This window comes from Physcomitrium patens, chromosome 21 (genome assembly GCF_059467195.1).
Source record: "Physcomitrium patens ecotype Gransden chromosome 21, ASM5946719v1, whole genome shotgun sequence".
Classification (NCBI taxonomy): domain Eukaryota; kingdom Viridiplantae; phylum Streptophyta; class Bryopsida; order Funariales; family Funariaceae; genus Physcomitrium; species Physcomitrium patens.
The window spans coordinates 1,724,729-1,863,407 of NC_143430.1; the positions used below are offsets into that span (position 1 = coordinate 1,724,729).

The 138,679-nt window shown below is 32.5% G+C and overlaps 2 protein-coding genes and 12 non-coding genes across 19 annotated transcripts; 8 read left to right on the plus strand and 6 right to left on the minus strand.

Annotated features, from left to right (window-relative positions):
- The first annotated feature begins 6,514 nt into the window (after positions 1-6,514).
- Positions 6,515-11,663, plus strand: LOC112274190 (monosaccharide-sensing protein 2). 5 transcript variants are annotated; one of them, XM_090245973.1, is made up of 10 exons: positions 6,515-6,921; positions 7,099-7,416; positions 7,888-8,016; positions 8,145-8,711; positions 8,826-9,333; positions 9,451-9,700; positions 9,950-10,129; positions 10,302-10,489; positions 10,790-10,932; positions 11,126-11,663. In XM_090245973.1, the coding sequence occupies exons 3-10, from the start codon at positions 7,926-7,928 to the stop codon at positions 11,434-11,436; spliced, it is 2,238 nt and encodes a 745-aa protein (XP_090102099.1). In that variant the 5' UTR covers positions 6,515-6,921; positions 7,099-7,416; positions 7,888-7,925; the 3' UTR covers positions 11,437-11,663. The 5 variants fall into 5 exon arrangements, with proteins under 5 accessions (XP_090102099.1, XP_024359199.1, XP_024359201.1 ...); XM_024503431.3 differs by having other exon boundaries at positions 6,515-7,416; positions 7,554-8,016; XM_024503433.3 differs by having other exon boundaries at positions 6,515-7,416; positions 7,809-8,016.
- A 1,979-nt stretch (positions 11,664-13,642) lies between these two features.
- Positions 13,643-13,872, plus strand: LOC112274600 (small nucleolar RNA U3). Its single transcript, XR_002967472.1, has one exon. It is a non-coding gene; the product is annotated as a small nucleolar RNA U3 (small nucleolar RNA).
- A 139-nt stretch (positions 13,873-14,011) lies between these two features.
- On the plus strand, positions 14,012-14,093 carry TRNAS-GCU (transfer RNA serine (anticodon GCU)). The gene has a single exon. It is a non-coding gene; the product is annotated as a tRNA-Ser (tRNA).
- A 13,541-nt stretch (positions 14,094-27,634) lies between these two features.
- LOC112274601 (small nucleolar RNA U3) lies at positions 27,635-27,864 on the plus strand. Its single transcript, XR_002967473.1, has one exon. It is a non-coding gene; the product is annotated as a small nucleolar RNA U3 (small nucleolar RNA).
- A 139-nt stretch (positions 27,865-28,003) lies between these two features.
- TRNAS-GCU (transfer RNA serine (anticodon GCU)) lies at positions 28,004-28,085 on the plus strand. Its single transcript has one exon. It is a non-coding gene; the product is annotated as a tRNA-Ser (tRNA).
- Positions 28,086-41,649: 13,564 nt separating this feature from the next.
- LOC149986678 (small nucleolar RNA U3) lies at positions 41,650-41,879 on the plus strand. Its single transcript, XR_016499926.1, has one exon. It is a non-coding gene; the product is annotated as a small nucleolar RNA U3 (small nucleolar RNA).
- Positions 41,880-42,018: 139 nt separating this feature from the next.
- Positions 42,019-42,100, plus strand: TRNAS-GCU (transfer RNA serine (anticodon GCU)). Its single transcript has one exon. It is a non-coding gene; the product is annotated as a tRNA-Ser (tRNA).
- A 13,701-nt stretch (positions 42,101-55,801) lies between these two features.
- TRNAS-GCU (transfer RNA serine (anticodon GCU)) lies at positions 55,802-55,883 on the minus strand. The gene has a single exon. It is a non-coding gene; the product is annotated as a tRNA-Ser (tRNA).
- Positions 55,884-56,022: 139 nt separating this feature from the next.
- Positions 56,023-56,252, minus strand: LOC149986681 (small nucleolar RNA U3). The gene has a single exon (XR_016499927.1). It is a non-coding gene; the product is annotated as a small nucleolar RNA U3 (small nucleolar RNA).
- A 13,590-nt stretch (positions 56,253-69,842) lies between these two features.
- TRNAS-GCU (transfer RNA serine (anticodon GCU)) lies at positions 69,843-69,924 on the minus strand. The gene has a single exon. It is a non-coding gene; the product is annotated as a tRNA-Ser (tRNA).
- Positions 69,925-70,063: 139 nt separating this feature from the next.
- Positions 70,064-70,293, minus strand: LOC149986683 (small nucleolar RNA U3). The gene has a single exon (XR_016499928.1). It is a non-coding gene; the product is annotated as a small nucleolar RNA U3 (small nucleolar RNA).
- A 13,570-nt stretch (positions 70,294-83,863) lies between these two features.
- Positions 83,864-83,945, minus strand: TRNAS-GCU (transfer RNA serine (anticodon GCU)). Its single transcript has one exon. It is a non-coding gene; the product is annotated as a tRNA-Ser (tRNA).
- Positions 83,946-84,084: 139 nt separating this feature from the next.
- Positions 84,085-84,314, minus strand: LOC149986685 (small nucleolar RNA U3). Its single transcript, XR_016499929.1, has one exon. It is a non-coding gene; the product is annotated as a small nucleolar RNA U3 (small nucleolar RNA).
- Positions 84,315-101,178: 16,864 nt separating this feature from the next.
- On the plus strand, positions 101,179-103,574 carry LOC112273962 (uncharacterized). 2 transcript variants are annotated; one of them, XM_024503063.3, is made up of 2 exons: positions 101,179-102,057; positions 102,252-103,574. In XM_024503063.3, the coding sequence occupies exons 1-2, from the start codon at positions 101,721-101,723 to the stop codon at positions 102,347-102,349; spliced, it is 435 nt and encodes a 144-aa protein (XP_024358831.1). In that variant the 5' UTR covers positions 101,179-101,720; the 3' UTR covers positions 102,350-103,574. The 2 variants fall into 2 exon arrangements, with proteins under 2 accessions (XP_024358831.1, XP_024358832.1); XM_024503064.3 differs by having other exon boundaries at positions 101,379-102,057; positions 102,185-102,552.
- The last annotated feature ends 35,105 nt before the right edge of the window (positions 103,575-138,679 follow it).

The following is a 138,679-nucleotide window of genomic DNA, read 5'->3' on the forward strand; positions in this document are numbered from 1 at the left end:
TTTTTTTCCTAAAACAATTAGTGAGTTGATTAATGACTCATAAAGATCTAAAAAGTGGATCGCATTTGCTAATTTCTACATTTGACAAATTTTTTTTTTTTTTTTTTTTTTTTTTTTTGTAAAGCATGTCTAAAATTTATTGGTATAGATTTCTATTGCTTAATATAGGTGAGGATTGTTTTAAATTTTTTAATGATATAAAATAGTCTTCTTTATCTTTTATCATAGCCAAATGATCTTCAAAGAGACTATTAAATACACTAACTTAGGATATTTTCAACTGCCATCAAAACTACTCATCTTCCTAATACTTGTTGATAAGGTTTTGTATTCCACCAAAAAACTTTGAATTCCTATATCTACCAAAATCATGTATTACTTGGTGTCTCTACTAATAATTTGGCAAGTTGTGATTGATGTCTTAGCCAATCAAGATTAACTAATGAAGCATGAGTTTTCAACACATAATAAGGCATACTTCCATTAAAAGTGGACATGAGTTCTCAACAAATTGCAACCTAGTGACGGCACAAGTTGGTTGTGAGATGAAAGTCATCCACAAGGTACATAATATGTACATGTATCAAGCAAATGGACAGGCCGTTGTGCTAGGCATTTTTAATATTAAAATAATATGAGGGAAACACCCCTGCTAGCCCTATAAGTTAGGCTCCTCTATGATCTTATTGGCTAGCACAATATTTGTGTTGAACCCATTTCTTATCCGTACACACATCCCAAACCCTATTGTCACAGTTACATGCAGACTGCTTCTTTTATATGATCAACTTCGGTAAAACTATTTCTAAAAATATCAGTCAATTATATGCAGCACCTCTATCTTGGAATTTGATATTCACAAAACAAAAACCAATCGCAGTGAAATTTTCTCTTGTGTTACTAATTTCCACGACTAAGAATTAATTATACTACTGACTTGTCTACATTAAAAAACAGGTACTATGTTACGAATATACTCTGATATTTTAAAATAGCATTGAATGTTATTTGATGTAATCAATCAGTACTAATTCTGATTGGAATGTGCAGTTTGTTACCTTGCCTTTCACACCATGACATCACTGTAATATAGGCTTCAGAAAACAATCATTCTGTGAACTGCAATGCTCCAACTCTTTATTCATTTTATTCTCTTTTTCTTTTTCGTTTTCTCTCTCTCTCCCTCACTCTCATTTTTTTACCAATAATGCTGACAGTTGAAATTATAACTTCATTTGTTTACTTTTTTAATTCTCTATGTAAATGATGTGCAGAAATGTAACATACGATTTTAAAAAGACATAGACCTTGGCTGTTTCATTGTCGAATACAATTTGGATTCAAGAGAATAAAGACGTGAAAAGTTGGCTTTCTGCATCAGCCAACATGCTTAGAGAGTTGAAAGCAAAATATATTTGTTGACAGTGTGTGCCGTTGGGGAGTAAGAGCAGGCTGGATCTCGGTGAAGAAAGACTCAATCAGTGTGGGTGGTCTAATTCAGTGACTTCTCCATGATAGGCTCATGAATGTGGCGGTGTCTCAAAAGCATCCACTCTGACATTCCTTGACTAGTTGGTTTCTTCACAAAAACGACCCAATTTAAGGCGGGGCGTCCTCCCAAGCCCACTTGCGTTGCCGATGCAATCTTCGGGCGCAAAAGAAGGGCCCTTCCTCTTCGTTTTCTTCTTAAAAAACCGTGATGGATATAAACAAGGGGCGCCATTTGGGTTCGCAGAGGCGAACTGTCAACATTTAGGTTCACATCGGCAATGAGCATGCTTTGTGGGACGACGTGTCCGTTTGTCAAGTCTTGAAGTAGAAAAGTTATGGAATGTCGATTTCTGTTGATGTTTTACGACTCCGTGGTCACCAATCCAATTCACTTATTCATTACTTATTTTTTACCTGCAATTTTTGTTTCCTCCGATACCCTGGTCTACAAATTTTAGAGATGTACAGTAATTAGAGCATTTCATGTCGTGTTGGAATGAAGAGCGGTCTTCGTTTCAGATACGTTATTTTCCTACTTTATTCATGTTACTGACCTTGAATAGGTCCGTCGTGGAATGTGAGGGATCAACAAGTTCAGCAATCCGCGGTGCCTTTAAACCTACCAGCGTTGAATCTTACACGCATCTGAAGACTGATATCGGGGAGGGGGTGGTATCAATGCCGTAGAATATACGAATCCTTTCACGCCCCGCAAATGTATAAAACTATCAAACCGGAATCATGACCCCCTCCCCCACCAGTTTACTTCATCATTTGAAAGTAAACTTTTTTTATTTTTTGCAATCAATCAGAAGAGGCGAGCGTCGAAGTGGCAGGTAACACAAGGTGGCGTCGCCCCACCTGTTCTGCATGCAGAGCCTGCCATGCATCTTATCACTGTGTACATCATCACAAATCTGACTCGATCCTCGTTAAAATATTTACTGTACTCTAGTGTTCTGAGATGCTTTATCTCATACCGAGCGCCTTAAAGATGAGTGCGCATCGGACAGTGCTGAAACACGACGGATCGACACAATATTTCGATGCTGCACTCGAAGTTTGTCTCGGAAACGTAGCATTTCACCCAGTCGCCTGAACTCTTGCAAGATTTTTGGCATCGAGCAACTATCCACGCAGGCCTTACTCAACTGTGTGTGTGACTGTTTTGAATCCCCTTCTGCGGTGACACGGGAGACCAAAAGAGTGCAATCTCTGCTTTCACGATGATTCCCTTGACTGATACAAAACTTGAGGCGATGACTGTGTGCCGAATCCCGCAGTGAGACCCGTTGCGAGAGCCTCGTTGGAGATTGCTGTTAAGCTGCTGGATCATGGCGTCAAATAACTGGAATCAGGGAGGGTTATCGTTCGTGTCTCAGGTTCCTTCTTCATCGGCAAGTGAACGAAATCCAGAAGCTAGGATCGACAGACTCTCTGGATTTTGATGCTGCAAGTTGCTGCCGCGTAGAGGTGGCTTCTTCACCTCGAAATCGTGGGTTGAGCTCTTGCCGAACGCCGCAACAGATCTGTCAACGGCAGTCTGCGAGAACGAGTGAATGCTCCCCGCATTGCATCGTGTCGAACGTCTGCGGGCATAGGTCCCTCGTGAAGCCCTCGGTCATGGGTTCGGCTGCTCGCTTTCGTGACCCACACTCGTCATATGCAGGAAATGTGGTACCAATGTCAACTCCCCAAAATTTTAGAATCGAAATTTCAATAAATGATAAAGGAATCCATATTTGTGCTGATAATCTTCACTTCTAAATTTATAAATTTATCATGGATAAATATGGGCAAGTAAAAGTACATCAAGTATATATATATATATATATATATATACATATATAGTATTGTTTATAATGATTACGTAGGTTAGTTGATTACATAAGTTGATAATGATTTAATTGAGCTTTTGAATGTAAAATATGGTAAATTCAATAAAATAATAAATACAGAGTAGAGATATTTTGATACCCTCATTGTTATTTTGGTATCTCTTAAAGTTTTTCATAGGTTTTCTTAAGATTATGAAATATTTTGTCATCACCAGACACATTTTAATTGAATAATAAAATGTATATCCAATAAAATTTTAATATAAAAAAATACATGATATCAAAATTTTGATACAAAAAAATTGCATTCAATTATTTAAAATATTAAAAACTACCTTTTTAAGCTAAAAAAAAACACATGTATAAAAAGTAGTATGTACTATTAAGTGATTAAGTTAGTATAGCACATCAACTATTAAAACCGATATTGCTATTTCAATTTGGTATAATAATAATGCTATATTATATTTTAAGATATCATTCTGCAACAAGGTCTTACCATAAAAATATTTTAATTTTTATTTGCTTAATATATATATATATATATATATATATATATAATGATTGCTGTTTGTCCACAAAAATTACTGATTGGCTGAGGGTATTAGAACCATTTAAAATATGTGATTGGCACATATTAGTTATGACCACCATATGAAATTAGTGATTCAACATGCACTCAAATTTCATCATTTGTTTGAAACCAATCCAAATAAGTGTGCTTGCAAAATTTCACCATATAAAGACAATCAGCCCTCACAAAGAGATGATTATTGCTCACAGGAACACAAATTTTTACATTAGTGATGTTTATAGTCCGAGCATAGTCTCACTCTGTCCCCACCATCCCCCGATCACAAAGAGCACAAAAGTACAAAACAAAACAAATGAAATCAAACTAAAATCTGGACTCTGATTTACTTCAGCCCATTGCAAACGACGCTGACAATCATTTAACTTGCTAAATGGGTTTTCTTTGTTATACCAAGAAAAAATGTTTTAAACCGTATAAGAAATATAAATATTAAATGCATGTTCTGATTTTAATGTGGTTAGACATTAGGACAATAATCTCTAAAATTCATAACATATATATATCCACTATTTTATATCATACACATTTAAATTATCTACATGAAAACTTATTTGGATTAAATTAGTTACTTTGTAAAAATAAAAAAACTTTTGATTGCATCTAATAAATTTAATGGAAGAAATTTTAAACCAAATCAAGATTATATATATATATATATATATATCAAGAAAAACAAAAATTCATTCTATTTAAACCAAATTGGACTTAATATTTTGAATGTCATGATTTTTTTTTTATATTCATAATAATGTTTAGGATTTAATTACTATATTAATAAACTTAAATTTATCATTAAGCTAAAAAAATAATATAAGAATTAAAATATGATTGTGATTTTGATTTAAATAGTAATAAGAGTTGATTCTAAGACACACAAATGTGCAAAGGTTACCATTATCTCTTTGATAACACTAATATAAAAATATCACATAAGTTGTGGTTAGAAATCAAAATTTCATAACTTTTGGTTAAAATATAGTATATTTTTATAATTTAAAGTAGTACTTTTTCATTATATTACACAAATTTAGTGCTACTAGTATCTTTTTTGTATATATATATATATTCATACATTTATTTATCTTAATATAAAATAATATTTTAATTTTTATTACAAACTAATAATTTATGTATAATTAGATTTTAAAAAATAAAAATATTTATAGAATTTTATTTATTTATTAACTGATTTTTTATATTTTGAAAAGTTTATCAATAAAGTTATATAAAAATTCATCTAGTTTTACAAGTGTCATTGTCCAAGTTTCAATTATCACTCACTCAACAGAATAAGTCATAGAACATCATCAATATCAAAATTTGAGATTTAAACAAATAATTAGTCGAAACTATAGGATGGGTACCAAGATCAATCTTTCAATTGCAACCGCTTATCAACTAGACCTAAATCCAACCTGGCATGAATATTGTCCAAATGATCTCAGTTTTAAGATATAATCCTCACAATTAATCAGTAGAGGGAAACATCCAAACTCCCAAGTCAAATTCCTAATAGAAAACTTGAAGATGAAAGAGGAAACATAACGGAGAACATCAAACTAAAGGGAGAGGAAACAAACAGCCTCGTTCAAAGTAAAGAGATGAGAAGCAACAGCTCAAACGATGAAAAGAATGAGAGGGCCAGTTCGTCGCAAAACGCTCGCTGAAGGCCCATTCAGGGACACTAATAAAGCAACAACATTACTAATATTGCTCATCGGAGTGCCAAATGGGACTGTGAAGAAAAAGTAATTAGCCCCAAGGGAACCCTGGTGCCATATTTAGACACTGGAATGTGCGAAGAGGTCCACCGGTTCGGCGTTCGCCAAAAGCATGCTTTCGTAGGCACAAGTCAAATCCTGCGAGCAGCTCCCACCTTCTAAAATTTCTCTGATCCAGTTCTATCCACTAGCCTCGATCTAGGCTCGCCTGCTTTAGCCCCATCCAGACATAGTCTTGCCGTTGCGGTGATGCGTTGAAGGGGTCGCTCGCCTCGTCGGATCGACGACGACACCTTCAAGATATGTATCAAAATCCTGCTCGTCGCGAGCACCTCGAAACATGTAAGAGAACTGCAGTCGTCGTGCAGAATCACGTCGATATGTACCTCGCCTCGCAGCTATGAGTGCAGTCGCCGGAAAATGAACTCGCCCAAAGGGAGGAACAGTGTAAAGAACTGTGCAAGACGAGTGACGAACTTGTTTTTGAATTGACGGTATTCATCGGCGCAGCAACGTGAAGATACTCATCGGATCTGGGAAGTATTGATCTAGATGGTGATGTGAAGGGGGTCTGGGTGGGACGGGTCACGGTGAAAGCACATGCAGAGAAGCGAGACACATGTCGGGGAAGGACGATCTCCGCAGCGTTAAAATAAGCAAAAGAAATAGAGAGTCTGGGTGGGATTCGAATACGCAGTAGTAGAAAAGTCCCATTCCAGGGGAGGGTGAAGATGAAGGGATGCGGGAACAGGTGGGACTGGCGGTGCTAGCCACGTGTGCCGGGTCTTCTTCGCTGTAAGGAGCAACCACCGCGGCCCACGACATTACAAGACAGACTCCGGTCCAAGAGACGCACTTCTCTCTCCCTCTCGAACGTCCAATTCCGTTTCAGAGCCCTGATCTCGTACCAGCAGCGTGGAGATCGCATTTGGCTGCGATCCAGGAGGTCGATCGGTGAGCGGCTGCCTGGAGTGGTGGAGGTGGTGTGAGCTCGTTCGATGAGTTTGGGCGTCGATCCAGGCTTGCAGGAGTTCGATCCAGAGATGTTGGTGTTGGTGGGTGGGGCTGATTCAGTGTAGGTCCCGGCAGTTGCATCGGGCATCGAGGAATGAGTGTAGAATTGGGATTTCTTGTGGGAGGTGTCAGGGTAGGGTGGACAAGTTGACTGTAGCGGTTTTTTTAGAATCGTGCTGGGGTGGATGCACGGGGCTTCCGAGCAAGGGGGATGCTTTTTTAGAGCAGTCCCGTAGACTTCGCCTGGTTTCGTTGAATACGGGTGGGTTTCAGACCGAGCGAGAGCGAGAGAGAGAGTTTGGAGCGTGTGCTTGCTGCTTGTGGAAGTGATTTGTTGAGATCCCTCACGACGTTCTGCCTTGATTTCGACTCGCCATTTGATTGGGCGTATTAGAATCTATGTGTAGGCTTGAAGGTTGTGTGTATTGCTCTGATTTAGGAGGAGATGTGATACAACCTTAATGTCGACGGGCGCGCAAGAGGTGCAGTTGTACCTGCTCATATCCTCGTTCCGTCTGTTTGTGTGGACTTTCATACACTTGTGCGGATACTGTACATAGTCTTCGTGGGTGACCTTCTCGGTGATCGCTTTCATCACCCGTCCTTTCCCCGTGGCTATGGATAGAATGCTCGCTTCAATACACTATTGAACCCATTTTCTCCATCCTTTCATCGTCTCACTTCTTCTGCTAGATCTAGATTTACAACTCATGCAACTTGAAGAGGTGGAACCAATCGTCTTGCGGTGCTGAATCAGGTGACTGTCTATTTCTGTGTCACGCACACTAGAGCCTCTACAATTTTGTTCTGGTAGATGTTCTGCTACTGTAGCATGTGGGCTTGCCTAAACACATTTCGGTTCTTGTTGTAATGCATGTATTCGAGTAATTTCAGTGGGAGCCATATTTTTGAACCATTCCAGTTTCTTACTCAGTACGAAACTGAACATTGTATGGCATCCGGGGCTGTGATGCCACGGGCTATATTGAGATAGTACAGATATATTCGAGATTGAAGAGACTTGTGGTTCCTGAAATGGCCACAGATTCATACCTAGCTCTATAACATAGATAGATCACTCTCCTAGCGGACTACTCTCATTTATAGTGATCGCATTGAGTTTTACAACGTAGCAAAGTCCTTTTGCAGCAAATCCAGGAAAAACTACATGAAATATCGGCTTATGCCCTATTCCCACCTGTGCTGACGAGATTGTTACAATTTGAAGGTGTGTATATTGTCAATACTATCAACACAGCAAGAAAAATGAGGTTTAATGTAAAAGGAGCAACCGGCGCTGCAGCTGTTGCTGCCATAGGAAATTTTCTTCAAGGCTGGGATGGTGGCGCCATAGCTGGTAAGAACCCTTTCCTTTTAATATATGTAAAACACGGGGCATATGTCATGCGGTTCACAACCTCAATTTTTCATGATTGTCGATGTTTTGGTTTATGTAATCATGTAGAAATTGCTGTGCATATGCAGGAGCGCTTCTTTTCCTTAAGCCCGAGTTTCATTTAGAAGCAACTCCTGTACTGGAGGGTTTGGTGGTTGCCTCTACACTCTTAGGCGCTGTAGTCAGTGTAAGCTTGGCCGGCCCAGCTGCAGACTGGTTAGGTCGGAGATTCATCCTATGTATATCCAGTGTGTTGTATTCTATAGCAGCATCGATTATGCTGTGGTCTCCGAACGTGCACGTGCTGATCCTGAGCCGGGTCATAGTGGGGTTAGCCGTTGGATTGGCATCAACAATTTCACCAATTTTGATATCAGAGTCTGCACCAGCCGAAATGCGTGGCCGACTTGGAACGCTTCCCCAGCTCTTGGGATCCCTAGGGCTTTTCTTGGCCTATGCAATGGACTTCTACTTGTCACTGCAAGTCAATCCCAACTGGAGGATCATGCTGGGCGCTTTGGGTGTACCCTCTTTAATCTACTTTTTGTTCTGTCTCTTTGTTCTGTCGGAGTCTCCTCGGTGGCTCGTAAGCAAGGGACGCATGTACGAAGCAAAAGTGGTGCTGCAAAATCTCCGTAATCAAGAGGACGTGTCAGGTTTGTTAAGCTTTCCCCCAACTTGTGAAGTTTTGCGAATCATTTCACAACTGTAATGGTAAAACGAAACACATGCACATGTTCTGACCAAACGTTGTTCTCGTCTCTGTGCAGCCGAGCTCGCATTGCTGGTCGAGGGTCTAGGGGTTGTCACCGAATCCCGCCTCGAGGAATGGCTTATCAAACCAGCTGGCGGAGACGAATATGAGCATTATATGGAAGACAACTTGATAAAGCTATTCGCTGCTGACGAAGGTGTTAGTTGGGTGGCTACTCCCATTGTCGATGACTGGGGTCATGGCGGACTAGCGCGGACCGGCAGTCATGATTTCCAGAGCGTACTTCCAAAGTTAGATACAACAGTTGCATTGTTGGGGAATTTCCAGATGAATAACTATGATTATATGACCTCACGGGATGTCTATGACGATGAATACAAACACGATCGGCGGTGGGACGAAGAAGCTCCTAGGACGCCGAGGTATGGAGCGCAGGGCTATTACTCTGAAACTGACATGGGTATGGTGGAGAGCCGGGATAATGATGACTCGTTGCAGCTTCCGCTTATCGGCGGTAGTGCCTATGGAACTGGCAGATATGGCAATCTTACTCCACGCAGCCGGTACGTGCAATCAGTTCGTTTTCCAAGAGCATGTACTTCGCTTCTAACAGTGACTAGAGTATCGCTTGATCTTTTCTTCCACCTGGTTTTGATAGTTTTGATTAATTCTCTCTGCAGGCTGGCATACGGTTTCTTCGCTCCTACAATGTCGAGGCAAAGCTCAACAAGAAGCACATACGACGATACAATTGCAGAGGCTCTAGGAACTGTAGGTGTAGGAGGAGGTTGGCAGCTAGCATGGCAGAGGGATGGCGAAGATGGTTCACTGAGGAGGGTGTTTTTGAAAAGTGAAGCTGGTGATTTGTCCAATATAACTACGCATGCGCTGTCTGGGTATGGAATAGGTGGTGATTGTGAATCGTTTCCGGTAAATCCCTTCTGCCAACCTTTTGCACTTATTTTCTCATGTTGATTGAATTGATGAATCTTCAGTTATACTTACTTTATTTGTGAGTCCTTCACTTATCAAGTATGAGTCTTCAAATCAGAACTGATCGAACAAGAACACAGATCGGGGCCTTATTTTCCTCAATTGAACTTCACCATTGGAAGCAACACTGAACTTTATCCCTAGGGATCTAAGTAGCAGCAGTACTGATAGTTGTATACGTTTCAGGCTGCTGTGCTCGTGGCAAAAACGGCCCTTAACCCTGAGCTGCTAAAAGAGCATCCAGTGGGACCTGCCATGCTCAATCCTGCTGAGATTGCCAAGCACGGAAGTTCACGTTCATACTTGAAGCAAGCCGGCGTTCGTCGTGCACTTATTGTTGGAGTAGGCCTTCAAATATTGCAGCAGGTGCGTTTTTCGATCGTTTGAAATCTTTGATCCTGAAGCCTTTCATTGGCTACTTGTGTGTTTCTAACATCAAACGCACAAGGAATTTTGAGCTAATCATTGTGACAGTATCGCCTGGTTTATACAGATTTGCAACAAACTTTATTTGTTTACTTATTTCTTGCAAATGCAGGTTAGCGGTATCAGTGCTGTCCTATATTTCACTCCTCAAATTCTGATGGAATTGGGAACTGGAGCCTTGCTTGCAAAAATTGGAATTGAAGGTGAATCGGCTTCTATTTTGGCAAGTGGCGTCACATGCTTACTCATGCTGCCATGCATTTTGATAGCAATGCGGCATGTGGACTCATCAGGCCGCAGGTGTGTAATGTTGCTTTTGCTTTGCCAATTTGAAGTGTGATCCTGTTCCAAATTTCAGTTCCGAGCTCCAAGTCGAGAAGGAACTGAAAATGTGAATAATCTATCTGTATACTTTCGTCAACAGTTTATTCGTTTTCTTTTATGTTAGATTGTTTCCTCTGTAGAAATCCTGACCTGGTTTGGTATGGACATTATGGTGATTTATTTTGTACCCAACAATTGCCGAGTAAACAGTTCATATTTAATATTTAATATTTAAACAGTTCATATTTCGAATTTGCGTGGCTTGTGCGTGCGCAGGCAATTGCTGTTGGCAACGATTCCAATTCTTATCATCTCTCTTGTAGCTCTTGTACTGGCTAATATGTTCCTCCCCACAGGCCTAATGGCTTCAGCTATTTCGTTTATATTTGTCACCATCTTCATCTGCTCCTTCGTTGCAGGTAACGTAGTCTACTGTTTCCCTTTTCTAAGTTACGTTTCGTAGTCTATCCCCGGCTCAGTATTTTATGTGGCGAGTATCCAACAACTCATCATTCGTCTGCACATTTGCATCATTTTCAATGATTTGAAGCCCGTTTTTCACGAAATTCTGCCTCAGGAAATGCTGATCTGTACAACTTGTCTTGATCTCAGGATTTGGTCCTGTTCCCAACATCCTGTGCTCCGAAGTTTTTCCAACAAGCGTTCGTGGCGTTTGCATCGGCATCTGCGCTGCTGCCATGTGGTGCAGCAATATTCTTGTAACATACTCTTTCCCTCTTGTCAGTAAGCAAATAGGCCTCGCGGGAGTGTTCAGTCTTCTGTCTGTTGCCACTGTAGCTGCTTGGATCTTTGTATTTCTGAAAGTTCCAGAAACCAAGGGTCTTCCTCTAGAAATCATCTCGGAGTTCTTTGCAGTTGCCCCCTACAAAAAGGAAAAAGACAAGAATCTAGAGTACTTCTAGACGTGTTCACTAGGAGGGTTGTAGCCCCAAACTCTTCACATCGATGCTAATTTTCAATTACAGGTACACCAAAGAGCACACTGATACTGAAAACAGAAGAGTGCATACAGAAGTGGGCTGCTTTAAACACGATAATAGGCAGGATATGTAATAATGTAACGTGACTAAATCTCAAGCAAAAATGTATATTTCAAGAGTTCGAAAGGTGTTCAAAGGGCACCATTAAATTTCGTCTCAGCTTATTATCATGCAGAGTTAAAGATTCCACGCTCCGAGTTTCAGACATTCACGGATGATGAGCCGAATGACCAAGGTCATGGATAGAACCGTCCAGGTTTAGAATGGTTAACAGATTGAGTTTTTATTGCTCTACAGTTTTGCAAATCAACTGTAGACTTCATGAATATCAGTTACACAGTGGAAACACAATTGATTAGCTACTTGATTTTAGTGATATAAAAACAAGAGTTACATTTTCTTGGCATTCACAATCACATACAAAACTTTAACCAGCATTGTAGCCTCTAAAGCCCGGATGTATGAAACATGTACCAATAAGTAAATACTGTAAAATTGTCGCTTACTCTTCAACGACGATTCACAAATCTGCTTTGCGAATGTTGACGGAACATCTTCATGGCTCACGCCGCCATACTGTTAACGAAACGTACACATTTCTTAAGTCTCTTCACAATAACTCGGTCAAAACTGAAAACCGATTCTGGTGCATAAACTCTCTGGAACAATTGTGTGAAAACTCCGACATGAAAAATAATCGTACTTACAGATGCATCGTGCAAAGCATTTGACTGCAAATATTCCTAACCATGGCGTAAATATGCCTAAGATACAGTACAGAACTTTATCCTAAATTCAACCTATTAGAAAAGTCATAACCTGCAGTAAAAAACTCAATTCAAGAACAGACATCAGCCATTCGAAAACCTTCTCGAAGCAGCTAAATCATATCCATGTTTATGCTGAAGTGCACATGCTGAAAGTTATGACGGCCTTCACTTGAACCCTTTAATGTCAATGCAAATAAAAATCCACCAAGGCCGGTTCTACCCAGTAATATAAATTCACAAAGCAAAAGCCAAAGCAAAAAGAAGACAAAAAAAAATAACAATTGCGATGATCTCGAGGTTGAAACAACTGAAACATTAGATCCAGGTGGAACATGCAAGATAAAACATACCCTGTCTCCTCAACATCCAATTCACAGGGCTAATCTGGTTTTAAAAGACCAAGAGAATTCCAGGACAAAAGATCATGTTCCGAAATAAAAAAAGAGAAAAGATCGAAAGTATCGAGAGCCAAATCAAACACAATGCATTGCGACTAAAATTGGAACCATCGGGTTCGGGATGATGTAAATACACAGAAAAAAGAAAAAAACAAACCGATGCTACGAAACAGATGGCATTGCAAAAACAAGACGAAACTACAAATTCCGCCGAGAAATCTAAACACACCGTCCAGCCCACAACAAAATATCATCTACCAAAACTACAACCGTAGTAAAACACATTACTCGATCGAAGAGATATGTCTCAACAATCCTACCCGCAAAAAAACTTGTCAACCAAAACTAAACAAAAAACAGAAGAAAAAAAAAAATACAACAAATAAAAATATGAATGACGTAACAAAATCCATGCCGGCAAACACCAACAATTGCGATGGGGGAGTATCCACAAGAGCGGTCCCATGCGTGGAAAAGCCGAGATGTAGTGCAGGGCACCCACAACGCCAGCAGCGGAGCAAGTGCGGATGGGTTGGAGCAGAGGGGGTGGTGCGCAATGTGGAGCCAGGAAGGTTGGAGGTGTATAGATTGCGCGGTTGCAATTGTTCGTTTGCACGTGGGAAGGGTGGGGATGTTGCGAAGAGGAGGAAGCGCGTGAAATGGGGCAGGGGTTGGCGGAGGGTGGGGCGTTGGCCGTGGAGCCTTGGGTGGGGAGGAGCGGAAGCGGGAGGGAGTGTGGGCGAGTGGTGGAGTCGGAGCGGTGGCAACGCAGTGAGCGTGAGAGTGAGAGTGAGAGGGATGGGCGAGGCGAGGGAAGCGTGGGGCAGAAGGGGAGGGGGTGGGAGGGAGGGAGGGAGAGAGCAGTGGTGGTGGTTGGAAAGGGCGGGGGGAGTTGCACCATCGCGGTTGCGGGTGGAGGGGAAGGCGGGTATATGGGGGTGGGGGTGGGGAGGGGCTGGCACGACTATACTTGAACAGGATCTGTTCTATAGTGCGTACATCTGATCTGTGTTCTCCAACACAGACAAGACCTTCAACCCGGACGATGATTCAGGGCTCTCCGGCCTGAGCGCGATTGCCGCGGCTGGTGCCAGTGGCCCCCTTGCGGGGGCCGGAGCCAGCCTGCCAGATGAACGTCCCGCCTCCTCATTCCTGGGGGCGGTGATGGACGGAGAGCGTTCTGACGGGCACCGACTGTGACTCCGCGAGGAGTTTAGTTTTGTTTTCTTGTTGTTGTTGATGTTGTTCTTTCTGGCGCCGGTTTTGTGCGGCTGCCCGGTTGGTTGGAAGATGCGCGCGTGGCGAGCCCCCTGGCTTGGCATGTGCGTAGTCGCTTTGGCCGAGTGGTTAAGGCGTGTGCCTGCTAAGTACATGGGGTTTCCCCGCAAGAGTTCGAATCTCTTAGGCGACGGTTACATCAGAGAATTCATCGCAGCGACTGTGCCTTCCCCTTTTGCGCCGTTGTCCCTGTCCTCGACCCACCCGCTGCCTGAACTTCACCTGTTTTTTCCTCTCCCCCCTTCCCTTCTTATTAGTTTCTGTATGCTGTGCTGTTTCTGTGCCCCCACCCCATTGCCATCCCCGCCACCTTATGCTGCAATCCCCCACCACTCACCCTCTCATTTGTTTTCCCATCCATCAAGTCATGCACTTACTTACTTACTTACTTGGTTGTTTGTGAAGTCTCATCAATTGTTATGGATCAACAACCTCTTTTTTCTTCTTTCTTCTTGCATGCATGCTTGGATTTGATGATGGATCACAAAAATGTAGCATGTGTAAGAAACATACTAAATTGACAACCACATCATAAGATTATTAGCAAATTGCATGAATCCAATTCAATCCATGTTATCTATCTATCCATCTATCTACATACTTGTATGCACTTACATATTCCTCCAAAATTGCACCCACACTCAATCAAACAATGATACATAGCATGCACTAGCATTAATTACATTTTGTTGTAAACTGGTTCAATCATGGCCATTGAATCCTCTAGAAATTATCAATATCAACACCATTGGTGGCTCAAATGGACAATTTGATTCTAAAGCCTTTCAATGCTTTAGATTGCATACAATATAATTATCTAGGATTTCATAAAAACACATCATTGATCAAATGGTACATAATTGCTAAAGCATTTCCAAGTCTATAATCCACAATAGTACATTCGAAATAGCTATATTTCCTCCAAAATACAATCTTTTGTTTTTTTCTTCTATTAAGTACATGTTTGGTTATCATATCTTTTAAATCTAATACAAGTTAATATTAAGGATAAGTGCTTTATTTATTATTTAGATGAAATTTGTATCCTCTTTAAAAATATGGATGAATAAAATTTATGTATATATATATATATATATATACATATAAATATTTTTGTTTTGTTAGGATTAAAAGATCTAAGTTTAAATGCTTGGATGGAAAATCTAATATGTTATATTTATCACAAATATGTTTTAGTCTTTATATTTGTAAATGATGGTTTATAAGTGGATACTAGAAGAACACATTCTATTTATAGATTATAAAACTCTAATTTCCATGTAGGATGCTTTATCCTATTTGAAGTTTGTAAATTATTGGCAAATATACATTGAAAACTTCACTCAACTTGCTATTTTACTTGCATAAGTAACTTCCAACAACAAATAAGAATAGAGTATAAATATAGAGGTAGTTTTTTAAGAATTGAAAGTAGTTTTGTCTTTAGCTTGTACTTTATATTGTTTGATTTTTTTTCAAGTTGTGTTTTTACAAAAACTTTGTATGAGAGGCAATTTTATCACAATTAGATATACTTTTTAGACTTCATCATCTTGCTTTTTATGAGAAAAAAAGAAAAAGAATAAAATCAATAATTAAGATTAAATATAAGATTTTCAATAAAGAATTTTTTGCTATTTTTTCTTTATTTATAAAATAAATTAATATCTAAAATTTTATTTTTATTTTCTTAAATGTTTTACAAATTATATAAATCTTAAGTATTTCATGTCAACACATGTCTTAAATTATTAGAAAGCCTATTAAAACATGTTTTATTTTTTAGTTTTTACAAAAATCAAAATTGCTTATTGAATTTGATGTATAGATGTTCCTATCTTCTAATAAAAAAACAAAGTGCTTGATATAATCAACTACAAATTGTCTTTTTAAATCAAAGCAACATTGTTGAATCTTTAAGTCAATGATTCTAAACAATACTACTATTCTTCATGAAGTTTATATCGTTAAGTTCTTATGATTTTATATTTGTGATAGTAGATCATTTTGCCAAGATGGCACATTTTGTACCATATACAAAATCTATTACATGTAAAGAAATAATTAAGCTTTTTCTTGACAATAGCTATCAATATCATAGATTGCTCAAGGATATTATATTGGATAGAGAAACTCAATTTGTATCAAGATTTTAAAGAATTCTTTTCAAGATTCTAAAAGTGGACATAAAGCTATCTTTGGTTTTTTTATCCTCAAACCAATGGACAAACAAAGTGCATAAACCAAGTTTTAGAGTAATAGTTGAGATGTGCCATCAACTACCAAGAAGATGATTGGACAACACTTTCATCATTGATAGAGTTAACATATAATAGTAAGATTCATTCTTTTATGCAATAAACACCTTGCTTTGATAATTATAGTTATCATCCATAACTGAATGCTTTTGACTTTTCAAAAGTTGATAATTTTATGGCAAAAGATTTGGCAAATTATTAATTTGAGCTACATACAATAATGAAGGCATGATTAAAAGAATCTCCAAGATGACCAAAGAAGAATGCAGATGCCTATTCCAAGTACAACTTCAATTCTATGGTGTCAAGGACATGAATCTCAAAGAACCAAAAACTCAATACATTCTTATATAATTAAAAAAAAATAGATATTAACTCAAAACTAATATAATATTGAAACTGGAATTACTATTGTTAAAGATTAGAAAGTCTTAAAACAAGACTTAGGACTAAAAAAGTGTTGATAAGAGTGAAGAAGACTTCACTCCTGCCTCCACATATACAATCTAACTAGAAGCTACATGACAACATTCTATAGGACCTTTGATACATGTCCAATTTACAAGACACGTGTCTTAACTTGCAAGGCAAGTTTTCTATATGTATGCCATATTGTTTGCTTGTATTGCAAGCTATCAATATATGCAATATGTGGCTAATTTATTGGCCAAGTTTCTAACCTATTGTCATGGACATACACATGTAAGCTAATAATTACATGTATAAATAGGTAGAAGTAAGTAAAAATAGGTAAAAGTAAGTTAATTCTATAATATTTATTGTAGAAGCTTCCTAGAAGCTTTATAGACGTTGCTTTGACTTTATAGGTGTCTTTAATTGACTTTTTGGATTAAAAACCTAGTTAACAAGTTGGCCATGTGACACACATGTTGTTAGCTTGAAGATCAAGCTTATTATGTGGCCTAAACATAGAAAAACTTGCCTTGTAAGTCAAGGCATGTATCCTACATAGACAACACATATTGGAGGTTTTATAGAACATCTCCACGTAGCCCTTAGTTAGATAGTATATAAAGAGACAAGAGTGAAGTCTTCTTCACTGTTGTCAACTCTTTTCTTGCTTATAGTCTAGTTTCAAGGGTCTCTAGTTTTCTTATCTTTTGGCAATAGCCATTCTAGTTTCTTTTTTAATATACATATTGAGTTATTTCTATTTTGACATCTTTCTTTGAGAAAAGTCTCACTTATTTATTTGTTTTTATCAAGTGCTTGTCCTTGATACCTATCAATCACATATAGATACGTATAAAGGTGAAATTCTATCTATGAAGCTTCTAAAAAGCTTTTTTATAATATATTATCAAATTAACTTATTTTGACCTATTTATAATATCTATATATTTATTGGAGTAAATATATATATATATATATATATATATATATATTTGTGACATTACCCTCCTTCTAGAAATGAGTTCTATGAGGAGTAGTGATCACATGTTGAGGAAGTCCAAGATGCAACAAATTATATTTGCCACATATTTTGATCTTTTTTTTCTCCAAAGGTAATTGATAGGTCTTCTCAGCCACTAATAATGTCTTATTTCAAGGCAAAAATACCACTCTATTATTTGAACATTGTTGAAACCTTTGTAACTTTCTTCAAACAAAATATTTGCAACACTATTTGGAGTAGGTTTTACTTCCAATAAAATCACCAAACATTGAGAGTCTCTTCCAAGGTTGTGATACCAAACACATTATATCTTGTCATCTATTCAAAAAAAAAAAAAAAAACATGTCATTCTTAAAGGTCTTCATCTTAATTACATTATCTTGGAGGCTATGATAATTACAATGTCTTGTTTGATAAGTTAACAAATGATGGCTCCTAAGTTGAATTTTTCGGTTGTTGGTTCTCTATCTCTTTAGTGCCACAAATATACAAAAATTACAAATAAAGATACAAGGTCAAATGTAATTTTCTTTGAACTACAGTTCTTTTATACTAAAGATTTGATATCCTTTATCTTGATTTTGATAGATGTTGTTGGTGAAAAGTATCAACCTTCTTTGTTGTATTTGCAAGATTTTGGTTGGCTCCCATGTCCATTCTCTAATACCATATCCATGCCAATGAACAAGATATTTTAACCTATGTTCGCACTACCTTGAATCTAAGACTTCTTCAACCTTGTACTCTTGGTTATTATCTACTTTTATAAGAAGAAATGCCATTTGTTGACTTCTTGGTATATCTATTATATTGTATGGCTCAAGAAAAGATACATGCAATATAAAATAGATATTTATAGACCTTGGTAGGTACAATCAATAAACAACTAGATTAATCAATTCATACATAAGAAATGGTCTAAGTGTACAATAATCCAACTAGTTACAAGGGCAAATGGTCTTGATATTATGACAAAGTAATCATACTTTGTTGCCAACATGGAATTGAAGTTGTTCCTTGCAATAATCATCTGTATTAATCTTTTGTCGTTTTTGAACTTCTTTTAGGTATGCCTTTATTGTTGCATGTAGCTTTGACAAATGATTTGCCAAATTTTTTGCCACATGATTATCAACTTTTAAAAGTCAAAAGTATCAAGTCATGGATGATAACCAAAATTGATAAAGAAAGATGTTTGTTGAATAGAAGAATGTATTGTGTTATTATAAGCAAATTCTACCAATGATAAAAGAGTTGTCCAATCATCTTGTTGATAATTGATGATATACCTCAAATATTATTCTAAACTTTGATTTACTTGGTTTGTTTGTCTATTAGTTTGAAGATGAAAAACCAAAGATAGTTTTATGACTACCTTTAGAAACTTGAGAAGAATTGTTCAAAATCTTGATATAAATTGTATCTTCCTATCTAATGTAATATTTCCTATCAACCTATAATAACAATAGATGTTTTTACAAAAATACTTAACTTACTGTCCACCTTTAATAGGTTTTATATATTATACAAAATGTGCCATCTTGATAAAAAAAATCTTTTATTACAAATATATAATCTTACAAATTTGAAACTAGAAGATTTGTGATAAAGTCCATAGAAATAGAAGACCATAATTGTTGTAGAATAGGAAATGGCTCAAGAAGTCTATAAAATTGATGATGAAGAGCTTTTGATCTTAAACAAATGTCACATGATTGAACAAAGTCTTTAATTATCTTTCACCTTTGAAGCCACAAAAAATCTTTAGATATTAGTTCCAAACTCTTGTTGTATCCAAAATATTAGGCTCTTAGAGAGTTGTGACAAGCTTAAAAAATGCATAATTATACTTTGCCTTTTAGAATGTATAATAATTTTTTAAAATAAAATAGATTGTTCTTGAATTCAAACTTAAAAGTATTCTAAGTCTTAGAAGAATTATTCTTAATATCATAAATAAGAAGATCAAAGGACATATTCAATTGAACTTACTTAAAAAATAATTAAATCAAAAATTAATGTTGATTTCATTGTTTAAAGATGGAAATACTTTGGCTTCAAGAAAATTATTCTTTGTTGGTTAAAAGATGCATCTCTTTCTTTAGGAAAAAAATAAGAATTTTTGGAAAGGGCGTCTGACAAACCTTATTGTTTTTCAAATCAGTAAGTAATCTTAAAATCAAATCTTAATAAAAACATGCTTTAATAGGCTTGAAAAGAATTCAAAACACATATCAACATGAAGTACTTGAGGTTCTTGTGATTTGTATACATGGTGATTGGACATTGTTAGTCAAGTTCTTGTTAATGTATTCATTCAATGCAACAACTTTGTTTTGTGATAGGTTATAGATTGGTCTAAATGGTGGTTGAGTTTATTCTTAAAAATCAATATAACAATATTAAATGATGGTCTAAAATTTTTTTTGCATTCTTTTTTTAAAAAACATCTTAATAATCTTGATATTGATTTAGAATGCCACTTGAAATCTTTTTTCTATCAAAATTAGGTGTGGCATATATAACAAAAAGTTGATCCTTCTTTTATAGCATGCATAAAAATTCTTGCATCTACCAATAAAGATTTAGATATAGTGGAATTATGGATTTTTATTTAGCTAATAAAATCTTGGGCTAAACTATAGAAAAAAATAAAGTTATAAGAAATCCAATCTATTGAAGGATTATAGTTTTTTTAGCCATGATAATCCTAAAATAATTGGATTAAAAAGAGATTTAATCACATTAAATATTACTAAGCTATTATGACTATTAGTTGCTACATCTAATGGAACAATTTTATGGATGACATCTCTAAAAGACAACAAACAATCACCTATTACTTTTATATGCACAATTTTGGTTTTTTTGAATAAATGTATTTCTTGTTTTTTGACAAAATCTTTGTCTATAAAACAAGCTAAGGCTCTTGAATCTAATAAGGCTAAGACTTTGTGATTTTTTGATCTTAAAAATATTTCTATGACAAAACAAGGTGAAGGATCTAAGGAGGGGATATGACCTTTACAAGATTTCAATTGTCCAATTCTTATTATAATTGAAAAAATTGGTTTTTTGATACATAATTCTCTTTGGCAACCATGCTCCTCATTTTGTGGTTGTGTTGCTTTTTTGGACAATGTTGAGCAATGTACTTAGGTTCTCCATAATATAAGCACAACCTTTTTTGATAGCATTGAGTCTTTTTATGCTCAGTAAGAGGTTAGAAACATACAATGTTATTTTGCATAGATTTTGATCTTAATTATTAAACTTTTATGAATTTAGAAGTTGTTACCATGACTTGACTTATACCCCTTCAATAAAATCTTTGTTTTTGGAATCTTTCAAAGAATTGATTGTTGCATGCAATGACTTAAGCAATAAATTGCTCCAATGAGTGTGAATGTGCTTTTGGTATCATCAATATTAAATCTTTGATATTATCTTTTAATCCATACAAAAATTGATTGATAAGAGCCTTGACATTCTATTTGATGTTGCAAGCAAGGTTTTAAAATTCAACATCATATGTAGAAGTTTAATGTAATTATTATCATAAAGATAAAAGTTTGATCTCTACTATCTTTTTTTAATCATTTTTTTTTAAATGTGGCCATAATGGCTTTGAAGAATTAATTTAAAACATACAATTGTCATGAATCCTTTTCCATTAAAGGTGCAAACTAAGAAAGAATACTTTCAAAGAGAATTCCATCTATGAATCCAACTTGAATAAATCCATCAAAATATTGAGATATATGTAACTTTAGATAGAGCTTTACTTGTTGTAAAAATCTTCAAAACTTTGATCTTGTTCCATCAAACTTTTCTACCATACTTATTCTTGTTTCCTTCATACTTGTAGTAGCAAGACTTCTTGGATTTAGTTGTGAAATTGATCAACTTGCTTCTTTCAACTGCACAACTTTCTAGCATGGACTTTAAACTTCATTATTAACTTCTTCTATAGGTGTGGGAATACTACCTCCATAATTTGTATTAGAGATACATGCAATTTCTACCTTAAGATTATTAATAAATTCATGAAGATTTGCAATGGTTGCCAATCTATTCTCACTTTTGTTAAGAATAGTATTCATATTTTATTTCATTTTTATTTTTATTTTTTTTATCCACAATTCTAACAAATGTATCAATCAAATTAGAAGAGAATAATCCACAATCCTCTAGTAGTAAATAAAAATTTCTACAAAGAAGGGTAGTCTATTTTCTTTAAGAAAAATAATCATTGTTAAGGAACTAAAATATTAGATTGAAGGTAAGTGGTTCACAACCTTTAAAATATAATAATAGAAGTATGATAGTTTACTCACTTCTAAAAACAAAACAAAACTAATGAGTTGGCATTCTTATTAAACTATCAAGAATGTGAATCTTGAAGAATCAAAAATTTAATTCAATCATGTATAACTTATAAAGAATAGATTTTTAGTCAAAACTAATATAGTATTGAAATTAGATAAAAAGACAAGAAAGTTTTGAAACAAGACTAAGGACTAAAAAGGTATTTAGAAGAATGAAGGAAGCTTCATTCTTGCCTCCATATATACTATCTAACTAGAAGATACCTGGCGGCATTCTATAAGACTTATAACATGTGTTTAATTTATAAAACATGTGTTTTAACTTGCAAGTCAAGTTTCCTATATTTGTGCCACATTATTAGCTTGTACTATAAGCTATCAATACATGCAACACGTGACTAACTTGTTGGCAAAGTTTCTAACTTATCAATCACCTATACACATGTATAAAAGTGAAATTTTATCTATAAAGCTTTTAAAAAGCTATCCTATAAGATATTATCAAATCAACCTATTTTGACATGTTCATAAAATTCAAATAATTATTAGAGTAAATATGTATGTTGAAGATACATGTTCACAATGAAGTATGGTTACTTTGTCACAATATCAAGATTCATTGCCCTTGTGAAAAGTTGGATTACTATAGTCTTAGACCATGTTTTACTTGTAAACAAATCAATTCTATTACTTATCGATTATATCTACCAAAGTCTATGAAGATGCATCTTGTATTCTATGTGTCACTTCTTGAATCATATAAGACAATGAATATCTTAGAAAGTAGAAAAATGCCACCTCTTCATGCAAAAGTGGACAATAATCAAGAATATGAAGTGGAAGAAGTCTTAGATTCAAGGCAGCATTGAAATAGGTTGAAACATCTTGTTTGTTGGTATAGATATGATATTTGGAATAACATACAAAAGCCTATTACAAATCTTGCAAATACAACAAAGAAGATTGATGCTTTTTATCAACAACATCCTTCAAAATCAAGATAAAAAATAACAAGTCTTTGTTATAAAAGAAACAAAGCTACAAAAAAGATAGCATTCTACTTTCTATCCTTGTTTGTAGTCTTTTTGTATTTGTGACAAAAAAAAGATGAAAAATCAACAATCAATAGATTCAACTCAGGAACTTATATTTATTGACTTATTGGACAAGACATTGTGATTGTCATAGTCTTCAAGACAACGCATCAAAAATAGAAATCTTCCAGAACAACATATTTTTCCTTGATTTAATGGCAAGACACAATGCATTTAATATCATGACCTTGAAAGAGACTCTTCATGTTTGGTGATGTTATTGGAGGTTGCATTGATTATTGACAATGTTTTGAATGTTTTATTTGAAAGAAGTTACAAAGGCCTCGACAATAATCAAATAACAAGGAGGTCTTTTTGCCTTGATATGAAACACTATTGATGGCTAAAAAGACCAATCAACCACCTCTAAAGAAAACAAAGATTAGGGTATGTAGCAAATACAATTTGTTGCATCTTAGACTTTTTCAACATATGATGAGTACTTCTTATGGAACTTGTTCTTAAAAAAAACAATAATGTCATGGACATAAAAATTTACCTAAATAAGAAGTGTTAGATAAAAGATAAATGTAAGTAGTTTTAATATTATTTTGTGGCAAAGCTTCTAAAAAGCTTTACAAATGCATATTTGGCTTTACACATGTTTAAAGTTGATTGATAGGTGAAAAACTTGGCCAACAAATCAACCATGTGCCACATATGTGGATTACTTATGGTATAAGCTAACAATGTGGCACACATATAAAAAAATTTGCCTTGTAAGTTAAGACTTGTATCTTACAAATTAAACACGTGTTGGAGGTCTTATAGAATGTTGTCATGTAGCTTTCAATTAGATAGAATATATGGAGGCAAGAGTGAAGCCTTCTTCACTCTTGTCAATGCCTTTTTCATCTTTAGCCTTATTTCAAGACTTTCTAGTCTTCTTGTCTTTGGCAATAGCCATTTCAATTTAATATTATACCATCTTTGAGTGATTATCTAGTCTTTTTGAATGACATAAGAGTGTATTGAACTTTTAGTTCTTTGAGATTTATATCCTTGATAGAAGTTTGTTAATTAAAGGTGGTTTTGGTCTAGCAAGCAAAACCACAAGTGAATGAGTGGTGCTTGTTGTAACATAGTATAATGTTACGATCAACAATTAAATAGCATTTTTATAATTTAATTTGTAATTTTTGTAGTTTGAGCTTAAAGAATAATTTCTAAATATTAACCTTGGATATTATATTAATTAAAAGAAGATTTTTTCAATAAAATTATCTTAATTAAGAATCTATATAATAATAGAAATATAGGCTTTAATTTTATAGTTTAAGTTTTAATTTTGTTATTTTTCTAAAATAAAACTTATTATTAAAAATTTATTAGTTTGTATATAAATCAATCTACAATCTAACAGTTTAAACCTTAGCTAAATTCTACTTTGAGTTTGTTCAAGAATGAGCAATTATTTTTGAAGGTTATAAAATTATGTTACTTTGTTATGAATGCCAATGTAAAATATTAATTCAATATAGTTTAATTTTTCAAAGTTAATGGATTGTATGTAAAATCTATTTAAAAAAGAATTTTATACTAATTATAATATAAAGTTAAAATATATACAAGAAAACTTCAAATAAAACATAAAAATACAAAGATTCGATAATATATGGTAGATACACAATATTGCATAAGTAATCTATTTTTATTTTTATTTCTTATTTATTTTTAATTTAATAACATTATATTAATATAAAGAAATTTGGATGATTCAATACAATATTATTGTAGACTTATAAAGCTTCTAATTATTTATAACTACTAGCCAATTTCTTTTTAATAATTATTTCTTATTTAATCTTTATTTAAATTAACTTAAATATCTAATTTTTAGCTGGATTGGACATTTCTTACCTACATTAGACACTTTTGCTCTCTTGTCTCGATCTGAAGGTGACTTATTGAGAATGTTTGGTTATTAAGTAAGTTAGATATTTCCAATATGCCTTAGACCTCTTGACCTAAATTTGACTATAACTTAGATTTTCTATATTTTAATCAATTACTAAGATAATTTAATCAATTATTAGTTTTTTATTATATATCAAGTAAAAATCTAACAAACTAAATATATAGTATTTGAATATAATTATTTATTTATTTATTTATTTTTTTATTGTTGTTGTTGTTGGTATTATTGTTATTATTATTATTTTCTGTTCTTGATAACAATATAATAGAACATGTTTGATTGCACATTTTAAAAACCTATCACCTCTTTAAATACATGAAAATTCACCAATTCAATCTTAGGTTTGTATTTAAGATGCAAAAACCTCTTTTATCTCTTATTGCATATTTCTCCACAATCTTATTCAATTGTATAAATGCATAATGTTCTAAAATCAACATATTATTGCAACAAAGTAGAAAATGCACACACAAAGAATACATACAATCAATAGAGAAGACAAACAATGTAAGTCATTCACTTCAAAGTTGAAACTCCATCTATTAGAGAGCACAAACAAGAACTTAATTTTACTAGAGAGTATACAAATTGTTGGCATAGTGATGTCTATATGAAGTATAAACAAGATCCTAAAAAAAATGTATTGCTAATCCTAGTGCCTTAACTAAAGAAGCTTTAAATTTGATTCAGACCACCTAAAATCCCACTCCAAATTATAAACTCTCTATGAGTGTTGATAAAAATTAGTAGGCAATGCCTACTAAATCAACTACTTTTAGAGTTATAAATATAAGACACATATCAATACATATGTGTTTTTATTTATAAAAATTAAAAACTACCTTAGAATCCATAGCAAAAACTATAAGTTAAATAACTACCTAACATTTTCATACTACCTACCAACTACAAAAGAAATTGAAAATTAACTTTTACACCAATTACTTGTTCTTTAGCAAAATAGCCTTATCTTTTATCTTTTAGATGCAAGAAATAAAAATCTAGACTCTCTTCATCTTGTAACATCCAATATGTCTTTGAAACTTATATGGACTTGATAACATTAGAACTTAAGACTTTCTCTAGTTTTACCTGTTATCATCTTCAACTTCATCATTGGTTGTAGTTTTTAGTAGAAGATAACTTATGATGATATTATCAAGAATTATCATTTTAGTAACAACTAATTCATTTGAATAGTCAAAAGATTCTAAATGTCCACTAAAATTTAGCATCAAAACTAGCAAATTTGGTCCTCTATCTATGAACAACATCCTTGGCAATGAGTTGGTCTTCAAATGTTGAAGAGCAAATCTAACAATGACAAGAGCAATTCTTATTGGTGCCATGTTCAATATCAAGAATTCTAGATAAAAAAACCATCTCAAAAACTTTCAAAGTTTCAATCTTTCCCAGATTTGCAATATCATTCAGCATGTGCCAAAGAAGAAGCCAATTAAACTGCTTGCAATAGTGTGCCTTCAAGTTGCAAATGACAATGACATTACAAGATGGCATCTTTGAAGTTGTGTATGGAGGAAGATAGAAAAATGTTTTTAATTTTGCAACAGAATATCATTACAAATGTTGTTCAGCAAATCGTTAGCACTGCAATCGCCCACAACAACAATATTTTGGGGTTTACATAATAAGTATACATATGAACATACATAACTGTTGAAAAGAGCAAAGAACAAAAACCAAACCAGAAAAGAAAAAAAGAAAAAAAGAAAAAAAAAAGGAAAGGATAAAAACCAGCAAATTGAACACAGGACATGGTTCGAAGGAAAGGAGCAGAACAAGGGCAGGGACAATACGTGGGATTTTGAATGGCAGGTGGATTGAAGGCTGAGAATGTTTTGGTGAAGGTCGCGGTGGATTTTCCACGCTCAGCACTCTTTGAAGTGGAGTTGGTTCTTGAAGCGTAGCGCGTCGTTGCTCAAATCCCACGCCGAGGCGTTTGCGCTCACAAGTTTGGTTGAAGTCGGTTGCATGTTTGGATTGCTTGGGTGAAGCATGGCTGCCAGAATCGGAGCTGATGGTGTTGTGGGCTTGTGTGCGAGATGCCGCAGGAGTTGGGCTTTGACGCGGGCAATCGACTGTTGAGGAGTCGGAACGGGGCGGCTACAATTGCGATGGGGGAGTATCCACAAGAGCGGTCCCATGCGTGGAAAAGCCGAGATGTAGTGCAGGGCACCCACAACGCCAGCAGCGGAGCAAGTGCGGATGGGTTGGAGCAGAGGGGGTGGTGCGCAATGTGGAGCCAGGAAGGTTGGAGGTGTATAGATTGCGCGGTTGCAATTGTTCGTTTGCACGTGGGAAGGGTGGGGATGTTGCGAAGAGGAGGAAGCGCGTGAAATGGGGCAGGGGTTGGCGGAGGGTGGGGCGTTGGCCGTGGAGCCTTGGGTGGGGAGGAGCGGAAGCGGGAGGGAGTGTGGGCGAGTGGTGGAGTCGGAGCGGTGGCAACGCAGTGAGCGTGAGAGTGAGAGTGAGAGGGATGGGCGAGGCGAGGGAAGCGTGGGGCAGAAGGGGAGGGGGTGGGAGGGAGGGAGGGAGAGAGCAGTGGTGGTGGTTGGAAAGGGCGGGGGGAGTTGCACCATCGCGGTTGCGGGTGGAGGGGAAGGCGGGTATATGGGGGTGGGGGTGGGGAGGGGCTGGCACGACTATACTTGAACAGGATCTGTTCTATAGTGCGTACATCTGATCTGTGTTCTCCAACACAGACAAGACCTTCAACCCGGACGATGATTCAGGGCTCTCCGGCCTGAGCGCGATTGCCGCGGCTGGTGCCAGTGGCCCCCTTGCGGGGGCCGGAGCCAGCCTGCCAGATGAACGTCCCGCCTCCTCATTCCTGGGGGCGGTGATGGACGGAGAGCGTTCTGACGGGCACCGACTGTGACTCCGCGAGGAGTTTAGTTTTGTTTTCTTGTTGTTGTTGATGTTGTTCTTTCTGGCGCCGGTTTTGTGCGGCTGCCCGGTTGGTTGGAAGATGCGCGCGTGGCGAGCCCCCTGGCTTGGCATGTGCGTAGTCGCTTTGGCCGAGTGGTTAAGGCGTGTGCCTGCTAAGTACATGGGGTTTCCCCGCAAGAGTTCGAATCTCTTAGGCGACGGTTACATCAGAGAATTCATCGCAGCGACTGTGCCTTCCCCTTTTGCGCCGTTGTCCCTGTCCTCGACCCACCCGCTGCCTGAACTTCACCTGTTTTTTCCTCTCCCCCCTTCCCTTCTTATTAGTTTCTGTATGCTGTGCTGTTTCTGTGCCCCCACCCCATTGCCATCCCCGCCACCTTATGCTGCAATCCCCCACCACTCACCCTCTCATTTGTTTTCCCATCCATCAAGTCATGCACTTACTTACTTACTTACTTGGTTGTTTGTGAAGTCTCATCAATTGTTATGGATCAACAACCTCTTTTTTCTTCTTTCTTCTTGCATGCATGCTTGGATTTGATGATGGATCACAAAAATGTAGCATGTGTAAGAAACATACTAAATTGACAACCACATCATAAGATTATTAGCAAATTGCATGAATCCAATTCAATCCATGTTATCTATCTATCCATCTATCTACATACTTGTATGCACTTACATATTCCTCCAAAATTGCACCCACACTCAATCAAACAATGATACATAGCATGCACTAGCATTAATTACATTTTGTTGTAAACTGGTTCAATCATGGCCATTGAATCCTCTAGAAATTATCAATATCAACACCATTGGTGGCTCAAATGGACAATTTGATTCTAAAGCCTTTCAATGCTTTAGATTGCATACAATATAATTATCTAGGATTTCATAAAAACACATCATTGATCAAATGGTACATAATTGCTAAAGCATTTCCAAGTCTATAATCCACAATAGTACATTCGAAATAGCTATATTTCCTCCAAAATACAATCTTTTGTTTTTTTCTTCTATTAAGTACATGTTTGGTTATCATATCTTTTAAATCTAATACAAGTTAATATTAAGGATAAGTGCTTTATTTATTATTTAGATGAAATTTGTATCCTCTTTAAAAATATGGATGAATAAAATTTATGTATATATATATATATATATATATATATATACATATAAATATTTTTGTTTTGTTAGGATTAAAAGATCTAAGTTTAAATGCTTGGATGGAAAATCTAATATGTTATATTTATCACAAATATGTTTTAGTCTTTATATTTGTAAATGATGGTTTATAAGTGGATACTAGAAGAACACATTCTATTTATAGATTATAAAACTCTAATTTCCATGTAGGATGCTTTATCCTATTTGAAGTTTGTAAATTATTGGCAAATATACATTGAAAACTTCACTCAACTTGCTATTTTACTTGCATAAGTAACTTCCAACAACAAATAAGAATAGAGTATAAATATAGAGGTAGTTTTTTAAGAATTGAAAGTAGTTTTGTCTTTAGCTTGTACTTTATATTGTTTGATTTTTTTTCAAGTTGTGTTTTTACAAAAACTTTGTATGAGAGGCAATTTTATCACAATTAGATATACTTTTTAGACTTCATCATCTTGCTTTTTATGAGAAAAAAAGAAAAAGAATAAAATCAATAATTAAGATTAAATATAAGATTTTCAATAAAGATTTTTTTGCTATTTTTTCTTTATTTATAAAATAAATTAATATCTAAAATTTTATTTTTATTTTCTTAAATGTTTTACAAATTATATAAATCTTAAGTATTTCATGTCAACACATGTCTTAAATTATTAGAAAGCCTATTAAAACATGTTTTATTTTTTAGTTTTTACAAAAATCAAAATTGCTTATTGAATTTGATGTATAGATGTTCCTATCTTCTAATAAAAAAACAAAGTGCTTGATATAATCAACTACAAATTGTCTTTTTAAATCAAAGCAACATTGTTGAATCTTTAAGTCAATGATTCTAAACAATACTACTATTCTTCATGAAGTTTATATCGTTAAGTTCTTATGATTTTATATTTGTGATAGTAGATCATTTTGCCAAGATGGCACATTTTGTACCATATACAAAATCTATTACATGTGAAGAAATAATTAAGCTTTTTCTTGACAATAGCTATCAATATCATAGATTGCTCAAGGATATTATATTGGATAGAGAAACTCAATTTGTATCAAGATTTTAAAGAATTCTTTTCAAGATTCTAAAAGTGGACATAAAGCTATCTTTGGTTTTTTTATCCTCAAACCAATGGACAAACAAAGTGCATAAACCAAGTTTTAGAGTAATAGTTGAGATGTGCCATCAACTACCAAGAAGATGATTGGACAACACTTTCATCATTGATAGAGTTAACATATAATAGTAAGATTCATTCTTTTATGCAATAAACACCTTGCTTTGATAATTATAGTTATCATCCATAACTGAATGCTTTTGACTTTTCAAAAGTTGATAATTTTATGGCAAAAGATTTGGCAAATTATTAATTTGAGCTACATACAATAATGAAGGCATGATTAAAAGAATCTCCAAGATGACCAAAGAAGAATGCAGATGCCTATTCCAAGTACAACTTCAATTCTATGGTGTCAAGGACATGAATCTCAAAGAACCAAAAACTCAATACATTCTTATATAATTAAAAAAAAATAGATATTAACTCAAAACTAATATAATATTGAAACTGGAATTACTATTGTTAAAGATTAGAAAGTCTTAAAACAAGACTTAGGACTAAAAAAGTGTTGATAAGAGTGAAGAAGACTTCACTCCTGCCTCCACATATACAATCTAACTAGAAGCTACATGACAACATTCTATAGGACCTTTGATACATGTCCAATTTACAAGACACGTGTCTTAACTTGCAAGGCAAGTTTTCTATATGTATGCCATATTGTTTGCTTGTATTGCAAGCTATCAATATATGCAATATGTGGCTAATTTATTGGCCAAGTTTCTAACCTATTGTCATGGACATACACATGTAAGCTAATAATTACATGTATAAATAGGTAGAAGTAAGTAAAAATAGGTAAAAGTAAGTTAATTCTATAATATTTATTGTAGAAGCTTCCTAGAAGCTTTATAGACGTTGCTTTGACTTTATAGGTGTCTTTAATTGACTTTTTGGATTAAAAACCTAGTTAACAAGTTGGCCATGTGACACACATGTTGTTAGCTTGAAGATCAAGCTTATTATGTGGCCTAAACATAGAAAAACTTGCCTTGTAAGTCAAGGCATGTATCCTACATAGACAACACATATTGGAGGTTTTATAGAACATCTCCACGTAGCCCTTAGTTAGATAGTATATAAAGAGACAAGAGTGAAGTCTTCTTCACTGTTGTCAACTCTTTTCTTGCTTATAGTCTAGTTTCAAGGGTCTCTAGTTTTCTTATCTTTTGGCAATAGCCATTCTAGTTTCTTTTTTAATATACATATTGAGTTATTTCTATTTTGACATCTTTCTTTGAGAAAAGTCTCACTTATTTATTTGTTTTTATCAAGTGCTTGTCCTTGATACCTATCAATCACATATAGATACGTATAAAGGTGAAATTCTATCTATGAAGCTTCTAAAAAGCTTTTTTATAATATATTATCAAATTAACTTATTTTGACCTATTTATAATATCTATATATTTATTGGAGTAAATATATATATATATATATATATATATATATATATATTTGTGACATTACCCTCCTTCTAGAAATGAGTTCTATGAGGAGTAGTGATCACATGTTGAGGAAGTCCAAGATGCAACAAATTATATTTGCCACATATTTTGATCTTTTTTTTCTCCAAAGGTAATTGATAGGTCTTCTCAGCCACTAATAATGTCTTATTTCAAGGCAAAAATACCACTCTATTATTTGAACATTGTTGAAACCTTTGTAACTTTCTTCAAACAAAATATTTGCAACACTATTTGGAGTAGGTTTTACTTCCAATAAAATCACCAAACATTGAGAGTCTCTTCCAAGGTTGTGATACCAAACACATTATATCTTGTCATCTATTCAAAAAAAAAAAAAAAACATGTCATTCTTAAAGGTCTTCATCTTAATTACATTATCTTGGAGGCTATGATAATTACAATGTCTTGTTTGATAAGTTAACAAATGATGGCTCCTAAGTTGAATTTTTCGGTTGTTGGTTCTCTATCTCTTTAGTGCCACAAATATACAAAAATTACAAATAAAGATACAAGGTCAAATGTAATTTTCTTTGAACTACAGTTCTTTTATACTAAAGATTTGATATCCTTTATCTTGATTTTGATAGATGTTGTTGGTGAAAAGTATCAACCTTCTTTGTTGTATTTGCAAGATTTTGGTTGGCTCCCATGTCCATTCTCTAATACCATATCCATGCCAATGAACAAGATATTTTAACCTATGTTCGCACTACCTTGAATCTAAGACTTCTTCAACCTTGTACTCTTGGTTATTATCTACTTTTATAAGAAGAAATGCCATTTGTTGACTTCTTGGTATATCTATTATATTGTATGGCTCAAGAAAAGATACATGCAATATAAAATAGATATTTATAGACCTTGGTAGGTACAATCAATAAACAACTAGATTAATCAATTCATACATAAGAAATGGTCTAAGTGTACAATAATCCAACTAGTTACAAGGGCAAATGGTCTTGATATTATGACAAAGTAATCATACTTTGTTGCCAACATGGAATTGAAGTTGTTCCTTGCAATAATCATCTGTATTAATCTTTTGTCGTTTTTGAACTTCTTTTAGGTATGCCTTTATTGTTGCATGTAGCTTTGACAAATGATTTGCCAAATTTTTTGCCACATGATTATCAACTTTTAAAAGTCAAAAGTATCAAGTCATGGATGATAACCAAAATTGATAAAGAAAGATGTTTGTTGAATAGAAGAATGTATTGTGTTATTATAAGCAAATTCTACCAATGATAAAAGAGTTGTCCAATCATCTTGTTGATAATTGATGATATACCTCAAATATTATTCTAAACTTTGATTTACTTGGTTTGTTTGTCTATTAGTTTGAAGATGAAAAACCAAAGATAGTTTTATGACTACCTTTAGAAACTTGAGAAGAATTGTTCAAAATCTTGATATAAATTGTATCTTCCTATCTAATGTAATATTTCCTATCAACCTATAATAACAATAGATGTTTTTACAAAAATACTTAACTTACTGTCCACCTTTAATAGGTTTTATATATTATACAAAATGTGCCATCTTGATAAAAAAAATCTTTTATTACAAATATATAATCTTACAAATTTGAAACTAGAAGATTTGTGATAAAGTCCATAGAAATAGAAGACCATAATTGTTGTAGAATAGGAAATGGCTCAAGAAGTCTATAAAATTGATGATGAAGAGCTTTTGATCTTAAACAAATGTCACATGATTGAACAAAGTCTTTAATTATCTTTCACCTTTGAAGCCACAAAAAATCTTTAGATATTAGTTCCAAACTCTTGTTGTATCCAAAATATTAGGCTCTTAGAGAGTTGTGACAAGCTTAAAAAATGCATAATTATACTTTGCCTTTTAGAATGTATAATAATTTTTTAAAATAAAATAGATTGTTCTTGAATTCAAACTTAAAAGTATTCTAAGTCTTAGAAGAATTATTCTTAATATCATAAATAAGAAGATCAAAGGACATATTCAATTGAACTTACTTAAAAAATAATTAAATCAAAAATTAATGTTGATTTCATTGTTTAAAGATGGAAATACTTTGGCTTCAAGAAAATTATTCTTTGTTGGTTAAAAGATGCATCTCTTTCTTTAGGAAAAAAATAAGAATTTTTGGAAAGGGCGTCTGACAAACCTTATTGTTTTTCAAATCAGTAAGTAATCTTAAAATCAAATCTTAATAAAAACATGCTTTAATAGGCTTGAAAAGAATTCAAAACACATATCAACATGAAGTACTTGAGGTTCTTGTGATTTGTATACATGGTGATTGGACATTGTTAGTCAAGTTCTTGTTAATGTATTCATTCAATGCAACAACTTTGTTTTGTGATAGGTTATAGATTGGTCTAAATGGTGGTTGAGTTTATTCTTAAAAATCAATATAACAATATTAAATGATGGTCTAAAATTTTTTTTGCATTCTTTTTTTAAAAAACATCTTAATAATCTTGATATTGATTTAGAATGCCACTTGAAATCTTTTTTCTATCAAAATTAGGTGTGGCATATATAACAAAAAGTTGATCCTTCTTTTATAGCATGCATAAAAATTCTTGCATCTACCAATAAAGATTTAGATATAGTGGAATTATGGATTTTTATTTAGCTAATAAAATCTTGGGCTAAACTATAGAAAAAAATAAAGTTATAAGAAATCCAATCTATTGAAGGATTATAGTTTTTTTAGCCATGATAATCCTAAAATAATTGGATTAAAAAGAGATTTAATCACATTAAATATTACTAAGCTATTATGACTATTAGTTGCTACATCTAATGGAACAATTTTATGGATGACATCTCTAAAAGACAACAAACAATCACCTATTACTTTTATATGCACAATTTTGGTTTTTTTGAATAAATGTATTTCTTGTTTTTTGACAAAATCTTTGTCTATAAAACAAGCTAAGGCTCTTGAATCTAATAAGGCTAAGACTTTGTGATTTTTTGATCTTAAAAATATTTCTATGACAAAACAAGGTGAAGGATCTAAGGAGGGGATATGACCTTTATTAGGTGTTGTACAAGATTTCAATTGCCCAATTCTTATTATAATTGAAAAAATTGGTTTTTTGATACATAATTCTCTTTGGCAACCATGCTCCTCATTTTGTGGTTGTGTTGCTTTTTTGGACAATGTTGAGCAATGTACTTAGGTTCTCCATAATATAAGCACAACCTTTTTTGATAGCATTGAGTCTTTTTATGCTCAGTAAGAAGTTTGAAACATACAATGTTATTTTGCATAGATTTTGATCTTAATTATTAAACTTTTATGAATTTAGAAGTTGTTACCATGACTTGACTTATACCCCTTCAATAAAATCTTTGTTTTTGGAATCTTTCAAAGAATTGATTGTTGCATGCAATGACTTAAGCAATAAATTGCTCCAATGAGTGTGAATGTGCTTTTGGTATCATCAATATTAAATCTTTGATATTATCTTTTAATCCATACAAAAATTGATTGATAAGAGCCTTGACATTCTATTTGATGTTGCAAGCAAGGTTTTAAAATTCAACATCATATGTAGAAGTTTAATGTAATTATTGTCATAAAGATAAAAGTTTGATCTCTACTATCTTTTTTTAATCATTTTTTTTTAAATGTGGCCATAATGGCTTTGAAGAATTAATTTAAAACATACAATTGTCATGAATCCTTTTCCATTAAAGGTGCAAACTAAGAAAGAATACTTTCAAAGAGAATTCCATCTATGAATCCAACTTGAATAAATCCATCAAAATATTGAGATATATGTAACTTTAGATAGAGCTTTACTTGTTGTAAAAATCTTCAAAACTTTGATCTTGTTCCATCAAACTTTTCTACCATACTTATTCTTGTTTCCTTCATACTTGTAGTAGCAAGACTTCTTGGATTTAGTTGTGAAATTGATCAACTTGCTTCTTTCAACTGCACAACTTTCTAGCATGGACTTTAAACTTCATTATTAACTTCTTCTATAGGTGTTGGAATACTACCTCCATAATTTGTATTAGAGATACATGTAATTTCTACCTTAAGATTATTAATAAATTCATGAAGATTTGCAATGGTTGCCAATCTATTCTCACTTTTGTTAAGAATAGTATTCATATTTTATTTCATTTTTATTTTTATTTTTTTTATCCACAATTCTAACAAATGTATCAATCAAATTAGAAGAGAATAATCCACAATCCTCTAGTAGTAAATAAAAATTTCTACAAAGAAGGGTAGTCTATTTTCTTTAAGAAAAATAATCATTGTTAAGGAACTAAAATATTAGATTGAAGGTAAGTGGTTCACAACCTTTAAAATATAATAATAGAAGTATGATAGTTTACTCACTTCTAAAAACAAAACAAAACTAATGAGTTGGCATTCTTATTAAACTATCAAGAATGTGAATCTTGAAGAATCAAAAATTTAATTCAATCATGTATAACTTATAAAGAATAGATTTTTAGTCAAAACTAATATAGTATTGAAATTAGATAAAAAGACAAGAAAGTTTTGAAACAAGACTAAGGACTAAAAAGGTATTTAGAAGAATGAAGGAAGCTTCATTCTTGCCTCCATATATACTATCTAACTAGAAGATACCTGGCGGCATTCTATAAGACTTATAACATGTGTTTAATTTATAAAACATGTGTTTTAACTTGCAAGTCAAGTTTCCTATATTTGTGCCACATTATTAGCTTGTACTATAAGCTATCAATACATGCAACACGTGACTAACTTGTTGGCAAAGTTTCTAACTTATCAATCACCTATACACATGTATAAAAGTGAAATTTTATCTATAAAGCTTTTAAAAAGCTATCCTATAAGATATTATCAAATCAACCTATTTTGACATGTTCATAAAATTCAAATAATTATTAGAGTAAATATGTATGTTGAAGATACATGTTCACAATGAAGTATGGTTACTTTGTCACAATATCAAGATTCATTGCCCTTGTGAAAAGTTGGATTACTATAGTCTTAGACCATGTTTTACTTGTAAACAAATCAATTCTATTACTTATCGATTATATCTACCAAAGTCTATGAAGATGCATCTTGTATTCTATGTGTCACTTCTTGAATCATATAAGACAATGAATATCTTAGAAAGTAGAAAAATGCCACCTCTTCATGCAAAAGTGGACAATAATCAAGAATATGAAGTGGAAGAAGTCTTAGATTCAAGGCAGCATTGAAATAGGTTGAAACATCTTGTTTGTTGGTATAGATATGATATTTGGAATAACATACAAAAGCCTATTACAAATCTTGCAAATACAACAAAGAAGATTGATGCTTTTTATCAACAACATCCTTCAAAATCAAGATAAAAAATAACAAGTCTTTGTTATAAAAGAAACAAAGCTACAAAAAAGATAGCATTCTACTTTCTATCCTTGTTTGTAGTCTTTTTGTATTTGTGACAAAAAAAAGATGAAAAATCAACAATCAATAGATTCAACTCAGGAACTTATATTTATTGACTTATTGGACAAGACATTGTGATTGTCATAGTCTTCAAGACAACGCATCAAAAATAGAAATCTTCCAGAACAACATATTTTTCCTTGATTTAATGGCAAGACACAATGCATTTAATATCATGACCTTGAAAGAGACTCTTCATGTTTGGTGATGTTATTGGAGGTTGCATTGATTATTGACAATGTTTTGAATGTTTTATTTGAAAGAAGTTACAAAGGCCTCGACAATAATCAAATAACAAGGAGGTCTTTTTGCCTTGATATGAAACACTATTGATGGCTAAAAAGACCAATCAACCACCTCTAAAGAAAACAAAGATTAGGGTATGTAGCAAATACAATTTGTTGCATCTTAGACTTTTTCAACATATGATGAGTACTTCTTATGGAACTTGTTCTTAAAAAAAACAATAATGTCATGGACATAAAAATTTACCTAAATAAGAAGTGTTAGATAAAAGATAAATGTAAGTAGTTTTAATATTATTTTGTGGCAAAGCTTCTAAAAAGCTTTACAGATGCATATTTGGCTTTACACATGTTTAAAGTTGATTGATAGGTGAAAAACTTGGCCAACAAATCAACCATGTGCCACATATGTGGATTACTTATGGTATAAGCTAACAATGTGGCACACATATAAAAAAATTTGCCTTGTAAGTTAAGACTTGTATCTTACAAATTAAACACGTGTTGGAGGTCTTATAGAATGTTGTCATGTAGCTTTCAATTAGATAGAATATATGGAGGCAAGAGTGAAGCCTTCTTCACTCTTGTCAATGCCTTTTTCATCTTTAGCCTTATTTCAAGACTTTCTAGTCTTCTTGTCTTTGGCAATAGCCATTTCAATTTAATATTATACCATCTTTGAGTGATTATCTAGTCTTTTTGAATGACATAAGAGTGTATTGAACTTTTAGTTCTTTGAGATTTATATCCTTGATAGAAGTTTGTTAATTAAAGGTGGTTTTGGTCTAGCAAGCAAAACCACAAGTGAATGAGTGGTGCTTGTTGTAACATAGTATAATGTTACGATCAACAATTAAATAGCATTTTTATAATTTAATTTGTAATTTTTGTAGTTTGAGCTTAAAGAATAATTTCTAAATATTAACCTTGGATATTATATTAATTAAAAGAAGATTTTTTCAATAAAATTATCTTAATTAAGAATCTATATAATAATAGAAATATAGGCTTTAATTTTATAGTTTAAGTTTTAATTTTGTTATTTTTCTAAAATAAAACTTATTATTAAAAATTTATTAGTTTGTATATAAATCAATCTACAATCTAACAGTTTAAACCTTAGCTAAATTCTACTTTGAGTTTGTTCAAGAATGAGCAATTATTTTTGAAGGTTATAAAATTATGTTACTTTGTTATGAATGCCAATGTAAAATATTAATTCAATATAGTTTAATTTTTCAAAGTTAATGGATTGTATGTAAAATCTATTTAAAAAAGAATTTTATACTAATTATAATATAAAGTTAAAATATATACAAGAAAACTTCAAATAAAACATAAAAATACAAAGATTCGATAATATATGGTAGATACACAATATTGCATAAGTAATCTATTTTTATTTTTATTTCTTATTTATTTTTAATTTAATAACATTATATTAATATAAAGAAATTTGGATGATTCAATACAATATTATTGTAGACTTATAAAGCTTCTAATTATTTATAACTACTAGCCAATTTCTTTTTAATAATTATTTCTTATTTAATCTTTATTTAAATTAACTTAAATATCTAATTTTTAGCTGGATTGGACATTTCTTACCTACATTAGACACTTTTGCTCTCTTGTCTCGATCTGAAGGTGACTTATTGAGAATGTTTGGTTATTAAGTAAGTTAGATATTTCCAATATGCCTTAGACCTCTTGACCTAAATTTGACTATAACTTAGATTTTCTATATTTTAATCAATTACTAAGATAATTTAATCAATTATTAGTTTTTTATTATATATCAAGTAAAAATCTAACAAACTAAATATATAGTATTTGAATATAATTATTTATTTATTTTTTTATTTTTTTATTGTTGTTGTTGTTGGTATTATTGTTATTATTATTATTTTCTGTTCTTGATAACAATATAATAGAACATGTTTGATTGCACATTTTAAAAACCTATCACCTCTTTAAATACATGAAAATTCACCAATTCAATCTTAGGTTTGTATTTAAGATGCAAAAACCTCTTTTATCTCTTATTGCATATTTCTCCACAATCTTATTCAATTGTATAAATTCATAATGTTCTAAAATCAACATATTATTGCAACAAAGTAGAAAATGCACACACAAAGAATACATACAATCAATAGAGAAGACAAACAATGTAAGTCATTCACTTCAAAGTTGAAACTCCATCTATTAGAGAGCACAAACAAGAACTTAATTTTACTAGAGAGTATACAAATTGTTGGCATAGTGATGTCTATATGAAGTATAAACAAGATCCTAAAAAAAATGTATTGCTAATCCTAGTGCCTTAACTAAAGAAGCTTTAAATTTGATTCAGACCACCTAAAATCCCACTCCAAATTATAAACTCTCTATGAGTGTTGATAAAAATTAGTAGGCAATGCCTACTAAATCAACTACTTTTAGAGTTATAAATATAAGACACATATCAATACATATGTGTTTTTATTTATAAAAATTAAAAACTACCTTAGAATCCATAGCAAAAACTATAAGTTAAATAACTACCTAACATTTTCATACTATCTACCAACTACAAAAGAAATTGAAAATTAACTTTTACACCAATTACTTGTTCTTTAGCAAAATAGCCTTATCTTTTATCTTTTAGATGCAAGAAATAAAAATCTAGACTCTCTTCATCTTGTAACATCCAATATGTCTTTGAAACTTATATGGACTTGATAACATTAGAACTTAAGACTTTCTCTAGTTTTACCTGTTATCATCTTCAACTTCATCATTGGTTGTAGTTTTTAGTAGAAGATAACTTATGATGATATTATCAAGAATTATCATTTTAGTAACAACTAATTCATTTGAATAGTCAAAAGATTCTAAATGTCCACTAAAATTTAGCATCAAAACTAGCAAATTTGGTCCTCTATCTATGAACAACATCCTTGGCAATGAGTTGGTCTTCAAATGTTGAAGAGCAAATCTAACAATGACAAGAGCAATTCTTATTGGTGCCATGTTCAATATCAAGAATTCTAGATAAAAAAACCATCTCAAAAACTTTCAAAGTTTCAATCTTTCCCAGATTTGCAATATCATTCAGCATGTGCCAAAGAAGAAGCCAATTAAACTGCTTGCAATAGTGTGCCTTCAAGTTGCAAATGACAATGACATTACAAGATGGCATCTTTGAAGTTGTGTATGGAGGAAGATAGAAAAATGTTTTTAATTTTGCAACAGAATATCATTACAAATGTTGTTCAGCAAATCGTTAGCACTGCAATCGCCCACAACAACAATATTTTGGGGTTTACATAATAAGTATACATATGAACATACATAACTGTTGAAAAGAGCAAAGAACAAAAACCAAACCAGAAAAGAAAAAAAGAAAAAAAGAAAAAAAAAAGGAAAGGATAAAAACCAGCAAATTGAACACAGGACATGGTTCGAAGGAAAGGAGCAGAACAAGGGCAGGGACAATACGTGGGATTTTGAATGGCAGGTGGATTGAAGGCTGAGAATGTTTTGGTGAAGGTCGCGGTGGATTTTCCACGCTCAGCACTCTTTGAAGTGGAGTTGGTTCTTGAAGCGTAGCGCGTCGTTGCTCAAATCCCACGCCGAGGCGTTTGCGCTCACAAGTTTGGTTGAAGTCGGTTGCATGTTTGGATTGCTTGGGTGAAGCATGGCTGCCAGAATCGGAGCTGATGGTGTTGTGGGCTTGTGTGCGAGATGCCGCAGGAGTTGGGCTTTGACGCGGGCAATCGACTGTTGAGGAGTCGGAACGGGGCGGCTACAATTGCGATGGGGGAGTATCCACAAGAGCGGTCCCATGCGTGGAAAAGCCGAGATGTAGTGCAGGGCACCCACAACGCCAGCAGCGGAGCAAGTGCGGATGGGTTGGAGCAGAGGGGGTGGTGCGCAATGTGGAGCCAGGAAGGTTGGAGGTGTATAGATTGCGCGGTTGCAATTGTTCGTTTGCACGTGGGAAGGGTGGGGATGTTGCGAAGAGGAGGAAGCGCGTGAAATGGGGCAGGGGTTGGCGGAGGGTGGGGCGTTGGCCGTGGAGCCTTGGGTGGGGAGGAGCGGAAGCGGGAGGGAGTGTGGGCGAGTGGTGGAGTCGGAGCGGTGGCAACGCAGTGAGCGTGAGAGTGAGAGTGAGAGGGATGGGCGAGGCGAGGGAAGCGTGGGGCAGAAGGGGAGGGGGTGGGAGGGAGGGAGGGAGAGAGCAGTGGTGGTGGTTGGAAAGGGCGGGGGGAGTTGCACCATCGCGGTTGCGGGTGGAGGGGAAGGCGGGTATATGGGGGTGGGGGTGGGGAGGGGCTGGCACGACTATACTTGAACAGGATCTGTTCTATAGTGCGTACATCTGATCTGTGTTCTCCAACACAGACAAGACCTTCAACCCGGACGATGATTCAGGGCTCTCCGGCCTGAGCGCGATTGCCGCGGCTGGTGCCAGTGGCCCCCTTGCGGGGGCCGGAGCCAGCCTGCCAGATGAACGTCCCGCCTCCTCATTCCTGGGGGCGGTGATGGACGGAGAGCGTTCTGACGGGCACCGACTGTGACTCCGCGAGGAGTTTAGTTTTGTTTTCTTGTTGTTGTTGATGTTGTTCTTTCTGGCGCCGGTTTTGTGCGGCTGCCCGGTTGGTTGGAAGATGCGCGCGTGGCGAGCCCCCTGGCTTGGCATGTGCGTAGTCGCTTTGGCCGAGTGGTTAAGGCGTGTGCCTGCTAAGTACATGGGGTTTCCCCGCAAGAGTTCGAATCTCTTAGGCGACGGTTACATCAGAGAATTCATCGCAGCGACTGTGCCTTCCCCTTTTGCGCCGTTGTCCCTGTCCTCGACCCACCCGCTGCCTGAACTTCACCTGTTTTTTCCTCTCCCCCCTTCCCTTCTTATTAGTTTCTGTATGCTGTGCTGTTTCTGTGCCCCCACCCCATTGCCATCCCCGCCACCTTATGCTGCAATCCCCCACCACTCACCCTCTCATTTGTTTTCCCATCCATCAAGTCATGCACTTACTTACTTACTTACTTGGTTGTTTGTGAAGTCTCATCAATTGTTATGGATCAACAACCTCTTTTTTCTTCTTTCTTCTTGCATGCATGCTTGGATTTGATGATGGATCACAAAAATGTAGCATGTGTAAGAAACATACTAAATTGACAACCACATCATAAGATTATTAGCAAATTGCATGAATCCAATTCAATCCATGTTATCTATCTATCCATCTATCTACATACTTGTATGCACTTACATATTCCTCCAAAATTGCACCCACACTCAATCAAACAATGATACATAGCATGCACTAGCATTAATTACATTTTGTTGTAAACTGGTTCAATCATGGCCATTGAATCCTCTAGAAATTATCAATATCAACACCATTGGTGGCTCAAATGGACAATTTGATTCTAAAGCCTTTCAATGCTTTAGATTGCATACAATATAATTATCTAGGATTTCATAAAAACACATCATTGATCAAATGGTACATAATTGCTAAAGCATTTCCAAGTCTATAATCCACAATAGTACATTCGAAATAGCTATATTTCCTCCAAAATACAATCTTTTGTTTTTTTCTTCTATTAAGTACATGTTTGGTTATCATATCTTTTAAATCTAATACAAGTTAATATTAAGGATAAGTGCTTTATTTATTATTTAGATGAAATTTGTATCCTCTTTAAAAATATGGATGAATAAAATTTATGTATATATATATATATATATATATATATATATACATATAAATATTTTTGTTTTGTTAGGATTAAAAGATCTAAGTTTAAATGCTTGGATGGAAAATCTAATATGTTATATTTATCACAAATATGTTTTAGTCTTTATATTTGTAAATGATGGTTTATAAGTGGATACTAGAAGAACACATTCTATTTATAGATTATAAAACTCTAATTTCCATGTAGGATGCTTTATCCTATTTGAAGTTTGTAAATTATTGGCAAATATACATTGAAAACTTCACTCAACTTGCTATTTTACTTGCATAAGTAACTTCCAACAACAAATAAGAATAGAGTATAAATATAGAGGTAGTTTTTTAAGAATTGAAAGTAGTTTTGTCTTTAGCTTGTACTTTATATTGTTTGATTTTTTTTCAAGTTGTGTTTTTACAAAAACTTTGTATGAGAGGCAATTTTATCACAATTAGATATACTTTTTAGACTTCATCATCTTGCTTTTTATGAGAAAAAAAGAAAAAGAATAAAATCAATAATTAAGATTAAATATAAGATTTTCAATAAAGATTTTTTTGCTATTTTTTCTTTATTTATAAAATAAATTAATATCTAAAATTTTATTTTTATTTTCTTAAATGTTTTACAAATTATATAAATCTTAAGTATTTCATGTCAACACATGTCTTAAATTATTAGAAAGCCTATTAAAACATGTTTTATTTTTTAGTTTTTACAAAAATCAAAATTGCTTATTGAATTTGATGTATAGATGTTCCTATCTTCTAATAAAAAAACAAAGTGCTTGATATAATCAACTACAAATTGTCTTTTTAAATCAAAGCAACATTGTTGAATCTTTAAGTCAATGATTCTAAACAATACTACTATTCTTCATGAAGTTTATATCGTTAAGTTCTTATGATTTTATATTTGTGATAGTAGATCATTTTGCCAAGATGGCACATTTTGTACCATATACAAAATCTATTACATGTGAAGAAATAATTAAGCTTTTTCTTGACAATAGCTATCAATATCATAGATTGCTCAAGGATATTATATTGGATAGAGAAACTCAATTTGTATCAAGATTTTAAAGAATTCTTTTCAAGATTCTAAAAGTGGACATAAAGCTATCTTTGGTTTTTTTATCCTCAAACCAATGGACAAACAAAGTGCATAAACCAAGTTTTAGAGTAATAGTTGAGATGTGCCATCAACTACCAAGAAGATGATTGGACAACACTTTCATCATTGATAGAGTTAACATATAATAGTAAGATTCATTCTTTTATGCAATAAACACCTTGCTTTGATAATTATAGTTATCATCCATAACTGAATGCTTTTGACTTTTCAAAAGTTGATAATTTTATGGCAAAAGATTTGGCAAATTATTAATTTGAGCTACATACAATAATGAAGGCATGATTAAAAGAATCTCCAAGATGACCAAACAAGAATGCAGATGCCTATTCCAAGTACAACTTCAATTCTAAGGTGTCAAGGACATGAATCTCAAAGAACCAAAAACTCCATACATTCTTAGATAATTAAAAAACAATAGATATTAACTCAAAACTAATATAATATTGAAACCAGAATTAATATTGCTCACAGTACTACTTACAAAAAAAATAATAAAAATAAATAAATAAATAAATAAATATATTCAAATACTATATATTTAGTTTGTTAGATTTTTACTTGATATATAATAATAAACTAATAATTGATTTAATTATCTTAGTAATTGATTAAAATATAGAAAATCTAAGTTATAGTCAAATTTAGGTCAAGAGGTCTAAGGCATATTGGAAATATCTAACTTACTTAATAACCAAACATTCTCAATAAGTCACCTTCAGATCGAGACAAGAGAGCAAAAGTGTCTAATGTAGGTAAGAAATGTCCAATCCAGCTAAAAATTAGATATTTAAGTTAATTTAAATAAAGATTAAATAAGAAATAATTATTAAAAAGAAATTGGCTAGTAGTTATAAATAATTAGAAGCTTTATAAGTCTACAATAATATTGTATTGAATCATCCAAATTTCTTTATATTAATATAATGTTATTAAATTAAAAATAAATAAGAAATAAAAATAAAAATAGATTACTTATGCAATATTGTGTATCTACCATATATTATCGAATCTTTGTATTTTTATGTTTTATTTGAAGTTTTCTTGTATATATTTTAACTTTATATTATAATTAGTATAAAATTCTTTTTTAAATAGATTTTACATACAATCCATTAACTTTGAAAAATTAAACTATATTGAATTAATATTTTACATTGGCATTCATAACAAAGTAACATAATTTTATAACCTTCAAAAATAATTGCTCATTCTTGAACAAACTCAAAGTAGAATTTAGCTAAGGTTTAAACTGTTAGATTGTAGATTGATTTATATACAAACTAATAAATTTTTAATAATAAGTTTTATTTTAGAAAAATAACAAAATTAAAACTTAAACTATAAAATTAAAGCCTATATTTCTATTATTATATAGATTCTTAATTAAGATAATTTTATTGAAAAAATCTTCTTTTAATTAATATAATATCCAAGGTTAATATTTAGAAATTATTCTTTAAGCTCAAACTACAAAAATTACAAATTAAATTATAAAAATGCTATTTAATTGTTGATCGTAACATTATACTATGTTACAACAAGCACCACTCATTCACTTGTGGTTTTGCTTGCTAGACCAAAACCACCTTTAATTAACAAACTTCTATCAAGGATATAAATCTCAAAGAACTAAAAGTTCAATACACTCTTATGTCATTCAAAAAGACTAGATAATCACTCAAAGATGGTATAATATTAAATTGAAATGGCTATTGCCAAAGACAAGAAGACTAGAAAGTCTTGAAATAAGGCTAAAGATGAAAAAGGCATTGACAAGAGTGAAGAAGGCTTCACTCTTGCCTCCATATATTCTATCTAATTGAAAGCTACATGACAACATTCTATAAGACCTCCAACACGTGTTTAATTTGTAAGATACATGTCTTAACTTACAAGGCAAATTTTTTTATATGTGTGCCATATTGTTAGCTTATACAATAAGTAATCTACATATGTGGCACATGGTTGATTTGTTGGCCAAGTTTTTGACCTACCAATCAACTTTAAACATGTGTAAAGCCAAATATGCATCTGTAAAGCTTTTTAGAAGCTTTGCCACAAAATAATATTAAAACTACTTACATTTATCTTTTATCTAACACTTCTTATTTAGGTAAATTTTTATGTCCATGACATTATTGTTTTTTTTAAGAACAAGTTCCATAAGAAGTACTCATCATATGTTGAAAAAGTCTAAGATGCAACAAATTGTATTTGCTACATACCCTAATCTTTGTTTTCTTTAGAGGTGGTTGATTGGTCTTTTTAGCCATCAATAGTGTTTCATATCAAGGCAAAAAGACCTCCTTGTTATTTGATTATTGTCGAGGCCTTTGTAACTTCTTTCAAATAAAACATTCAAAACATTGTCAATAATCAATGCAACCTCCAATAACATCACCAAACATGAAGAGTCTCTTTCAAGGTCATGATATTAAATGCATTGTGTCTTGCCATTAAATCAAGGAAAAATATGTTGTTCTGGAAGATTTCTATTTTTGATGCGTTGTCTTGAAGACTATGACAATCACAATGTCTTGTCCAATAAGTCAATAAATATAAGTTCCTGAGTTGAATCTATTGATTGTTGATTTTTCATCTTTTTTTTGTCACAAATACAAAAAGACTACAAACAAGGATAGAAAGTAGAATGCTATCTTTTTTGTAGCTTTGTTTCTTTTATAACAAAGACTTGTTATTTTTTATCTTGATTTTGAAGGATGTTGTTGATAAAAAGCATCAATCTTCTTTGTTGTATTTGCAAGATTTGTAATAGGCTTTTGTATGTTATTCCAAATATCATATCTATACCAACAAACAAGATGTTTCAACCTATTTCAATGCTGCCTTGAATCTAAGACTTCTTCCACTTCATATTCTTGATTATTGTCCACTTTTGCATGAAGAGGTGGCATTTTTCTACTTTCTAAGATATTCATTGTCTTATATGATTCAAGAAGTGACACATAGAATACAAGATGCATCTTCATAGACTTTGGTAGATATAATCGATAAGTAATAGAATTGATTTGTTTACAAGTAAAACATGGTCTAAGACTATAGTAATCCAACTTTTCACAAGGGCAATGAATCTTGATATTGTGACAAAGTAACCATACTTCATTGTGAACATGTATCTTCAACATACATATTTACTCTAATAATTATTTGAATTTTATGAACATGTCAAAATAGGTTGATTTGATAATATCTTATAGGATAGCTTTTTAAAAGCTTTATAGATAAAATTTCACTTTTATACATGTGTATAGGTGATTGATAAGTTAGAAACTTTGCCAACAAGTTAGTCACGTGTTGCATGTATTGATAGCTTATAGTACAAGCTAATAATGTGGCACAAATATAGGAAACTTGACTTGCAAGTTAAAACACATGTTTTATAAATTAAACACATGTTATAAGTCTTATAGAATGCCGCCAGGTAGCTTCTAGTTAGATAGTATATATGGAGGCAAGAATGAAGCTTCCTTCATTCTTCTAAATACCTTTTTAGTCCTTAGTCTTGTTTCAAAACTTTCTTGTCTTTTTATCTTTGGCAATAACCATTCTAATTTCAATACTATATTAGTTTTGACTAAAAATCTATTCTTTATAAGTTATACATGATTGAATTAAATTTTTGATTCTTCAAGATTCACATTCTTGATAGTTTAATAAGAATGCCAACTCATTAGTTTTGTTTTGTTTTTAGAAGTGAGTAAACTATCATACTTCTATTATTATATTTTAAAGGTTGTGAACCACTTACCTTCAATCTAATATTTTAGTTCCTTAACAATGATTATTTTTCTTAAAGAAAATAGACTACCCTTCTTTGTAGAAATTTTTATTTACTACTAGAGGATTGTGGATTATTCTCTTCTAATTTGATTGATACATTTGTTAGAATTGTGGATAAAAAAAATAAAAATAAAAATGAAATAAAATATGAATACTATTCTTAACAAAAGTGAGAATAGATTGGCAACCATTGCAAATCTTCATGAATTTATTAATAATCTTAAGGTAGAAATTTCATGTATCTCTAATACAAATTATGGAGGTAGTATTCCCACACCTATAGAAGAAGTTAATAATGAAGTTTAAAGTCCATGCTAGAAAGTTGTGCAGTTGAAAGAAGCAAGTTGATCAATTTCACAACTAAATCCAAGAAGTCTTGCTACTACAAGTATGAAGGAAACAAGAATAAGTATGGTAGAAAAGTTTGATGGAACAAGATCAAAGTTTTGAAGATTTTTACAACAAGTAAAGCTCTATCTAAAGTTACATATATCTCAATATTTTGATGGATTTATTCAAGTTGGATTCATAGATGGAATTCTCTTTGAAAGTATTCTTTCTTAGTTTGCACCTTTAATGGAAAAGGATTCATGACAATTGTATGTTTTAAATTAATTCTTCAAAGCCATTATGGCCACATTTAAAAAAAAATGATTAAAAAAAGATAGTAGAGATCAAACTTTTATCTTTATGACAATAATTACATTAAACTTCTACATATGATGTTGAATTTTAAAACCTTGCTTGCAACATCAAATAGAATGTCAAGGCTCTTATCAATCAATTTTTGTATGGATTAAAAGATAATATCAAAGATTTAATATTGATGATACCAAAAGCACATTCACACTCATTGGAGCAATTTATTGCTTAAGTCATTGCATGCAACAATCAATTCTTTGAAAGATTCCAAAAACAAAGATTTTATTGAAGGGGTATAAGTCAAGTCATGGTAACAACTTCTAAATTCATAAAAGTTTAATAATTAAGATCAAAATCTATGCAAAATAACATTGTATGTTTCAAACCTCTTACTGAGCATAAAAAGACTCAATGCTATCAAAAAAGGTTGTGCTTATATTATGGAGAACCTAAGTACATTGCTCAACATTGTCCAAAAAAGCAACACAACCACAAAATGAGGAGCATGGTTGCCAAAGAGAATTATGTATCAAAAAACCAATTTTTTCAATTATAATAAGAATTGGGCAATTGAAATCTTGTACAACACCTAATAAAGGTCATATCCCCTCCTTAGATCCTTCACCTTGTTTTGTCATAGAAATATTTTTAAGATCAAAAAATCACAAAGTCTTAGCCTTATTAGATTCAAGAGCCTTAGCTTGTTTTATAGACAAAGATTTTGTCAAAAAACAAGAAATACATTTATTCAAAAAAACCAAAATTGTGCATATAAAAGTAATAGGTGATTGTTTGTTGTCTTTTAGAGATGTCATCCATAAAATTGTTCCATTAGATGTAGCAACTAATAGTCATAATAGCTTAGTAATATTTAATGTGATTAAATCTCTTTTTAATCCAATTATTTTAGGATTATCATGGCTAAAAAAACTATAATCCTTCAATAGATTGGATTTCTTATAACTTTATTTTTTTCTATAGTTTAGCCCAAGATTTTATTAGCTAAATAAAAATCCATAATTCCACTATATCTAAATCTTTATTGGTAGATGCAAGAATTTTTATGCATGCTATAAAAGAAGGATCAACTTTTTGTTATATATGCCACACCTAATTTTGATAGAAAAAAGATTTCAAGTGGCATTCTAAATCAATATCAAGATTATTAAGATGTTTTTTAAAAAAAGAATGCAAAAAAAATTTTAGACCATCATTTAATATTGTTATATTGATTTTTAAGAATAAACTCAACCACCATTTAGACCAATCTATAACCTATCACAAAACAAAGTTGTTGCATTGAATGAATACATTAACAAGAACTTGACTAACAATGTCCAATCACCATGTATACAAATCACAAGAACCTCAAGTACTTCATGTTGATATGTGTTTTGAATTCTTTTCAAGCCTATTAAAGCATGTTTTTATTAAGATTTGATTTTAAGATTACTTACTGATTTGAAAAACAATAAGGTTTGTCAGACGCCCTTTCCAAAAATTCTTATTTTTTTCCTAAAGAAAGAGATGCATCTTTTAACCAACAAAGAATAATTTTCTTGAAGCCAAAGTATTTCCATCTTTAAACAATGAAATCAACATTAATTTTTGATTTAATTATTTTTTAAGTAAGTTCAATTGAATATGTCCTTTGATCTTCTTATTTATGATATTAAGAATAATTCTTCTAAGACTTGGGATACTTTTAAGTTTGAATTCAAGAACAATCTATTTTATTTTAAAAAATTATTATACATTCTAAAAGGCAAAGTACAATTATGCATTTTTTAAGCTTGTCACAACTCTCTAAGAGCCTAATATTTTGGATACAACAAGAGTTTGGAACTAATATCTAAAGATTTTTTGTGGCTTCAAAGGTGAAAGATAATTAAAGACTTTGTTCAATCATGTGACATTTGTTTAAGATCAAAAGCTCTTCATCATCAATTTTATAGACTTCTTGAGCCATTTCCTATTCTACAACAATTATGGTCTTCTATTTCTATGGACTTTATCACAAATCTTCTAGTTTCAAATTTGTAAGATTATATATTTGTAATAAAAGATTTTTTTTATCAAGATGGCACATTTTGTATAATATATAAAACCTATTAAAGGTGGACAGTAAGTTAAGTATTTTTGTAAAAACATCTATTGTTATTATAGGTTGATAGGAAATATTACATTAGATAGGAAGATACAATTTATATCAAGATTTTGAACAATTCTTCTCAAGTTTCTAAAGGTAGTCATAAAACTATCTTTGGTTTTTCATCTTCAAACTAATAGACAAACAAACCAAGTAAATCAAAGTTTAGAATAATATTTGAGGTATATCATCAATTATCAACAAGATGATTGGACAACTCTTTTATCATTGGTAGAATTTGCTTATAATAACACAATACATTCTTCTATTCAACAAACATCTTTCTTTATCAATTTTGGTTATCATCCATGACTTGATACTTTTGACTTTTAAAAGTTGATAATCATGTGGCAAAAAATTTGGCAAATCATTTGTCAAAGCTACATGCAACAATAAAGGCATACCTAAAAGAAGTTCAAAAACGACAAAAGATTAATACAGATGATTATTGCAAGGAACAACTTCAATTCCATGTTGGCAACAAAGTATGATTACTTTGTCATAATATCAAGACCATTTGCCCTTGTAACTAGTTGGATTATTGTACACTTAGACCATTTCTTATGTATGAATTGATTAATCTAGTTGTTTATTGATTGTACCTACCAAGGTCTATAAATATCTATTTTATATTGCATGTATCTTTTCTTGAGCCATACAATATAATAGATATACCAAGAAGTCAACAAATGGCATTTCTTCTTATAAAAGTAGATAATAACCAAGAGTACAAGGTTGAAGAAGTCTTAGATTCAAGGTAGTGCGAACATAGGTTAAAATATCTTGTTCATTGGCATGGATATGGTATTAGAGAATGGACATGGGAGCCAACCAAAATCTTGCAAATACAACAAAGAAGGTTGATACTTTTCACCAACAACATCTATCAAAATCAAGATAAAGGATATCAAATCTTTAGTATAAAAGAACTGTAGTTCAAAGAAAATTACATTTGACCTTGTATCTTTATTTGTAATTTTTGTATATTTGTGGCACTAAAGAGATAGAGAACCAGCAACCGAAAAATTCAACTTAGGAGCCATCATTTGTTAACTTATCAAACAAGACATTGTAATTATCATAGCCTCCAAGATAATGTAATTAAGATGAAGACCTTTAAGAATGACATGTTTTTTTTTTTTTTTTTGAATAGATGACAAGATATAATGTGTTTGGTATCACAACCTTGGAAGAGACTCTCAATGTTTGGTGATTTTATTGGAAGTAAAACCTACTCCAAATAGTGTTGTAAATATTTTGTTTGAAGAAAGTTACAAAGGTTTCAACAATGTTCAAATAATAGAGTGGTATTTTTGCCTTGAAATAAGACATTATTAGTGGCTGAGAAGACCTATCAATTACCTTTGGAGAAAAAAAAGATCAAAATATGTGGCAAATATAATTTGTTGCATCTTGGACTTCCTCAACATGTGATCACTACTCCTCATAGAACTCATTTCTAGAAGGAGGGTAATGTCACAATATATATATATATATATATATATATATATTTACTCCAATAAATATATAGATATTATAAATAGGTCAAAATAAGTTAATTTGATAATATATTATAAAAAAGCTTTTTAGAAGCTTCATAGATAGAATTTCACCTTTATACGTATCTATATGTGATTGATAGGTATCAAGGACAAGCACTTGATAAAAACAAATAAATAAGTGAGACTTTTCTCAAAGAAAGATGTCAAAATAGAAATAACTCAATATGTATATTAAAAAAGAAACTAGAATGGCTATTGCCAAAAGATAAGAAAACTAGAGACCCTTGAAACTAGACTAGAAGCAAGAAAAGAGTTGACAACAGTGAAGAGGACTTCACTCTTGTCTCTTTATATACTATCTAACTAAGGGCTACGTGGAGATGTTCTATAAAACCTCCAATATGTGTTGTCTATGTAGGATACATGCCTTGACTTACAAGGCAAGTTTTTCTATGTTTAGGCCACATAATAAGCTTGATCTTCAAGCTAACAACATGTGTGTCACATGGCCAACTTGTTAACTAGGTTTTTAATCCAAAAAGTCAATTAAAGACACCTATAAAGTCAAAGCAACGTCTATAAAGCTTCTAGGAAGCTTCCACAATAAATATTATAGAATTAACTTACTTTTACCTATTTTTACTTACTTCTACCTATTTATACATGTAATTATTAGCTTACATGTGTATGTCCATGACAATAGGTTAGAAACTTGGCCAATAAATTAGCCACATATTGCATATATTGATAGCTTGCAATACAAGCAAACAATATGGCATACATATAGAAAACTTGCCTTGCAAGTTAAGACACGTGTCTTGTAAATTGGACATGTATCAAAGGTCCTATAGAATGTTGTCATGTAGCTTCTAGTTAGATTGTATATGTGGAGGCAGGAGTGAAGTCTTCTTCACTCTTATCAACACTTTTTTAGTCCTAAGTCTTGTTTTAAGACTTTCTAATCTTTAACAATAGTAATTCCAGTTTCAATATTATATTAGTTTTGAGTTAATATCTATTTTTTTTTAATTATATAAGAATGTATTGAGTTTTTGGTTCTTTGAGATTCATGTCCTTGACACCATAGAATTGAAGTTGTACTTGGAATAGGCATCTGCATTCTTCTTTGGTCATCTTGGAGATTCTTTTAATCATGCCTTCATTATTGTATGTAGCTCAAATTAATAATTTGCCAAATCTTTTGCCATAAAATTATCAACTTTTGAAAAGTCAAAAGCATTCAGTTATGGATGATAACTATAATTATCAAAGCAAGGTGTTTATTGCATAAAAGAATGAATCTTACTATTATATGTTAACTCTATCAATGATGAAAGTGTTGTCCAATCATCTTCTTGGTAGTTGATGGCACATCTCAACTATTACTCTAAAACTTGGTTTATGCACTTTGTTTGTCCATTGGTTTGAGGATAAAAAAACCAAAGATAGCTTTATGTCCACTTTTAGAATCTTGAAAAGAATTCTTTAAAATCTTGATACAAATTGAGTTTCTCTATCCAATATAATATCCTTGAGCAATCTATGATATTGATAGCTATTGTCAAGAAAAAGCTTAATTATTTCTTCACATGTAATAGATTTTGTATATGGTACAAAATGTGCCATCTTGGCAAAATGATCTACTATCACAAATATAAAATCATAAGAACTTAACGATATAAACTTCATGAAGAATAGTAGTATTGTTTAGAATCATTGACTTAAAGATTCAACAATGTTGCTTTGATTTAAAAAGACAATTTGTAGTTGATTATATCAAGCACTTTGTTTTTTTATTAGAAGATAGGAACATCTATACATCAAATTCAATAAGCAATTTTGATTTTTGTAAAAACTAAAAAATAAAACATGTTTTAATAGGCTTTCTAATAATTTAAGACATGTGTTGACATGAAATACTTAAGATTTATATAATTTGTAAAACATTTAAGAAAATAAAAATAAAATTTTAGATATTAATTTATTTTATAAATAAAGAAAAAATAGCAAAAAAATCTTTATTGAAAATCTTATATTTAATCTTAATTATTGATTTTATTCTTTTTCTTTTTTTCTCATAAAAAGCAAGATGATGAAGTCTAAAAAGTATATCTAATTGTGATAAAATTGCCTCTCATACAAAGTTTTTGTAAAAACACAACTTGAAAAAAAATCAAACAATATAAAGTACAAGCTAAAGACAAAACTACTTTCAATTCTTAAAAAACTACCTCTATATTTATACTCTATTCTTATTTGTTGTTGGAAGTTACTTATGCAAGTAAAATAGCAAGTTGAGTGAAGTTTTCAATGTATATTTGCCAATAATTTACAAACTTCAAATAGGATAAAGCATCCTACATGGAAATTAGAGTTTTATAATCTATAAATAGAATGTGTTCTTCTAGTATCCACTTATAAACCATCATTTACAAATATAAAGACTAAAACATATTTGTGATAAATATAACATATTAGATTTTCCATCCAAGCATTTAAACTTAGATCTTTTAATCCTAACAAAACAAAAATATTTATATGTATATATATATATATATATATATATATATATATATACATAAATTTTATTCATCCATATTTTTAAAGAGGATACAAATTTCATCTAAATAATAAATAAAGCACTTATCCTTAATATTAACTTGTATTAGATTTAAAAGATATGATAACCAAACATGTACTTAATAGAAGAAAAAAACAAAAGATTGTATTTTGGAGGAAATATAGCTATTTCGAATGTACTATTGTGGATTATAGACTTGGAAATGCTTTAGCAATTATGTACCATTTGATCAATGATGTGTTTTTATGAAATCCTAGATAATTATATTGTATGCAATCTAAAGCATTGAAAGGCTTTAGAATCAAATTGTCCATTTGAGCCACCAATGGTGTTGATATTGATAATTTCTAGAGGATTCAATGGCCATGATTGAACCAGTTTACAACAAAATGTAATTAATGCTAGTGCATGCTATGTATCATTGTTTGATTGAGTGTGGGTGCAATTTTGGAGGAATATGTAAGTGCATACAAGTATGTAGATAGATGGATAGATAGATAACATGGATTGAATTGGATTCATGCAATTTGCTAATAATCTTATGATGTGGTTGTCAATTTAGTATGTTTCTTACACATGCTACATTTTTGTGATCCATCATCAAATCCAAGCATGCATGCAAGAAGAAAGAAGAAAAAAGAGGTTGTTGATCCATAACAATTGATGAGACTTCACAAACAACCAAGTAAGTAAGTAAGTAAGTGCATGACTTGATGGATGGGAAAACAAATGAGAGGGTGAGTGGTGGGGGATTGCAGCATAAGGTGGCGGGGATGGCAATGGGGTGGGGGCACAGAAACAGCACAGCATACAGAAACTAATAAGAAGGGAAGGGGGGAGAGGAAAAAACAGGTGAAGTTCAGGCAGCGGGTGGGTCGAGGACAGGGACAACGGCGCAAAAGGGGAAGGCACAGTCGCTGCGATGAATTCTCTGATGTAACCGTCGCCTAAGAGATTCGAACTCTTGCGGGGAAACCCCATGTACTTAGCAGGCACACGCCTTAACCACTCGGCCAAAGCGACTACGCACATGCCAAGCCAGGGGGCTCGCCACGCGCGCATCTTCCAACCAACCGGGCAGCCGCACAAAACCGGCGCCAGAAAGAACAACATCAACAACAACAAGAAAACAAAACTAAACTCCTCGCGGAGTCACAGTCGGTGCCCGTCAGAACGCTCTCCGTCCATCACCGCCCCCAGGAATGAGGAGGCGGGACGTTCATCTGGCAGGCTGGCTCCGGCCCCCGCAAGGGGGCCACTGGCACCAGCCGCGGCAATCGCGCTCAGGCCGGAGAGCCCTGAATCATCGTCCGGGTTGAAGGTCTTGTCTGTGTTGGAGAACACAGATCAGATGTACGCACTATAGAACAGATCCTGTTCAAGTATAGTCGTGCCAGCCCCTCCCCACCCCCACCCCCATATACCCGCCTTCCCCTCCACCCGCAACCGCGATGGTGCAACTCCCCCCGCCCTTTCCAACCACCACCACTGCTCTCTCCCTCCCTCCCTCCCACCCCCTCCCCTTCTGCCCCACGCTTCCCTCGCCTCGCCCATCCCTCTCACTCTCACTCTCACGCTCACTGCGTTGCCACCGCTCCGACTCCACCACTCGCCCACACTCCCTCCCGCTTCCGCTCCTCCCCACCCAAGGCTCCACGGCCAACGCCCCACCCTCCGCCAACCCCTGCCCCATTTCACGCGCTTCCTCCTCTTCGCAACATCCCCACCCTTCCCACGTGCAAACGAACAATTGCAACCGCGCAATCTATACACCTCCAACCTTCCTGGCTCCACATTGCGCACCACCCCCTCTGCTCCAACCCATCCGCACTTGCTCCGCTGCTGGCGTTGTGGGTGCCCTGCACTACATCTCGGCTTTTCCACGCATGGGACCGCTCTTGTGGATACTCCCCCATCGCAATTGTAGCCGCCCCGTTCCGACTCCTCAACAGTCGATTGCCCGCGTCAAAGCCCAACTCCTGCGGCATCTCGCACACAAGCCCACAACACCATCAGCTCCGATTCTGGCAGCCATGCTTCACCCAAGCAATCCAAACATGCAACCGACTTCAACCAAACTTGTGAGCGCAAACGCCTCGGCGTGGGATTTGAGCAACGACGCGCTACGCTTCAAGAACCAACTCCACTTCAAAGAGTGCTGAGCGTGGAAAATCCACCGCGACCTTCACCAAAACATTCTCAGCCTTCAATCCACCTGCCATTCAAAATCCCACGTATTGTCCCTGCCCTTGTTCTGCTCCTTTCCTTCGAACCATGTCCTGTGTTCAATTTGCTGGTTTTTATCCTTTCCTTTTTTTTTTCTTTTTTTCTTTTTTTCTTTTCTGGTTTGGTTTTTGTTCTTTGCTCTTTTCAACAGTTATGTATGTTCATATGTATACTTATTATGTAAACCCCAAAATATTGTTGTTGTGGGCGATTGCAGTGCTAACGATTTGCTGAACAACATTTGTAATGATATTCTGTTGCAAAATTAAAAACATTTTTCTATCTTCCTCCATACACAACTTCAAAGATGCCATCTTGTAATGTCATTGTCATTTGCAACTTGAAGGCACACTATTGCAAGCAGTTTAATTGGCTTCTTCTTTGGCACATGCTGAATGATATTGCAAATCTGGGAAAGATTGAAACTTTGAAAGTTTTTGAGATGGTTTTTTTTATCTAGAATTCTTGATATTGAACATGGCACCAATAAGAATTGCTCTTGTCATTGTTAGATTTGCTCTTCAACATTTGAAGACCAACTCATTGCCAAGGATGTTGTTCATAGATAGAGGACCAAATTTGCTAGTTTTGATGCTAAATTTTAGTGGACATTTAGAATCTTTTGACTATTCAAATGAATTAGTTGTTACTAAAATGATAATTCTTGATAATATCATCATAAGTTATCTTCTACTAAAAACTACAACCAATGATGAAGTTGAAGATGATAACAGGTAAAACTAGAGAAAGTCTTAAGTTCTAATGTTATCAAGTCCATATAAGTTTCAAAGACATATTGGATGTTACAAGATGAAGAGAGTCTAGATTTTTATTTCTTGCATCTAAAAGATAAAAGATAAGGCTATTTTGCTAAAGAACAAGTAATTGGTGTAAAAGTTAATTTTTCAATTTCTTTTGTAGTTGGTAGGTAGTATGAAAATGTTAGGTAGTTATTTAACTTATAGTTTTTGCTATGGATTCTAAGGTAGTTTTTAATTTTTATAAATAAAAACACATATGTATTGATATGTGTCTTATATTTATAACTCTAAAAGTAGTTGATTTAGTAGGCATTGCCTACTAATTTTTATCAACACTCATAGAGAGTTTATAATTTGGAGTGGGATTTTAGGTGGTCTGAATCTAAATTTAAAGCTTCTTTAGTTAAGGCACTAGGATTAGCAATACATTTTTTTTAGGATCTTGTTTATACTTCATATAGACATCACTATGCCAACAATTTGTATACTCTCTAGTAAAATTAAGTTCTTGTTTGTGCTCTCTAATAGATGGAGTTTCAACTTTGAAGTGAATGACTTACATTGTTTGTCTTCTCTATTGATTGTATGTATTCTTTGTGTGTGCATTTTCTACTTTGTTGCAATAATATGTTGATTTTAGAACATTATGCATTTATACAATTGAATAAGATTGTGGAGAAATATGCAATAAGAGATAAAAGAGGTTTTTTGCATCTTAAATACAAACCTAAGATTGAATTGGTGAATTTTCATGTATTTAAAGAGGTGATAGGTTTTTAAAATGTGCAATCAAACATGTTCTATTATATTGTTATCAAGAACAGAAAATAATAATAATAACAATAATACCAACAACAACAACAATAAAAAAATAAATAAATAAATAAATAATTATATTCAAATACTATATATTTAGTTTGTTAGATTTTTACTTGATATATAATAAAAAACTAATAATTGATTAAATTATCTTAGTAATTGATTAAAATATAGAAAATCTAAGTTATAGTCAAATTTAGGTCAAGAGGTCTAAGGCATATTGGAAATATCTAACTTACTTAATAACCAAACATTCTCAATAAGTCACCTTCAGATCGAGACAAGAGAGCAAAAGTGTCTAATGTAGGTAAGAAATGTCCAATCCAGCTAAAAATTAGATTATTTAAGTTAATTTAAATAAAGATTAAATAAGAAATAATTATTAAAAAGAAATTGGCTAGTAGTTATAAATAATTAGAAGCTTTATAAGTCTACAATAATATTGTATTGAATCATCCAAATTTCTTTATATTAATATAATGTTATTAAATTAAAAATAAATAAGAAATAAAAATAAAAATAGATTACTTATGCAATATTGTGTATCTACCATATATTATCGAATCTTTGTATTTTTATGTTTTATTTGAAGTTTTCTTGTATATATTTTAACTTTATATTATAATTAGTTATAAAATTCTTTTTTAAAATAGATTTTACATACAATCCATTAACTTTGAAAAATTAAACTATATTGAATTAATATTTTTACATTGGCATTCATAACAAAGTAACATAATTTTATAACCTTCAAAAATAATTGCTCATTCTTGAACAAACTCAAAGTAGAATTTAGCTAAGGTTTAACTGTTAGATTGTAGATTGATTTATATACAAAACTAATAAATTTTTAATAATAAGTTTTATTTTAGAAAAATAACAAAATTAAAACTTAAACTATAAAATTAAAGCCTATATTTCTATTATTATATAGATTCTTAATTAAGATAATTTTATTGAAAAAATCTTCTTTTAATTAATATAATATCCAAGGTTAATATTTAGAAATTATTCTTTAAGCTCAAACTACAAAAATTACAAATTAAATTATAAAAATGCTATTTAATTGTTGTTCGTAATATTATACTATGTTACAACAAGCACCACTCATTCACTTGTGGTTTTGCTTGCTAGACCAAAACCACCTTTAATTAACAAACTTCTATCAAGGATATAAATCTCAAAGAACTAAAAGTTCAATACACTCTTATGTCATTCAAAAAGACTAGATAATCACTCAAAGATGGTATAATATTAAATTGAAATGGCTATTGCCAAAGACAAGAAGACTAGAAAGTCTTGAAATAAGGCTAAAGATGAAAAAGGCATTGACAAGAGTGAAGAAGGCTTCACTCTTGCCTCCATATATTCTATCTAATTGAAAGCTACATGACAACATTCTATAAGACCTCCAACACGTGTTTAATTTGTAAGATACAAGTCTTAACTTACAAGGCAAATTTTTTTTATATGTGTGCCACATTGTTAGCTTATACCATAAGTAATCCACATATGTGGCACATGGTTGATTTGTTGGCCAAGTTTTTCACCTATCAATCAACTTTAAACATGTGTAAAGCCAAATATGCATCTGTAAAGCTTTTTAGAAGCTTTGCCACAAAATAATATTAAAACTACTTACATTTATCTTTTATCTAACACTTCTTATTTAGGTAAATTTTTATGTCCATGACATTATTGTTTTTTTTAAGAACAAGTTCCATAAGAAGTACTCATCATATGTTGAAAAAGTCTAAGATGCAACAAATTGTATTTGCTACATACCCTAATCTTTGTTTTCTTTAGAGGTGGTTGATTGGTCTTTTTAGCCATCAATAGTGTTTCATATCAAGGCAAAAAGACCTCCTTTGTTATTTGATTATTGTCGAGGCCTTTGTAACTTCTTTTCAAATAAAACATTCAAAACATTGTCAATAATCAATGCAACCTCCAATAACATCACCAAACATGAAGAGTCTCTTTCAAGGTCATGATATTTAAATGCATTGTGTCTTGCCATTAAATCAAGGAAAAATATGTTGTTCTGGAAGATTTCTATTTTTGATGCGTTGTCTTGAAAGACTATGACAATCACAATGTCTTGTCCAATAAGTCAATAAATATAAGTTCCTGAGTTGAATCTATTGATTGTTGATTTTTCATCTTTTTTTTGTCACAAATACAAAAAGACTACAAACAAGGATAGAAAGTAGAATGCTATCTTTTTTGTAGCTTTGTTTCTTTTAATAACAAAGACTTGTTATTTTTTATCTTGATTTTGAAGGATGTTGTTGATAAAAAGCATCAATCTTCTTTGTTGTATTTGCAAGATTTGTAATAGGCTTTTGTATGTTATTCCAAATATCATATCTATATACCAACAAACAAGATGTTTCAACCTATTTCAATGCTGCCTTGAATCTAAGACTTCTTCCACTTCATATTCTTGATTATTGTCCACTTTTGCATGAAGAGGTGGCATTTTTCTACTTTCTAAGATATTCATTGTCTTATATGATTCAAGAAGTGACACATAGAATACAAGATGCATCTTCATAGACTTTGGTAGATATAATCGATAAGTAATAGAATTGATTTTGTTTTACAAGTAAAACATGGTCTAAGACTATAGTAATCCAACTTTTCACAAGGGCAATTTGATATTGTGACAAAGTAACCATACTTCATTGTGAACATGTATCTTCAACATACATATTTACTCTAATAATTATTTGAATTTTATGAACATGTCAAAATAGGTTGATTTGATAATATCTTATAGGATAGCTTTTTAAAAGCTTTATAGATAAAATTTCACTTTTATACATGTGTATAGGTGATTGATAAGTTAGAAACTTTGCCAACAAGTTAGTCACGTGTTGCATGTATTGATAGCTTATAGTACAAGCTAATAATGTGGCACAAATATAGGAAACTTGACTTGCAAGTTAAAACACATGTTTTATAAATTAAACACATGTTATAAGTCTTATAGAATGCCGCCAGGTAGCTTCTAGTTAGATAGTATATATGGAGGCAAGAATGAAGCTTCCTTCATTCTTCTAAATACCTTTTTAGTCCTTAGTCTTGTTTCAAAACTTTCTTGTCTTTTTATCTTTGGCAATAACCATTCTAATTTCAATACTATATTAGTTTTGACTAAAAATCTATTCTTTATAAGTTATACATGATTGAATTAAATTTTTGATTCTTCAAGATTCACATTCTTGATAGTTTAATAAGAATGCCAACTCATTAGTTTTGTTTTGTTTTTAGAAGTGAGTAAACTATCATACTTCTATTATTATATTTTAAAGGTTGTGAACCACTTACCTTCAATCTAATATTTTAGTTCCTTAACAATGATTATTTTTCTTAAAGAAAATAGACTACCCTTCTTTGTAGAAATTTTTATTTACTACTAGAGGATTGTGGATTATTCTCTTCTAATTTGATTGATACATTTGTTAGAATTGTGGATAAAAAAAATAAAAATAAAAATGAAATAAAATATGAATACTATTCTTAACAAAAGTGAGAATAGATTGGCAACCATTGCAAATCTTCATGAATTTATTAATAATCTTAAGGTAGAAATTGCATGTATCTCTAATACAAATTATGGAGGTAGTATTCCCACACCTATAGAAGAAGTTAATAATGAAGTTTAAAGTCCATGCTAGAAAGTTGTGCAGTTGAAAGAAGCAAGTTGATCAATTTCACAACTAAATCCAAGAAGTCTTGCTACTACAAGTATGAAGGAAACAAGAATAAGTATGGTAGAAAAGTTTGATGGAACAAGATCAAAGTTTTGAAGATTTTTACAACAAGTAAAGCTCTATCTAAAGTTACATATATCTCAATATTTTGATGGATTTATTCAAGTTGGATTCATAGATGGAATTCTCTTTGAAAGTATTCTTTCTTAGTTTGCACCTTTAATGGAAAAGGATTCATGACAATTGTATGTTTTAAATTAATTCTTCAAAGCCATTATGGCCACATTTAAAAAAATGATTAAAAAAGATAGTAGAGATCAAACTTTTATCTTTATGATAATAATTACATTAAACTTCTACATATGATGTTGAATTTTAAAACCTTGCTTGCAACATCAAATAGAATGTCAAGGCTCTTATCAATCAATTTTTGTATGGATTAAAAGATAATATCAAAGATTTAATATTGATGATACCAAAAGCACATTCACACTCATTGGAGCAATTTATTGCTTAAGTCATTGCATGCAACAATCAATTCTTTGAAAGATTCCAAAAACAAAGATTTTATTGAAGGGGTATAAGTCAAGTCATGGTAACAACTTCTAAATTCATAAAAGTTTAATAATTAAGATCAAAATCTATGCAAAATAACATTGTATGTTTCAAACCTCTTACTGAGCATAAAAAGACTCAATGCTATCAAAAAAGGTTGTGCTTATATTATGGAGAACCTAAGTACATTGCTCAACATTGTCCAAAAAAGCAACACAACCACAAAATGAGGAGCATGGTTGCCAAAGAGAATTATGTATCAAAAAACCAATTTTTTCAATTATAATAAGAATTGGGCAATTGAAATCTTGTACAACACCTAATAAAGGTCATATCCCCTCCTTAGATCCTTCACCTTGTTTTGTCATAGAAATATTTTTAAGATCAAAAAATCACAAAGTCTTAGCCTTATTAGATTCAAGAGCCTTAGCTTGTTTTATAGACAAAGATTTTGTCAAAAAACAAGAAATACATTTATTCAAAAAAACCAAAATTGTGCATATAAAAGTAATAGGTGATTGTTTGTTGTCTTTTAGAGATGTCATCCATAAAATTGTTCCATTAGATGTAGCAACTAATAGTCATAATAGCTTAGTAATATTTAATGTGATTAAATCTCTTTTTAATCCAATTATTTTAGGATTATCATGGCTAAAAAAACTATAATCCTTCAATAGATTGGATTTCTTATAACTTTATTTTTTTCTATAGTTTAGCCCAAGATTTTATTAGCTAAATAAAAATCCATAATTCCACTATATCTAAATCTTTATTGGTAGATGCAAGAATTTTTATGCATGCTATAAAAGAAGGATCAACTTTTTGTTATATATGCCACACCTAATTTTGATAGAAAAAAGATTTCAAGTGGCATTCTAAATCAATATCAAGATTATTAAGATGTTTTTTAAAAAAAGAATGCAAAAAAAATTTTAGACCATCATTTAATATTGTTATATTGATTTTTAAGAATAAACTCAACCACCATTTAGACCAATCTATAACCTATCACAAAACAAAGTTGTTGCATTGAATGAATACATTAACAAGAACTTGGCTAACAATGTCCAATCACCATGTATACAAATTACAAGAACCTCAAGTACTTCATGTCGATATGTGTTTTGAATTGTTTTCAAGCCTATTAAAGCATGTTTTTATTAAGATTTGATTTTAAGATTACTTACTGATTTGAAAAACAATAAGGTTTGTCAGACGCCCTTTCCAAAAATTCTTATTTTTTTCCTAAAGAAAGAGATGCATCTTTTAACCAACAAAGAATAATTTTCTTGAAGCCAAAGTATTTCCATCTTTAAACAATGAAATCAACATTAATTTTTGATTTAATTATTTTTTAAGTAAGTTCAATTGAATATGTCCTTTGATCTTCTTATTTATGATATTAAGAATAATTCTTCTAAGACTTGGGATACTTTTAAGTTTGAATTCAAGAACAATCTATTTTATTTTAAAAAATTATTATACATTCTAAAAGGCAAAGTACAATTATGCATTTTTTAAGCTTGTCACAACTCTCTAAGAGCCTAATATTTTGGATACAACAAGAGTTTGGAACTAATATCTAAATATTTTTTGTGGCTTCAAAGGTGAAAGATAATTAAAGACTTTGTTCAATCATGTGACATTTGTTTAAGATCAAAAGCTCTTCATCATCAATTTTATAGACTTCTTGAGCCATTTCCTATTCTACAACAATTATGGTCTTCTATTTCTATGGACTTTATCACAAATCTTCTAGTTTCAAATTTGTAAGATTATATATTTGTAATAAAAGATTTTTTTTATCAAGATGGCACATTTTGTATAATATATAAAACCTATTAAAGGTGGACAGTAAGTTAAGTATTTTTGTAAAAACATCTATTGTTATTATAGGTTGATAGGAAATATTACATTAGATAGGAAGATACAATTTATATCAAGATTTTGAACAATTCTTCTCAAGTTTCTAAAGGTAGTCATAAAACTATCTTTGGTTTTTCATCTTCAAACTAATAGACAAACAAACCAAGTAAATCAAAGTTTAGAATAATATTTGAGGTATATCATCAATTATCAACAAGATGATTGGACAACTCTTTTATCATTGGTAGAATTTGCTTATAATAACACAATACATTCTTCTATTCAACAAACATCTTTCTTTATCAATTTTGGTTATCATCCATGACTTGATACTTTTGACTTTTAAAAGTTGATAATCATGTGGCAAAAAATTTGGCAAATCATTTGTCAAAGCTACATGCAACAATAAAGGCATACCTAAAAGAAGTTCAAAAACGACAAAAGATTAATACAGATGATTATTGCAAGGAACAACTTCAATTCCATGTTGGCAACAAAGTATGATTACTTTGTCATAATATCAAGACCATTTGCCCTTGTAACTAGTTGGATTATTGTACACTTAGACCATTTCTTATGTATGAATTGATTAATCTAGTTGTTTATTGATTGTACCTACCAAGGTCTATAAATATCTATTTTATATTGCATGTATCTTTTCTTGAGCCATACAATATAATAGATATACCAAGAAGTCAACAAATGGCATTTCTTCTTATAAAAGTAGATAATAACCAAGAGTACAAGGTTGAAGAAGTCTTAGATTCAAGGTAGTGCGAACATAGGTTAAAATATCTTGTTCATTGGCATGGATATGGTATTAGAGAATGGACATGGGAGCCAACCAAAATCTTGCAAATACAACAAAGAAGGTTGATACTTTTCACCAACAACATCTATCAAAATCAAGATAAAGGATATCAAATCTTTAGTATAAAAGAACTGTAGTTCAAAGAAAATTACATTTGACCTTGTATCTTTATTTGTAATTTTTGTATATTTGTGGCACTAAAGAGATAGAGAACCAGCAACCGAAAAATTCAACTTAGGAGCCATCATTTGTTAACTTATCAAACAAGACATTGTAATTATCATAGCCTCCAAGATAATGTAATTAAGATGAAGACCTTTAAGAATGACATGTTTTTTTTTTTTTTTTTGAATAGATGACAAGATATAATGTGTTTGGTATCACAACCTTGGAAGAGACTCTCAATGTTTGGTGATTTTATTGGAAGTAAAACCTACTCCAAATAGTGTTGTAAATATTTTGTTTGAAGAAAGTTACAAAGGTTTCAACAATGTTCAAATAATAGAGTGGTATTTTTGCCTTGAAATAAGACATTATTAGTGGCTGAGAAGACCTATCAATTACCTTTGGAGAAAAAAAAGATCAAAATATGTGGCAAATATAATTTGTTGCATCTTGGACTTCCTCAACATGTGATCACTACTCCTCATAGAACTCATTTCTAGAAGGAGGGTAATGTCACAAATATATATATATATATATATATATATATATATTTACTCCAATAAATATATAGATATTATAAATAGGTCAAAATAAGTTAATTTGATAATATATTATAAAAAAGCTTTTTAGAAGCTTCATAGATAGAATTTCACCTTTATACGTATCTATATGTGATTGATAGGTATCAAGGACAAGCACTTGATAAAAACAAATAAATAAGTGAGACTTTTCTCAAAGAAAGATGTCAAAATAGAAATAACTCAATATGTATATTAAAAAAGAAACTAGAATGGCTATTGCCAAAAGATAAGAAAACTAGAGACCCTTGAAACTAGACTAGAAGCAAGAAAAGAGTTGACAACAGTGAAGAGGACTTCACTCTTGTCTCTTTATATACTATCTAACTAAGGGCTACGTGGAGATGTTCTATAAAACCTCCAATATGTGTTGTCTATGTAGGATACATGCCTTGACTTACAAGGCAAGTTTTTCTATGTTTAGGCCACATAATAAGCTTGATCTTCAAGCTAACAACATGTGTGTCACATGGCCAACTTGTTAACTAGGTTTTTAATCCAAAAAGTCAATTAAAGACACCTATAAAGTCAAAGCAACGTCTATAAAGCTTCTAGGAAGCTTCTACAATAAATATTATAGAATTAACTTACTTTTACCTATTTTTACTTACTTCTACCTATTTATACATGTAATTATTAGCTTACATGTGTATGTCCATGACAATAGGTTAGAAACTTGGCCAATAAATTAGCCACATATTGCATATATTGATAGCTTACAATACAAGCAAACAATATGGCATACATATAGAAAACTTGCCTTGCAAGTTAAGACACGTGTCTTGTAAATTGGACATGTATCAAAGGTCCTATAGAATGTTGTCATGTAGCTTCTAGTTAGATTGTATATGTGGAGGCAGGAGTGAAGTCTTCTTCACTCTTATCAACACTTTTTTAGTCCTAAGTCTTGTTTTAAGACTTTCTAATCTTTAACAATAGTAATTCCAGTTTCAATATTATATTAGTTTTGAGTTAATATCTATTTTTTTTTAATTATATAAGAATGTATTGAGTTTTTGGTTCTTTGAGATTCATGTCCTTGACACCATAGAATTGAAGTTGTACTTGGAATAGGCATCTGCATTCTTCTTTGGTCATCTTGGAGATTCTTTTAATCATGCCTTCATTATTGTATGTAGCTCAAATTAATAATTTGCCAAATCTTTTGCCATAAAATTATCAACTTTTGAAAAGTCAAAAGCATTCAGTTATGGATGATAACTATAATTATCAAAGCAAGGTGTTTATTGCATAAAAGAATGAATCTTACTATTATATGTTAACTCTATCAATGATGAAAGTGTTGTCCAATCATCTTCTTGGTAGTTGATGGCACATCTCAACTATTACTCTAAAACTTGGTTTATGCACTTTGTTTGTCCATTGGTTTGAGGATAAAAACCAAAGATAGCTTTATGTCCACTTTTAGAATCTTGAAAAGAATTCTTTAAAATCTTGATACAAATTGAGTTTCTCTATCCAATATAATATCCTTGAGCAATCTATGATATTGATAGCTATTGTCAAGAAAAAGCTTAATTATTTCTTCACATGTAATAGATTTTGTATATGGTACAAAATGTGCCATCTTGGCAAAATGATCTACTATCACAAATATAAAATCATAAGAACTTAACGATATAAACTTCATGAAGAATAGTAGTATTGTTTAGAATCATTGACTTAAAGATTCAACAATGTTGCTTTGATTTAAAAAGACAATTTGTAGTTGATTATATCAAGCACTTTGTTTTTTTATTAGAAGATAGGAACATCTATACATCAAATTCAATAAGCAATTTTGATTTTTGTAAAAACTAAAAAATAAAACATGTTTTAATAGGCTTTCTAATAATTTAAGACATGTGTTGACATGAAATACTTAAGATTTATATAATTTGTAAAACATTTAAGAAAATAAAAATAAAATTTTAGATATTAATTTATTTTATAAATAAAGAAAAAATAGCAAAAAATTCTTTATTGAAAATCTTATATTTAATCTTAATTATTGATTTTATTCTTTTTCTTTTTTTCTCATAAAAAGCAAGATGATGAAGTCTAAAAAGTATATCTAATTGTGATAAAATTGCCTCTCATACAAAGTTTTTGTAAAAACACAACTTGAAAAAAAATCAAACAATATAAAGTACAAGCTAAAGACAAAACTACTTTCAATTCTTAAAAAACTACCTCTATATTTATACTCTATTCTTATTTGTTGTTGGAAGTTACTTATGCAAGTAAAATAGCAAGTTGAGTGAAGTTTTCAATGTATATTTGCCAATAATTTACAAACTTCAAATAGGATAAAGCATCCTACATGGAAATTAGAGTTTTATAATCTATAAATAGAATGTGTTCTTCTAGTATCCACTTATAAACCATCATTTACAAATATAAAGACTAAAACATATTTGTGATAAATATAACATATTAGATTTTCCATCCAAGCATTTAAACTTAGATCTTTTAATCCTAACAAAACAAAAATATTTATATGTATATATATATATATATATATATATATATATATATACATAAATTTTATTCATCCATATTTTTAAAGAGGATACAAATTTCATCTAAATAATAAATAAAGCACTTATCCTTAATATTAACTTGTATTAGATTTAAAAGATATGATAACCAAACATGTACTTAATAGAAGAAAAAAACAAAAGATTGTATTTTGGAGGAAATATAGCTATTTCGAATGTACTATTGTGGATTATAGACTTGGAAATGCTTTAGCAATTATGTACCATTTGATCAATGATGTGTTTTTATGAAATCCTAGATAATTATATTGTATGCAATCTAAAGCATTGAAAGGCTTTAGAATCAAATTGTCCATTTGAGCCACCAATGGTGTTGATATTGATAATTTCTAGAGGATTCAATGGCCATGATTGAACCAGTTTACAACAAAATGTAATTAATGCTAGTGCATGCTATGTATCATTGTTTGATTGAGTGTGGGTGCAATTTTGGAGGAATATGTAAGTGCATACAAGTATGTAGATAGATGGATAGATAGATAACATGGATTGAATTGGATTCATGCAATTTGCTAATAATCTTATGATGTGGTTGTCAATTTAGTATGTTTCTTACACATGCTACATTTTTGTGATCCATCATCAAATCCAAGCATGCATGCAAGAAGAAAGAAGAAAAAGAGGTTGTTGATCCATAACAATTGATGAGACTTCACAAACAACCAAGTAAGTAAGTAAGTAAGTGCATGACTTGATGGATGGGAAAACAAATGAGAGGGTGAGTGGTGGGGATTGCAGCATAAGGTGGCGGGGATGGCAATGGGGTGGGGGCACAGAAACAGCACAGCATACAGAAACTAATAAGAAGGGAAGGGGGGAGAGGAAAAAACAGGTGAAGTTCAGGCAGCGGGTGGGTCGAGGACAGGGACAACGGCGCAAAAGGGGAAGGCACAGTCGCTGCGATGAATTCTCTGATGTAACCGTCGCCTAAGAGATTCGAACTCTTGCGGGGAAACCCCATGTACTTAGCAGGCACACGCCTTAACCACTCGGCCAAAGCGACTACGCACATGCCAAGCCAGGGGGCTCGCCACGCGCGCATCTTCCAACCAACCGGGCAGCCGCACAAAACCGGCGCCAGAAAGAACAACATCAACAACAACAAGAAAACAAAACTAAACTCCTCGCGGAGTCACAGTCGGTGCCCGTCAGAACGCTCTCCGTCCATCACCGCCCCCAGGAATGAGGAGGCGGGACGTTCATCTGGCAGGCTGGCTCCGGCCCCCGCAAGGGGGCCACTGGCACCAGCCGCGGCAATCGCGCTCAGGCCGGAGAGCCCTGAATCATCGTCCGGGTTGAAGGTCTTGTCTGTGTTGGAGAACACAGATCAGATGTACGCACTATAGAACAGATCCTGTTCAAGTATAGTCGTGCCAGCCCCTCCCCACCCCCACCCCCATATACCCGCCTTCCCCTCCACCCGCAACCGCGATGGTGCAACTCCCCCCGCCCTTTCCAACCACCACCACTGCTCTCTCCCTCCCTCCCTCCCACCCCTCCCCTTCTGCCCCACGCTTCCCTCGCCTCGCCCATCCCTCTCACTCTCACTCTCACGCTCACTGCGTTGCCACCGCTCCGACTCCACCACTCGCCCACACTCCCTCCCGCTTCCGCTCCTCCCCACCCCAGGCTCCACGGCCAACGCCCCACCCTCCGCCAACCCCTGCCCCATTTCACGCGCTTCCTCCTCTTCGCAACATCCCCACCCTTCCCACGTGCAAACGAACAATTGCAACCGCGCAATCTATACACCTCCAACCTTCCTGGCTCCACATTGCGCACCACCCCCTCTGCTCCAACCCATCCGCACTTGCTCCGCTGCTGGCGTTGTGGGTGCCCTGCACTACATCTCGGCTTTTCCACGCATGGGACCGCTCTTGTGGATACTCCCCCATCGCAATTGTAGCCGCCCCGTTCCGACTCCTCAACAGTCGATTGCCCGCGTCAAAGCCCAACTCCTGCGGCATCTCGCACACAAGCCCACAACACCATCAGCTCCGATTCTGGCAGCCATGCTTCACCCAAGCAATCCAAACATGCAACCGACTTCAACCAAACTTGTGAGCGCAAACGCCTCGGCGTGGGATTTGAGCAACGACGCGCTACGCTTCAAGAACCAACTCCACTTCAAAGAGTGCTGAGCGTGGAAAATCCACCGCGACCTTCACCAAAACATTCTCAGCCTTCAATCCACCTGCCATTCAAAATCCCACGTATTGTCCCTGCCCTTGTTCTGCTCCTTTCCTTCGAACCATGTCCTGTGTTCAATTTGCTGGTTTTTATCCTTTCCTTTTTTTTTTCTTTTTTTCTTTTTTTCTTTTCTGGTTTGGTTTTTGTTCTTTGCTCTTTTCAACAGTTATGTATGTTCATATGTATACTTATTATGTAAACCCCAAAATATTGTTGTTGTGGGCGATTGCAGTGCTAACGATTTGCTGAACAACATTTGTAATGATATTCTGTTGCAAAATTAAAAACATTTTTCTATCTTCCTCCATACACAACTTCAAAGATGCCATCTTGTAATGTCATTGTCATTTGCAACTTGAAGGCACACTATTGCAAGCAGTTTAATTGGCTTCTTCTTTGGCACATGCTGAATGATATTGCAAATCTGGGAAAGATTGAAACTTTGAAAGTTTTTGAGATGGTTTTTTTATCTAGAATTCTTGATATTGAACATGGCACCAATAAGAATTGCTCTTGTCATTGTTAGATTTGCTCTTCAACATTTGAAGACCAACTCATTGCCAAGGATGTTGTTCATAGATAGAGGACCAAATTTGCTAGTTTTGATGCTAAATTTTAGTGGACATTTAGAATCTTTTGACTATTCAAATGAATTAGTTGTTACTAAAATGATAATTCTTGATAATATCATCATAAGTTATCTTCTACTAAAAACTACAACCAATGATGAAGTTGAAGATGATAACAGGTAAAACTAGAGAAAGTCTTAAGTTCTAATGTTATCAAGTCCATATAAGTTTCAAAGACATATTGGATGTTACAAGATGAAGAGAGTCTAGATTTTTATTTCTTGCATCTAAAAGATAAAAGATAAGGCTATTTTGCTAAAGAACAAGTAATTGGTGTAAAAGTTAATTTTCAATTTCTTTTGTAGTTGGTAGGTAGTATGAAAATGTTAGGTAGTTATTTAACTTATAGTTTTTGCTATGGATTCTAAGGTAGTTTTTAATTTTTATAAATAAAAACACATATGTATTGATATGTGTCTTATATTTATAACTCTAAAAGTAGTTGATTTAGTAGGCATTGCCTACTAATTTTTATCAACACTCATAGAGAGTTTATAATTTGGAGTGGGATTTTAGGTGGTCTGAATCAAATTTAAAGCTTCTTTAGTTAAGGCACTAGGATTAGCAATACATTTTTTTAGGATCTTGTTTATACTTCATATAGACATCACTATGCCAACAATTTGTATACTCTCTAGTAAAATTAAGTTCTTGTTTGTGCTCTCTAATAGATGGAGTTTCAACTTTGAAGTGAATGACTTACATTGTTTGTCTTCTCTATTGATTGTATGTATTCTTTGTGTGTGCATTTTCTACTTTGTTGCAATAATATGTTGATTTTAGAACATTATGCATTTATACAATTGAATAAGATTGTGGAGAAATATGCAATAAGAGATAAAAGAGGTTTTTGCATCTTAAATACAAACCTAAGATTGAATTGGTGAATTTTCATGTATTTAAAGAGGTGATAGGTTTTTAAAATGTGCAATCAAACATGTTCTATTATATTGTTATCAAGAACAGAAAATAATAATAATAACAATAATACCAACAACAACAACAATAAAAAAATAAAAAAATAAAAAAATAATTATATTCAAATACTATATATTTAGTTTGTTAGATTTTTACTTGATATATAATAAAAACTAATAATTGATTAAATTATCTTAGTAATTGATTAAAATATAGAAAATCTAAGTTATAGTCAAATTTAGGTCAAGAGGTCTAAGGCATATTGGAAATATCTAACTTACTTAATAACCAAACATTCTCAATAAGTCACCTTCAGATCGAGACAAGAGAGCAAAAGTGTCTAATGTAGGTAAGAAATGTCCAATCCAAATTAAAAATTAGATATTTAAGTTAATTTAAATAAAGATTAAATAAGAAATAATTATTAAAAAGAAATTGGCTAGTAGTTATAAATAATTAGAAGCTTTATAAGTCTACAATAATATTGTATTGAATCATCCAAATTTCTTTATATTAATATAATGTTATTAAATTAAAAATAAATAAGAAATAAAAATAAAAATAGATTACTTATGCAATATTGTGTATCTACCATATATTATCGAATCTTTGTATTTTTATGTTTTATTTGAAGTTTTCTTGTATATATTTTAACTTTATATTATAATTAGTATAAAATTCTTTTTTAAATAGATTTTACATACAATCCATTAACTTTGAAAAATTAAACTATATTGAATTAATATTTTACATTGGCATTCATAACAAAGTAACATAATTTTATAACCTTCAAAAATAATTGCTCATTCTTGAACAAACTCAAAGTAGAATTTAGCTAAGGTTTAAAGCTGTTAGATTGTAGATTGATTTATATACAAACTAATAAATTTTTAATAATAAGTTTTATTTTAGAAAAATAACAAAATTAAAACTTAAACTATAAAATTAAAGCCTATATTTCTATTATTATATAGATTCTTAATTAAGATAATTTTATTGAAAAATCTTCTTTTAATTAATATAATATCCAAGGTTAATATTTAGAAATTATTCTTTAAGCTCAAACTACAAAAATTACAAATTAAATTATAAAAATGCTATTTAATTGTTGATCGTAATATTATACTATGTTACAACAAGCACCACTCATTCACTTGTGGTTTTGCTTGCTAGACCAAAACCACCTTTAATTAACAAACTTCTATCAAGGATATAAATCTCAAAGAACTAAAAGTTCAATACACTCTTATGTCATTCAAAAAGACTAGATAATCACTCAAAGATGGTATAATATTAAATTGAAATGGCTATTGCCAAAGACAAGAAGACTAGAAAGTCTTGAAATAAGGCTAAAGATGAAAAAGGCATTGACAAGAGTGAAGAAGGCTTCACTCTTGCCTCCATATATTCTATCTAATTGAAAGCTACATGACAACATTCTATAAGACCTCCAACACGTGTTTAATTTGTAAGATACAAGTCTTAACTTACAAGGCAAATTTTTTTATATGTGTGCCACATTGTTAGCTTATACCATAAGTAATCCACATATGTGGCACATGGTTGATTTGTTGGCCAAGTTTTTCACCTATCAATCAACTTTAAACATGTGTAAAGCCAAATATGCATCTGTAAAGCTTTTTAGAAGCTTTGCCACAAAATAATATTAAAACTACTTACATTTATCTTTTATCTAACACTTCTTATTTAGGTAAATTTTTATGTCCATGACATTATTGTTTTTTTTAAGAACAAGTTCCATAAGAAGTACTCATCATATGTTGAAAAAGTCTAAGATGCAACAAATTGTATTTGCTACATACCCTAATCTTTGTTTTCTTTAGAGGTGGTTGATTGGTCTTTTTAGCCATCAATAGTGTTTCATATCAAGGCAAAAAGACCTCCTTGTTATTTGATTATTGTCGAGGCCTTTGTAACTTCTTTCAAATAAAACATTCAAAACATTGTCAATAATCAATGCAACCTCCAATAACATCACCAAACATGAAGAGTCTCTTTCAAGGTCATGATATTAAATGCATTGTGTCTTGCCATTAAATCAAGGAAAAATATGTTGTTCTGGAAGATTTCTATTTTTGATGCGTTGTCTTGAAGACTATGACAATCACAATGTCTTGTCCAATAAGTCAATAAATATAAGTTCCTGAGTTGAATCTATTGATTGTTGATTTTTCATCTTTTTTGTCACAAATACAAAAAGACTACAAACAAGGATAGAAAGTAGAATGCTATCTTTTTTGTAGCTTTGTTTCTTTTATAACAAAGACTTGTTATTTTTTATCTTGATTTTGAAGGATGTTGTTGATAAAAAGCATCAATCTTCTTTGTTGTATTTGCAAGATTTGTAATAGGCTTTTGTATGTTATTCCAAATATCATATCTATACCAACAAACAAGATGTTTCAACCTATTTCAATGCTGCCTTGAATCTAAGACTTCTTCCACTTCATATTCTTGATTATTGTCCACTTTTGCATGAAGAGGTGGCATTTTTCTACTTTCTAAGATATTCATTGTCTTATATGATTCAAGAAGTGACACATAGAATACAAGATGCATCTTCATAGACTTTGGTAGATATAATCGATAAGTAATAGAATTGATTTGTTTACAAGTAAAACATGGTCTAAGACTATAGTAATCCAACTTTTCACAAGGGCAATGAATCTTGATATTGTGACAAAGTAACCATACTTCATTGTGAACATGTATCTTCAACATACATATTTACTCTAATAATTATTTGAATTTTATGAACATGTCAAAATAGGTTGATTTGATAATATCTTATAGGATAGCTTTTTAAAAGCTTTATAGATAAAATTTCACTTTTATACATGTGTATAGGTGATTGATAAGTTAGAAACTTTGCCAACAAGTTAGTCACGTGTTGCATGTATTGATAGCTTATAGTACAAGCTAATAATGTGGCACAAATATAGGAAACTTGACTTGCAAGTTAAAACACATGTTTTATAAATTAAACACATGTTATAAGTCTTATAGAATGCCGCCAGGTAGCTTCTAGTTAGATAGTATATATGGAGGCAAGAATGAAGCTTCCTTCATTCTTCTAAATACCTTTTTAGTCCTTAGTCTTGTTTCAAAACTTTCTTGTCTTTTTATCTTTGGCAATAACCATTCTAATTTCAATACTATATTAGTTTTGACTAAAAATCTATTCTTTATAAGTTATACATGATTGAATTAAATTTTTGATTCTTCAAGATTCACATTCTTGATAGTTTAATAAGAATGCCAACTCATTAGTTTTGTTTTGTTTTTAGAAGTGAGTAAACTATCATACTTCTATTATTATATTTTAAAGGTTGTGAACCACTTACCTTCAATCTAATATTTTAGTTCCTTAACAATGATTATTTTTCTTAAAGAAAATAGACTACCCTTCTTTGTAGAAATTTTTATTTACTACTAGAGGATTGTGGATTATTCTCTTCTAATTTGATTGATACATTTGTTAGAATTGTGGATAAAAAAAATAAAAATAAAAATGAAATAAAATATGAATACTATTCTTAACAAAAGTGAGAATAGATTGGCAACCATTGCAAATCTTCATGAATTTATTAATAATCTTAAGGTAGAAATTGCATGTATCTCTAATACAAATTATGGAGGTAGTATTCCAACACCTATAGAAGAAGTTAATAATGAAGTTTAAAGTCCATGCTAGAAAGTTGTGCAGTTGAAAGAAGCAAGTTGATCAATTTCACAACTAAATCCAAGAAGTCTTGCTACTACAAGTATGAAGGAAACAAGAATAAGTATGGTAGAAAAGTTTGATGGAACAAGATCAAAGTTTTGAAGATTTTTACAACAAGTAAAGCTCTATCTAAAGTTACATATATCTCAATATTTTGATGGATTTATTCAAGTTGGATTCATAGATGGAATTCTCTTTGAAAGTATTCTTTCTTAGTTTGCACCTTTAATGGAAAAGGATTCATGACAATTGTATGTTTTAAATTAATTCTTCAAAGCCATTATGGCCACATTTAAAAAAATGATTAAAAAAGATAGTAGAGATCAAACTTTTATCTTTATGACAATAATTACATTAAACTTCTACATATGATGTTGAATTTTAAAACCTTGCTTGCAACATCAAATAGAATGTCAAGGCTCTTATCAATCAATTTTTGTATGGATTAAAAGATAATATCAAAGATTTAATATTGATGATACCAAAAGCACATTCACACTCATTGGAGCAATTTATTGCTTAAGTCATTGCATGCAACAATCAATTCTTTGAAAGATTCCAAAAACAAAGATTTTATTGAAGGGGTATAAGTCAAGTCATGGTAACAACTTCTAAATTCATAAAAGTTTAATAATTAAGATCAAAATCTATGCAAAATAACATTGTATGTTTCAAACCTCTTACTGAGCATAAAAAGACTCAATGCTATCAAAAAAGGTTGTGCTTATATTATGGAGAACCTAAGTACATTGCTCAACATTGTCCAAAAAAGCAACACAACCACAAAATGAGGAGCATGGTTGCCAAAGAGAATTATGTATCAAAAAACCAATTTTTTCAATTATAATAAGAATTGGGCAATTGAAATCTTGTACAACACCTAATAAAGGTCATATCCCCTCCTTAGATCCTTCACCTTGTTTTGTCATAGAAATATTTTTAAGATCAAAAAATCACAAAGTCTTAGCCTTATTAGATTCAAGAGCCTTAGCTTGTTTTATAGACAAAGATTTTGTCAAAAACAAGAAATACATTTATTCAAAAAACCAAAATTGTGCATATAAAAGTAATAGGTGATTGTTTGTTGTCTTTTAGAGATGTCATCCATAAAATTGTTCCATTAGATGTAGCAACTAATAGTCATAATAGCTTAGTAATATTTAATGTGATTAAATCTCTCTTTTAATCCAATTATTTTAGGATTATCATGGCTAAAAAAACTATAATCCTTCAATAGATTGGATTTCTTATAACTTTATTTTTTTCTATAGTTTAGCCCAAGATTTTATTAGCTAAATAAAAATCCATAATTCCACTATATCTAAATCTTTATTGGTAGATGCAAGAATTTTTATGCATGCTATAAAAGAAGGATCAACTTTTTGTTATATATGCCACACCTAATTTTGATAGAAAAAAGATTTCAAGTGGCATTCTAAATCAATATCAAGATTATTAAGATGTTTTTTAAAAAAAGAATGCAAAAAAAATTTTAGACCATCATTTAATATTGTTATATTGATTTTTAAGAATAAACTCAACCACCATTTAGACCAATCTATAACCTATCACAAAACAAAGTTGTTGCATTGAATGAATACATTAACAAGAACTTGGCTAACAATGTCCAATCACCATGTATACAAATTATAAGAACCTCAAGTACTTCATATTGATATGTGTTTTGAATTGTTTTCAAGCCTATTAAAGCATGTTTTTATTAAGATTTGATTTTAAGATTACTTACTGATTTGAAAAACAATAAGGTTTGTCAGACGCCCTTTCCAAAAATTCTTATTTTTTTCCTAAAGAAAGAGATGCATCTTTTAACCAACAAAGAATAATTTTCTTGAAGCCAAAGTATTTCCATCTTTAAACAATGAAATCAACATTAATTTTTGATTTAATTATTTTTTAAGTAAGTTCAATTGAATATGTCCTTTGATCTTCTTATTTATGATATTAAGAATAATTCTTCTAAGACTTGGGATACTTTTAAGTTTGAATTCAAGAACAATCTATTTTATTTTAAAAAATTATTATACATTCTAAAAGGCAAAGTACAATTATGCATTTTTTAAGCTTGTCACAACTCTCTAAGAGCCTAATATTTTAGATACAACAAGAGTTTGGAACTAATATCTAAATATTTTTTGTGGCTTCAAAGGTGAAAGATAATTAAAGACTTTGTTCAATCATGTGACATTTGTTTAAGATCAAAAGCTCTTCATCATCAATTTTATAGACTTCTTGAGCCATTTCCTATTCTACAACAATTATGGTCTTCTATTTCTATGGACTTTATCACAAATCTTCTAGTTTCAAATTTGTAAGATTATATATTTGTAATAAAAGATTTTTTTTATCAAGATGGCACATTTTGTATAATATATAAAACCTATTAAAGGTGGACAAGTAAGTTAAGTATTTTTGTAAAAACATCTATTGTTATTATAGGTTGATAGGAAATATTACATTAGATAGGAAGATACAATTTATATCAAGATTTTGAACAATTCTTCTCAAGTTTCTAAAGGTAGTCATAAAACTATCTTTGGTTTTTCATCTTCAAACTAATAGACAAACAAACCAAGTAAATCAAAGTTTAGAATAATATTTGAGGTATATCATCAATTATCAACAAGATGATTGGACAACTCTTTTATCATTGGTAGAATTTGCTTATAATAACACAATACATTCTTCTATTCAACAAACATCTTTCTTTATCAATTTTGGTTATCATCCATGACTTGATACTTTTGACTTTTAAAAGTTGATAATCATGTGGCAAAAATTTGGCAAATCATTTGTCAAAGCTACATGCAACAATAAAGGCATACCTAAAAGAAGTTCAAAAACGACAAAAGATTAATACAGATGATTATTGCAAGGAACAACTTCAATTCCATGTTGGCAACAAAGTATGATTACTTTGTCATAATATCAAGACCATTTGCCCTTGTAACTAGTTGGATTATTGTACACTTAGACCATTTCTTATGTATGAATTGATTAATCTAGTTGTTTATTGATTGTACCTACCAAGGTCTATAAATATCTATTTTATATTGCATGTATCTTTTCTTGAGCCATACAATATAATAGATATACCAAGAAGTCAACAAATGGCATTTCTTCTTATAAAAGTAGATAATAACCAAGAGTACAAGGTTGAAGAAGTCTTAGATTCAAGGTAGTGCGAACATAGGTTAAAATATCTTGTTCATTGGCATGGATATGGTATTAGAGAATGGACATGGGAGCCAACCAAAATCTTGCAAATACAACAAAGAAGGTTGATACTTTTCACCAACAACATCTATCAAAATCAAGATAAAGGATATCAAATCTTTAGTATAAAAGAACTGTAGTTCAAAGAAAATTACATTTGACCTTGTATCTTTATTTGTAATTTTTGTATATTTGTGGCACTAAAGAGATAGAGAACCAGCAACCGAAAAATTCAACTTAGGAGCCATCATTTGTTAACTTATCAAACAAGACATTGTAATTATCATAGCCTCCAAGATAATGTAATTAAGATGAAGACCTTTAAGAATGACATGTTTTTTTTTTTTTTTTTGAATAGATGACAAGATATAATGTGTTTGGTATCACAACCTTGGAAGAGACTCTCAATGTTTGGTGATTTTATTGGAAGTAAAACCTACTCCAAATAGTGTTGTAAATATTTTGTTTGAAGAAAGTTACAAAGGTTTCAACAATGTTCAAATAATAGAGTGGTATTTTTGCCTTGAAATAAGACATTATTAGTGGCTGAGAAGACCTATCAATTACCTTTGGAGAAAAAAAAGATCAAAATATGTGGCAAATATAATTTGTTGCATCTTGGACTTCCTCAACATGTGATCACTACTCCTCATAGAACTCATTTCTAGAAGGAGGGTAATGTCACAAATATATATATATATATATATATATATATTTACTCCAATAAATATATAGATATTATAAATAGGTCAAAATAAGTTAATTTGATAATATATTATAAAAAAGCTTTTTAGAAGCTTCATAGATAGAATTTCACCTTTATACGTATCTATATGTGATTGATAGGTATCAAGGACAAGCACTTGATAAAAACAAATAAATAAGTGAGACTTTTCTCAAAGAAAGATGTCAAAATAGAAATAACTCAATATGTATATTAAAAAAGAAACTAGAATGGCTATTGCCAAAAGATAAGAAAACTAGAGACCCTTGAAACTAGACTAGAAGCAAGAAAAGAGTTGACAACAGTGAAGAGGACTTCACTCTTGTCTCTTTATATACTATCTAACTAAGGGCTACGTGGAGATGTTCTATAAAACCTCCAATATGTGTTGTCTATGTAGGATACATGCCTTGACTTACAAGGCAAGTTTTTCTATGTTTAGGCCACATAATAAGCTTGATCTTCAAGCTAACAACATGTGTGTCACATGGCCAACTTGTTAACTAGGTTTTTAATCCAAAAAGTCAATTAAAGATACCTATAAAGTCAAAGCAACGTCTATAAAGCTTCTAGGAAGCTTCCACAATAAATATTATAGAATTAACTTACTTTTACCTATTTTTACTTACTTCTACCTATTTATACATGTAATTATTAGCTTACATGTGTATGTCCATGACAATAGGTTAGAAACTTGGCCAATAAATTAGCCACATATTGCATATATTGATAGCTTGCAATACAAGCAAACAATATGGCATACATATAGAAAACTTGCCTTGCAAGTTAAGACACGTGTCTTGTAAATTGGACATGTATCAAAGGTCCTATAGAATGTTGTCATGTAGCTTCTAGTTAGATTGTATATGTGGAGGCAGGAGTGAAGTCTTCTTCACTCTTATCAACACTTTTTTAGTCCTAAGTCTTGTTTTAAGACTTTCTAATCTTTAACAATAGTAATTCCAGTTTCAATATTATATTAGTTTTGAGTTAATATCTATTTTTTTTTAATTATATAAGAATGTATTGAGTTTTTGGTTCTTTGAGATTCATGTCCTTGACACCATAGAATTGAAGTTGTACTTGGAATAGGCATCTGCATTCTTCTTTGGTCATCTTGGAGATTCTTTTAATCATGCCTTCATTATTGTATGTAGCTCAAATTAATAATTTGCCAAATCTTTTGCCATAAAATTATCAACTTTTGAAAAGTCAAAAGCATTCAGTTATGGATGATAACTATAATTATCAAAGCAAGGTGTTTATTGCATAAAAGAATGAATCTTACTATTATATGTTAACTCTATCAATGATGAAAGTGTTGTCCAATCATCTTCTTGGTAGTTGATGGCACATCTCAACTATTACTCTAAAACTTGGTTTATGCACTTTGTTTGTCCATTGGTTTGAGGATAAAAAAACCAAAGATAGCTTTATGTCCACTTTTAGAATCTTGAAAAGAATTCTTTAAAATCTTGATACAAATTGAGTTTCTCTATCCAATATAATATCCTTGAGCAATCTATGATATTGATAGCTATTGTCAAGAAAAAGCTTAATTATTTCTTCACATGTAATAGATTTTGTATATGGTACAAAATGTGCCATCTTGGCAAAATGATCTACTATCACAAATATAAAATCATAAGAACTTAACGATATAAACTTCATGAAGAATAGTAGTATTGTTTAGAATCATTGACTTAAAGATTCAACAATGTTGCTTTGATTTAAAAAGACAATTTGTAGTTGATTATATCAAGCACTTTGTTTTTTTATTAGAAGATAGGAACATCTATACATCAAATTCAATAAGCAATTTTGATTTTTGTAAAAACTAAAAAATAAAACATGTTTTAATAGGCTTTCTAATAATTTAAGACATGTGTTGACATGAAATACTTAAGATTTATATAATTTGTAAAACATTTAAGAAAATAAAAATAAAATTTTAGATATTAATTTATTTTATAAATAAAGAAAAAATAGCAAAAAATTCTTTATTGAAAATCTTATATTTAATCTTAATTATTGATTTTATTCTTTTTCTTTTTTTCTCATAAAAAGCAAGATGATGAAGTCTAAAAAGTATATCTAATTGTGATAAAATTGCCTCTCATACAAAGTTTTTGTAAAAACACAACTTGAAAAAAAATCAAACAATATAAAGTACAAGCTAAAGACAAAACTACTTTCAATTCTTAAAAAACTACCTCTATATTTATACTCTATTCTTATTTGTTGTTGGAAGTTACTTATGCAAGTAAAATAGCAAGTTGAGTGAAGTTTTCAATGTATATTTGCCAATAATTTACAAACTTCAAATAGGATAAAGCATCCTACATGGAAATTAGAGTTTTATAATCTATAAATAGAATGTGTTCTTCTAGTATCCACTTATAAACCATCATTTACAAATATAAAGACTAAAACATATTTGTGATAAATATAACATATTAGATTTTCCATCCAAGCATTTAAACTTAGATCTTTTAATCCTAACAAAACAAAAATATTTATATGTATATATATATATATATATATATATATATATATACATAAATTTTATTCATCCATATTTTTAAAGAGGATACAAATTTCATCTAAATAATAAATAAAGCACTTATCCTTAATATTAACTTGTATTAGATTTAAAAGATATGATAACCAAACATGTACTTAATAGAAGAAAAAAACAAAAGATTGTATTTTGGAGGAAATATAGCTATTTCGAATGTACTATTGTGGATTATAGACTTGGAAATGCTTTAGCAATTATGTACCATTTGATCAATGATGTGTTTTTATGAAATCCTAGATAATTATATTGTATGCAATCTAAAGCATTGAAAGGCTTTAGAATCAAATTGTCCATTTGAGCCACCAATGGTGTTGATATTGATAATTTCTAGAGGATTCAATGGCCATGATTGAACCAGTTTACAACAAAATGTAATTAATGCTAGTGCATGCTATGTATCATTGTTTGATTGAGTGTGGGTGCAATTTTGGAGGAATATGTAAGTGCATACAAGTATGTAGATAGATGGATAGATAGATAACATGGATTGAATTGGATTCATGCAATTTGCTAATAATCTTATGATGTGGTTGTCAATTTAGTATGTTTCTTACACATGCTACATTTTTGTGATCCATCATCAAATCCAAGCATGCATGCAAGAAGAAAGAAGAAAAAAGAGGTTGTTGATCCATAACAATTGATGAGACTTCACAAACAACCAAGTAAGTAAGTAAGTAAGTGCATGACTTGATGGATGGGAAAACAAATGAGAGGGTGAGTGGTGGGGGATTGCAGCATAAGGTGGCGGGGATGGCAATGGGGTGGGGGCACAGAAACAGCACAGCATACAGAAACTAATAAGAAGGGAAGGGGGGAGAGGAAAAAACAGGTGAAGTTCAGGCAGCGGGTGGGTCGAGGACAGGGACAACGGCGCAAAAGGGGAAGGCACAGTCGCTGCGATGAATTCTCTGATGTAACCGTCGCCTAAGAGATTCGAACTCTTGCGGGGAAACCCCATGTACTTAGCAGGCACACGCCTTAACCACTCGGCCAAAGCGACTACGCACATGCCAAGCCAGGGGGCTCGCCACGCGCGCATCTTCCAACCAACCGGGCAGCCGCACAAAACCGGCGCCAGAAAGAACAACATCAACAACAACAAGAAAACAAAACTAAACTCCTCGCGGAGTCACAGTCGGTGCCCGTCAGAACGCTCTCCGTCCATCACCGCCCCCAGGAATGAGGAGGCGGGACGTTCATCTGGCAGGCTGGCTCCGGCCCCCGCAAGGGGGCCACTGGCACCAGCCGCGGCAATCGCGCTCAGGCCGGAGAGCCCTGAATCATCGTCCGGGTTGAAGGTCTTGTCTGTGTTGGAGAACACAGATCAGATGTACGCACTATAGAACAGATCCTGTTCAAGTATAGTCGTGCCAGCCCCTCCCCACCCCCACCCCCATATACCCGCCTTCCCCTCCACCCGCAACCGCGATGGTGCAACTCCCCCCGCCCTTTCCAACCACCACCACTGCTCTCTCCCTCCCTCCCTCCCACCCCCTCCCCTTCTGCCCCACGCTTCCCTCGCCTCGCCCATCCCTCTCACTCTCACTCTCACGCTCACTGCGTTGCCACCGCTCCGACTCCACCACTCGCCCACACTCCCTCCCGCTTCCGCTCCTCCCCACCCAAGGCTCCACGGCCAACGCCCCACCCTCCGCCAACCCCTGCCCCATTTCACGCGCTTCCTCCTCTTCGCAACATCCCCACCCTTCCCACGTGCAAACGAACAATTGCAACCGCGCAATCTATACACCTCCAACCTTCCTGGCTCCACATTGCGCACCACCCCCTCTGCTCCAACCCATCCGCACTTGCTCCGCTGCTGGCGTTGTGGGTGCCCTGCACTACATCTCGGCTTTTCCACGCATGGGACCGCTCTTGTGGATACTCCCCCATCGCAATTGTAGCCGCCCCGTTCCGACTCCTCAACAGTCGATTGCCCGCGTCAAAGCCCAACTCCTGCGGCATCTCGCACACAAGCCCACAACACCATCAGCTCCGATTCTGGCAGCCATGCTTCACCCAAGCAATCCAAACATGCAACCGACTTCAACCAAACTTGTGAGCGCAAACGCCTCGGCGTGGGATTTGAGCAACGACGCGCTACGCTTCAAGAACCAACTCCACTTCAAAGAGTGCTGAGCGTGGAAAATCCACCGCGACCTTCACCAAAACATTCTCAGCCTTCAATCCACCTGCCATTCAAAATCCCACGTATTGTCCCTGCCCTTGTTCTGCTCCTTTCCTTCGAACCATGTCCTGTGTTCAATTTGCTGGTTTTTATCCTTTCCTTTTTTTTTTCTTTTTTTCTTTTTTTCTTTTCTGGTTTGGTTTTTGTTCTTTGCTCTTTTCAACAGTTATGTATGTTCATATGTATACTTATTATGTAAACCCCAAAATATTGTTGTTGTGGGCGATTGCAGTGCTAACGATTTGCTGAACAACATTTGTAATGATATTCTGTTGCAAAATTAAAAACATTTTTCTATCTTCCTCCATACACAACTTCAAAGATGCCATCTTGTAATGTCATTGTCATTTGCAACTTGAAGGCACACTATTGCAAGCAGTTTAATTGGCTTCTTCTTTGGCACATGCTGAATGATATTGCAAATCTGGGAAAGATTGAAACTTTGAAAGTTTTTGAGATGGTTTTTTTATCTAGAATTCTTGATATTGAACATGGCACCAATAAGAATTGCTCTTGTCATTGTTAGATTTGCTCTTCAACATTTGAAGACCAACTCATTGCCAAGGATGTTGTTCATAGATAGAGGACCAAATTTGCTAGTTTTGATGCTAAATTTTAGTGGACATTTAGAATCTTTTGACTATTCAAATGAATTAGTTGTTACTAAAATGATAATTCTTGATAATATCATCATAAGTTATCTTCTACTAAAAACTACAACCAATGATGAAGTTGAAGATGATAACAGGTAAAACTAGAGAAAGTCTTAAGTTCTAATGTTATCAAGTCCATATAAGTTTCAAAGACATATTGGATGTTACAAGATGAAGAGAGTCTAGATTTTTATTTCTTGCATCTAAAAGATAAAAGATAAGGCTATTTTGCTAAAGAACAAGTAATTGGTGTAAAAGTTAATTTTCAATTTCTTTTGTAGTTGGTAGGTAGTATGAAAATGTTAGGTAGTTATTTAACTTATAGTTTTTGCTATGGATTCTAAGGTAGTTTTTAATTTTTATAAATAAAAACACATATGTATTGATATGTGTCTTATATTTATAACTCTAAAAGTAGTTGATTTAGTAGGCATTGCCTACTAATTTTTATCAACACTCATAGAGAGTTTATAATTTGGAGTGGGATTTTAGGTGGTCTGAATCAAATTTAAAGCTTCTTTAGTTAAGGCACTAGGATTAGCAATACATTTTTTTTAGGATCTTGTTTATACTTCATATAGACATCACTATGCCAACAATTTGTATACTCTCTAGTAAAATTAAGTTCTTGTTTGTGCTCTCTAATAGATGGAGTTTCAACTTTGAAGTGAATGACTTACATTGTTTGTCTTCTCTATTGATTGTATGTATTCTTTGTGTGTGCATTTTCTACTTTGTTGCAATAATATGTTGATTTTAGAACATTATGCATTTATACAATTGAATAAGATTGTGGAGAAATATGCAATAAGAGATAAAAGAGGTTTTTGCATCTTAAATACAAACCTAAGATTGAATTGGTGAATTTTCATGTATTTAAAGAGGTGATAGGTTTTTAAAATGTGCAATCAAACATGTTCTATTATATTGTTATCAAGAACAGAAAATAATAATAATAACAATAATACCAACAACAACAACAATAAAAAAATAAAAAAATAAAAAAATAATTATATTCAAATACTATATATTTAGTTTGTTAGATTTTTACTTGATATATAATAAAAAACTAATAATTGATTAAATTATCTTAGTAATTGATTAAAATATAGAAAATCTAAGTTATAGTCAAATTTAGGTCAAGAGGTCTAAGGCATATTGGAAATATCTAACTTACTTAATAACCAAACATTCTCAATAAGTCACCTTCAGATCGAGACAAGAGAGCAAAAGTGTCTAATGTAGGTAAGAAATGTCCAATCCAGCTAAAAATTAGATATTTAAGTTAATTTAAATAAAGATTAAATAAGAAATAATTATTAAAAAGAAATTGGCTAGTAGTTATAAATAATTAGAAGCTTTATAAGTCTACAATAATATTGTATTGAATCATCCAAATTTCTTTATATTAATATAATGTTATTAAATTAAAAATAAATAAGAAATAAAAATAAAAATAGATTACTTATGCAATATTGTGTATCTACCATATATTATCGAATCTTTGTATTTTTATGTTTTATTTGAAGTTTTCTTGTATATATTTTAACTTTATATTATAATTAGTATAAAATTCTTTTTTAAATAGATTTTACATACAATCCATTAACTTTGAAAAATTAAACTATATTGAATTAATATTTTACATTGGCATTCATAACAAAGTAACATAATTTTATAACCTTCAAAAATAATTGCTCATTCTTGAACAAACTCAAAGTAGAATTTAGCTAAGGTTTAAACTGTTAGATTGTAGATTGATTTATATACAAACTAATAAATTTTTAATAATAAGTTTTATTTTAGAAAAATAACAAAATTAAAACTTAAACTATAAAATTAAAGCCTATATTTCTATTATTATATAGATTCTTAATTAAGATAATTTTATTGAAAAAATCTTCTTTTAATTAATATAATATCCAAGGTTAATATTTAGAAATTATTCTTTAAGCTCAAACTACAAAAATTACAAATTAAATTATAAAAATGCTATTTAATTGTTGTTCGTAATATTATACTATGTTACAACAAGCACCACTCATTCACTTGTGGTTTTGCTTGCTAGACCAAAACCACCTTTAATTAACAAACTTCTATCAAGGATATAAATCTCAAAGAACTAAAAGTTCAATACACTCTTATGTCATTCAAAAAGACTAGATAATCACTCAAAGATGGTATAATATTAAATTGAAATGACTATTGCCAAAGACAAGAAGACTAGAAAGTCTTGAAATAAGGCTAAAGATGAAAAAGGCATTGACAAGAGTGAAGAAGGCTTCACTCTTGCCTCCATATATTCTATCTAATTGAAAGCTACATGACAACATTCTATAAGACCTCCAACACGTGTTTAATTTGTAAGATACAAGTCTTAACTTACAAGGCAAATTTTTTTATATGTGTGCCACATTGTTAGCTTATACCATAAGTAATCCACATATGTGGCACATGGTTGATTTGTTGGCCAAGTTTTTCACCTATCAATCAACTTTAAACATGTGTAAAGCCAAATATGCATCTGTAAAGCTTTTTAGAAGCTTTGCCACAAAATAATATTAAAACTACTTACATTTATCTTTTATCTAACACTTCTTATTTAGGTAAATTTTTATGTCCATGACATTATTGTTTTTTTTAAGAACAAGTTCCATAAGAAGTACTCATCATATGTTGAAAAAGTCTAAGATGCAACAAATTGTATTTGCTACATACCCTAATCTTTGTTTTCTTTAGAGGTGGTTGATTGGTCTTTTTAGCCATCAATAGTGTTTCATATCAAGGCAAAAAGATCTCCTTGTTATTTGATTATTGTCGAGGCCTTTGTAACTTCTTTCAAATAAAACATTCAAAACATTGTCAATAATCAATGCAACCTCCAATAACATCACCAAACATGAAGAGTCTCTTTCAAGGTCATGATATTAAATGCATTGTGTCTTGCCATTAAATCAAGGAAAAATATGTTGTTCTGGAAGATTTCTATTTTTGATGCGTTGTCTTGAAGACTATGACAATCACAATGTCTTGTCCAATAAGTCAATAAATATAAGTTCCTGAGTTGAATCTATTGATTGTTGATTTTTCATCTTTTTTTTGTCACAAATACAAAAAGACTACAAACAAGGATAGAAAGTAGAATGCTATCTTTTTTGTAGCTTTGTTTCTTTTATAACAAAGACTTGTTATTTTTTATCTTGATTTTGAAGGATGTTGTTGATAAAAAGCATCAATCTTCTTTGTTGTATTTGCAAGATTTGTAATAGGCTTTTGTATGTTATTCCAAATATCATATCTATACCAACAAACAAGATGTTTCAACCTATTTCAATGCTGCCTTGAATCTAAGACTTCTTCCACTTCATATTCTTGATTATTGTCCACTTTTGCATGAAGAGGTGGCATTTTTCTACTTTCTAAGATATTCATTGTCTTATATGATTCAAGAAGTGACACATAGAATACAAGATGCATCTTCATAGACTTTGGTAGATATAATCGATAAGTAATAGAATTGATTTGTTTACAAGTAAAACATGGTCTAAGACTATAGTAATCCAACTTTTCACAAGGGCAATGAATCTTGATATTGTGACAAAGTAACCATACTTCATTGTGAACATGTATCTTCAACATACATATTTACTCTAATAATTATTTGAATTTTATGAACATGTCAAAATAGGTTGATTTGATAATATCTTATAGGATAGCTTTTTAAAAGCTTTATAGATAAAATTTCACTTTTATACATGTGTATAGGTGATTGATAAGTTAGAAACTTTGCCAACAAGTTAGTCACGTGTTGCATGTATTGATAGCTTATAGTACAAGCTAATAATGTGGCACAAATATAGGAAACTTGACTTGCAAGTTAAAACACATGTTTTATAAATTAAACACATGTTATAAGTCTTATAGAATGCCGCCAGGTAGCTTCTAGTTAGATAGTATATATGGAGGCAAGAATGAAGCTTCCTTCATTCTTCTAAATACCTTTTTAGTCCTTAGTCTTGTTTCAAAACTTTCTTGTCTTTTTATCTTTGGCAATAACCATTCTAATTTCAATACTATATTAGTTTTGACTAAAAATCTATTCTTTATAAGTTATACATGATTGAATTAAATTTTTGATTCTTCAAGATTCACATTCTTGATAGTTTAATAAGAATGCCAACTCATTAGTTTTGTTTTGTTTTTAGAAGTGAGTAAACTATCATACTTCTATTATTATATTTTAAAGGTTGTGAACCACTTACCTTCAATCTAATATTTTAGTTCCTTAACAATGATTATTTTTCTTAAAGAAAATAGACTACCCTTCTTTGTAGAAATTTTTATTTACTACTAGAGGATTGTGGATTATTCTCTTCTAATTTGATTGATACATTTGTTAGAATTGTGGATAAAAAAAATAAAAATAAAAATGAAATAAAATATGAATACTATTCTTAACAAAAGTGAGAATAGATTGGCAACCATTGCAAATCTTCATGAATTTATTAATAATCTTAAGGTAGAAATTGCATGTATCTCTAATACAAATTATGGAGGTAGTATTCCAACACCTATAGAAGAAGTTAATAATGAAGTTTAAAGTCCATGCTAGAAAGTTGTGCAGTTGAAAGAAGCAAGTTGATCAATTTCACAACTAAATCCAAGAAGTCTTGCTACTACAAGTATGAAGGAAACAAGAATAAGTATGGTAGAAAAGTTTGATGGAACAAGATCAAAGTTTTGAAGATTTTTACAACAAGTAAAGCTCTATCTAAAGTTACATATATCTCAATATTTTGATGGATTTATTCAAGTTGGATTCATAGATGGAATTCTCTTTGAAAGTATTCTTTCTTAGTTTGCACCTTTAATGGAAAAGGATTCATGACAACTGTATGTTTTAAATTAATTCTTCAAAGCCATTATGGCCACATTTAAAAAAAAATGATTAAAAAAAGATAGTAGAGATCAAACTTTTATCTTTATGATAATAATTACATTAAACTTCTACATATGATGTTGAATTTTAAAACCTTGCTTGCAACATCAAATAGAATGTCAAGGCTCTTATCAATCAATTTTTGTATGGATTAAAAGATAATATCAAAGATTTAATATTGATGATACCAAAAGCACATTCACACTCATTGGAGCAATTTATTGCTTAAGTCATTGCATGCAACAATCAATTCTTTGAAAGATTCCAAAAACAAAGATTTTATTGAAGGGGTATAAGTCAAGTCATGGTAACAACTTCTAAATTCATAAAAGTTTAATAATTAAGATCAAAATCTATGCAAAATAACATTGTATGTTTCAAACCTCTTACTGAGCATAAAAAGACTCAATGCTATCAAAAAAGGTTGTGCCTATATTATGGAGAACCTAAGTACATTGCTCAACATTGTCCAAAAAAGCAACACAACCACAAAATGAGGAGCATGGTTGCCAAAGAGAATTATGTATCAAAAAACCAATTTTTTCAATTATAATAAGAATTGGACAATTGAAATCTTGTAAAGGTCATATCCCCTCCTTAGATCCTTCACCTTGTTTTGTCATAGAAATATTTTTAAGATCAAAAAATCACAAAGTCTTAGCCTTATTAGATTCAAGAGCCTTAGCTTGTTTTATAGACAAAGATTTTGTCAAAAAACAAGAAATACATTTATTCAAAAAAACCAAAATTGTGCATATAAAAGTAATAGGTGATTGTTTGTTGTCTTTTAGAGATGTCATCCATAAAATTGTTCCATTAGATGTAGCAACTAATAGTCATAATAGCTTAGTAATATTTAATGTGATTAAATCTCTTTTTAATCCAATTATTTTAGGATTATCATGGCTAAAAAAACTATAATCCTTCAATAGATTGGATTTCTTATAACTTTATTTTTTTCTATAGTTTAGCCCAAGATTTTATTAGCTAAATAAAAATCCATAATTCCACTATATCTAAATCTTTATTGGTAGATGCAAGAATTTTTATGCATGCTATAAAAGAAGGATCAACTTTTTGTTATATATGCCACACCTAATTTTGATAGAAAAAAGATTTCAAGTGGCATTCTAAATCAATATCAAGATTATTAAGATGTTTTTTAAAAAAAGAATGCAAAAAAAATTTTAGACCATCATTTAATATTGTTATATTGATTTTTAAGAATAAACTCAACCACCATTTAGACCAATCTATAACCTATCACAAAACAAAGTTGTTGCATTGAATGAATACATTAACAAGAACTTGGCTAACAATGTCCAATCACCATGTATACAAATTACAAGAACCTCAAGTACTTCATGTTGATATGTGTTTTGAATTGTTTTCAAGCCTATTAAAGCATGTTTTTATTAAGATTTGATTTTAAGATTACTTACTAATTTGAAAAACAATAAGATTTATCAGACGCCCTTTCCAAAAATTCTTATTTTTTTCCTAAAGAAAGAGATGCATCTTTTAACCAACAAAGAATAATTTTCTTGAAGCCAAAGTATTTCCATCTTTAAACAATGAAATCAACATTAATTTTTGATTTAATTATTTTTTAAGTAAGTTCAATTGAATATGTCCTTTGATCTTCTTATTTATGATATTAAGAATAATTCTTCTAAGACTTGGGATACTTTTAAGTTTGAATTCAAGAACAATCTATTTTATTTTAAAAAATTATTATACATTCTAAAAGGCAAAGTACAATTATGCATTTTTTAAGCTTGTCACAACTCTCTAAGAGCCTAATATTTTAGATACAACAAGAGTTTGGAACTAATATCTAAATATTTTTTGTGGCTTCAAAGGTGAAAGATAATTAAAGACTTTGTTCAATCATGTGACATTTGTTTAAGATCAAAAGCTCTTCATCATCAATTTTATAGACTTCTTGAGCCATTTCCTATTCTACAACAATTATGGTCTTCTATTTCTATGGACTTTATCACAAATCTTCTAGTTTCAAATTTGTAAGATTATATATTTGTAATAAAAGATTTTTTTTATCAAGATGGCACATTTTGTATAATATATAAAACCTATTAAAGGTGGACAGTAAGTTAAGTATTTTTGTAAAAACATCTATTGTTATTATAGGTTGATAGGAAATATTACATTAGATAGGAAGATACAATTTATATCAAGATTTTGAACAATTCTTCTCAAGTTTCTAAAGGTAGTCATAAAACTATCTTTGGTTTTTCATCTTCAAACTAATAGACAAACAAACCAAGTAAATCAAAGTTTAGAATAATATTTGAGGTATATCATCAATTATCAACAAGATGATTGGACAACTCTTTTATCATTGGTAGAATTTGCTTATAATAACACAATACATTCTTCTATTCAACAAACATCTTTCTTTATCAATTTTGGTTATCATCCATGACTTGATACTTTTGACTTTTAAAAGTTGATAATCATGTGGCAAAAAATTTGGCAAATCATTTGTCAAAGCTACATGCAACAATAAAGGCATACCTAAAAGAAGTTCAAAAACGACAAAAGATTAATACAGATGATTATTGCAAGGAACAACTTCAATTCCATGTTGGCAACAAAGTATGATTACTTTGTCATAATATCAAGACCATTTGCCCTTGTAACTAGTTGGATTATTGTACACTTAGACCATTTCTTATGTATGAATTGATTAATCTAGTTGTTTATTGATTGTACCTACCAAGGTCTATAAATATCTATTTTATATTGCATGTATCTTTTCTTGAGCCATACAATATAATAGATATACCAAGAAGTCAACAAATGGCATTTCTTCTTATAAAAGTAGATAATAACCAAGAGTACAAGGTTGAAGAAGTCTTAGATTCAAGGTAGTGCGAACATAGGTTAAAATATCTTGTTCATTGGCATGGATATGGTATTAGAGAATGGACATGGGAGCCAACCAAAATCTTGCAAATACAACAAAGAAGGTTGATACTTTTCACCAACAACATCTATCAAAATCAAGATAAAGGATATCAAATCTTTAGTATAAAAGAACTGTAGTTCAAAGAAAATTACATTTGACCTTGTATCTTTATTTGTAATTTTTGTATATTTGTGGCACTAAAGAGATAGAGAACCAACAACCGAAAAATTCAACTTAGGAGCCATCATTTGTTAACTTATCAAACAAGACATTGTAATTATCATAGCCTCCAAGATAATGTAATTAAGATGAAGACCTTTAAGAATGACATGTTTTTTTTTTTTTTTTTGAATAGATGACAAGATATAATGTGTTTGGTATCACAACCTTGGAAGAGACTCTCAATTTTTGGTAATTTTATTGGAAGTAAAACCTACTCCAAATAGTGTTACAAATATTTTGTTTGAAGAAAGTTACAAAGGTTTCAACAATGTTCAAATAATAGAGTGGTATTTTTGCCTTGAAATAAGACATTATTAGTGGCTGAGAAGACCTATCAATTACCTTTGGAGAAAAAAAAGATCAAAATATGTGGCAAATATAATTTTTTGCATCTTGGACTTCCTCAACATGTGATCACTACTCCTCATAGAACTCATTTCTAGAAGGAGGGTAATGTCACAAAATATATATATATATATATATATATATATATATATATATTTACTCCAATAGATATAACTTACTTGTATTTTTAACTTACTTTTACCTACTTTTACTTACTTCGACCTATTTGTATTATTATTTTACGTGAGTATGTCCAGGACATTAGCCTTCCTTCTAGGGACGAGTTCCACGTGGAGCGGTCATTATATGTTGAGGAAATCTATGATGTAATGAATTGTATTCGCCACATAGTTCGATCTTTGTTCTCTTCGAAGATGTTTGATAGGGCCTCTCAACCTTCGGTAGTGTCCCATACTAGGGCGGGAAGACCATCTAATTATTTGATCATTGTTGAGGCCTTCATAACTTCTTGCAAATTAAATATTTTGAACTCCATTAGGAGTTGTTCCTACCTCTAGCAAAATCACCTAACATCGGGAGTCCCTTTCCAAATCGTAATACCAAAACGTTGTATTTCACCATCTATCTGAGGAAGAACATGTCGTTCTTGAAGATCTTCATCTCGATTACGTCGTCTTGAAGGTTGTGGCAATCGTACTGTCTCATCCGGCAGGTCAATAAATGAAGGCTCTTGAGTCGAATCTGTTGGTTGTTGGTTCTCGATCTCTTGAGTGTCACAACTACAAAAAAGCTACGAACAAGGATTGAAAGTAGAATGTTATCTTGCTTAAATCTTGTGTCTTTTAAAAAAAAGGTTTTCATCTTGATTTTGATGGACGTCACCGATGTAAAGCCTCCACCGCCTTTGCTGCATTTAGAAGATTCTTTATTGGCTTTCATGTGTGTTCACTAATATCATATCTATGCCAATAGAGAAGATATTCCAATTTATTTCGGTGCCGCCTTGAATCTAAGACTTCTTCTACTTCAAACTCTTCATTATTGTCCACTTCTATAGGAAGAGGTGGAGCTTGTGATCTTCTTGGTATGTCGACTATCTTGTATGGTTCAAGAAGAGACATGTGGAATACTGGATGGATTTTCATTGAATCCAGTAGATATAAACGATATGCAACTGGATTGATTTGTGCAGAGATAGAAAATGGTCCCAACCTTCGATATTCCAACTTGTCACAAAGACAAGTGGTCTTGATATTGTGACAAAGTAGCCATACCTTATCACCCAAGAAGAATGGTGGTTGTTCCTTTCGATAGACATCCGCATTGACCTTTTGTTGTTCTTGAGCCTCTTTTAACTGCGCCTTCATCGTTGCATGTAGCTCTGATAAATGAATCGCCAAATCTTTTGTAGCAGGATTATCAACTTTTGAAAAGTCAAAAGTATCAAGTCATGGATGATAAAGAGAATTAACAAAGAAAGGTGTTTGTTTTGTAGAAGAATGTACCATGTTATTGTAAGCAAACTCTGCCAATGGCAAAAGAAATGTCCAATCATCTTGTTTGTAATTCATGGTACATCTAAAATATTGCTCCAAAACTTCATTAACACACTTCGTTTATCCATCAGTTTGAGGATGGAATGTCGAAGATAGTTTTATATCCACTTTTAGAATCTTGAAAAGAGTCCACCAAAATCTTGATACAAATTGAGTTCCTCTATCTAATATAATATCCTATAGTAATCCATGATAGCGATAGATATTGTCAAGAAAGAGCTTAGCTGTTTCTTTACCTGTGATAGATTTTGTACATGGTACAAAATGTGCCATCTTGGTAAAACGATCTACTATCATGAATATAGAGTCGTAAGAACCTAAGATTGGAAGATTCGTGATGAAGTCTATAGAAACAGAAGACCATGGTTGTTTTGGAATGGATAATAGTTGAAGAAGTCCAAAAGGTCGATGACAAGGAATTTTTGATCTTGAGCAAACTTCACATGATTGTACAAAATCTTTGACTGCCTTCCACATTTGAGGCCACCAAAAATCTTTAGATATCAGCTCCAAAGTCTTATTATATCCAATATATTCTGCTGCTCGAAAGTCGTGATAAGCTCGAAGAATACGTAAACGTGCTTCTCCTTCTGGAACATATAGGCATCCTTCAAAATACAGGAGGTTGTTCTTGAATTCAAATTTAGAGGGATCATGAGATTTAGAAGAATTGTTTTTAATATCATGAACAAGAGGGTCTGAAGACATACTTAACTGGACTTGCTTAAAAAAAGTTAAATCAACAGTCAATGTTGATTTTATTGCTCGAAGATGAAATTACTCCGGCTTCAAGAAAACCGTTTTTTGTTGCTTAAAAGCTACATCTCCTTCTTTTGATGCAAGAAAAGAACGTCTAGACAAGGCATCGAACAAACCTTGTTGTTTTTGTGGCCGATAAGTGATGATGAACTCGAATCTTGATAAAGACATGCTCCAACGAGCTTGACGACAATTTCATACGCGTGCAGACATAAAATACTCGAGGTTCTTGTGATTTGTATATACGGTGACTCGACTGAAAGCGCCTTCTAGATAATGATGCCTTTCTTGAAAAGAATCTACGATTGCAAGAAGTTCTTTGTCGTGGATCTCATAATTGATTTCTGCTGCTGAGAATTTTCTTGAATGAAAGGCTATTCGATGAAGTTTGTCATCTGTTCCCATTTGTGATAGAACCGCACCTTGAGCAAAGTCTGATGCATCTGTTTCCATAAAGAATGCTTTGGAAAAATCAACACGATATAAGATTGGTGCAAAAATAAATGCTATCTTCAAAGATTCAAAAGCAACTTTCGCTTCTTGATTTTATTGGAGTTTGTCATTACAAGTCAAACGTGTAAGTGGAGCTGCAACTCAAAAGAAGTCCTTCATGAAGATTTGATAGTAGTTGGCAAATCCCAACAAACATTAGACATCTCTTACCATTTTTGGGATGTTCCAATCTATAATAGTTTAAATTTTCTTAGGATCCATCATTAGTCTATCATTTGAAATGATGTAACCTAAGAAATCGACTTGAATAGTATGGAATATACACTTTTTTATCTTGGTATAGAGTCCTATATCTCTTAATTTTTGTAAAACACGATGAACATGCCACTTGAAGTCTTTCCACTAGTAGAAACAGGTGTCGCATAAATAATATATGGTGATTCTTTCATAGTAGCATGCAAGAAAGCTTTTGCACCTATAAATACAAGTTTAATTGAATTGGACTTATGACTCTCTACTTGATTAACTACACTTTTAGTTATTCTTTTAGAGAAAATAAGAGTTCGGGAAATCTAATCTATTTGAGGGTTGTATTTTTCTAACCACGATAAACCTAAAATGATTAGATTAGAGAGAGATCTAATGATATTAAATACTACAAAGCTATTATGACCATTGATTATTACTTCTATAGGAAGGATTTTGTGAATAATATCCCCAGAAGACAATGGACGACCATCTATGACTTCTACATGAATAGGTTTAGTTTTCTTTACTAAAGATATGCTATGTCTTTTAGTAAATTCTTCATCTAAAAAACATGATGAGACTCTTAAATCTAACAAGGCAGAGATTTTGTAATGTTTAGGTCATAGAATAATATTTAATGTAAAACAAGGAGAGGGCTTTGAGGAGAGAATAGGACCTTTACTAGATGTTGTGTAAGGTTCCAGCCACACGGTCCCTATTGTAGCTGGACAAACTTGTTTTCTGAGATATCATCTTCTTTCACAGCCATACTCTTCATTTTGTGATTATGTCGTTTCTTTGGATAATATTGAGCAGTGTGCTTTGGTTCTCCACAATATAAACATAATCTTTCTTGACGACGACGAGTCTTTTCTTGCTTAGTAAGAGGTTTGAAATGTACTACATCAATTTACATATCCTCTACTTTTGAATGTATGTGTTGAAGAGGTGTTGATATTGCCATTGAATTATAATAACGTTGATGTCAGTTCTCAGATCAGAGTTTAAAAAGGTGATTGTCGGACTTTACAGCAAAGTCAATTGCTTGATTCAATGTTTGAGGATCACGTAAGTTGAGCATTAATTTTTTTACCTCATATTGTAATCCATAGAGAAATTGGCTAATAAATGTAGCATCATTCCACTTGATATCAGTTACAAGTTGTCAACATTGTGAAGCATACAACGTTAGTGATCGATTACCTTGTCGTAAAATACAGATCTTATTGGTTGCAATACGAATTGCATCATGTTCTCCATACATGGATCAAAACTCTGCCAGAAAAGCCTCTAGATTATCCAATATTGGATCTTGTCATTCAAAAAAAGATAAAAACCATGATAGTGCTAAACCAAAAAGAAGCGTACCAATGAATCTAACTTGCGATCCTGAAATTGGATAGCTTTGGGGTTGAAGTTCAATCACAAGTTGCACTTGATTGATAAATCCTTGAAACTTGGATCTGGTGCCATCAAACTTCTCGGATAGGATAATTCTTGGTTCTCTAACATTTGAAGGGCGTTCTACCATAGGAGAAAGGACATGGTTTGGTGCAGATGTTGAAGCAGCTCCAACCATTTCTATATCTTCACTTCCTGTCAATCTTATTGTTTCTTGTGGTGGTAAATTGAGTTGATGCATCGCAAGCATTAACTCCTTCAATAGCTCTTGCATTTGTGCCATTGCACTCTTCATTTCAACAAGTTCTGCCATGATAACACTTAGAAAAGAGAAGATGTCTAATATCGCTCAAGACAAATAGAAGAGAGGACTTTGGAACAAAAAAAATACTAAGGATAATATCAGTTTAGAAGAGGGTAATCCGCAACTTCTAATATGCTTATATCTTATCAAGAAAAAGGGATAATCTACTCGTAATCAAGATTAGTCAAAGCTCCGATATTGTAGGTGTACTCTTGTCAATCTGTCAAGGACAAGAACTCGATGAAAAAGCAATTCAGACAAGTGAGCCTTCACTTAAAGAAAGATAACAAAATATAAATAAATAAGTATGTATATTGAAAGAGAAACTAGAATGGCTATTGCCAAAAGACAAGAAAACTATAAATCCTTGAAACTAGACTGAAAGCAAGAAAAGAGTTGACAAGAGTGAAGAGGGCTTCACTCTTCTCTCTATATATACTATCTAACTAGGAGCTACGTGGCGACGTTCTATAGGACCTCCAATATGTGTTGACTTTGTAGGACACATGCCTTGACTTATAAAGCAAGTTTTTCTACATGTGGGCCACATAGTTAGCTTGATCTTCAAGCTAACAACATGTGTGGTACATGGCCAACTTGTTGACCACGTTTCTTATCCAAAAAGTCAATTAAAGACACCTATGAAGTCAAAGCAGCATCTATAAAGCTTTTAGGAAGCTTCCATATTAAATACTATAGAATTAACTTACTTTTAACTACTTTTACTTACTTCCACCTATTTGTATATGTAATTACTAGCTTATATGAGTATGTCCGTAACAGTCATTGCATGCAAAAATCAATTCTTTGAAAGATTCTAAAAACAAAGATTTTATTGAAGGGGTATAAGTCAAGTCATGGTGACAACTTCTAAATTCACAAAAGTTTAATCATTAAGATCAAAATCTATGCAAATTAACATTGTATGTTTCAAACCTCTTACAGACCATAAAAAGACTCTATGCTATCAAAAAAGGTTGTGCCTATATTATGGAGAACCTAAGTACATTGCTCAACATTGTCCAAAAAAGCAACACAACCACAAAATGAGGAGCATGGTTGCCAAAGAGAATTATGTATCAAAAAACCAATTTTTTCAATTATAATAAGAATTGGACAATTGAAATCTTGTAAAGGTCATATCCCCTCCTTAGATCCTTCACCTTGTTTTGTCATAGAAATATTTTTAAGATCAAAAAATCACAAAGTCTTAGCCTTATTAGATTCAAGAGCCTTAGCTTGTTTTATAGACAAAGATTTTGTCAAAAAACAAGAAATACATTTATTCAAAAAAACCAAAATTGTGCATATAAAAGTAATAGGTGATTGTTTGTTGTCTTTTAGAGATGTCATCCATAAAATTGTTCCATTAGATGTAGCAACTAATAGTCATAATAGCTTAGTAATATTTAATGTGATTAAATCTCCTTTTAATCCAATTATTTTAGGATTATCATGGCTAAAAAAACTATAATCCTTCAATAGATTGGATTTCTTATAACTTTATTTTTTTCTATAGTTTAGCCCAAGATTTTATTAGCTAAATAAAAATCCATAATTCCACTATATCTAAATCTTTATTGGTAGATGCAAGAGTTTTTATGCATGCTATAAAAGAAGGATCAACTTTTGATATATATGCCACACCTATTTTTTAATCCCAGTCATCGCTAAGCAGGGTATTACGCCGACGTGGCTGAAATAACCAAAATCTTACGTGGCTATTTCTGAATGGGCCGAAAACGATGACCCCCGATGGCCGCCTCCTTCTTCGTCGTTTTACCTCGTTTTTTGAGAGCGTTCAAAGTAGGAGTTCGGAGCCGACTGAGTTCGATGAGAACTCCGATCGCAGAAATATGGCGCAGGTAGAAACGTCGATGTGTCGCGACGTGTGAGATTGGCGAAACCGTATCATTTTCGAGTCATGTGGGTTATGCAGATTCTCATCCAGTGTTGTAGTAAATTCGTTTCACGGATTCCGTCACTGGTGCATTCCAATCTGAGGCACAAATGCCGTTGCTAATTACAGCTGATTGTCGTTGTCAACGGGATTACTGTACGCACGAGTTACTTGTACATCGGCGAGAGGGATCGCAAGTTGCCGAGGCTTTCGGAAGAGTGACGTTAGCGCTGTGGCACTTACCGCGATGTAGCGTCGACTACTCATCGGATCAGAGGGGCGACTGTTGGTTCCTGTTTACGCGTTTTTCACTATTCCTGGCTACTGTGACTTCTTTATCCCAGTGGCTGTACTCATCCTGGTTTTCAATCAACCCATCCTACTTCTCGTCTTCCCATTGACTGCATTTTACATCGGCACGTGAGGAAGAACAGGATCTCATTTTGATCCCACTTGGTTTAATTCGGTGAATACATCTTCTTCTTCTTCTTCTTCTTCTTCCCCTCTTTTGTTCTGGGATACGTTCATATATGGGATCTTTGCACGCGCTGTCCTTGCATATGCATGCTTCCAAGTGCACTACTTTCTTAACAATTTGTCTCATTGTGAGGCTCTACTTCTCGCGGGCAGTCCGATCGCAATCCTGTCTCTTACTTTCTTTTTTTCAATTGCTATTCTTTCCCGGCGTCATTTTCGTCACACTAATTTAGTCAGATTTGTCTCAAACCAAGGCCCTTTTAGCTGATATTCTCGTGAAGGACCTGTATTGCCGAAGAAACAAACAAGGCGTGATTATTGCGTCACTGTGAGACAGCCGCGACCACTTTCTGTTAGAGAGAGTTCTTTTTGGGTTGCCCATCTAGTAGTGTCCGTACTGCGACCGATTTTGGAGTTTCCTTCTCGTATTGCAACGATGTTCATTCTCTTTGGAGCTGCAGTTGCCATTATAGTGTTCGAAGCGGCTTCCATTCTTACATTGACGGGGATTTGCGCGAGCCACGGGAAGAAGAAACGGCTTAACAGTTCTCGTCCAGTGGCGGATGCCGGACAGGGGAACATGCGTGGCACAGGTGGAAATGGTAGAGTAAGGAATGGTGGTGTAATCCATGCACCTGGCGTGGGAGGTGGAGATGGAGCTGAATATGATTACAGAAGAACCTATGGTTTTAAAGGTGGAGATTATGGAGACACCGATGGCTATGGAAACGATGGAAGAAGCAACCACTGTTCATCTAGCCGTAGTAGAGGCGGTGAGTGTCACTGAACTTAGCATTCGTACTCTGGTTTAGTTGAGATCTCATAAATTCTTCTTAAGATTCACCTCTTCAACATCAATCCGCTGTCATGATTTCGTTATTGGGGCTCGGATGCATGCAGTTATGAAACTTGTGCAGGTTCATCGGAAGTCGAAGAAAATTGTTTTATGGTGATGTATTTTCAACAGGTGACGGGGATGGAGGTGGAGACGTAGGGGGTGACTATGGAGGGGACGGGGGTGGATGCGGAGGCGGAGGTTGTGGAGGAGGTTGCAGTTGTGACTAAGCCATCCTTCTCGCATCGCCGCTTGCTTTAGTGTAGACAAACCATGCACTGATTAATACGAAGCGCGCGATGGATTCGTGTCCGGAAACACGCTAGACTGCAATTGTTTGCTCGGGATTCCGACACAAAACATTTTGCGATCAAAATGTATCATAACACCTACGTGTAAATTATCCTACAATCTCAGATTCATTCGTCAGTCAGTGCAGTAGTTTCCATTCGAAGAGACGAGAATGAGAAGCAGTACGAATGCACAATTTATTTTTTCTGAACAGAACCATCATCATAAATCAACTGTTTGAAGGTAATGATTTTTCCGAGGTCGGGACAGATTCTCAAGCACCACAGGTGTGCAAAGCTTGAACACACGGGTCGAATGTGCAACAACCAGTTATCAAAACAGCTCATTCTCTAATTGCACCAAGAACTTTTCCAGCACTTGAAACGAGGATCTCGATCCAGTCGATGGAGAATCCCAACACTCCAGCAAAACCCTAAAACCTGATTCCCTTACTAGAACGTCAAGTCGATCTTATCGCGAGGTCATGACGTGCGGAGCTCAACCTTCCCCGCATCAGCCGAAGTATCTAGCAAAGCTTGAGCAGTGGGGTGTCGAAGACGCGCTGGTTGGAAACGATGCCGCAGGACTGCCAATGTTTCAGTGCGGGAAATAGCAACTGCATCAAATAAAACACAATTTCAGCATGAAACGATTGCGGATCCTCCTGGTGGAATCGAGAAGTACGCCGACAGCCAACTTGGCTGCATTCGCTAATTCGCCGCATCGATTAATGGTGACATGGCGAGTCACGAATGGTTTGGCCGTTGCCAACGAAGATAAATGACTGAGTTAGCCTTCTCAACCTTTTCGTTACCAGTTTGAATACCAACGTTATTCATCCATATAAGATTAGGGTTTGTTGGCCACGCCATCATCCATCTATTAGTTAGGGTTTCATCTTGTCATTAGGATTTCATCCTTGTCAGATGGAAGAACATATCCAGTTTCCATATCCTCCATATTAAATCTATTTTAGGTACATGTACACTTTATTTCAGATCAATTAGAACTTATCTAGTGCCAAGTGTACACAAATTGCTATCAGAGCTAGGCTTATGAAGAAATATTGTAGAATTGCTTACTTTTTGAATAGGCAAAGTTCTTCAAGTGTTGTCTTTGTGTACACTATCTAAAGTAAAGAATTTTGGACCCACTTGGGAGAGACATCAATGATTCAATGACATTAAATGAAGCATTTAACTACATGTTATGGAATTATAGAATTCAAATAATTTTGATGTAAGAATATTTGTGGAAGTTGATTGAAACATCTACATCCATTTCAATCAACATTGAAGAATCCATAATTTCATTTAATGGTACAATTGCACCTTCAAACTCCACCACAACAAAATAAAATCAGACCAACACAAATATAGTAGTTTTCACTATTTAAGATAGTATTAGAGCTTGCCATGTTATTACCTCTATAGTACAAGACTCTATTATTTCTCATGTTATTGATATTCTTGAATCTCAATCTATTTTGAAATGATTAGAAATGTTGTATGATGTACAAAATGCAAATAAAGAGCTTGCCATATGTGATAAAGACATTGTTGCTTTAATTCTAAATGGTTTACCAAAGAATTGGTCTATCTTTGAATAAATTTTAAAAAAAATACTTACATTACTTACCTTTTCTAAATTAGAAAGATTATTATTACACAAAGAAAGATCTTACCAATTTAAAAAAACCAAATATAACAAAGAAGAGGTATTATATATAAAAAGATATTTTTGTGACTTTGGATCTAAAAGAAAAAATCTTCATTAACATTTTAGAAGACACTCTTTTGAAAGTCATTACCAAGAAAGAAGATACAATGATCATCCATTTGCAAGGAACAATAATGAAATTAACTTAGAACAAGGATCAAAATAATATATTATTTACTACAAATATAGCAAACTAAGTCATTTTGCATAAGAATGTAATGTCAAGATTTTAAAGAATCAAATTAAACAACTACAATTACAACTATTAAGATTGAAGGAAAACAATCTTACTATTCTAGTTGAAGATGATAGTGAAGAAGACTATTGAATGGATTCTTCAACTAAAGTTATTGTAAATGCATGTTTTAATGCATTTGACTTTGATAGCAAATGCTTCTTATACTTGAAAGCAAGTTTATATGTAATTAAAAATAAATAATTACTATAAAAAATAAAAGAATCAAATTTTTCTAATATTAAAACTATTATAGACAAATTCTTCTTATATTTAGATAAAAAAATATATCTCTTAAAAACTTATGTAGAGAAATAAAGAAAATCAAAAATGTTCTTTATATTCGTGGTGTTATAGATATATTATATAGGAGACCAAATAAGAAGTTGAACAAAAGATTTTTCAATAAAAAAGCTAGCAAGAACTTGATTAAATCCAACAAGTGTAAGATCAATACCAAGAGAGGTGAGCTAAAGCTCCAAAAGATGTATTATTAAGAGTGAGGATCTCTTTAGCTTTAACTCTAATATACATAAGGTATTAGGAAGCTTCTTAAGAAGTTTTTATATTGCTTAAAGACGATGCAACCTTAAATAGCTTCTCAAATAACTTCCTTAATTCTCTAAGAACTTTTTAGAATCTACTAAAATATTTTGAAAATCTTTTAGAACTTTCTAAGAATCTTTAAAAATCCTTAAGAACCTTCTAGAACTTGATAAAATATTTTAAAAATATTTTTAAAATCTTCTTGTTAGATATCTGTAACATCACATTCTCTTCTAATTTTAAGTTCTAAGAAGAGGTTTCAGTTTCATATCTGCAATAGAATGATCAAATCTCAAGCATCATCTTTAAGATTTTCTTATTTGAATTGATTGTGGCAGGGGTGCTTTTTTTCTCAAGAAGGTCCAATTTCATCTTGAAGATAATCTTATAAAGGTTGTGAAAGCTAGAATAATTCATCTAGTAGTAGTAATATAGAAAGTTCCAACTCTAGTTCTACTTTGAGATTCATGATCTAAAGACTGTCTAAAAACTCTCCAAATCAATATATTAGATCATAAACTAAATACACTAAATTCTAAGATTGATGTGAGTAATATCTACTCTCTTCATCATATACAACATTCTAGCAGTAGCTTCATAGAAAATTCATTCTAAAATAAGTTTAGGTTTTTAAAGATAGCATTAGCAAAACTTATGTATCTTTTGTAGCACATTAACTAGATTTTTTGCTAGTTCCTATGTAAGTTCATAAAGATGATGACAAGAATTCTTAAATTTTGAATAAATGTCTTATGAAAAAATAAAGTTGTTTATGATTTTTCACATTTGAAACCACTACAAATATCAAGAGATAAGCTCTAATATTTTTTTAAATCTAAAATGTCTTATAGTTGAGAAATCATGATGAGATTGAAGAATACAAAGTCACATTGGTCATTCCGGAATATATAAATAATCTTTATAATACAAAAGATCTTATAAGAATTTGAACTTATTGTTATCAAGGCATTGATTGATATTACAAACTAATGCGATCTTAGTTGATTCTGTACAAATTTCTTTATGAAAACTTGAATCAATAGATATAACCATAGAAGTAGTATAAAGAAAAAATTATTCTCACTTCAAGAAAGTCATATATTATTAATTAAATATTGCTTCTTTGACCTTTGAAGCAAGATATGATCTTTTTGATAAAGCATCTCATAGTCTTTGCTACTTCTTTGGTTGATGAGTAATCAAAAAATTAAAAGAAGATAATGACATATCTCAAAAAAAATTTAAAAAATTTAAAATCCAAGCTAATACAAAATAATACAATATATATGGTCAGAAGATGTGTAATGCCTTCTAGCAAGTGATGCAATTATTAAAAAGAATCTAAAATTACAAGAATCTCTTTATTATAAATCTCATAATTGATTTTTATTTATTATGAATTTCATAATTGATTTCATTCTATTATGAATCTCATAATAATCAACAAACTTGTTTAGGAATTTTTAAAAAATACCATTCATCAAAGACACATTCAATCATTTATGCCTTTTGGATTGGATCTAGCTATTGGATCTAAAAAGCATAAATGAATATAGTTATATTCAATCCAAAAGGCATGACATTATTTTCAAAAGGTTTGTACCTTATTCAAAATATTATTTTTCATTCATCTCCTTTTTTAATCTGTACCAAAGTATATACTCTATGAAGATTTATTTTAATGTAGATCTTGGCTTAATTGAGTTGTTTCAAAAGCCCTAATATCAGAAATAATAGATAATAATTTTTAATTTTTATTTTCTTGAGGGTTTGATAATCAGCACACATTCACAAAGATTTGTCTTTTTTCTTTACAAAAAGTATTTATGTACCTACTAGACATTTGGAATTTTGAATAAATTTCTTTTTAAGATTTTTATTGATATAATCTTTTAACATTAAAAACTTATTCTATGATAGGTTGTAAATTGGGCCAAATAGTGGTTGAGTCCTTTTTGAAGATTGATGGTATAATCATACAATGGATGTTTAAGCAATATGTCAGCATTCTTCTTTTTGAAGACATCTTAAAATTCTTTATAATGCTTTAAAATAGCTACTAATAAGCTTGCTTCTTTATGAGCTAAAGTTGCATAAATAAAAAGTGGCATTTTTTTTAGCCATCTTTATAAAAGCCCTTATTTCAAAATATAAGGGTTTTATTGTTGATGACTTTTTAATAAGTTTTGCTTGAAGAAATCCTATAGAAAATTCAATCTAATGAAACTTCCAATCCATAAATAGATTATATCTTTAAAACCATCAAAGTCCTAAAATGATATGATTGGAAAGAATTCTAATAATATTAAATATTATTTTTTTTACTATAGCCCTCAAATAATATTTCTAGTAATATGGTTTCATGAATAATATTATCTAAAGATAAAGTTTGACCATCTATTACTTCTACATATACATGTTTTGACTTCTATACTTGAGGAATTTTATGAAATTTGAAAATCTCCTCATTTAAAGAGCAAGTAGATGCTCTTGAATCTAATAAGGCATTTTTTTGAAGTTTTTTTGAGCCAAAAGATAAAGATATTATAAAACAATGAGTAAGTTGGATACAAAAAGATGGACCTTGATTAATTTGAGGTATTAAAATATCTAGCCACATGGTCCTTATTGTAGCTAGGCCTCTTTACTTTCCTAAATTGTCACACTTCTAGTTTTGATTGTATGTTGTTTCTCCAGATAGTTTCTAGATTTGTAATCTTCTTCACCACATTATAAGTATAGGCCTTATTCAAATCAATGCTTCTTCTCGTCTATTGTAAGAGATTTGAACAATATTACATCAATTTGCATATCCTCAATTTTAAAATATAGAAGTAATATATTTATTGAAGCAACAAAGTATAAATTTTTAGTACATTGTTTTATCAAAGTCCACAAGTATTAATCTAGAGGATATTGAAGTATTTGATTATAGTACTTCACAACTTAGTTAATAGCTTCATTGAATATTTAATGATCAAATAATGATAATAATAGAACTTTCATATCATCTCTTAGTCTCCATTAGAATTGGCTTGTAAGAACTTCTTCATTCCAATTGATATTACAAGTCAACTGCTAAAAATTTGACGGATAAATTGATGCAAAGCATGATTCTTGATAAAATGAAGAAATCTTTATTGTTGCCTATCGGACCTTATCATGTGTCATGGACATATATTTATTGTAATTGTTATCTATGTAATATGAATAGGTAGAAGTAGATAAAAGCAGATTAATTTCATAATATCTTCTAGATAAGCTTCCAAGAAGCTTCATAGATGTTGCTTTGATTTTACATGCATTTATACTTGATTGATAGGTTAAAAACTTGGTCAACAAGTTAATCACATGCTATACATGTTGGTAGCTTGTGGAACAACTTAACCATGTGGCGCCTATATAGAAAATTTGCCTTCCAACTTAAGATACGTATTGTGCAAAGTCAATACATTTTTGGAGGTCTTATAGAACATCACTGTCAAGGTAGAGAGAGTTTGCCTCAAGAAAGTGCTAGGTTTCTGGCTGCCACTAAATGCTCAATCAAGTATAAGATATAAAAGTACCAAGTTTATATGTATAATATATTTTCTTTTAGGATAATTACATCAATACATAAGTTCAAGTACCAACAAAATACCCAAATATATGATAAAGTATCTTAAAACCTTATATATCCTATGAGAAATGTATTGTGAACTTCAACAGCTCATATCTTACGATTGGTCTGTCAAAAAAATCCTAAATTTTATATACAATATTGATATATTTTCAAAAACTACCACAAAAAAATTAAATTGCAAATTCATTATGAATCTTGAGATATCACCAAAATCCTAATAATAGCTTTAAACCCTAGCTTACATACACCCTTGTGTTATTTTCTTTATATATCACAAAATAAGTACTCAAATACCATGAAACTTTGATCAATAGCTTTATAACCTAATAACTCAGACTTATGAAAATTTTTAGTCAAAAATTCATATACAAATTCAAAATATGGCTTCAACTATTACTATCAACAAAATGATTCACTTATTGCCTTTGAACTACATGTGCTATCTTCAATATCGTAAAACTCCTTCATTCAAACTTAGAATTTATCAAAAAGTATATGTAAAATATAGCCAAGAAAGTGTTCTCTCCAATTCCAGTTGTCGATCTTTCATTGCTCTTTTTATGCATATGTTATGCTTCAAAGAATGACAATAGGTACAAATTTGGCACCTTAACTTTGAACATCTATATCTCCTTGACAAAAACTCGAAATCATACAAAATCTTCATCCAAATAATACCCAAAATCCTAAACTTGCTGATTCTAGCCTCCAAAGTTCAAATGACTTTGAAAAAAAAAACCCTAATTCCTAATAAGTCCTTTGGCAACCTCCTTGAAGTCCATTGGGTATGGCCTTCGACCAATAGGAATGAAGATCTCCATTCCTTGCCTTCATCCAACCATGCCTTCCTTTCATCCCTCTCAAAAGCCTTCTAATAGTTTAGACTTTCATCTTTAGATTCCAACCTTCTCTTAAGTTTTATACTAAATATCTAAATCCTACATAATATAAATATTATAATCAAAATATATAAATCTCCAAATAAATTTTCTTATATCAATTCTCTATAAATTTATTTCCTAACCACTCTAATCTATATTAAGACTCACAAATATATTATATGTCTTAATTAATTTTTACATACTATAAGTAATTACAGTATGACATCGCCACGTACCTCACAAGTAGATAGTATATGTAGAGGTAAGAGTGAAGCCTTCTTCACTCTTGTCAACTCCTTTCTTGCTTCTAGTCTAGTTTCAAGGATCTCTAATTTTCTTATCTTTTGGTAATACCCACTCCATATTCTTTTTTAATATACATATTTAATTATTTCTATTTTTTCATCTTCACTTCAGAAAAGTTTCACTTATTTATTTGTTTGTATCAAATTCTTATCCTTGACAGATTGACAAGAGTGTACATATAATATCAAAGCTTTGTCTAATCTTCATTAAGAGTGGATTATCTTTTTTTTTTTTTTATAAGACATGAGCATATTAGAAGTTGCAGAATACCTTCTTCTAAAGTGATATTATTTTTAGTATTTTTTTTGTTCTGAAGTCCTCTCTTCTATTTGACTTGAGCAATATTAGACATCTTCTCTTTTCTAAGTATTATCATGGCAGAACTTACTAAAATGAAGAGTGCAATGGCACAAATGCAAGAGTAATTGAGTGAGTTAATACTTGCAATGCATCAACTCAATTTACCACCACAAAGAACAACAAGATTGGCAGGAAGTGAAGATATAGAAATGATTCGAGTTGCTTCAACATCTACACCAAATTATGTCCCTTCTCCTATGGTGGAACGTCCTTCCAGTATTAGAGAAACTAGAATTATCCTACTCGAGAAGTTTGATGTCACCAAATTAAAGTTTAGAGGATTTATCAATCAAGTACAACTTTTGATTGAACTTCAATCCCAAAGCTATCCAACTCCAGGATCGTAAGTTAGATTCATTGGTATGCTTCTTTCATCTTTAGCATTATCATGGTTTTCATCTTTTCTTAAATGACGAGATCTAATATTTGATAATCTGGAGGTTTTTTTGGTAATATTTTGATCCATGAATGGAGAACATGATGCAATTCATATTGCAACCAATAAGATCCATATTTTGTGATAAAGCAATCGATCAGTAATGTTGTATGCTTCATAGTTTCAACAACTTGCAACTCATATCAAGTGAGATGATACTACACTTGTTTTCCAATTTCTCTATGGATTAGAATATGAGGTAAAAAAATTAATGCTTAACTTATCTAATCCTCAAACATTGAGTCAAGCAATTGACTTTGTTATGAAGTACAACAATTATCTTTTTGAATTCCAATCTTAGAACCGTACAAGTAGACATCAACATTACTATAATTCAATGGCAACACCAACATCTCTTCAATACATACATTCAGAAGTAGAAGATATGCAAATTGATGTAGTACGTTTCAAACCTCTTACTGTATAAGAAAAGGCTTCTCATTGTCAAGAAGGATTTTGCTTATATTATGGAGAACTTGAGCACACTGCTCAATATTCTCCAAAGAAGTGATTCAATTATAAAATGAGGAGTACGATGTCTTATTACGTGCTTTCCTGTTCGAGAACGAGCTGGGCGTCTGGCTGTAGAAGATAGTATGGAGATTTGCCAATATTCAAGCAGTTTATCAGTTTTTGACTGTTGGAATATAAACAACTGTACGAATATACCATAAATCTATACGGATGTCCTTCGACTGCTCGTCGAAATCCTTTTTGCCCCAGCCGGTAGGTCTCTAGACGTTACAGAGAACCTCGAACAACCCAAACTGCTAATCTTCGATACCGCTTTATACTCACGATCTTGTATCCACTGATTGTCTTGTTAGATTAATCCAATAAATTTCATTCACTCTGCATACTCAATCCTATAGACACCCTTTTAATTCTTCATCACAGACGTAACTCAATTTCACAAAAAAGTCAAGAGTAATCATACCCACTTCATTAAAAATTCCGATTCACCATTACAACACTGACTTTAGCAACGATTGCCTCAGTCTTTCCAAAACCCTATGAAGAAAAAAAAACCCAATTCTCTGTCTTTTTTTCCCGCTCGAAGCATGAAGCTAGCTCTCCGACCCTTCAAAACCTCAAAAAAAACTCCCCCAAAACTCTCTCTCCCCTCTCATTTCTTAATCTTAATTCTGAATTTCTTCAATCTTTCGTCTTGGATCCGAAATTGGCTCCTGCCGTTAGACCTTGGATCCAAAATTGGCTCTCGCCGTCAGAGCTTTCTCCTCCGTTTTTACCTTTAAGAGATCTTTTTACCGAAAAGACGTTCTCGAAACGACACAAAGGACGGAACAGCCTGAAACGGAATCGAAGCCCCGTAATCGGAACCACATTGAGTCGACCGACCAATTCAAATCTTGTATTGGGTAAGAGTCCAGTAGTAAGACCCGGATGTTCCCGTAATTGGATCAAATTGGTCCTTCGTGTCAGATTGGCTGAGGCTCGTAGTAAGACCTGGATTTTCCGGTAATTAGACTGCATTGGATTGCCCTACCAATTCAGGTCTCATATTGGGTAAGAGGACCTGGATTGGATGTCTTGAAATTGGATCCAATTGGCTCTTCGAATCAGGCTCACCCGTCATTGAATTGGTCCTTCCCCTTTTTGCTGACTCCCGTTATTGGAATCAAATGGAGCATTTCAATATGCCTCGGCTGACTATAATGGGGTGACTGAACCTGGCCACTCAGTATTTGCATTGGAATTGGTCGTTGCTCCCAATATTCGAGCCAACTGAATATTAATAAAAGTATCCTTTCTTTATATTTTCACGGTATACTCGTGTTACAATACAACATCCTCCCCCTTTGAACTTGTGCATCCTCCGGTATGCACCAATTTACCCAATTGCTGTTTGATTTAGAATATATCCTCTACATCTTTGTCCAGTTTGTCTTCGTCACCTTCATTATCCAAATCACTTTCATCTTCTTGCTGCGGAATCTCTATACCTTCATTAAGGTCTTCCATATTCATCTCCGCGGGTCTTCGTTTAAATATTTTTACTCGCTTCTCTGCAATTGGTATTTTCAATTTTGTACCATCTAACTCCCGTAATGAGTAAGTCGCATTATCATGAACAGTTGTTACTACATATGGTCCAAACCAATATTTTGAAAATTTCTACAAAGTACTATATTGATTATCCAGACTATTGTCATAAATAAGTACCCAGTCACCTTCTTCGATTGCTTTAGGTCTCAATCGATGTTGCTTATTGAATCGCGCCTTATTTTGTAACCTTGCTCTTTTTAACCTTTTCAATGCTATCTACACATCTTCCGATCTTTGCTCCAATTGTCGAATCCTAATAGCAAGAAGTTCTTCTCTTGTCAATCCATCTTCCCATGGTAGCATACTCCAAGTAAGTACCTTTTCTTCAATCGGCATAATTGGTTTTCGACCTGTCATAAGTTCTACTGGCATATATCTTATCACCAAACTATGTGTTGTTCGATCAGTCCATAATGCAAATGACAAAAGCCATGGCCACTCTCTAACTTTCCCATTACAAGCTTTAACTAATGCTTTCACAATCGGTGGGTGACCGCGTTCGCTTTTTGCATTCCCTTCCGGGTTATAAGCAGTAGTCAGTGATAGTTTAACTCCACATCTTTCAAAGAACTTACGAGCTTCTTGTGCATTTAATTCTCCACGATCTGCAATGATTTTTTGTACGCATCCGTAGTAGCAAATGACAACTTCAAGCAAAAATCTATAAATCCCCTCTATAGATTTTGTCCTCAATGCTCTTCCTTCTACTTGATTTGATAAATCTTCACGAGCTAAGCCCAAATATTTCATCTGCTATAACCCAACTGGCATAATAACCAAATCAACAACCCATTTAAAATGAATAGCCAGAGGATACGTAGGATGAAGACCATCTCGATGTCGGATATTAGAATACGATTGAGAGATTCTTCATGATTCTACAAATGAGAGCACATCTTGATACATATTTTTCTACCAATATCGTTCCTTGAGTTTAGCAAAAGTAGCCCAGATTCCTCTATGCCCTGCTGTCACGGACACAAAATATAGACTTGAAAACTAACAAGAAGTTCAAGAAGAAGTGGCAGAACTAGATTAAACAGACGAGTACAAGAACAACACCAGAAAGGTGAGGTAGAACTCCAAGAGATGTGTTGTCGAGATTGAAGAACTCTTCAACCTCGATCCCTATAGATACTCCTACTTAGGAAGCTTCTCGAGCTACTTCTATTAACTAGGAAGCTTCTAAAAAGTTCCAGAGGCTTCCTTTCTAGAAGCTTCTAGAAACTTCTCTTCTATAAGGTTCCAGAGACTTCCTTTCTAGAAGCTTCTAGAAACTTCTCTCTAAAAGGTTCCAGAGGCTTCTCTTGTAGAAGGTTCCAGAGGCTTGTTTTCTAGAAGGTTCTAGAAACTTCTCTCTAGAAAGTTCTAAGGAATATGTCCCTAACATTACCCCCTCCTTTAGCTTCGAAGTCTCTGAGAAGCAATGTTGTTGATCAGTACTAACGCAAGAAAATAAAGATCTGTCGCATAACTTCTACTATGAACTCCAACTGTTGTTCACGAGGCAAGTGGTTCATCGACCCTTGAAGCCAACAGTAATGGCCCACGCCTTCGACTTCTGACCAAGCATGAACTTCCGTGTCTTCATTGTGAAATTGTCCTGCAAACACGCCTTGTGGCTGACCATCGTAAGCAGGCTCGATCTCAAATACGATCACCAGTGATCGGTTACTCGGTATCCTCCGTCGTCGTCGTGGTACATGTAGTTCTTCATTTGGGGTTGCCTTCGTGAGCTACTCGGTTGCGATACTCTGACTGGCATAGTATCTATCTCTTGGCTATCCATATCAAAAGACCAAACTACGATCTATCTCGGAGAGAATAACTACATTAACTACAAATTTTGCTGGTGCTCTCCCCTTTTCTTATATTGTTGGGAGAACAAGCTTCAGAAAGAAGCTATCGTCGAATTGATTTAGGTTTATCAGGATGTTGTTGATGAAACTCCTGTACCTTTTGTGGCGCATTTGCAAGATTTTCAGCTGGCTCCTACGTTCGCTCATTAATGTCATAGCCACACCAATGAACAAGATATTCTAACTTTCTCCACCTTCTCCGTGAATCTAATATCTTTTCAACCTCGTATTCTTCGTGGTTCTCGATTTCAATACTAAGTGGCGGACTTTGCACTCTTTCAGGAAAAGATGACTCTCGATAAGGTTCCAACAGAAAAACATGAAAGACTGGATGTACCTTCATAGAGGCCGGTAATTCCAGCCGGTATGCCACTGGATTAATTTGCTTCTGGATGATAAATGGTCCCAATCTTCGATAGTCCAACTTATCACATGGTCGCTTGGTCTTGATATTTCGTTGAAGAAGCAAGGCTTTGTCTCCAACTTTGAAAGTAGGTGCTTGATTCCGAAATCTATCTGCAGACGTCTTATAGGATTCTTGAGCAGATTGTAATTGAAGCTTCAACATAGTTTGAAGCTCTGATAGTTGCTTCACAAATCCTTCAGCTGCTGGATTGTTATTTGTTGACAGACTCAATAAATCAAGCTTCGGATGATATCCATAGTTAGAAAAGAATGGTGTTTGTTGAGTCAACGCATGGAGGGTGTTTTTATATGCAAACTCGGCTAGCGGTAGATATGCAGTCCAATCGACTTGCTGATAGTTGATACTGCATCGTAAGTACTGCTCCAAGACTTGGTTCACCCGTTCCGTTTGGCCATCACTTTGAGGATGAAAAGCTGAAGAAAGCTTGATATCCACCTTCAATATCCCAAAGAGAGATCTCCAAAACTTTGACACGAACTGGGTACCTCGATCTGATATGATGTCATCTAGTAGTCCATGATAACGATACACATTATTGAGAAAGAGTCTTGCCGTGACTTCACTGGACGATGTCTTCTTATAAGGAACAAAGTGTGCCATCTTCGTAAGCCGATCTACTACGACAAAGATGCTATCAAATGAGTTTGATGATGGCAAGTCCGTGATGAAGTCCATAGAAATTGAAGACCATGGTCGACGTGGAATTGGCAATGGCTGTAGAAGTCCATAAGGGCGATGCCGAGGATTCTTAGATCTTGAACAGATGTTACAAGAGAGGACAAAATCTTTCACATCCTTCCACATTTGGGGCCACCAAAGATCTCAGGAAATAAGCTCCAAAGTCTTGTTGAATCCAAAATGTCTCGCAGCTGAAAAATCATGGCGAGATTGAAGAACTTGGAGTCGTGCTGGTCTTTTTGGAATGTACAATCGCTCTTCAAAGTATAAAAGATCTCCCTCCACCTTGAACTTGTCATCATTGGTACGTTGCTTGATATCAATGGCTACTGAATCTTTAATGGTCATAGCACTTACCTGGTTTAGGAAGTCAGCATCAAATGATACAATAGTAGCACAAAGTTGAAATCTCTCTGGCTTCAATAACGTTGTACATTGTTGATCAAATGCTGCTTCTCCAGCCTTTAGTGTAAGATACGATCTCCTTGATAAAGCATCGGATAGTCCTTGCTGCCTTCTAGGTCGATAAGTGATAACAAAATCGAATCTAGATAGCGACATATTCCACCGAGCTTGACGCCGATTTAAAACTCGAGCCGTCATGAAATACTCCAAATTCTTGTGATCCGTATATACGGTTATTGGATGTGCAGCTCTTTCAAGAAAGTGACGCCATTCTTCGAAAGAATCCACTATAGCAAGAAGTTCCTTATCGTGGATCTCATAATTGATTTCAGCAGCAGAGAACTTCCGAGAATAGAATGCAACTGGATGGAGCTTCTTATCTTCACTCATTTGTGAAAGCACAGCTCCCAAAGCAAAATTTGAAGCATCAGTTTCTAAATAGAAGGCCTTTGTAAAGTCTGGATGTACCAAAATTGGAGCTGTAATAAATGCTGTCTTCAAATCTTGAAACGCCTTCTCTGCCAAAGGTCCCCATTCCAACTTATCCTTGCATGTTAATCGAGTGAGAGGAGCAGCAACTTGAGAATAATTCTTCATGAAGATCCAATAGAAGTTAACAAAACCAAGAAAGCATTGTACGTCTCTAACCGTCTTCGGAACCTCCCAAAACATGATTGCTTCTACTTTCTTGGGGTCCATCTTCAAACCTTCTGTAGTCGCAATGAACCCCAAAAATTCCATCTCCGTCTAGTGAAATAAACACTTTTCTAATTTGGCATATAGTCCTCGCTTGCGTAGTTTCTCCAAGACCAAACGAACATGCTCCTCATGCTCTTCCTCATTTTTAGAGAATATTAGAATATCTTCTAAGTAGATGACAACAAAATCGTCGAGGTGTTCTCGAAAGATGTCATTCATCATATGTTGAAAAACTGCTGGAGCATTGGTAAGACCAAAAGGCATGACATTATATTCGAAATGACCATACCTTGTACGAAATGCTGTCTTCCACTCATCTCCTTCCTTGATTCGTACGAGATTATAAGCTCCCCTTAGATCAATTTTTGTAAAGATCTTTGCACGTCCAAGTTGTTCTAAGAGACTAGAAATCAAGGATAATGGGTAACGATTTTTCTTTGTTACCTTGTTGAGGCCTCGATAGTCCACACACATCCGTAATGATCCATCTTTCTTCTTCACAAATAAGATGGGTGTTCCAGCTGATGATTTTGAATGACGAATGAAGTTCTTGGCTAGATTCTCGTCGATGTACTTTCGCAACTCTGCCAACTCCGTTTGCGATAGATTGTAGATTGGGCCAAAAGGTGGTTGTGCTCCTTCTTGCAAGTCTATGGCACAATCATATGGTCGGTGTTCCGGTAGTATGTCGGCGTTCTTTTTTTGAAACACGTCTTCAAAATCCTTATATTGCTCCGGTATACTTGCTATTGAGATCTTCTCCTCGGTAGTTGGAGCCGCATAAATGACAAATGGAGTGCCTTCCTTAGATGATCTTATAAACGCTCTTGCTCCAATGAATAAGGATTTCTTTTTTCGAGGTTTTTTACTAGGTTTTTTCTTGGGTGGTTTTGTGAGAAAAGTCATCTTCCGCAACCTCCAATCTATCAATGGATTATGTTTTTCCAACCAAAAAAGACCAAGAATAATAGGATTTGATGGGGTTCTAATAATATTAAAAATAATATGACTACTATGGTCTTTAAACGTTACTTCTATAGATTTTGATTCATGGGTGATGCTACCAGATAATAAAGGTCGCCCATCTATGACCTCAACATGAACAGGTTTTGATTTTTGTACTAAAGGGATCTTATGAAGCTTTGCAAATTCCTCGTCTAAAAAATAAGCAGATGCTCCTTAGTCTAGTAGTGCTAAGGTTCTCAATTTTTGAGGGCCGATAAATAGAGGGATTGTAAAACAAAGTGCAGGTTGGGCAGAAATAAAGGAACCTAATTGTTGTTGGGATATTTCATTGTCCAGCCGCACGGTTCCTACTGTGGCTGGGCATCCTCATTTTCCTGAACAAATACTCCCCTAGTCTTGACTATGCCTCGATTTTGCTTTTTGGGGCAGTTTCTGACTTTGTGGCCTTGTCCACCACAATACAAGCATAAATTTTCCTCCATACGTCGCTTTTTTTCTTCTATAGTAAGAGATTTGATACGTACGACATCAATTTGCATGTCTTCCACCTCTGAATGTGAATTCACATCGCTTGCCGACATAGTTGGAGCATGGCGAATTGTATGTTGTCTTGAGCGTTGGTCTTGAGGACGTTGGAATATGCGATTATCGCACTTCACAGCTTGGCTAATGGCTTCATTGAGCGTTCGTGGATCAAGAAGAGTTAACAGCAAATCCTTCACATCATCTCTTAAACCCCAATAGAATTGACTCATCAACGCTTCTTCATCCCAATTGATATGACAAACTAATTGCCTGAAATCCGAAGCATAGATTGATGTAAAATGCATCCCTTGTCGTAGCGACCGGATCTTTGTTGTAGCCCATCAAACCTTATCGTGTTCACCAAATGCTTCCGCAAATGCTTCCAAAAAGGTTTCGAAGTTGTTTAATATGGATGATCATTTTTCAAACAAAGGAGCAAACCATGATAGAGCTTGTCCCGTAAGTAAGGTTCCAACAAGCCCAATACGTGACTCCTCCGTTGGATATCGTTCAGGCTGTAAAACTGTTATCAACGTGATTTGATTGACAAATCCTCGAAACTTCAAACGTGTTCCATCAAACTTATCTGGAAGGCTAATTCGAGGCTCCTTATGTTGTAGAACTAGTGGTTCTTGTTGAACTTGAGGTAAAGTTATTTCTCCGTGTCGAAGTTTGAGGCTGGTGTAGTTTAGATTGTGCTATCCCAGATACTCCATCATTATGAAGCCTTGCCACCACTCCTTCAATCTCTGCAGTTCTTTATGATAACGTAGCGAGGGCATTCATAATAGCATCTAACTTAGACTCCAAACTTTCTGTCATACTAATGTCTTGACCTCCGGCCATTCTAAAAGAAGGACAAAAATGACCCTATAAGAGGCAATATTGGTTTATAGGAGGGTAATCCACAACCTATAAAATGCCTTAAGAATTTCAAGAAGAGGGGTAATCCACTCTCTCCAAGAAGAATAAGACTCCAATATTATAACACAAGAGGTATCAGTTTAGAGGAGGGTAATCCGCAACCTCTAAAAATGCTAGTATACCTTCAAGAAGAGTGGTAATCCACACTCTACTAAGAAAGAACTACCTCTGATATCTCAAGTTAGTACAGTCTCGACAAACTGTCACGGACACAAAATACACACTTGAAAACTAACAAGAAGTTCAAGAAGAAGTGACAGAACTAGATTAAATAGATGAGTACAAGAACAACACCAGAAAGGTGAGGTAGAACTCCAAGAGATGTGTTGTCGAGACTGAAGAACTCTTCAGCCTCGATCCCTATATATACTCCTACTTAGGAAGCTTCTCGAGCTACTTCTATTAACTAGGAAGCTTCTAAAAAGTTCCAAAGGCTTCCTTTCTAGAAGCTTCTAGAAACTTCTCTTCTATAAGGTTCCAGAGACTTCCTTTCTAGAAGCTTCTAGAAACTTCTCTCTAAAAGGTTCCAGAGGCTTCTCTTGTAGAAGGTTCCAGAGGCTTGTTTTCTAGAAGGTTCTAGAAACTTCTCTCTAGAAAGTTCTAAGGAATATGTCCCTAACACTTGCCCATAAACTATCATGAAACTCCTTTAATAATTTTAGTTTTTCTTCCTTTTTGCCTATCACTCGTTGTGGCATCTCAATACTTTTCTTCGGTCTCTTCTATAAGAATCCATCTCGAAGTAAAAATCCACATGTTTTTTTTCTTATTTGTTTGAATTTTTCTGTAGACCAATTTCCCTGCTTAGTCAAGGTATTCAAGTAATGACCAATATTCAATAATTTTCCTTCATAAGATTCTTTAAGAAATAACTTGTCTTCCTTCTTGAGATTTGATATTGAATAGAATTTCAATCCGACGTCATCAATGTCTTCAACCATTTCGTCCTCCCTCTTGTATCTTGCTCGAGATAGCATGTCTGCTACTAAATTGTCCTTCCCAGTAACATTCTTAAATTCTGGATTTAGTGACTTAATATAAGCAATCCATCTCAATATTGCAATATCTGGCGTTGAACAGTTAATAATCATTCCAAGCAATGACAAGCAATCTGTTTCAATTACTACTACTGCCCCAATCAAATAGTCCTTTTAAACTTTCATAGCCGAAATAACTCCCCAAAGTTTTCTTTTGACTTGCGAATATGCACGCTGACGAACACTTAATACTTTAGCTCCAAATTAAACTGCAAATCTATTCCTTCTTGAATCATCTTGATCCACAGTCCATCCAATGGCAATTGGACTAGCGTCCACAGTAAGAATCACTGGTCTGTTGCACTTATAATCAACCTTCTTCAATATTGGAGGTGACATCAATAATTTCTTCAATCTTTGCATTGCCTGAATATGCCTTTTTTCCCATTTAAATCGGTAATCCTTGCATAACAGTTCATATAATGGATCCGCTATGTGAGCATAATGAGGGATCCAAATTTGATAAAATACACATGCACCTAAAAACCTCCGAACCTCTGTTAAAGAATCATAATCCTCTTTCATCCTTCCAATTGCATCAACTTTAGTCGGATCTGGTTTTCTTCTGTAAGATCATCATAAATGACCAACAATTACAACCTCTCGTACTCCAAATACGGACTTCATACCCGATAATGTAAGATGAACTTCTCCAAGCCGAGTTAAAATCTTTTCACAATCTTGTATATGATCAACAACATATTTGCGACACCCCCTCGTATCTAAAGTTTCATCCTTGTCTCCTTCTCTGCACCCTTTTATAGGAACATCATCCAGAAAAGACATAGTCTTTTTCGGAATAAAATCTCTCAATACCTTATTCATCCAATTCATCATATGCGCAACTGAGTTGGTCGTGCCTTGACGAAGAGTGCACATTCTAACCTATCCAAGTGGGGTCCTCATTGTTGTCATATCTCTACTTCCTTCGGCAAGTTGAAATTGATCATAACCTGAATATAAGTCACCCATTGAATAGATCGCCCTTCCAGCAAATGCCTCAGTAAATTCATCCATTTTAGGCCCAATTCCTGCATTCCTGACAGTTACTGCATTCACCGGTTGCATATCTTGAATAAACCGTAGTGACCCATTCTTCTTAGGTACTGTAAACCATCGACTAGAATACGGTGCAAATGAAGGTTCCAATATTTTCATCTTTATCTTTTCTTTTAATAGTTCCACCAATTTAGGTAAATGTGCCCTTGGTACTGGAATCGGTTTTAGATTCCAAGGTACATGTCGTACAGTGAAGATAACCATAGGTGTTATAATATTCGGATCTACACACCTAATTTCATGAGATTCGAAAGCAAGTGATCTACCTTGTTTAGCCAACATCTTTTTGAAGCAAGTAATTTCCTCTGGCAATAAAGAACCATCAGAACCAATCTTCAATTCTTCAAAAGTCTCTTTAATAAACTGATGTCTAATACTCATTGGATCTCTTAAACTTGCTTCTTTTGATGCTTCTCCTATTTGTTCTTTAGAATCTTCTGGCAATGGTCCGGCAACAGGCTTTACCTTCTTATCTGTCATTTTATATCTCGTCTCTATAGTAACTTCTGGTGCTTGAAAAGATTCAAGTATGGTATAAACCTCTCTTGAATGAATCTCAACAATCTTATCATTATCTCCTAACCCAATAGATGTAATCAATTCCAATGAATCTTCCAGTCCATTTTCTTCATAAACACCTAAAATCCTCTCATCATCTTACAATGTACCTAACTTGTGTAATTCTCTTTTAATATTATATAATCTTTTTCTTTCTTTTCTTTTAAAATCATCAACTTTCTTATACATAATATTTCCATTCTCCAATATACCAATAAAACTCGCATCAAAGGCACCTTCATCTCGCGAGAGTACCTCCTCTTTTGTACCTCTATAATCTCGCTTTATAGTGGTACCTCCCCAAAATCCTTAAATCCTTCAACAATCTTTAGCAATGGTTTTTCCCTCAACTTATCTCGATTCCGTTCATGGTTATGAGGTACTGTTAGAAATTGTACAGCTTTCCTCCCATCTTCGCTACGTACCCTGGCATAAGCAGAACCATTGTCAAGTACTTTTGTTTCCATCCATGTTGTCGTAATATAAGGTTGTCCTAAAATCAACGGATAAGACGTTGTATCTTGAATAAAGAAATGTTGCTCCGTCGCAACATCCCCAATCCGAATTTTGACATCTGGACAAGCTCCATATAATTTGCCCCATGTATTATTAGCTACTCATATTGCCCATCCATTTTCTATATAAATTGGCCATTTTTGCTTCTTATAAAGATCTTTAAACATGAGATTTATTTCAGAACCATGGTCGAGTAAAGCTACAATTGGTTCTTCTATTGCTCCTACTTTCACCAATATCTCAGTAGTTGCCCTTGCCCAATGCTTTCGAGTATAATGGCTCAAAGTTTCCATTTCTTTATCACTATAATCTTCGAAACGTACTCATTGATTATACCCATTCTTTTCATTTGTTGGTTGCTTGTAACCAATATCAACCTCTTCTTCATCTTTATATATTCTTTCATCAATAGCATGACTCATTCCAGTTTCGTCCATTAATTGCCTCTTTCGCTTAATATTGTCAATGATAACATCATGAAACTCCTTCTTTGCAATTTCCAAAACTTCTTTCAATGTGAATTCCACCTTAGCGTTTAATATACGTTCTTCTAACACCCCTTTCAAATTTGTTGCCGCTTCAACATCAAAAAGTAGCTTATTAGCAATTGATTTGCCTTTATCTTTTGTCTCCTTTGTTTTTTCTACCAATGATGCTGAGGTATCCTTTACAGGCAATTCTTGTGAAGCTGCCTCCCGAGCCTTGTCTCTTCGAGTTTGCCTCTTAGAAGAATTTCCTTCTCTAGTATCATCAAAATTTCCTCGTCTCTTTTCTTCCATCAAAGCTTCATGTTGGCTCTTAGCAATATATGCATGAACTGAAAGACACTCAACAAGATCCCCCTAACCCGTTGCACCTCGTATTGTAGCTGCAGTCTTCAATAATGCTTTTCGAGGTAAATTCCCTTCTTGCATTGTAGAAATGGCAGAAGTCCAAAACTCACTAATTTCCGTACTTCCACCAAGGTCGTCATCTATTCTAGCACCATAACTTGCACTTTCTCGTGCTGTTGTTTCATGCTCTTTTAAGTAATCTTGAACCAATGCTCTCATTCCTCCCTTGCCAAAATTGGTTTGAAGAAGATCCTCCCTATCTTTTAATGCTATCTTCCCATCTTTCCAGTAAATAATTCCTTACCGTATCATATTATTAAATTCATTGCAATCTTTCCTAGTGTGTAAAGCGTCATCACACCAAATGCATCTTTGTACGTATCCTTGTTTTGAAACATTCTTCAAATTGTTTGTATAAGTATTCTCTTCAAGTCTTGCTAATTTGATTTGAAGATCTTGCATTCCTCGTATAATTTCTTCCATCCCCATATCTGCTTTCTTTGATAAGGATGTCGAAGGTTGAACTGTAGGCATTGTTGGTGGTGTTGTACGTACTGGAGCTTTGGGTGCTTGTACTATTTTCGGAATATTGCTCCTATCCTTCCTCCTTTCTCTTTTTGTAAGCAACTCCATCGCATCTTCAACGTTCTTCTACTTTGTTGTCAATCCTTCATCTTCTTCTTTGTCTTCAAGAAGGAGTTCTAATTTCCCTTGCAATTCTCCATCAGCAGCTTGAAGAAATAGATCAACTTTGTTCGGCTCCAATGTCAATTTTTCTACCTTCGACAATTGAGAGTACTGCCTCTCAAATTCCCTTAGTAGCTCTGTTGCTTGTAAATTCTTATTGGGCCGTTCAATCCATTCCAGAAACAACTTCTTAGTAACGCGATCAGCATCTTCCAAGAAATATTTATCTTTCAATGCATGTGAAAAAACCTCCCATGAATTCCCATAATGATCCGTAATCGATGTAATATGGTCTCTTATCTCTGGTATCATGGCAAGTCCAAATAATTCAACCATTTTCTTCTCAGAAACTCGATTTAATTCCATTTCACGAACATAACATCTTAAATACCTTGAAATATTTCTTCCATAAAATTGATCAATTTTATTGACCACTGTTTGCAATGCTTTGGTTGCCAAAGCTTTCTTTCGATCATTGCTTTGTTGTTGCTGCATTGATAATGAGAAGGCTTGAAACATACTAGCAATAGATGGATCCATATGCATACCTTGTCCTTTAGAAGAACCCCCATCAGAAACTCCTCACAAAGATCCTTCAAAATTTTTATTTTCGTTTTTCATAAAATAAAAATAAAACCAAACGAAATCCAATACCTTTCACCTCAAGCTTTCACGTCGGATTCACCACTTTTGTCGTATTACGTGCTTTCCTACTCCAGAACGCTTCGGGCGTCTGACTGTAGAAGGTAGTATGGAGATTCGCCAATATTCAAGCAGTTTATCGGTTTTTCATTATTGGAATATAAACAACTGTAAGAATATACCGTAAATCTATACGAATGTCCTTTGACTGTTCATCGAAATCCTTTTTGCCCCAGCCGGTAGGTCTCTAGATGTTATAGAGAACCCCGAACAACCCAAACTGCTAATCTTTGATATCGCTTTATACTCATGATCTTGTATCCACTGACTGTCTTGTTAGATTAACCCAATATATTTCATTCACTCCGCATACTCAATCCTATAGACACCCTTTTAATTCTTCATTACAGACGTAACTCGATTTCACAAAACAGTCAAGAGTAATCACACCCACTTCATTAAAAATTCCGATTCACCATTACAACACTGACTTTAGCAACGATTGCCTCAGTCTTTCCAAAACCCTATGAAGAAAAAAAAACCCAATTCTCTGTCTTTTTTTCCCGCCCGAAGCATGAAGCTAGCTCTCCGACCCTTCAAAACCTCAAAAAAAACTCCCCCAAAACTCTCTCTCCCCTTTCATTTCTTAATCTTAATTCTGAATTTCTTCAATCTTTCATCTTGGATCCGAAATTGGCTCCCGCCGTTAGACCTTGGATCCAAAATTGGCTCTCGCCGTCAGAGCTTTCTCCTCCGTTTTTACCTTTAAGAGATCTTTTTACCAAAAAGATGTTCTCGGAATGGCACAAAAGACGGATCAGCCTGAAACGGAATCGGAGCCCCGTAATCGGGACCACATTGAGTCGCCCGACTAATTCAAGTCTTATATTGGGTAAGAGTCCAGTAGTAAGACTTGGATGTTCCCATAATTGGATCAAATTGGTCCTTCGTGTCAGATTGGCTGAGGCCCGTAGTAAGACCTGGATTTTCCCGTAATTAGACTGCATTGGGTTGCTCAACCAATTTAGGTCTCATATTGGGTAAGAAGACCTAGATTGGATGTCTTGAAATTGGATCCATTTGGCTCTTCGAACCAGGCTCACCCGTTGTTGAATTGGTCCTTCCCCTTTCTGCTGACTTCCGTTATTGGAATCGAACGGAGCATTTCAGTATGCCCCGGTTAACTGTAATGGGGTGACTGAACCTGGCCACTCAGTATTTGCATTGGAATTGGTCGTTGCTCCCAATATTTGAGCTAACTGAATATTAATAAAAGTTTCCTTTCTTTATATTTTCACGGTATACTCGTGTTACAACACGACAACGGCGATCAAAGAAGATAGCATGTTGGAAAATGAATTTGTCTAATTACAATAGGGACCATGTGACTGGAACCTTGTACAATGCCTAGTGAAGGTCCCATTCTCTCCTCAAAATCCTCTCCATGTTTTACGATAAATATTATTCTAAGACCTAAACATCACAAAGCTTCTGCCTTGTTAGATTCAAAAGCCTCAGCATGTTTCTTAGATGAAGAATTTGCTAAAAGACATAGGATACCTTTAGCAAAGAAAACTAAACCTGTTCATGTAAAAGTCATAGATGGTCGTCCATTGTCTTCATGAGATGTTACTCATGAAACCCTTCCTATAGAAGTAACAATTAATAGTCATAGTAGCTTTGTAATATTTAATATCATTAGATCTCCCTCTAATCTAGTCATTATAGGTTTATCATGGCTAGAAAAATAAAACCCTAAAATAGATTAGACTTCTCGTAGTCTTGACTTTTTTGAAAGTATAACTAAGAGCATACTTAATCAAGTAAAAAATCAAAAGTATAGTATAATTAAACTTATATTTGTAAGTGCAAGAGCTTTCTTGCATGTTGTAAAAGAAGGATCACATTGTGTCATTTATGCCGCACTTGTTTCTATTGGTAGAAAGACTTCAAGTGGCATTTTAAGCCAATATCAAGATTTTCAAGAGGTATTTGAGAAAAAGAATGCGGATATTCTTCTGAAATATTGTTTCTATGATTGCTCAATTGATCTTCAAGAACGAGCACAACTACCATTTGGACTAATCTATAGTTTATCACAAAATGAGTTAGCTGAATTCAAAGAATATATTAAAGAGAATCTAGTTAAGAACTTCATATGCCATTCCAAATCTCTAGCAGGAGCTCTAATTTTATTTGTAAAAAAAAAAAGATGGATTATTGCAGATGTGTGTTTATTATCAAGGACTCAACATAATAACCATCAAAAATAGGTATCTGCTACCTTTGATATCTGGACTCCTTGATGAGTTGAATCAAGCTAAGATCTATACAAAAATAGATCTACAAGGAGTATACAATTTGGTACGCATCAAAGAAGGAGATGAATGGAAGACTGCATTTTGAACCATGTATGGACATTTTGAATAGAATATCATGCCTTTTGAACTTACAAATGTACAAACAACATTCCAACATCTAAAAAATGATGTCTTTTGGGAGTTTTTAGATGATTTTGTTGTCTATTATCTAAACGATATCTTAATCTATTCTAAGAATGTAGAAGATCATGAACTTCATATTCGTCATGTATTACAAAAATTAAGAGATGTAGGATTGTATGCCAAGATAAAGTATGTATTTCATACTACTCAAGTCAACTTCTAAGGATACATCATTTCAAATGATGGACTTATAATGGATCTTAAGAAAGTTCAAGCTCTTAAGGATTGGAAGATTCCAAAAATGGTAAGAGATGTTCAATGTTTTTTGGAATTTGCCAACTACTATCAGATCTTCATCAAAGACTTCTCTCAAGTTGCAGCTCCACTTACATGTTTGACTTGTAAAGCCAAACTTCAATGGAATGAAGAAGCGGAAGTAGCATTTGAAGATATGAAGACAGTCTTTGTTTCTGCACCAATCTTGTATCACGTCAATTTTTCTAAGACATTTTTTATGAAAACATATGCATTAGACTTTGCTTAGAGTATTGTATTATCACAAATGGGAACAGATGATAAACTTCACCCAATATCTTTCTATTCCAAAAAAATTCAGCAACCGAGATCAACTATGAGATCCACGACAAAGAACTTCTTGTAATCATGGATTTGTTTTAAGAATGGCATCATTATCTAAAAGATGCTCCTAGTTCAGTCATCGTATATATAGATCACAAGAATCTTAAATATTTTATGTCAATACGTGTTTTGAATCGTCGCCAAGCCCATTGGAGTATATCTTTGTCAAGATTCAAATTCAAGATTACTTATTGACCAAAAAAATAATAAGGTTTGTCAGATGCACTCTCTAGATGATCTTACCTTGCATCAAAGGAAAAAAAAGCTACTTTTGATCAGCAAAGGATAATTCTCTTGAAGCCAGAGCATCTTCATCTTTGAACAATGAAATCAACACTAATTGTTGATTCAACATTCATTAAGCAAGTTCAATCAAGTATGTCTTCTCATCCTCTTATTTGTGATATTAAGAAAAATCCTTCAAAGTCTCATGATACTTTCAAGTTTAAATTTAAGAACAATCTACTATATTTTGAGGGATGCCTATATGTTTCAAAAGGTGAAGCTCAATTACGTGTTCTTAAAGCCCATCATGACTTTTGAGCAGCACGACATTTTTGATATAATAAAACTTTGGAACTAATATCCAGGGATTTTTTGTGGCCTCAAATGTAAAAGGCACTCAAAGATTTTGTACAATCTTATGATGTTTGCTTAAGATCAAAAATTCCTCATTATCAACCTTACGAACTTTTTTAGCCATTAGCCATTGTGAAACAACCATGGTCTTCTATTTTTATGGATTTCATCATAGATCTTTCAATCTCAGGTTCTTATCACTCTATATTCATGATAGTAGATTGTTTTACCAAGATGGCATATTTTGTACCATATACAAAATCTATCACAAGTGAAGAAACAACTAAGCTCTTTCTTGACAATATCTATCGCGTTTATGAATTAGCCAAAGATATTATATCAGATAGAAGAACTCAATTTGTATCAAGATTTTGGTAGATTCTTTTCAAAATTCTAAAAATGAATATAAAACTATCTTTGGCATTCCATCCTTAAATTGATGGACAAACGGAGCATATTAATCAAGTTTTGGAATAGTATTTAAGATGTACCATTAACTACCAACAAGTTGATTGAACAACTCTTTTGCCATTGGCAGAGTTTGTTTATAATAACACGGTACATTCTTCTACAAAACAAACACCTTTTTTTGCTAATTATGGTTATCATCCACAACTTGATACTTTTGACTTTTCAAAAGTTGATAAACTTACTGCGAAAGAGTTGGTAAATTATTTGTCAAAGCTACATGCAACAATAAAGGCGTAGTTAAAAGGAGCTCAAGAACAACAAAAGATCAATGCGGATGTCTATTGAAAGGAACAACCACCATTCCACATAGGTGACAAGGTATGGTTATTTTGTCACAATATCAAGACCACTCGTCCTTGTGACAAGTTGGACTATTAAAGGCTTGGACCATTTTCTATTTTTGCACAAATTAATCCAGTTGCATATTGTTTAGACCTATCTGAGTCAATAAAAATCCATCCAATATTTCACGTGTCTCTTCTTCTATCATACAAGACAGTGGACATACCAAGAAGAAGACAAGCTCCACCTTCTTCTATAGAAGTGGACAATAGTTCAAAGTGGAAGAAGTCCTAGATTCAAAGCGGCGCAAAATTAATTTGAATATCTTGTCCATTAGCACAAATATGATATTAATCAACGTACATGGGAGCCAATAAAGAATCTTACAAATGCAAGAAAGGTGGTGGAGGCTTTTCATTGACGACATCCATCAAAATCAAGATGAAAACCTTTTTTTTAAAAGAAACAAGATTTAGGTAAGATAACATTCTACTTTCAATCTTTGTTTGTAGTTTCATTATAGTTGTGATGCTAAAGAAATGGAGAACCAACAACCAGTGAGTTCAACTAAAGAGCCTTCGTTTGTTGACTTGTCAGACGAGATATTACGATTGTTACAACCTTTAAGACAATGCACTTGAGATGAAGATCTTCAAGAATGATGTATTCTTCTTCGAATAGATGGCAAGATACAATGCGTTGTCATGATGTAACATGGATAACAAGTGAAAGGGTGAAGAAAATATCATGTTTTGAGGATCTCACTTCAAAAACATTGTAGCAAATTATCTTGGAAAAATAGATATTAGTCAAAGGGTAGAAAAATTAAAGGTGCTAATGCTGCCTATTTGCAAATTATGCTTCTATTTATTTTGTAAGGCCATAAATAAGGCAAAATAAGGTAGATTAGAAAAACAAAGAATATAGGCATATGTAGGGAGGAGTTAGGAGTGCAAATTAGTAAAATTACCTCAAAAAGACGAAAGTTGATACCTGAAGAGGACTGGTTATGAACCTGGGTCGAAATCAGACCCTGAAGCACAAAACCGCACTCTGACAGCGACTCAAAGAATTTTTGGTACATCAGAGAGTGGAGTTTGATAGAAGATTAGATAGGGTTTCTATGTGCATTGATTTTGGGTGATTTAGAGTTGTTATGGCTTTGTAAGAGCTTTGCAAAGTCTAGGTTTGTTTTGGATGATTAGGATTTTATGAAATAAAATAGGGTTTATGTTTTGGGTGATTTCAAGAGTTTTGTTATAGATCTATGGGTGAAATTTTTTGGATTTATGGTTATAGTTGTATTTAATATGTATCATAAATTTGAGCTCGATCTAACGGTTGAATTGAGGAATATTGAGATTTAAGTGGATCAAGGTCTCAGAAAATAGAATTTTAGGTCTAATCAGGGTTTTTAAGATTTCTTGCAATTTACTAGTTGGATTGGAGTGAAACTTATGTGAGAGGATATTAGACTTGTTTTTCTTTGTGTATGAGAATTTTGAGATCAATCGAACGGTGTGAAGGAGAGATATTGGCTCTAGAAGATTGGCATTAAGATTGTAGAAGGAGGCCGGCCAATACCCGAGTACATTTTTGAGGTTATCGTCAATTTGGTAACTCCGATCCTTTGTAATTTTTTTGTGCTTGTTTTAAACTTAGTTTTTAAGAAGTATGCAAAATTTGAGTTAAGATCAACGGTTTATTCATTAGTTATGAAGGTTTAAATCTATTGTAGGAATTACTAGAGCTTGGTTTAGGGTTTGGTTAGGAATTGGTTAGGATTTGGTTTAGGATTTGGTTTAAGGTTTGATTAAGGTTTGGATTAGGGTTTTATTTAGGATTTAGGATTTGTATTAGGATTTGGTTTAGGGTTTAGGGTTTAGGGTTTGATTTAGAGTTTGATTTAGGGTTTAGGATTTAAGATTTGGATTAGGATTTGATTTAGGGTTTAGGATTTGGTTAGGATTTAATTTAGGATTTAGGATTTGATTTGGGTTTTATTGAGGGTTTAAGATCTGATTAGGATTTGATTTAGGTTTTAAGATTTAGTTAGGTTTTGGTTTAGGATTTAGGGTTTGGATTAGGGTTTGGAATTTGGTTTATGATTTAGGATTTAGGATTTGGATTTAGAATTTGATTAGGATTTGGTTAAGGATTTTATTAGGATTTATTTAGGATTCAAGATTTAATTAATTTGGGCCTAAAGTTTGAATGAAGTCCAATAGGATTTTAACTAGGATTAAATTAAGATTGAATTGAGATATATTTGAGAGATATTTGTGATTATTCTAATATTTCTTTAAGATTTCTTATTATTTCTTTGAAATTTTTTTGAGGTTTTTTTTGAATTTGATTAAGCTTGTTTAGAATTATTGTGGTCCAATTAGAGCATTATTAGTATTCTATTAGAATTAAGATTTTTTTATTGCAATTTCTATTCTTCCTTCCACAGCCAGGTACCCGGAGCATTCTCAAGCAAGACTTCACGTAATACTACAGCGTTTGGTATCATGACTTTAAAAGGGACTCGCAATGTTTAGTGATTTTACTAGAGGTAGGAACAACTCTTGATGGTATTACAAATATTTTATTTGAAAAAAGTTATGAAAGTGTCAATAATGATGAAATAACTAGGTGGTCTTCCTACTCTAGTATGGCACACTATTAATGATTGAGAGGCCCTATCAATCATCTTTGAAGAAAATAAAGATTAGAATATGTAGCAAATAGAATTCGTTGCATCTTAAACTTCATCAATATGTCATCATTGCTCCTTATCGAACTCATTCCTAGAAGAAGGAATAATGTCTCAGACATATATTTATTGTAATTATTATTTAGATGATATAAATAGATAGAAGTAGGTAAAAGTAAATTTATTTCATAATATCTTCTAGAAAAGCTTCTTAGAAGCTTTATAGATGTTGCTTTGACTTTACATGTGTTTATACTTGATTGATAGCTTAGAAACTTGGTCAACAAGTTAACCACGTGCCACACATGTTGATAGCTTGCGAACAAGCTAACTATATTACATCCACATAGAAAACTTGCCTTACAAGTTAAGATACATGTTGTACAAGGTCAATACGTTTTTGGAGGTCCTATAGGACGTCTGTGAGGCCAAATTTCACCACTTGATGAAACCTATGCCACATAATAAGTCTAAGAGGTGGAATTGGAGAGCTCCCAATTGTGTAATAATTAGATTAATTTAAATCTTTATATTAAAAATTCAATTAGTTTTAGGCCTTCCAAGCAATGGTTACCAACATTAAATTAACATGTTAAATGGAATTACTATGCAACCACAATAAAAATAATTAACTAAGTTATTGCTATTAATTGACCATAAGAATAAAAACTTAAGTTTGAATTAAAAGTAAAGTTAAAAGTAAAGTTTAAAAAGTTAAAGTTAAAAATTAAGATTAAAAGGTTAAGATAAAAGTTAAAATTAAAAGTTTAAGTAAAAAATTTAAGTTAAAAGTTAAGATTAAAGATTAAGTAAAAATTTAAAATTAAAAGTTTAGTTTAAAAGTTAAAGTTAAAAGTTAAAGTGAGAATATTAAAGTTTAAAAGTTAAAATTAAAATTTATTAGCCAAAAAGTGAAATGTGGAGCTTACAATTTACTGTGAAGATGATAGTAAAAATAAAGTGAAAGAGGTGGAAGTGAACGTACCTTGACAAAATGTAAGGATTGAAGGCAGCGACCCCCTTCTACTCCAAAATTTTCCAAAATTTGTAATTGACTTTAATTTGAATGATTCTTAGCTTGTTGCAAGGTTGACTTGAAGTTGCTTTTGATCCAACAATTGTCGTTGCAATCTAATGAACCAATCGTAAGAATTCCTCTTTTGACGTTGAGTGATCCAAACTACCGCAATGACCAACCCTCTTCACTTAGAAATTCTCTAGAAATTCAGATTTTCTTCAAATTTACCAAAATTATGCCTTTTAGAGCTTAGCTTATAAGTCTTTATGCTCCCAAAATTTCAAATAAATCTAATCACCAAGCATTGAGAAATGCCTTTCCAAACTCGATTGATTCAAACTACAAAGGTAGTTGACTCCTTCAAACTCAAAAATTCACCAAAAATTCTTTCTTACTTTAAATCAGGCAAGTCTTATCTTTTTGGAAATTTAACAACAAAAGCTACAACTACTAAAAATCTCACATTGAAACAACAGAAATTGAGTGACTTATTGAAGAAAATCTGAGGCCCTTGAAACCCTTGGGATATTTGGAAGGCCGAAGAGATATCTACCTCAATGAAACATATTTTAAAACTTAATGACCATCCTTCATAATGCAAAATCCATACATACACAATTACAAGGCTCACAATGAGAATAAAAATCTAAATAAAATTAAGATTAGGGTTTCGGCCAAATTTTGGCATGTCTACGCCCTTCACCCAAGAGAGGAGAGAGAGAGAGGGCTTGGAAAACCAAGCTTCTTCTATACAATTGAGTGGAGGCTCGTAGAAGGCTGGCTACATCTCTACCCTTGATTTTTAAGATCCGTAATTTAGATCTACAGCCTTCATTCATCCAAGAGCCAATCTCGTTACCAAGGCTGATGGCTCTTGTAAGTGGTCAAGAAAGAATTTTTTTGTAAATCTAACTTCATTATTGTGTTCAAAACACCTTTTTAAGCTAAGATCGACTACTCACATACCTCAATCCATGCTCAATTATAATTTTTATGGAAGTTTTTACTTACAAGGATCTTAGTAATTTTTGTGAAATTCTTCAAAATGAGAATTTCATTGCTTCTCTTGTAATTTGAAGGAGAGGTTGCTGATCTTGTTTTCTTCACTCCACGAGGTAAATCCGGTGCCACCATTGCATTAAAAAGACTCCCATTAAGTAGAAGAACCACCATGCCGCTTAAATTTGTCGAATTTGGAAGAAAATCCAAAATTACCATTGCTAACTTCCCTAAATGTTTAAGAGAATTATAATTCCAACTCCTAAAATATGTGAATGATCATAGATGCATTCATAGGCTTTTAGTCAACCCTTATAGTAATGACTAACAACCTCTAAATTATTAAACTAACTAAGTTATTATTCTAATTTTCTAACTCTTATGACTTTAGTCCTAATTAATCTAATTCAAGGAATTAGACTATGATTTATACTATCAAGGATTGTAATCCTAAAAATTCTATAAAACTAAATTCCACTTATATAAATTCTAATCTAACATTTTTAATTATCATAAAATAGAAAAATAATAAAAATTTAAATTTTAGAGTATAATTGAGAACTCACAATATCGCCATGTAGCTCTTAGGTAGGTAGTATATATAGAGGTAAGAGTGAAGCCTTCTTCACTCTTGTCAACTCCTTTCTTGCTTCCAGTCTAGTTTCAAGAGTCTCTAGTTTTCTTATCTTTTGGCAATAGCCACTCCAATTTCTTTCTTAATATACATATTTAATTATTTTTATTTTTTCATCTTTCTTTGAGAAAAGTTTCACTGGTTTATTTGTTTTTATCAAGTTCTTGTCCTTGACATCATGTTGTCCAAATACCTCTACAAATGCTTCTAAAAAAGCTTCAAAAATGCTCAAGATTGAAGATTTCTTTTCAAATCAAGGAGCAAAGCAAGATAAGTTATGTCCTGTAAATAAGATTTTGACTAAATTAACTCATGACTCTTTTGTTGGATAGAGCTCAAATTATAGAAAAGTTATTGATCAAATTTGGCTAATAAATCCTTAAAACTCGAAGTGTGTTTGATCAAAAAAATTTAGAAGACTAAGCAAAGGTTCCTTTTATTATTGAATAGGTAAATTTTCTTGTGAAGGTATAAGTGCTACTACCTCCTTGAATGTAAAAGCTTAAGAAAGTGATTGCATTATATGCTAAACTACTCTTAGTCTTGCTTTATTATAAAATCTTATAAAAAATCCTTCAGTTTTAGCAGTTCCATAAGATAAAACATTCAGTGTATTTATAATAATATTTAACTTAGACTTATGAGATTCAATTATATTAATATCTTTACCTCCAGCTATCCTAAAACATAAAAAGAGAATTTCTAAACATTACTAGTTTAGAGAATGGTACTCCACAACTTCTAAAGTACTTAGATGCTTTCAAGAAGAGAGATAATCCACTATCTATGAATAAAGATCACACTCTAGTATTGATAAGAAGACAGTCTCTATAAGTTGTCATGGATACATTACATAAGAGACCAAACGAGAAGTTGAATAGAAGAATCATTTTATGTTGTTAAAGATATTATTTGTTTGTAGTATAAGAAGTTTGGTCATTTTAACTTTTAGTCATTGTATCACTTATATAACTCAAAACTTGTTGGTGGAATATGACAACTACCATAATGGAAAGAAGTTTGTAAAAGTTGTATGCATAGAAAGTTACATAGAAAATATGCTTCCAAAAAAAGAAGTTGGTTTATAACAAGATAATTGGAAATAATTTATTTTAATTTATGTGGTCCTATGCCTATTCTATTAAAAAAAATAACATATTAATTTTAATGTTCTTTGATAATTACACATAAGACAGTTATATTTTTTATAAGAGAAGTTAAAAACATTTGGCAAATTCAAAGAATTAAAAAAAAAAAAAAAAAAAAAAAAATGAATGTTTAAAAACAAATTATGGAGATGATTACATATTCAATGGATTTCAAAGCTGCAACAAATAAGAAGAGATTAGGAGAGAATTTACCTCAGCTTGTTATTTTCAACAAAAAATATTATTATGAGAAAAAAAGTACCTAAATATCTGTAGAAAGAATTTGAAAAAACTATGAATTATATATAAAACAAATCTCCAACAAAAAGTTTAAGATTTTTAATTCTAAGAAAAGTATTTACAAGATACAAACTTGACTTATTTCACTTACAAATTTTTGATTGTATGACTTATTGCTATATACCTTTAATTTTAAAAAATAAATTAAATTCAAAAACTTTATATACATTATTCATAAACTACAACAAAATAACAAAGAGAATTGTTGCTATGACCCTCTCAAATAACATATAACTATTTTCAAAGATGTTATCTTTGATAATGAGAAATTCAATCCAAAACTTATTTTATTTTTAACTCCATTATTGAAAAGAAGTTTTGATTTGTTCATCAATCAAAATATACTATTCAATAATATAGTAAAAAAGCCTTCTAGTCCATCTCCTACCAAATAGAGAATAATAATACTAGCAAATAATGTACAAAGGAATGAATCTATAACAAGCATTTCAACAACAAGAATAATAGATTAAAATTGTATTGATGAATATAATTTTGATCCTTCTCTCTAAATCACTTCTCTTATTTGAAAGTCCACAAGATCTAAGAAAATAAATATCAAATTAGATGATTATCATATTTATATCTCAACTAAAGATTATGACTTGTGTTAATTGAATTTAAAAAGTTTCAATGTTAATTCTACAAAGACTAAAGAAGCCAAATTATAAGGAAAAAATATCAAATTTATATAAGTTAATAATATGTCAATCCATATCATTAAAGTAGATATTTAAGTTGAACTTAGAATCAACAGCCAACCAAGCACAATAAGATTCATATAAAGAGGTATAGATTTCATTAAGACTTTTGCTCTCATTATTAAGTAGTTTATAATTAAAACTACTACAGCTTTAACAGCTACTAATATTTGGACCGTATATCATATGGATGTAGAAACATCATTTCTAAATGGTATTTTTAAAGAAGACTTTTCTATAACTCAACTATATGATTTCATCTTACTCAAAAAAGAAATACTAGTGTGAAAATTTTTAAAATCTATCTATGAACTAAAACAATCACCTAGCACTTGGTATGAAAGGACATATTGAATCTTAAAAGACATACATATTATTAAAAGCAATTTTGATGCAAACATGTCTTACATGCACAAAGATGGTGATATTGTTATACTTATGTTATATATTGATAATTTATTTGTTATTGGAAGTAACATCAAACTTATTATGTAGTTAAAAGATGATTTAAAAAGTATGTTTGATATGATTGATTTTGAAATTATTCAATAATATTTGAGAATTGATTTTGATAGAACATTAAAAGAAGTTTTTATTCATCAAACAAATTATGCAAAAAGAATCTTCAAGAAATTTGGAACGTTAAAGTATAAATTTGTATGCACATTAATATCAAAAAGATTAATTCTTGTCAACAATGCAAAAGCTTCTTTATGCAATATAATACTCTTTTATCAATTAATTGGAAAATTCATGTTTTTAACTATTATATGATTAGTCATTGCTTATGCAATAAATAGAGTGAGCAGCTTCATGTCCAAACTAGAAGACACATACTTGGAAGCAGCAAAATATATCTTACATTATATTAACCATATTATAGATCATGGAATTTTTTATCATAAAGATGGATCTTATACTACAATAAGGTATATAGATGTAAATTGGAGGTCATATTTAAAAACACAAAAGTTAATGGTTGCATATGTATTTATAATGGAATGAGGACCTATTAGTTGGAAAAGTAAGCCCCAATTAACAATATCAAGATCTTTGATATTGTTAGCTAAACAAAAAGTTGTTTAGCTAAATCAACTTTTCACTAGATTAAAATGTCATAATAGAAGTATCATCCTAAGTTCTTGTAAAAATAGAGAAATTACTTCCATATTGGATGATTCAACTAACATAATCATAAGTTAGTTTAAGTTTAGTCATAAAAAGTTTCTAACTAATTTGAAGAATATTTTGTTCCAACACAGATGTAATAAAAAAAAAAACTAGTTTGTTTTTAACTTTTATTATTAAACAATGATAAGAAGTTCCATTGATTTTTTTGTTCTGAATTTCAACCCACAAACTAATATTTCATATACAAAATCAATAGAACAAGGGATTTGAAAACTAAAGATCATTTCAGAGTATTTGGATTTGGTGAAATATAATATATCCATGTAATTTATATATATATATATATATATATATATATATGTTCTCATCTTATCAAATATTACTAAGATTGAAGCAATATATTATTTAATTGCAAATTAAAAATTCTTCTAGAAATTAATAATTTAACTCAAATTATCTATAAAACAACTATTGTACATATTTTTGTGATTTTTTACGTATTTATATATACACATATAGATATATGTATATATAAACAAGTAATTTTTTTAAAAATACTTGCAAGGCAAATTTAGGATGATAAATCTAGATATTATAAACAAGTAATATATGTTTATAATATCTAGATTTATTTCTCAAAAGATATAGATTTTTTATTATAATTAATTGATTCAATTTACTTAATGATAGTGGAAACATTTTATTTCTAAAGATTTATTAATAAATATATATATATATATATATATATACACAGAATATTTTAAAACTTCACTATTGTTCAAAATGATGTAGTTGAAAATTTTTAATTGATGTATTATATCAAACAGATAAAATTGACCAGTAGTTTCAGGGTTATTGAAATTATAAATTGGTTATTGAAAATAAGTATGAAAGCTATGTCAAATCCAAAATCCATTACAACTATAATGAAAAAATGAATATGAATTTCTTCACTTAATTTAAAATTATGATATTTTATTATGGTTTGAATCAAAGACTATCTTATTTTACTGTTGTTGTAAAAAAGAAAAGAAAAATACACATGTGAAGGTGATTTCAACATACGCACAGCTAGATTGTACAATTTTTCAAGATCTGTTTGTGTTACCTTGACTAATTTTCATAAAATTGACTGTAAGAACACGTGAAATTGAATTTTGTCGCCACATCTTCATCTTGCTCATACCATTTATTTATTTTTATTTATTTTTAATTTTAATTTTTTCATGTTTAGATTC

Excerpts from the sequence above, each read along its gene's own strand:
- LOC112274190 (XM_024503431.3), top strand. The coding sequence starts at position 7,926 with ATGAGGTTTAATGTAAAAGGAGCAACCGGCGCTGCAGCTGTTGCTGCC. Across the intron at positions 9,701-9,949 it reads GTGATTGTGAATCGTTTCCG|GCTGCTGTGCTCGTGGCAAA; the intron begins GTAAATCCCTTC and ends TATACGTTTCAG. Across the intron at positions 10,933-11,125 it reads CATCTGCTCCTTCGTTGCAG|GATTTGGTCCTGTTCCCAAC; the intron begins GTAACGTAGTCT and ends TCTTGATCTCAG.
- LOC112273962 (XM_024503063.3), top strand. The coding sequence starts at position 101,721 with ATGTTCATTCTCTTTGGAGCTGCAGTTGCCATTATAGTGTTCGAAGCG. Across the intron at positions 102,058-102,251 it reads ATCTAGCCGTAGTAGAGGCG|GTGACGGGGATGGAGGTGGA; the intron begins GTGAGTGTCACT and ends TATTTTCAACAG.